The 132,063-nt window shown below is 52.2% G+C and overlaps 2 protein-coding genes across 3 annotated transcripts in view; one reads left to right on the top strand and one right to left on the bottom strand.

The window, feature by feature from the left end:
* Positions 1-36,673, bottom strand: part of LOC137302416 (TSC22 domain family protein 4-like) — a 61,803-nt gene extending 25,130 nt beyond the window's left edge. Inside the window, exons 1-3 of one of the 2 annotated variants that reach the window (XM_067972065.1) lie at positions 36,600-36,673; positions 33,919-35,501; positions 29,153-29,334 (exon numbers count right to left, since the gene is read on the bottom strand). In XM_067972065.1, the coding sequence (XP_067828166.1) occupies positions 29,153-29,334; positions 33,919-35,127 (1,391 nt within the window). In that variant the 5' untranslated portion in view covers positions 35,128-35,501; positions 36,600-36,673. Of the gene's footprint in view, positions 1-29,152; positions 29,335-33,918; positions 35,502-36,466; positions 36,571-36,599 lie in introns of those variants that run through there. The other variant, XM_067972064.1, reaches the window with a different exon arrangement.
* A 19,660-nt stretch (positions 36,674-56,333) lies between these two features.
* On the top strand, positions 56,334-127,721 carry LOC137302167 (phospholipid scramblase 2-like). The gene is made up of 8 exons (XM_067971832.1): positions 56,334-56,697; positions 74,072-74,151; positions 86,390-86,712; positions 90,720-90,762; positions 99,271-99,491; positions 104,578-104,739; positions 125,263-125,424; positions 127,479-127,721. Exons 2-8 carry the CDS (start codon positions 74,139-74,141, stop codon positions 127,536-127,538), a joined length of 984 nt encoding a protein of 327 aa, XP_067827933.1. The 5' UTR covers positions 56,334-56,697; positions 74,072-74,138; the 3' UTR covers positions 127,539-127,721.
* The last annotated feature ends 4,342 nt before the right edge of the window (positions 127,722-132,063 follow it).

Raw genomic sequence — 132,063 nt, 5'->3', positions numbered from 1 at the left:
TGGCGAGGGGGGAAGAGAGCGCGCGAAGAGAGGGCGAGGGGGAAGAGAGAGCGCGCGAAGAGAGGGGCGAGGGGGAAGAGAGCGCGCGAAGAGAGGGCGAGGGGGAAGAGAGCGCGCGAAGAGAGGGCGAGGGGGAAGAGAGCGCGCGAAGAGAGGGCGAGGGGGAAGAGAGCGCGCGAAGAGAGGGCGAGGGGGAAGAGAGCGCGCGAAGAGAGGGCGAGGGGGAAGAGAGCGCGCGAAGAGAGGGCGAGGGGGAAGAGAGCGCGCGAAGAGAGGGCGAGGGGGAAGAGAGCGCGCGAAGAGAGGGCGAGGGGGAAGAGAGCGCGCGAAGAGAGGGCGAGGGGGAAGAGAGCGCGCGAAGAGAGGGCGAGGGGGAAGAGAGCGCGCGAAGAGAGGGCGAGGGGGAAGAGAGCGCGCGAAGAGAGGGCGAGGGGGAAGAGAGCGCGCGAAGAGAGGGCGAGGGGGAAGAGAGCGCGCGAAGAGAGGGCGAGGGGGAAGAGAGCGCGCGAAGAGAGGGCGAGGGGGAAGAGAGCGCGCGAAGAGAGGGCGAGGGGGAAGAGAGCGCGCGAAGAGAGGGCGAGGGGGAAGAGAGCGCGCGAAGAGAGGGCGAGGGGGAAGAGAGCGCGCGAAGAGAGGGCGAGGGGGAAGAGAGCGCGCGAAGAGAGGGCGAGGGGGAAGAGAGCGCGCGAAGAGAGGGCGAGGGGGAAGAGAGCGCGCGAAGAGAGGGCGAGGGGGAAGAGAGCGCGCGAAGAGAGGGCGAGGGGGAAGAGAGCGCGCGAAGAGAGGGCGAGGGGGAAGAGAGCGCGCGAAGAGAGGGCGAGGGGGAAGAGAGCGCGCGAAGAGAGGGCGAGGGGGAAGAGAGCGCGCGAAGAGAGGGCGAGGGGGAAGAGAGCGCGCGAAGAGAGGGCGAGGGGGAAGAGAGCGCGCGAAGAGAGGGCGAGGGGGAAGAGAGCGCGCGAAGAGAGGGCGAGGGGGAAGAGAGCGCGCGAAGAGAGGGCGAGGGGGAAGAGAGCGCGCGAAGAGAGGGCGAGGGGGAAGAGAGCGCGCGAAGAGAGGGCGAGGGGGAAGAGAGCGCGCGAAGAGAGGGCGAGGGGGAAGAGAGCGCGCGAAGAGAGGGCGAGGGGGAAGAGAGCGCGCGAAGAGAGGGCGAGGGGGAAGAGAGCGCGCGAAGAGAGGGCGAGGGGGAAGAGAGCGCGCGAAGAGAGGGCGAGGGGGAAGAGAGCGCGCGAAGAGAGGGCGAGGGGGAAGAGAGCGCGCGAAGAGAGGGCGAGGGGGAAGAGAGCGCGCGAAGAGAGGGCGAGGGGGAAGAGAGCGCGCGAAGAGAGGGCGAGGGGGAAGAGAGCGCGCGAAGAGAGGGCGAGGGGGAAGAGAGCGCGCGAAGAGAGGGCGAGGGGGAAGAGAGCGCGCGAAGAGAGGGCGAGGGGGAAGAGAGCGCGCGAAGAGAGGGCGAGGGGGAAGAGAGCGCGCGAAGAGAGGGCGAGGGGGAAGAGAGCGCGCGAAGAGAGGGCGAGGGGGAAGAGAGCGCGCGAAGAGAGGGCGAGGGGGAAGAGAGCGCGCGAAGAGAGGGCGAGGGGGAAGAGAGCGCGCGAAGAGAGGGCGAGGGGGAAGAGAGCGCGCGAAGAGAGGGCGAGGGGGAAGAGAGCGCGCGAAGAGAGGGCGAGGGGGAAGAGAGCGCGCGAAGAGAGGGCGAGGGGGAAGAGAGCGCGCGAAGAGAGGGCGAGGGGGAAGAGAGCGCGCGAAGAGAGGGCGAGGGGGAAGAGAGCGCGCGAAGAGAGGGCGAGGGGGAAGAGAGCGCGCGAAGAGAGGGCGAGGGGGAAGAGAGCGCGCGAAGAGAGGGCGAGGGGGAAGAGAGCGCGCGAAGAGAGGGCGAGGGGGAAGAGAGCGCGCGAAGAGAGGGCGAGGGGGAAGAGAGCGCGCGAAGAGAGGGCGAGGGGGAAGAGAGCGCGCGAAGAGAGGGCGAGGGGGAAGAGAGCGCGCGAAGAGAGGGCGAGGGGGAAGAGAGCGCGCGAAGAGAGGGCGAGGGGGAAGAGAGCGCGAAGAGAGGGCGAGGGGAAGAGAGCGCGCGAAGAGAGGGCGAGGGGGAAGAGAGCGCGCGAAGAGAGGGCGAGGGGGAAGAGAGCGCGCGAAGAGAGGGCGAGGGGGAAGAGAGCGCGCGAAGAGAGGGCGAGGGGGAAGAGAGCGCGCGAAGAGAGGGCGAGGGGGAAGAGAGCGCGCGAAGAGAGGGCGAGGGGGAAGAGAGCGCGCGAAGAGAGGGCGAGGGGGAAGAGAGCGCGCGAAGAGAGGGCGAGGGGGAAGAGAGCGCGCGAAGAGAGGGCGAGGGGGAAGAGAGCGCGCGAAGAGAGGGCGAGGGGGAAGAGAGCGCGCGAAGAGAGGGCGAGGGGGAAGAGAGCGCGCGAAGAGAGGGCGAGGGGGAAGAGAGCGCGCGAAGAGAGGGCGAGGGGGAAGAGAGCGCGCGAAGAGAGGGCGAGGGGGAAGAGAGCGCGCGAAGAGAGGGCGAGGGGGAAGAGAGCGCGCGAAGAGAGGGCGAGGGGGAAGAGAGCGCGCGAAGAGAGGGCGAGGGGGAAGAGAGCGCGCGAAGAGAGGGCGAGGGGGAAGAGAGCGCGCGAAGAGAGGGCGAGGGGGAAGAGAGCGCGCGAAGAGAGGGCGAGGGGGAAGAGAGAGCGCGAAGAGAGGGAGAGGGGGAGAGAGAGCGAAGAGAGGGAGAGGGGGAAGAGAGAGCGAAGAGAGGGAGAGGGGGAAGAGAGCGCGAAGAGAGGGAGAGGGGGAAGAGAGCGCGAAGAGAGGGCGAGGGGGAAGAGAGAGCGCGAAGAGAGGGAGAGGGGGAAGAGAGAGCGAAGAGAGGGAGAGGGGGAAGAGAGAGCGAAGAGAGGGAGAGGGGGAAGAGAGAGCGAAGAGAGGGAGAGGGGGAAGAGAGAGCGAAGAGAGGGAGAGGGGGAAGAGAGGAGCGAAGAGAGGGAGAGGGGGAAGAGGAGAGCGAAGAGAGGGAGAGGGGGAAGAGAGAGCGAAGAGAGGGAGAGGGGGAAGAGAGAGCGAAGAGAGGGAGAGGGGGAAGAGAGAGCGAAGAGAGGGAGAGGGGGAAGAGAGAGCGAAGAGAGGGAGAGGGGGAAGAGAGAGCGAAGAGAGGGAGAGGGGGAAGAGAGAGCGAAGAGAGGGAGAGGGGGAAGAGAGAGCGAAGAGAGGGAGAGGGGGAAGAGAGAGCGAAGAGAGGGAGAGGGGGAAGAGAGAGCGAAGAGAGGGAGAGGGGGAAGAGAGAGCGAAGAGAGGGAGAGGGGGAAGAGAGAGCGAAGAGAGGGAGAGGGGGAAGAGAGAGCGAAGAGAGGGAGAGGGGGAAGAGAGAGCGAAGAGAGGGAGAGGGGGAAGAGAGAGCGAAGAGAGGGAGAGGGGGAAGAGAGAGCGAAGAGAGGGAGAGGGGGAAGAGAGAGCGAAGAGAGGGAGAGGGGGAAGAGAGAGCGAAGAGAGGGAGAGGGGGAAGAGAGAGCGAAGAGAGGGAGAGGGGGAAGAGAGAGCGAAGAGAGGGAGAGGGGGAAGAGAGAGCGAAGAGAGGGAGAGGGGGGAGAGAGAGCGAAGAGAGGGAGAGGGGGGAAGAGAGAGCGAAGAGAGGGAGAGGGGGGAAGAGAGAGCGAAGAGAGGGAGAGGGGGAAGAGAGAGCGAAGAGAGGGAGAGGGGGAAGAGAGAGCGAAGAGAGGGAGAGGGGGAAGAGAGAGCGAAGAGAGGGAGAGGGGGAAGAGAGAGCGAAGAGAGGGAGAGGGGGAAGAGAGAGCGAAGAGAGGGAGAGGGGGAAGAGAGAGCGAAGAGAGGGAGAGGGGGAAGAGAGAGCGAAGAGAGGGAGAGGGGGAAGAGAGAGCGAAGAGAGGGAGAGGGGGAAGAGAGAGCGAAGAGAGGGAGAGGGGGAAGAGAGAGCGAAGAGAGGGAGAGGGGGAAGAGAGAGCGAAGAGAGGGAGAGGGGGAAGAGAGAGCGAAGAGAGGGAGAGGGGGAAGAGAGAGCGAAGAGAGGGAGAGGGGGAAGAGAGAGCGAAGAGAGGGAGAGGGGGAAGAGAGAGCGAAGAGAGGGAGAGGGGGAAGAGAGAGCGAAGAGAGGGAGAGGGGGAAGAGAGAGCGAAGAGAGGGAGAGGGGGAAGAGAGAGCGAAGAGAGGGAGAGGGGGAAGAGAGAGCGAAGAGAGGGAGAGGGGGAAGAGAGAGCGAAGAGAGGGAGAGGGGGAAGAGAGAGCGAAGAGAGGGAGAGGGGGAAGAGAGAGCGAAGAGAGGGAGAGGGGGAAGAGAGAGCGAAGAGAGGGAGAGGGGGAAGAGAGAGCGAAGAGAGGGAGAGGGGGAAGAGAGAGCGAAGAGAGGGAGAGGGGGAAGAGAGAGCGAAGAGAGGGAGAGGGGGAAGAGAGAGCGAAGAGAGGGAGAGGGGGAAGAGAGAGCGAAGAGAGGGAGAGGGGGAAGAGAGAGCGAAGAGAGGGAGAGGGGGAAGAGAGAGCGAAGAGAGGGAGAGGGGGAAGAGAGAGCGAAGAGAGGGAGAGGGGGAAGAGAGAGCGAAGAGAGGGAGAGGGGGAAGAGAGAGCGAAGAGAGGGAGAGGGGGAAGAGAGAGCGAAGAGAGGGAGAGGGGGAAGAGAGAGCGAAGAGAGGGAGAGGGGGAAGAGAGAGCGAAGAGAGGGAGAGGGGGAAGAGAGAGCGAAGAGAGGGAGAGGGGGAAGAGAGAGCGAAGAGAGGGAGAGGGGGAAGAGAGAGCGAAGAGAGGGAGAGGGGGAAGAGAGAGCGAAGAGAGGGAGAGGGGGAAGAGAGAGCGAAGAGAGGGAGAGGGGGAAGAGAGAGCGAAGAGAGGGAGAGGGGGAAGAGAGAGCGAAGAGAGGGAGAGGGGGAAGAGAGAGCGAAGAGAGGGAGAGGGGGAAGAGAGAGCGAAGAGAGGGAGAGGGGGAAGAGAGAGCGAAGAGAGGGAGAGGGGGAAGAGAGAGCGAAGAGAGGGAGAGGGGGAAGAGAGAGCGAAGAGAGAGGAGAGGGGAAGAGAGAGCGAAGAGAGGGAGAGGGGGAAGAGAGAGCGAAGAGAGGGAGAGGGGGAAGAGAGAGCGAAGAGAGGGAGAGGGGGAAGAGAGAGCGAAGAGAGGGAGAGGGGGAAGAGAGAGCGAAGAGAGGGAGAGGGGGAAGAGAGAGCGAAGAGAGGGAGAGGGGGAAGAGAGAGCGAAGAGAGGGAGAGGGGGAAGAGAGAGCGAAGAGAGGGAGAGGGGGAAGAGAGAGCGAAGAGAGGGAGAGGGGGAAGAGAGAGCGAAGAGAGGGAGAGGGGGAAGAGAGAGCGAAGAGAGGGAGAGGGGGAAGAGAGAGCGAAGAGAGGGAGAGGGGGAAGAGAGAGCGAAGAGAGGGAGAGGGGGAAGAGAGAGCGAAGAGAGGGAGAGGGGGAAGAGAGAGCGAAGAGAGGGAGAGGGGGAAGAGAGAGCGAAGAGAGGGAGAGGGGGAAGAGAGAGCGAAGAGAGGGAGAGGGGGAAGAGAGAGCGAAGAGAGGGAGAGGGGGAAGAGAGAGCGAAGAGAGGGAGAGGGGGAAGAGAGAGCGAAGAGAGGGAGAGGGGGAAGAGAGAGCGAAGAGAGGGAGAGGGGGAAGAGAGAGCGAAGAGAGGGAGAGGGGGAAGAGAGAGCGAAGAGAGGGAGAGGGGGAAGAGAGAGCGAAGAGAGGGAGAGGGGGAAGAGAGAGCGAAGAGAGGGAGAGGGGGAAGAGAGAGCGAAGAGAGGGAGAGGGGGAAGAGAGAGCGAAGAGAGGGAGAGGGGGAAGAGAGAGCGAAGAGAGGGAGAGGGGGAAGAGAGAGCGAAGAGAGGGAGAGGGGGAAGAGAGAGCGAAGAGAGGGAGAGGGGGAAGAGAGAGCGAAGAGAGGGAGAGGGGGAAGAGAGAGCGAAGAGAGGGAGAGGGGGAAGAGAGAGCGAAGAGAGGGAGAGGGGGAAGAGAGAGCGAAGAGAGGGAGAGGGGGAAGAGAGAGCGAAGAGAGGGAGAGGGGGAAGAGAGAGCGAAGAGAGGGAGAGGGGGAAGAGAGAGCGAAGAGAGGGAGAGGGGGAAGAGAGAGCGAAGAGAGGGAGAGGGGGAAGAGAGAGCGAAGAGAGGGAGAGGGGGAAGAGAGAGCGAAGAGAGGGAGAGGGGGAAGAGAGAGCGAAGAGAGGGAGAGGGGGAAGAGAGAGCGAAGAGAGGGAGAGGGGGAAGAGAGAGCGAAGAGAGGGAGAGGGGGAAGAGAGAGCGAAGAGAGGGAGAGGGGGAAGAGAGAGCGAAGAGAGGGAGAGGGGGAAGAGAGAGCGAAGAGAGGGAGAGGGGGAAGAGAGAGCGAAGAGAGGGAGAGGGGGAAGAGAGAGCGAAGAGAGGGAGAGGGGGAAGAGAGAGCGAAGAGAGGGAGAGGGGGAAGAGAGAGCGAAGAGAGGGAGAGGGGGAAGAGAGAGCGAAGAGAGGGAGAGGGGGAAGAGAGAGCGAAGAGAGGGAGAGGGGGAAGAGAGAGCGAAGAGAGGGAGAGGGGGAAGAGAGAGCGAAGAGAGGGAGAGGGGGAAGAGAGAGCGAAGAGAGAGCGAAGAGAGGGAGAGGGGGAAGAGAGAGCGAAGAGAGGGAGAGGGGGAAGAGAGAGCGAAGAGAGGGAGAGGGGGAAGAGAGAGCGAAGAGAGGGAGAGGGGGAAGAGAGAGCGAAGAGAGGGAGAGGGGGAAGAGAAAGCGAAGAGAGGGAGAGGGGGAAGAGAGAGCGAAGAGAGGGAGAGGGGGAAGAGAAAGCGAAGAGAGGGAGAGACACACGGAAAGGCCAGGGATCAGTGGCTGTGGGACAACTCAGCTCCAAAGCAGCCCGTCTGGTATAACCGAGTACTTTCCATCCGGCACCCATTTCGGAAGCACGGGTACAGTGTCCACATGCTGTTGACTTGCGCAGCATTCACCCCTCGCAAAGTCACAGACCAGCCAAATGGACGGGCTATCAGAGTCCAAAAGCCATGCCTTCTACAGAGCAGGAAGGGGTAAACTCACGGTGTCCGACAGGTCAGGTCAGTCTGAAATTTGACTTTGTGCTCAGTAAGTTCCGTTTGGGGGACGAACGGCCTCTTTCTGCGCTGTAAATTCTATGTCATTCTATGTAAACGGGTTAACGATCGTGCTCCAATAGCTCACAAAGGCCACTCTACGCAAACATGCTAACCAGCGTGCTATCAGAGGGCGTTGGACCCCACCATGTTCCGCCCTACAACACGGTTTGGACCGCATTGTCTTTAGTGCGGATTTACCCTGCAAGGGGCCTTACCCTTACCCTCCACGCAGGAGTTAACCTAGCCTGCAATGAACGGCTTTCCTGTTTACGACCAGAGTGACATTTGAGTGCACAAAAGAGCCTTTTCCCAGTCCCTTTGAAATGGTAATTGGGCTCATTCGAAGCGGCTGTACTTGGGCACCAGTGGGACATGACGCAACCAACAAATAAGGGGGCCCTCCAGACAGTAGGTATGCTGACAAAGGGAGGGGGGGGCAGCATACAGAATCGTACCCGGGAGGGGCTGGCCAAAGTATGCACACGCTCTGCTGGCCTGATTCATTTTGTAGCAGGCCAACGAAGAGACTATTTTATCATTTTTAATCCAGAAGGACAAAAACCAAAACAAGGTTTACTCCGCAATTAGTCGCAGGAGCGCTGGTTGCAAGTTGCAGAAGCCTCATCTCCTCCCCAACCCATCCCCTCAAGATTGGTTAAAAGGTGCCTCTTTCCCCAGGATTGTCTACCTCTGGTGATGGCGAGGCAGATGGTGGAGAAAAGGGGGAGGGTCAGCGATGTCCTGTCCAGGATGGTTTGCTGGCTTGTGTTACGTCAGAGGTTAGACTGAAAGGCAGGCTCCAATTTTAGGTTCCCTATTCTTCAAAGAGGGCCACTCTCCACATATGAGTAGGCCCTTTGAATAAACGCCCAGAGTGTGAGGGGTGTCGAAAGGCACCCACACTACAAGCAGTCAGATGGGCCCTCTCCCTGACCCCCATCTTCATTTTGAGACGCGTACTTAAGTTCTTTGCCTGGAAGAATGTAAGGAGTCTTACAACACCAGGTTATAGTCCAATAGCTATAACCTGGCGTTGTAAGACTCCTTACATTTGTCTACCCCAGTCCATCACCGGCATCTCCACATCTTGCCTGGAAGAGGCAGCATTGGGGGGGGGAAACTTTGCATTTATATGGTGCCTTATTGCACTACTCAGGACTTTCCAAAGCATTTCAAGTCCAATGAGTTATTGCTTGAAGTGCAATTGCTGTTGTGTGGGTAAACACAGCAGCCAATTTGTACACAGCACGGCCCCACAAATCTCCACAATTTAAAGAATGACCAGTTCATCTGTTTTTTTGGTGGTGTTAAAGGGGGAGGAATGTTGGCCAAGACACCAGGAGGTCTCCCAGCTATTCTTCAAAGAGTGCCAAATGACTGTAAGCACCCAGCCCGAACCACTGGATCGGGCAGACAGGCACCGCCCGGGTTACCACCTCGTCTATAGGATGACACCGCTGACAATGCACTAGAACCATCATCATAGATTATGTGGTCAAGTGCGGCTTAAACCCACAACCTCATGACCCAGAGGAGAGAGTGCTACTGACTGAGCAAAGCTTGATGACATTTCCTTCCACTTAGGAACCAGACCGTTTCAACACTGTGACTTCCTCCGACAAGAACTCGGTCACAGGCTAGAAAAAAAAACCCCAATGCGATTTGAGAACGGACACACCCCCGCACCAAACAATAGAAAGTGACCTTTGCCACTAACACGTGTAGCTCACTAAACCCCCCCACGCTGAAACCAGGGCGAGCAAAGCAGATGCTTTGAGTGAAAAAAAACTTAAAAACGGCTGAACACCAACTCGCTGAGAATCAGATTCAATTGCCACGTAGGGATGATGAACAAATTGAGCAAGGTTGAATGAACGAGGAAGAAATGATCATACACGATTGGCCTCGCCCACGTTCAGACAGCGTTAGGGGTACTTTACAGGAGAAACGGAACTCGTTGGAGGCAGCTTTAGCAATGAGGTCAGAGGAGACTGAGGCCAAGAACATGGATAGAATAGAGAAAGACAAGCATTCATATAGCGCTTTACAGCCAATGAAGTACTTTTTGAAGTGTAGGCACTGTTGTAATGCAGGAAACGTGGCAGCCAATTTGCGCACAGCAAGATCCCACACGCAGCAATGTGACCATGACTAGATAATCTGTTTTTAAGTGATGTTTGTAAAGGGATAAATATTGGCCCAGGACCAATATTTATCCCTTTACAAACTCCCCTGCTCTTCTGAAATAGTGGCCATGGGATCTTTTACATCCACCTAAGAGCGCAGATGGGGGCCTCAGTTTAACGTCTCATCCGAAAGACGGCGCCTCAGACAGTGCAGCACTCCCCTCAGTACTGCAGTGAAGTGTTAGCCTAGATTTTGTACTCAAGTCTCTGGAGTGGGACTCGAACCCACGACCTTCTGACTCGGAGGCAAGAGAGCTGCCCAGTGAGCCACGGCTGACACTACGTTTGGAACCGTTAAAGGAAAAGGGTGGGAGGTGCTGGTTGGATGGGGAAGACGGGGAATAACAGGGTAAGGGTTACTCACCGTGTAACTGTACAGAGTCACTGTTTATTCAGCAGGGTGAGGATTACTCACGGTGTAACTGTACAGAGTCACTGTTCATTCAGCAGGGTAAGGATTACTCACTGTGTAACTGTACAGAGTCACTGTTCATTCAGCAGGGTGAGGATTACTCACGGTGTAACTGTACAGAGTCACTGTTCATTCAGCAGGGTGAGGATTACTCACCGTGTAACTGTACAGAGTCACTGTTTATTCAGCAGGGTGAGGATTACTCACGGTGTAACTGTACAGAGTCACTGTTCATTCAGCAGGGTAAGGATTACTCACTGTGTAACTGTACAGAGTCACTGTTTATTCAGCAGGGTAAGGATTACTCACTGTAACTGTACAGAGTCACTGTTTATTCAGCAGGGTGAGGATTACACACTGTGTAATTGTAGAGTCACTGTTTATTCAGCAGGGTAAGGGTTACTCACTGTGTAACTGTACAGAGTCACTGTTCATTCAGCAGGGTAAGGGTTACTCACCGTGTGACTGTACAGAGCTGCTGCTTGTACGAAATGTCAGGTTGAGTTTTGTGGAGGTCTGTCAGGAGGGGTTACAATTGATAAGATCCCCCACCCCGAAAATTGTTTTTGTTCTTACGAGAACAAGAATATAAATGTTACACCACTGCTGGAATAGAATGTTCCCAGAATGACCTAAATGTTGCAGACACTAACGCAATGTTCGTGAGGACATGGGCGTCTTTGTGTTTGAATTCCAGCCGGCTTATTCTGCCCACTTCCTTAATGTTACAGAACAAGGCGTAGGAGCATCACAAAGGTTTCATTTTCCAATGCATGACATATGCCGAATGCCAATCGAACCAGCAGTCACTTGACTGGTCTAATCACCGGGGTCCCGGACCTGAACAGACACCTGCATTTCGTCAAGGGGGCCAAATAGGCTGGAGGAAAAAGGGACCACAGTTGGACCTCCAGGTGATGTAGAGGGCAATCATCACAGAAGATCCAGTGTGCTATCGTAGTTCAGGACAAATACGTTTCGCTCTCAGTCAGTACAGTGACGTATTGTGGTGCTGTTCCTGCCCAACAACCACAGGGGACACGGCAATTCGACCTTGTGCCACTGCAGCTCCACATGCATCAGTGAACCCGTATCAGTGTCCTCCCATGACAATCAAGCAACGTGAGGCCCCATGTCCAGACACATAACATGCTCAATTAACTAACGGTGCCAGCTCCACTTAGTTCTGCAGCGGCAAAGGTTATTAGTTTGGAAACTGTGGGACTCTCCTCACCCCTTCATTCGCTCCCCGTGGCTGGGGGACTCTGCTCGCTCCCCGTGGCTGGGGGACTCTGCTCGCTCCCCGTGGCTGGGGGACTCTGCTCGCTCCCCGTGGCTGGGGGACTCTGCTCGCTCCCCGTGGCTGGGGGACTCTGCTCGCTCCCCGTGGCTGGGGGACTCTGCTCGCTCCCCGTGGCTGGGGGACTCTGCTCGCTCCCCGTGGCTGGGGGACTCTGCTCGCTCCCCGTGGCTGGGGGACTCTGCTCGCTCCCCGTGGCTGGGGGACTCTGCTCGCTCCCCGTGGCTGGGGGACTCTGCTCGCTCCCCGTGGCTGGGGGACTCTGCTCGCTCCCCGTGGCTGGGGGACTCTGCTCGCTCCCCGTGGCTGGGGGACTCTGCTCGCTCCCCGTGGCTGGGGGACTCTGCTCGCTCCCCGTGGCTGGGGGACTCTGCTCGCTCCCCGTGGCTGGGGGACTCTGCTCGCTCCCCGTGGCTGGGGGACTCTGCTCGCTCCCCGTGGCTGGGGGACTCTGCTCGCTCCCTTCACTCATTCCCTTGTGCCTGTGGAATTCTCGCCCTTTCACTCGTTCCCTTGTGACTGAAATTCTCTCCACCCCTTCACTCGTTCCCTTGTGACCGTGGAATTCCCCCCGTCCCCCACCTCAGCCGGAAGAAATGCTGTTTCACCTCCGCTGCTAAAGTTTTACTTGCTGCTCACCATGAATTAGCAACAATCATTCAGTCAATGGCATGGATGAACTGCACAGATTCAATGCAAGGCGCCATTATGCCGTGAACGAGGACTAATGTTAGCCAACAACGTCAAACATCTGAGAGGAGGCCTCGACTTAAAGACCTTGGTGAAATGATACCTCGGTGACCCACCTCACTGCTGATCATATAAAAGCTGATGGAGCTGAAGATTAAGTGATAGCTGCACTTTTACAATACGTTTATTGCCTTGTTTGCCTGGTACAAGGTATCACTGGACAACATCAACAGGGCAGGACAGTGTACTGCTCCTTTTAAAATGGGGGTTGAATAGGAAGAGGGAGTGGGGGAGAAAGAGAGTGTCGGAGTGGCTTTTCACCTGAGACCTGGGATTAAAGCCTCTGCTGGCTGCAAGGGTCCTCTGCAGAATAACTTTACCCCCTAGCTCAGTTGAGACAAGATTGAACCTGTTCCACAGTTCAAATCTGGCCCTAAAGCAACACTAATCTCAGAGAGGACACAAGATGGCGGGTGTGGAATATGAAAAAAGGAAAGAATCACACAAGTCCAGTAGGAGGCACTCTTGAGGTTGGCGTTGAGGGACATCGTTTTGCAGTCTAAAGGGAGCTTTACTCTGTATCTAACCCGTGCTGTACCTGCCCTGGGAGTGTTTGATGGGACAGTGTAGAGGAAACTTTACTCTGTATCTAACCCATGCTGTACCTGCCCTGGGAGTGTTTGATGGGGACAGTGTAGAGGGAGCTTTACTCTGTATCTAACCTGTGTTGTACCTGCCCTGGGAGTGTTTGATGGGGACAGTGTAGAGGGAGCTTTACTCTGTATCTAACCTGTGCTGTACCTGCCCTGGGAGTTTGATGGGACAGTGTAGAGGGAGCTTTACTCTGTATCTAACCCGTGCTGTACCTGCCCTGGGAGTGTTTGATGGGGACAGTGTAGAGGGAGCTTTACTCTGTATCTAACCCGTGCTGTACCTGCCCTGGGAATGTTTGATGGGGACAGTGTAGAGGGAGCTTTACTCTGTATCTAACCCGTGCTGTACCTGACTGGGAGTGTTTGATGTGGACACTGCACCTCAAATAGAAAGTGGTCTCTCTCCTGTCATTACATTCATCATCTTGAAGAGCACAAAATTCCTATGCTGTTTTGATGAACTAGACTCTAAGACAGGACTGATGGGATGGATGCATTCCAGTGTGCTCAATCTACATAGAAAGCCTTGCAAAGCATCTGAGCACCACCGAGTGGTCAAAGGCAGCCAACTCCCAGCGGTCCTGCACAATTCCCAAACCTGATTCCCCAGAGAATTACAGGCGTACACAAGCAACCAAACATGCTGCACGCCCACACTCCTCAGAAAAAAAAAACGCAAATCTGAAATAAAGCCAGAGTGCACCTGGAGTGAAAAATTACCTGTTCAGTTAGAAACCCTTTCGTCAGAACTGGTTGTAACAGAGTGGGTCTGCCTCGGCTCGGTTGGTAGCACCTTCCGCTCCGAGTCGGATGGTGGTGGGCTCAAGTCACAAGATCTAGGCTGACACTCCCAGCGCAGTAGTGAGGGAATGATCCACTGTCTGAGGTGCCGCATTTCAGATGAGACATTAAACCGAGAACCTCTGAGGTGGACGTAAAAGACCCCACGGCACTATTCGATGAACAGCAGGGACGCTCTCCCCAGTCAATATTTATCTCTCAACCAACATTGCTAAAAAAAAATCTGATCATTTATCTCCCTGCTGTCTGTGGGATCTTGCTGTGCGCAAATTGGCTGATGCGTTTCCCTGCATTACAGCGACTGCACTTCAAAAAGTACTTCATTGGCCGTAAAGCGCTTTGGGACACCATGAGGTCATGCAAGGCGCTATACAAATGCAAGTTCCTCCTTCTTTTCTTTCCGTTCCCTTCCTGCTTTCTCCTGGGAGAAGTGACCAAATTCTGACTTTGAAACGCAGTCAGCACACTGCAACAGCTTTAGCCATTTACTGGGTTTGGGAATCTTGGATGTTTTTTCTTTAACTTACAACAGCTTGCATTTATAAAAGCACCTTATAAAAACGTCCTAAGGAGTTTCACAGGAGCGTAAATCAGACAAAAACTGACCGAGCCACATAAGGAGGTATTAGGACTGGTGACCAAAAGCTTGGCCAAAGAGGTAGGTTTAAAAGGAACGCTTTCAAGGAGAGAGGGGCAGAGAGGCTTAAGGAGGAAATTCCAGAGCTTGGGGCTTAGGCAGATGAAGGCTCGGCCGCCAATGGCGGAGCGAAGAAAATCAAGGTGTTGCCGGACTGGGAGTCAATGTAGGTCAGCGGGCAGAGTTGAACGGGACTCGGCGCGAGTTAGGATATGGGGCAGCAGAGTTCTCGATGAGCTCAAGTTCACGGAGGGTGTTAAGCTTATGTTTGGCCAGCTATACTAGACATGGCCTTGAAAGTTAGTGAGTCGAGCAAGGGTGACTAGATCAGAACTGAGCAAACAGATCAATAAAATACAGTGACCGCACTTTATTCACGGATTCTCGAGTTGTTTGCACGGCGGGAAAGTGGATTCCGTGTGTTTACACGGCTAAATCTGGCTCTCTCCTCCTGAAGCCAGACTCCCAGACTGACGTTTTGGTGACTCTATAGTTTGGATAAGGGGACCGGTTTGTGGGGTGTGAACGAGGTGAGCTGGCCTGTGGACCCCACTTGCTGGCAGACCGCATGCCAATATAAAAATGCCTTCAGATCGGGGCGACTCAATGCTCAAATGAAGCCAGACAGTGAGCAACGATGGGATATTACATACATCTCAACGTTATGAGTATCACAAGGCAGCTGTAACACGGTGTGGACATTTAGCCTGCTGGCATGTCACATTCAAAGACACAATGGGCGTCAGCCAATATACTTCAATCCTGTGTGACATTTCTATTCCCATCCACCAGCGACGGAAGGGGACATTAGGACTGACCGAGTCATTCACGTCTGCTCCCCGCGGGGTGTGTGTGCGTGCACCTTGCCACCCAGTCACGGCAAGCTATTCAGCTATTCGACTGCCGGAGGGCTCACACTCACACCCAAGCCCAGTCCTGTTGCCGCCTGGTGGTGGTGGCTGCGTGCACACCTTTTGCCCAAGAGCCAGTCAGGACTGTGGACCCTAACCAATTTTCTTTTGCTTCTCCTCGTGAAAGAGGGGCACTGAGGCCAGCTTTGGTGTCCTTACTACCAGCCTAGCTGAGACAGCATAAACTGGCACAGACCAGGGTTCCAACGTGGGATGTGCCTGCTCTGTGTGGCTCAACGATGTACCTGGGAGTTCACTTCTGTTCTGAAGAGTTGCACACGAGCCATCTACCCATCCTACACAAGGGGGTCTCTGTTGGCAACAGGCAGCATCCACTTTGACTCAGTGCCAATCGGCAATGCCCAGCACCAGCTCACACAGTACATCTCCAACAATGTGCCCTATCGGTTTGAGCCCCTCATATGCTGCACAGGTGGCCCCTGGTCCTCCCCAAGGTACTGCAGGCTCGGATTGTTCTCTCAATACTACAACATCAACTTGCATTTACATAGTGCCTTTAATGTGGTAAAATGTCCCCGAGGCGCTTCACAGGAGCGTTAATCAGACAAAAATTGACACCGAGCCGCATAAGGAGATATTAGGACAGGTGACCAAAAGCTTGGTCAAAGAGGTAGGTTTTAAGGAGTGTCTTAAAGGAGGAGAGGCGGAGAGGAGGAGGGGTTAGGGAGGGAATTCCAGAGTTTAGGATCTAGACGGCTGAAGGTACAGCTGCCAATGGTGGGGCGAAGGAAATCAGGGATGCGCAAGAGGCCAAAATTGGAGGAGCGCAGAGACCTCGGAGGATTGTAGGACTGGAAGAGGTTAAAAAGATAGGGGAGGGGGCGAGGCTATGGAGGGGTTTGAAAATAAGGGTGAGAATTTTAAAATGGAGGCGCTGCTGGACCAGGAGCCAATAAAGGTTAACAAGCACGGGGTGGGTGGTTGGTGGTGATGGGTGAACAGGACTTGGTGCGAGTTAGGATACAGCAGTTTTGGATGAGCTCAAGTCTACGGAGGGTGGAAGGTGAGATGCCGGCCAGCAGAGCGTTGGAATACCACATTCAACAATTAGCAAAGAAAAAGAGCAAAAGGTCCAAATGATGGAGAGTGGAAAAGCGAACAATTCACCTCTCGCTGAACCTGCTTTGAAAGGCAATCTTTCTTGTCCACCCTCTCCTCCAAATATCACCCAAGACCCCACCCGAAATCCTCCATCTCAACTAGAACAAAGGGCAATAAAAGTCCTGCAAAACTAAACCAACACAAGCTCCCAGGACTTCAACATGCAGGAGGGAACAAGCTGCAACATGAGTCACTGTCACCTTGAACAGAGACACAGCCAGCCTCTTGTTAAATGTTTTGCTGACCATCTGACTGTTATTTATTGGATTTCATCGGACGAAACCAGCTTCTGGGAAAAACTCAACCCAGTTTTGATGAAAGGTCATCGACCGGAAACGTTAACTCTGTTGCTCTCCCCACAGATGCTGCCCGACCTGCTGTGTTTTCTAACATTTTCCGTTTTTCTTTCTGGGGGAAACTCACTCCCCGGCTGCTCTCACAATGCTCACCGCTGTATCCCAAAATTAGAACAACTTGCATTTATATAGTGCCTTTCACGTAGTAAAATGTCCCAAGGCGCTTCACAGGAGCGTTATCAGATAATAAAAGCCACATAAGGAGATATTAGGACAGGTGACCAAAAGCTTGGTCAAAGAGGCAAGTTTTAAAGAGCGTCTTAAAAGGAGAGCGGCAAATATGCGGAGGGGTTTAGGGAGGGAATTCCAGAGCTTAGGGCCTAGGCAGCTGAAGGCACGGCCGCCAATGGTGGGCCGAAGGAAATCGTACACGCGCCAGAACCAGATCGAAGGAACGCGGAGTTCCCGGAGGGTCGTAGGAAGTTAGAGATAGGAAGGGGCGAAGCCATGGAGGGATTCGAACACGAGGATGAGAACTTAAAAATTGAGGCGTCGCTCGACCGAAACCAAAGTCGGTCAGCGAGCACAGGGGCGGGGGACATGGTGCGAGTTAAGAGGCGGGCAGCACAGTTTTAATTAGGTTTCAGATTTTCCCACCACAAGGAGGTCATCTTAGTATTAAAGACAAACCTATAATCTTTGAGGTACAAGGCCCAGCCTGATAAGCAGCCGCAGCTTTCACGAGGAAATACAGTGGGCAGATTAGTCTCGCTCAATGCAGACTTCAGGAGATCAACATCAGCACACCAAGCCAATGAAAGGAAAGAACTTGAATTATACAGCGCCTTTCACAACCTCAGGACGTCCCAAAGTGCTTTACAGCTTTTGAAGCGTAGTCACTTTTGTAATGTAGGAAACGCGGCAGCCAATTTGTGCACAGCAAGCTCCCACAAACAGCAATGAGATAATGACCGGATAATCGGTTTTGGTGATGTTGATTGAAGGATAAATATTGGCCCAGGACGCCGGGGAGAACTCCCCTGCTCTTCTTCCAATGGTCATGGGATCTTTTACATCCACCTGTGAGGGCAGACAGGGCCTCGGTTTAACGTCTCATCCGAAAGACGGCACCTCCAACAGTGCTGCACTCTCTCAGAATTGGCATTGGAAGTGTCAGCCTGGATTGTGGGGCTCAAGTCTCTGGAGTGGGACTTGAACCCACGACCTTCTGACTCAGAGGCGAGAGAGCTACCCACTGAACCGCAACTGACACATTTGCTGATCTATACGAATATGCCATATAAATGTCCAGTCTATGCTGCATTAGTGGCTCTGAAATGGGATATTAGTTGGACTGCTACAATTGGCTTTAGGGCCACGGGGTTGGGTAGGGGTAGGGGGGAGAGGGGAGAAAAATTATCCAGGAATCCCCCTCCTGATCACTGTCCAGAAAGAATATGCACTTGGAGACTAAGGAATAACCGGCAGGCACTCACCATCTAGGCTCACCCATGAAGAATACCTACTTGGGAAACACACTGGAGGACCACTGGCTCCTGCGGAATGACACGTCAGCACCGGGTTGAGAAAACTGCGGGGAGGGTGAAGGGAGGGGCATCGCAGGGAACCAGAACGGCTAGAACAGGCCCCGATCTGACCTGCCGACCTCGGCCCCAACCAACAGCACGTTCTGGCAGCGGTGACCAGTAGCGAACCAGAGATTAGAAATTCGATCTTCGTGCTAGAGCAGGCCAGTCAACAATATCACACAGCCTGGGGTGGAAGTTACGTTGCAGCTGTACAGAGCTCTGATTAGACCCCCATCTGGAGCACTGGGTTCATTTCTGGGCACCGCACCTCAGGAAGGATATACTGGCCTTGGAGGGGGTGTAGCGCAGATTCACCAGAATGATATTGGGGCTAAAAGGGTTAAATTACGAGGTCAGGTTGTATGAGGACTAGGCTTGTAATCCTGCGAGTATAGGAGATTAAGGGGTGATCTGATTGAGGTGTTTAAGATGATTAAAGGGTTTTGATATGGTAGATAGAGAGAAACTATTTCCTCTGGTGGGGGGAGTCCAGAACAAGGGGGCATAATCTTAAAATTAGAGCCAGGCTGTTCAGAGGTGATGTCAGGAAGCACTTCTTCACACAAAGGGGAGTGGAAATCTGGAACTCTCTCCCCAAAAAAGCTTTTAAGGCTGGGGGTCAATTGAAAATTTTAAAACCGAGATGGATAGATTTTTGTTAGGCGAGGGGATTAAGGTTTATAGAACCAAGACAGGTAGGTGGAGCGAAGATACAGATTAGTCTTGATCTAAATGGATGGCGGAACAGGCTCGAGGGGCTGAATGGCCTCCTCCTGTTCCGATCTCAAAGTCCTTCCGCCATTACTAATTAACCGCAACACAATGGGAGCAGTGAAAGCCCTTTCAAGGAGACCGTGCTGAGACAAGCCTGAGCTGATACGTATCTTACCAGTCGCAAGCAATTGCTGACTCAGGACTCGGTGCACACTTAACTGGGAGAGGCATCATATTCAGTGTGGGGACACACTCAACAGTGGACGCCTAATAACCCAGCAACTCATTCGGAATATCTTCCAATTATGTAACTTCATCGCCCTTTATTAGCTCACTAAAAGCAACCAAAATAAGAACGAGATGGAGCGTTCAAAATTATGAGGGGTTTTGACGAGATAAATCGGGGGAAACTATTTCCACTGGTCAGTAACTAAGGGCCATCAATTTAAGGCCATCACTAAAAGAACGAAGGGAGAGTTTAGAAGGTTTTTTTTTTTAAAAACAGAGGGCTGGAATGTCCGACCAGAAGCAGAATCCACCGTAGCTTTTAAAGAGGAATAAATATTTGAAATAAGATTTTAGGGTGCGGGGAAAAGGGGCAGCGATTTGATAGCTCTTTCGAAGGGCCGCCACAGGAACAATGGGCCGATCGGCCTCCTTTCGTGCGAATAATTCGGGAGGAACTCGCGAGTGGAGTGAACCTACACGACGCAGTAGATCTGGGAACGCGGCTACACCAGGACAGATATTCTGAGTTCCAGGCTTCAGCCATGGCCCATTTCTACCGTTGCAATCACGAGGCTTATGTGACCATCGCTGCATCTGCTGTCCTGCTCGATCTGTACGTGCCGAGACCAGAGGAACAGCTCCAGACGATTGAGGTAAAAGTGCAAACCAAAAAAAGAGCCACACTTCCCTTTCACGATCTGGGCACTCTCACACGCATGTCACATAGGATGTACAGCACAGAAGCAGGCCATTCGGCCCAACTGGTCCATGCCGGCATTTATGCTCCACCCGAGCCTCCTCCCACCTTACTACATCTAACCCTATCGCCATATCATGTCATATTGCAACAGTCCCGATACACCGACCTCACGGAGTGATTGCACTTGCTCCCACTGTTATCCTGTACAAGCCAAGAGCCAGGTTCTTTTTTTTTAAAAACCACACAAGCGCAGCAAAGGCCACTCTCACCTGCATGACGTCTGCGGTTACAGTGGCAATCTTTGCACTTTCGAGAGGGGGACCGGTTTCTACAGAGGACACATCAGCTCAGGCCGACGACAGGAGAATGACATTACGTGCTAGGTTAAAAATTGACTATAAAGATCACAAGAGCAGGACAGAAATGTGGCACCCTGCCCGTTGAAAGGACATTCACTTACACGCCGAATAACTCGCTATCTGTCCATTTGAATGTGCACTCACTGCTGTCCTACTTGGCCGACACTCAAATGCACTTTAAGCCAATCGACCACCAACTACCACTGAGAGCCACGGAATTCTAACCCCATGGAGCCTGAACAACTCAGTCCCATTTGTATTTCTTACTTACTGGTTTGGGCTGTTAGAATTTTATTTACACATCACCTTTCCAGTCCTCCCAATGGCAAAGGACAAGAGGACCACGGGAATATCACCTCCAAGTCATGCACCACCAGCACTGAGGAACGGACTGCCTTTCAGACGAGACATTAAACCGAGGCCCCGTCTGCCCTCTCGGGTGGATGTAAAAGATCCTGCAGCCACTATTTCGAAGAAGAGCAGAGGGGAGTTCTCCCTGGTGGGCTGGCCAATATTTATCTCTCAACCAACAGCAATAAAGCACAAATGTTCTGGTCATTTATCTCATTGCTTTTTCTCGGCCCCCCTTTTATAAGAAGGGGGGGTTTTAGGGTGCGCTCATGTGCAGTAAACCAATAAACCAAAAATAAGTGTCAAATTATAATTTTATTATATCGGTCCAGGATGGACTCCGGTCCCTGCGGTGCCCACCGGTCGCGGAAAGCCTCGAGAGTACCGGCAGACACCGCGTGCTCCCTCTCCAGGGCCACCCGGGCGCGGACAATGCCGCGGAAGAGAGGCAGACCGTCGGAGCGACCGCCCCTGCGGGCCGCGTCTAACCTGGACCTGTGGAGAGCTACCTTGGACAGGCCCAGGAGGACGTCCACCGACCTGCCCGCCCCCTCGCCTCCCCCTCCTCACCGGGTGGCCAAAGATCAGGAGCGTGGGACTGAAGTGCAGCCAGAACTTGAGGAGCAGCCCCCTTAAATAGTGGAACGGGGGCTGCAGCCTCCCACGCCCTGTGAATAAATGAAACACGGACTCATCCAGGCCGCAAAAATTGCAGGCGGCCTGGGAGTCCGCGAAATGGCGTAAACGCCTGCTGGTCGCGACTGCTCCGTGCAACACTCTCCACCCCAGATCCCCAATGGCAATTTCTCTCATTTGCTGTTTGTGGGATCTTGCTGTGCGCAAATTTGCTGACGCGTTTCCCTACATTACGACAGTGACCACACTTCAAAAAGTACTTCATTGGCTGAAAAGCGCTTTTGGGATGTCCTGAGGTGGCAAAAGGTGCCGTACAAATGCAAATCGTTCTTTCACCCAGACTTGGGCATATAATCGACGTTCCTTCATCGTCGCTGGGTCAAGATCCTGGGATACCCCACCTAACGCCACCGTGGGAGCCCTATCACCATGAGGACTGCAGCGGGTCAAGGAGGCTTCACAGGGCAGCTGGGGGTGGGCGATACACCTGGCTTTGCCAGCGTCACCCACCTCCCGAGAAGAGAGGGGTTTGGAAGACACTATATAAATGCAAGTCTTTCTTTTCGTTTTCTTCTTTTGACTGATTGGCCATGAGCGACGGGTTTGTCTGGAAGCACTTGGGCTCCTTTTGGCATCTTGCTGTTAACGCTGAGAACTCGGTAATGGTGGGGGGAGTGGGGAGTGGGATTAACCCCGTGTTTTACCGCTCCAGGGCACCAATCCTTCCTGCACCCCCACCCCCCCCCACCAGCTGACCTACTATTTGAAGCCGGCTCCTCTTGCTCAAACTCACCTCACTTCCCCTTTTCTCAGCTTTCTCCATGAGCTGAGCTCAGTATGCAATCGCAGAGTGCAGGAAACGCACCGGCTGAACTCGGGGTAACCAGGGTAACCGAGCCTGCTGCAGTTCCTCAGTTAAGCTTCGCAATCCTGCACTGGGGCGATCGGTCCCTTTGTACAAGACAGCAAGGGCGGGCTTTTACTGCAACATGCTGGTCGTCTACCGTACGCCCCGCAGTGCGACTGGGAATGGCGCTGGGGTGGGTTTACTTTCCCCTGGTAACCAGGGGGCAGAAACCCCCCCAATTAAACACAGAACGCAAGTCCAAGTAATTCATAAAACAAACCGCAGACAGACCATGTCCCACAGGGGCCCCCCTACGCCCCTTTGACACGTCCCACAGGGGCCCCCCCTACGCCCCTTCGACACGTCCCACAGTGGCCCCCCTACACCCTCCAGACACATCTCCAGCAATGAGCTCTGCTGACAGACTGCTAACTCCACATGCACAAACCATTTCTCCTCAGTGCCCAGTGATTGTCACAGGTCACAGATATCATGTTTACATACAGCTAGGACAGCAATGTTTGCTTCTGGGAATTGGAGAGGGGATGAGAGCAGCTAAAAGGGTCCGTGTTTACAGTCAACCGTGCCCAGTAATCCCATGCTGTTTAATCATATGCTTAATTCCACCGATAGCGTTATCCAGTGAACCACATGGAGCAGGAAGGTGCCAGGTTTGATCAGAGATCTGTTCTGCCGTAGTTACTCACAGACAGGGCAGTGGTGGGCGTGCTATAATTTGGGGGGGGGGGGGGGGGGGGGGCAGGGGGGAAAAGAGAGGATAAAAATCGACCAAGGTTCCCACCTCTGATCACCATCCAGTGTCCCCTTGGTGGAAGTGGGCACAAATGTAGATGGTGGGGAGGGCAAAGGCTAAGACTCAGCTGTGATGCTGCATCCAGTCGAATAGCCCGCTGTCAGGGGTCACGTATTGATGGCCGCTGGCGCACACTTACTCTGGAACTGAACCCCCAAAAGGAAGAGACAGCTTCAGGAGAGAAAACGGCAAAAAAAAAATGAAATCAAAGGGCAGCCCACCTACCCATATAAACCCTCCCCACCCCCCAATCAAGGAGTTTGCGCCCCTGCGCAAACGTACCCTCCCCAAGCAAGGAGCCGCCTCTGTGCACTCCTTCCTCCCACCACCAAGGATATGCCCCCCCCCCTCTTTCGCAAAAGGACTCTGCTCCCTCGTCAAAAGCAGCTAAACCCACACATTAGACAGGGAATCAGGGACATACTCCAAACTACCTGCCACGCCTTTTGGAGGGGGAAAAGAGGAGCTCGCCGCTCGTGGGAAAGGCTCACAGCCCAGATCCCACTCTGTGAAAGGCTACTTTCTCTACCCTGCCGGCTAACCTCAGTACAAGGGCCCGAACGAAACACTCTCTCGCGACACTGCAGGGGAGAAGTGAACTTTCAATCATCACGTAATCCCCGACAGCAAGGTCATCGTGCCTGGGACTCGCTTTCTAATTTGGAACATTGTGACCTCACGATCACAAGACACGGAGAGTACACAGTCCTGGAAGCCTGGAGAATTAGTGCTCCCAGGTCCTGTAAACCCTCTTCACAGAATATCGCAAAGACACCAATTTTCACGGATATTTGCGGTGTTTATTTTTCCAGCGTTCTGTCGAGCACCGTTCCTTCTCACCACGGGGAAGTACACAGAATTTACAACACGCAAACAGGCCATTCGGCCCAACTGGTCTATGCTCCACGCGAGCCTCCTCCCAGCCTACTTCATCTCACCCTATCAGCATATCCTTCTGTTCCTTTCTGCCTCGTGTGTTTATCTAGCTTCCCCTTAAATGTATCTTTGCTATTAGCCTCAACTACTCCTCGTACCCTAAAATCGGGATGATGTGTTGGGATGAGACTTCACATGGCAGCGCAAAACTTTGTTCCCCCGAATCCTCGTCTCGTGTTTGTCTCCCTGTCCCGTCAGCCACTCGCTGGGCTTGCCTCTCCAACATCCTCGCCTCCTTTCAGTCCCCCCTTAAAACCCACCTCTTGGACCAAGCTTTTGGTCCCCCTCTTGATCTCTCTTTTAGCTCTGTCGGGTTCTGCCTCACACCTCTTTGAAGCAACATGGGATGTTTTTCTATGTTAAAAACGCTCTATAAAGGCAAGCTGTCTATGCTGCTGTTGGTTTGTGAGAGAATGGGAGAGCAGTCTCGAGTGACACAAGAGTGGGTAAGCACTAATGGGATCAAGTGAGTGCAACATTTCACAATTAGTGCACTATATAAAGTACAGCACCAGTGCAACCTGCAATCCCCAGTATACCCACCCGCAATACAGCACCAGTGCAACCTCCAATCCCCAGTATACCCACCCACAGTACAGCACCAGTGCAACCTCCAATCCCCAGTATACCCACCCACAGTACAGCACCAGTGCAACCTCCAATCCCCAGTATACCCACCCACAGTGCAACCTCCAATCCCCAGTATACCCACCCACAGTGCAACCTCCAATCCCCAGTATACCCACCCACAGTACAGCACCAGTGCAACCTCCAATCCCCAGTATACCCACCCACAGTACAGCACCAGTGCAACCTCCAATCCCCAGTATACCCACCCACAGTACAGCACCAGTGCAACCTCCAATCCCCAGTATACCCACCCACAGTACAGCACCAGTGCAACCTCCAATCCCCAGTATACCCACCCACAGTGCAACCTCCAATCCCCAGTATACCCACCCAGTGCAACCTCCAATCCCCAGTATACCCACCCACAGTACAGCACCAGTGCAACCTCCAATCCCCAGTACACCCACCCGCAGTACAGTTCCCGTGCAACCTCCAATCCCCAGTACACCCACCTGCAGTACAGCTCCAGTGCAACCTCCAATCCCCAGTACACCCACCCGCAGTACAGTTCCCGTGCAACCTCCAATCCCCAGTACACCCACCCGCAGTACAGCTCCAGTGCAACCTTCAAACCCCAGTACACTGACCCGCAGTACAGCACCAGTGCAACCTTCAAACCCCAGTACAGCACCAGTGCAACCTTCAAACCCCAGTACAGCACTAGTGCAACCTTCAAACCCCAATACACCCGCAGTACAGCACAAGGGAGGGAATTCCAGAGCTTAGGGCCTAGGGAGCTGAAGGCATGGCCGCTAACGGTGGAGCGATGAAAATCGGGGATGCGCAAGAGCCCAGAATTGGAGGAGGATGTGCATGGCTTGCACGCCAATCGCTGCAGTAGGAGTCCCTGGCAAATACAACCTTACCTGTGGCCTCCACATAACCTGACAACTGCGGAGATCCACTGCCTTGTGGGCTGCCCTACCCAGCACTAGGACCACAGCCTACCCCCCCCCCCCCCCCCGCCCCCCATTGGCTCGCTAAACGCTGTAATCCAATTCAGGGTGTGGGCACACCTGGCATGATGGAAAGCTGCATCGTGATCCACGCACTGGGCCAAAGCTCAGTGTCTACACCCAGAGGGACATATTTTCACAACATGAAAGGGTCTAGACACCGGACAACCCATCCCATTCTAGCGTTTGGTTTTATGGAGCCCATTCTCAGCCAAGGGCCTGACAATGCACCTTTTAATGGGAACCTGAGATTTTAATCTCAAGAGAGATTTAGAATCAATCAGGTTAATTGCTACAAGACATGCAGGGCTCAAACGTAGTCACAGCCTCACAAAAGCAACAGTGGAGGTATTTGCTAGGAGCAAAGAAATGCTATTTGTCGACCTGGAGGGTGGGGGGAGGGGGGAAAGGGGCGAGGTGTGTACACAGCAGATTAGCAATTAGTGTGATCCACATAGATTGCAGCCAGGTCTGTACTGTGCGACTCCAGCCAGCTGCAGAACAGACAAGCAACCAGGAGCTACCGATAGCCACGGCAGCCCTCTACGCACAGGGCGCTCTCCCTCATATCGCTCGGGTCTCTCTGGACCGTCGGCAGTTGTCCCCAAAAGCTCGGCGTGATGGGTCTGCGAGGGTGCCCTCGAGCAGAGAGCGCTCGCATCTATACAGCACCTTTCACGGCCTCAGGACGACCCAAAGTGCTTTACAGCCAATTAAGTACTTGAAGTGTAGTCACTGTTGTAAAGTAGTGAATTGCTCAGCGCTACATGGAGTGTACAGCACAGAAACAGGCCATTCGGCTCCAATGGTCTATCCCACTGTTTATGCTCCACACGAGCTACCTCCCACCCTACTTCATCTAGCCCCATCAGTATATCCTTCTATTCCGTTCTCCCTCATGTACTTATCTAGCTTCCCCTTAAATGCATCACCGTGCCACTAACAGCTAGTAACAATTCCTGCACAAACAGTCCCATTAAGTTATACTCTAACAGGTTAAATTTGGAGAATTGGGGTGGGGTGGGGCCCAGAGATGCAAAGCTTGCTGGTAAAAATTCTTATCTAAAATCCATACAATCTATCAACACAATCTGCTAACAAATGCCGACCGTACCAGAGTCCCGCGCCGAACCAGGAGCAAACTCCGCCTGCTGCTCACTGAGTCCCCGTGCATCGGGCATGACCGACAGCAGCAGCCACGCCCGCCCAGCGAGCGACCAGCGTCCAGAATCGGCCAGGGCCGGCCCAGCGAGACAACGCAGTCCAGCCGGCCTCGACTCTCCCATTGCAACCCGTTCGAATGAACCGGAAAAACCCGAGCCTCAGCAACAAGGCCACCCGAGACCCCGTAGCAATGGCGACGGCCAATTGGCCCGTCTGACCCCTCGTAAAACGACTCCGACATTTTTCCTTCCACAGCCTTATCCGGAAACTGATTCTCAGTCACAATCCTTCTGCGTGAAGATCTGGCTTTCATCACTCCTATATTTGCCTTTTGCGAGTCAGAACCTGTTCCCCTTTGTGTTACTGTCCGGTCATCAGATTTACATTTTCTGTTACAGCTGGGAACATAGGAATACAGGAACAGGAGTAGGCCATTCAGCCCCTCGTGTCTGCTCCGCCATTTGATAAGATCATGGCTGATCTGTGATCTAACTCCAGAAACCTGCCTTTGACCCATATCCCTTAATACCTTTGGTTGCCAAAAAGCTATCTATCTCAGATTTAAATTTAGCAATTGAGCTCGTATCAATTGCCGTTTGCGGAAGAGAGTTCCAAACTTCTACCACCCTTTGTGTGTAGAAATGTTTTCTAGTCTCACTCCTGAAAGGTCTGGCTCTAATTTTTAGACTGTGCCCCTATTCCTAGAATCCCCAACCAGCAGAAATAGTTTCTCTCTATCCACCCTATCTGTTCCCCTAAATATCTTATAAACTTCGATCAGATCACCCCTTAACCTTCGAAACTCTAGAGAATACAACCCCAATTTGTGTAATCTCTCCTCGTAACTTAACCCTTGAAGTCCGTGTTTTGTTTTCAAAACTTTATCTAGAATTGTGCTGGCCTGTTAAGTTGCTCTGAGTCATCATCTTCAGGGACCTCCTGGAAGGCCACACATGCTCCTGGGGAATCCCTCTCTAAGTATTCACACACTCCCAGGGATCCCATCTTAACTTTCAAAAGACAGCATCAGTTACCCAAAGGAAAAGCGTGCTCCTTTTGCAGAAAACCCACCCAGCCACACTTTGAATTATGCCGGGTTGTTAGGGCACATTTCTGCAGTTAAAATTTAAAATTCTCATCCTCGTGTTCAAATCCCTCCATGGCCTCACCCCCTCTCCCTATCTCTGTGACCTCCTCCAGCCCTACAACCCTCCGAGATCTCTGCGCTCCTCCCCCGATTTTAATCGCTCCCCCATTGGCGGCCGTGCCTTCAGCTGCCTCGGCCCTAAGCTTGGGAATTGCCTCCCTAAACCTCTCCGCCTCTCTCTCCTCCTTTAAGACGCTCCTTAAAACCTACCTCTTTGACCAAGCTTTTGGTCACCTGTCCTAATATCTCATGTGGCTCGGTATCAAATTTTTGTCTGATAATCGCTCCTGTGAAGTGCCTTGGGGACGTTTTACTATGTTAAAGGCGCGATATAAATGCAAATCGTTGTCGATTATCATCTCCAGTGATAGAAATGCAAACTATATAAATGCAAATCGTTGTTGATTATCATCTCCAGTGATACAATAATGCCACACATGATTTGATGCTGCGCAGGGCCATGACGCACGTGCAAAGCCAAAAATAAGTCAGGCCATTTAGTCACAGGCTAATCCACAATCTTGTATACACACTGATACATTGACCGATGAAGGAGAAAACGGAGCCTTGTCCTTGTGCAAAACCAGGAGCAGCAAGATGTCACTAGCTTGACTCGATCCCTCGCTGTGCCAAGCTTGGTCCCCACACCGAGTGCTGCATAGGAGGAGCCAGCCTTGCCTTAATGGGCAGCACTCGCACCTCTCGAGTCAGAAGGTCGTGAGTTCGAGTCCCACTCCAGAGACTCGAGCAACGTAATCCAAGCTGACACTCCCAGTGCCAGTACTGAGGGAGCGCTACACTGTCGAAGACGCCGGCTTTCGGAGGAGACGTTAAACCCCCAGACACTATTTCAAAGAACAGCAGGGACGTTCTCCCCGGCGTCCTGGCCAATATTTAAACCGTCAATCAACATCACTTAAAACAGTTTATCTGGTCATTTATCACATTGCTGTTGGTGGGATCTTGCGGTGCACAAACTGAACTTTACCCAAACTCCCAGCCTATGATCCTCAACATGCAGCACCCAGCAGCTTATTCACAGGGCATCTCCTGTAAACACGGACACCACCATTACAAATCAGCCTCCGATATTCATCAGCTAAATACGTCCCTCTGGAGACGGGTTTCTTTCGAATTGGAACAAAGAACTTTCCGCAAAAAAGATGCCCTTGCACTGGCTTTGAACACACCCCGAGGGCTTGAGGCACAAGGTCTGCCCGCAGCTATAACGGGTTCCAGAACAACACACACAAGTTCTCCACATATCAAGGGCACGCTATCAACAGCAAGGCATTCAGTAGCTAGCTAATCATGCTGCCTGCACAGGAAGATTCAAACATCTCCTGACCAGGACAGATGAAACCCCACCCCGGGGCCAACTTCCGCCTCTCCAGAAAGCGGTGACCCGTCCGAAAATGCCCCAGGCCCCATACGACGCACCACCGGCAGCAGGCCACGGCTCAACTTAAATGGGCAAAGGCGTGCCTCAGGGTAGCGACGCCTCAACTAAATCGAAAACGGGGAGTTCCCTGCGTGCAAAGATTTCCCCCCACAATGTCAGAGAAACTCCTTAACATAAATAGAACAAAGTCCTGAATAAGCTCGAGCACCTTCGGGCCGTCTGCCTGAACCACAATGGAGAGCTCGAAAGGAAAACAAAAAGGGCTGATTTGGGTGCTTTCAGCCTGACATCTCCCACTCCGGAGGCTGGAGCCCATAATCCAGGCCGACACTCCCAGTGCCAGTACTGAGGGAGCGCTGCACTGTCGGAGGCGCCGCCTTTCGGAAGAGACGTCAAACCGAGGCCCCCGTCTGCCTTTCTCAGGTGGACGTAAAAGATCCCAGGGCCACAACTGGAAGACGAGCGAGAGAGTTCTCCCCCCGGTGTCCTGGGCAAAGATTTATCAAGCTCGACACACCGTTTTTTTTTAAAAAGACTAACATGCACTTCCACAGCATTGCGGTTTCAATTGTTCGCATGACCTCCCGACCCGGGTACCATTTTGTCTCCGGTCAACCCCTCCCCAACCGCCATCCCCAGAAACGGAAGGCAGTACCTGTCATCGTCGCCATCCTGGTGCGTTCCAACCGACAGCATGGACTTGGCGAGGGTCTGCATGGGCGAGACGAAGCGAAGGGAGCTGGCAGCATTGGCTTCGGAGGCACGGGCCTTCCTGGAAGGGCTGCCGTCCTGGGCTAGGGGGGCCGGCGAGGCAGACGCGGATCGGGGCTCAGAGACCTGCGGGAGGGGGGGGGGGGGGGGAAAAAGAGAGAGGAAGATAGGAAGAGTTTAGCCAGGGTTACTTTACAAAAGCAGCAATAGCAAACAGGTCAAAACTTGAGTACAAAAGCAAGGAAGTTATGCTAAACTTTTATAAATCACCGGTCAGGCCCCAGCTGGAGTATTGTGTCCAATTCTGGGAACCGCATTTTAGGAAGGATGTCAAGGCTTTGGACAGGGTGCAGAGGAGATTTATTAGACTGGCATTAGACTTCAGTTAAGTGGAGAGACTGAAGAAGTTGGGATTCTCCTTACAGCAGAGAAAGTTAAGGGGAGATTTAACAGAGGTGTGCAAAATGATGAGGGGTTTTGATAGAGTAAATAAGGAGAAACTGTTTCCAGTGACAGGAGGGTCGACAACCAGAGGACACAGATTTAAGGTACTTGGCTAAAGAACCAGGGGGGAGATGAGGAGAAATGCCTGGACGGGCGGTGGAAGCAGATTCAATAGTAACTTTCAAAAGGGGAATTGGTTAAATACTTGAAAAGGAAAAATTTACAGGGCTATGGAGAAAGAGCAGGGGAGAGTGGGACTATTATTATGATGACAGAATTATGAGGGGCTAGATAGAGTGGATAGGGAGGACCTATTTCCCTTAGCAGAGGGGTCAGTGACCAGGGGGCATAGATTTAAAATAATTGGTAGAAGGATTAGAGGGGAGCTGAGGAAAAATGTTTTCACTCAGAGGGTGGTGGGGGTCTGGAACCCATTGCCTGAAAGAGCGGTAGTGGCAGAAACCCTCAATTCATTAAAAAAGTATCTGGATGTGCACCTGAAGTGCTGTGATCTACAGGGCTACGGACCAAGTGCTGGAAAGTGGGAGTAGGCCGGGTGGCTTATTTTCGGCCGATGGGCCGAACGGCCTCCTTCTGTGCCATAAGTTTGCTATGATTCTAATTGGGTAGCTCTTTCAATGAGCCGGCACAGGCACGACGGGCCAAATGGCCGCCTTCCGTTGCTGGACGATTCCATGATTCCAGAGGGAGCATGGTTACGGCAGCTTCCCATTCAACGGAAGAGATCGAGAAGTGAATGAGGGAGAAAGACTCTTAAATAAATCGAACTGCCCCTCGGTCTAGGCAATGCCATCTCGCTTGGGTTCTCTGACAACACAGTATGCTGCTTCTATCAACCATTCATGGCTCCCAACACCACCAACCCCCCCCTACCCCAAAAGGCACTAAGAGCTCATTCAGCTCGACTGCAGAGAAACATCTGGCAAGACACCAATGTCAATATTTTGAACATACACAAGCAGAGGCCTGAGTGTGTTTTAACACCCATGGGGTTCAGAAAACTTAAAAAAAAATGATAGGAGGGGCATTGGGTCATTTGAAACCCCTGCGTCTCGTCAGTCCATTGGAGCGAGCAGCCATTTGGTGGGGGAAGGCTGGGGTTGGGTAAAGGTCAGGGACCTTCAGCTCTGCTGCCCCGAATCCTAATTCGCACCCTCTCCCGTTCACCTGTCTCCCTCCCACCCCCCCCGACCACTGACCTACATTGGCTTCCGGTCTGGCAATGCCTCAAATTTAAAATTCCCATCCTCGTGTTCAAATCCCTCCATGGCCTCGCCCCCTCCCTACCTCTGTAACCTCCTCCAGCCCCGACAACCCTCCGAGATCTCTGCGCTCCTCCAATTCCGACCTCTTGCGCATCCACGAATTCCTCCACCCCTCTATTGGCGGCCGTGCCTTCAGCTGCCCGGGCCCTAAGCTCTGGAATTCCCTCCCTAAACCTCTCCACCTCTCTCGCCTCCTTTAAGGCGCTCCTTAAAACCTAACTTTTTGACCAAGCTTTTGGTCACCTGTCCTAATGTCTCCTGACGTGGCTCGGCAGCATATTTTGTCTGAATACACTCCAGTGCACGCTTTGGAATATTTTACTAGGCTAACAGTGTTATATAAACGCAAGTTTTTGTTGCTGGTAGAGAGCGGATTACCAATGATATCCCACCAATAGCGACAAATGGGAGCTGGTACCAGTAAGTGACCGGTCAGAAAGAGCCAGAGCGCGAAGGCTGTCCTGCTATCCCCCTATCCCCGCTCCTATTGGGACAACAAAGTTTACAGGTGCAGAAGGAGGCCATTGGGCCCATCACGCACGTGCTGACTCTTTGCTGGAGCAATCCCAAACTAATCCCACTGACCTGCTCTCTCCCGAAGGCCCGGCATCTTCCTCTGCTTCAAATAATTCTCTCGATTTCCGTTAAAGACTGCAACGGGCTCTGCCTCAATCACACCCTGCGGAAAAGCATCGGGGAGTCCTCCACCCAACGTCAACTCACGGACACCCTTTCAGATGGGGTGGTAATTCAGGTGCCCGCTGTCGCTCAGTGGGTAGCACTCTCGCCCGGAGTCGGGAGGTCGTGGGTTCAAGTCCCACTCGAGCACAAAATCCAGGCCGAGACTCCCAGCGCAGTACTGAGGGAGTGCTGCACTGTCAGAGGTTCCACCTTTTGGACGAGACGTTAAACCGAGGCCCCCTTTGCCCCTCTCAGGTGGACGTAAAAGGCACTGCTTCGAAGAGCAGAGGAATGCTCCCCAGTGCCCTGGCCAATATTTATCTCTCAACCAACACCACTAAAAAAAAAAGATTTGGAACAGGAGGCGGCCATTCAGTCCCTCGAGCTTGTTCCGCCATTCATTGAGATCATGGGTTGATCTGTATCTTAACTCCCATCCACGTGCCATGGTTCCGTAACCCTTAATACCCTTGCCTAACAAAAATCTATCAATCTCAGTTCAGAAATTTTCAATTGACCCCCGGCCTCAACAGCTTTTTGGGGGAAGAGAGTTCCAGATTTCCACTCCCCTTTGTGTGAAGAAGTGCTTCCTGATTTCCCTCGCTCTCCCCCACCAGAGGAAATAGGGATGGGCAATAAATGCTGGCCTCGCCAGCGACGCCCACATCCCGTGAACGAATAAAAAAAAAGTTTCTCTCTATCTTTGGGACGTCCCGAGGTCGTGAAAGGCGCTATAGAAATGCCAGTCTTTCTTTCAAGAAAATGTGGTATAATGCAGAGCAGCAAATCGCTGCCTCGCTAAATGCTTCAGCCGGCAAGGTCGGAAAGTCACCTTTGCCATCTTGTCTACCCAGACGGGCATAAGTCAATCAGCAATTACGGGCTGGCAGCAGTGAGGCCTCCGCCACGGGCCACGTTGCTGTACCTAGCACCTCGCACACACCCAAAGGGTAGGCCGAAACTCAGTGTGTTGAAGACTCGGGTTTCGTTTCTTTAATATATTAATTCTCGGGACGTGGGCGTCGCTGGCAAGGCCGGCGTTTATCGCCCGTCCGTAGTTGCCCTCGAGAAGGTGGCGGTTGGCTGCCATCTTGAACCACTGTAGTCCGTGTGGCGTTGGTGCTTCCACCAATGCTGTTTAGTTAACGCGGCGACAGGGGGCCGTGAAATCACCGTCCGGCGCTCAAAACGGGAAGGCGCGCAGGAGGGGACGGGAGTGGGTGGAGGCTTGCCCACTCAGGCTGCTGGTCGCACCAGCATAGGTTAAGTGAGTGGGTAAGAAGGTGGCAGATGGAATATAATGTGGGGAAATGTGAGGTTATTCACTTTGGTAGGAAAAATAGAAAAAAACAATATTTTTTAAATGGTGAAAAACTATTAAATGTTGGTGTTCAGAGAGATTTGGGTGTCCTGGTACACGAAACACAGAAAGTTAACATGCAGGTGCAGCAAGCATTTAGGAAGGCAAATGGTATGCTGGCCTTTATTGCAAGGGGGTTGGAGTACAAGAGTAAGGAAGTCTTGCTGCGATTGTACAGGGTTTTAGTGAGACCTCACCTGGAGCACTGTGCACAGTTTTGGTCTCCTTACCCAAGGAAAGATATAGAGGCGGTGCAACAAAGGTTCACTAGATTGATTCCTGGGATGAGAGGGTTGTCCTATGAGGAGAGATTGAATAGAATGGGCCTATACACAATGGAGATTAGAAGAATGAGAGGCGATCTCATTGAAACATATAAGATTCTAAGAGGGCTTGACAGGGTAGATGCTGAGAGGCTGTTTCCCCTGGTTGGAGAGTCTAGAACCTAGGGGACATAGTCTCAGGATAAGGGGTCGGGTATTTAAGACTGAGATGAGGAGGAATTTCTTCACTCAGGAGGGTCGTGAATCTTTGGAATTCTCCACCCCAGAGGGCTGTGGATACTGAGTTGTTGAGTATATTCGAGGCGGAGATCGATAGATTTTTGAACTCTAAGGGGATCAGGCTGGAAAGTGGAGTTGAGGTCGAACATCAGCCATGATCTTATTAAATGGCGGAGCAGGCTCGAGGGGCTGTACGGCCTATTCCTTGTTCTTATGTTCGGACGTGCGCCACGTCACGCCGATGGCCGTGTGCTGAGCCCCCAACCGCGTGCTCGAGTTGCGAATCTATAGATCGACTCTGCACTGCGACCACACTGCCAATGCGAGCGGCAGAGCTCTCAGCAACTACTGGGGTGTGCCTCACGAGACATGTCACCCCCCCCCCCCGGTTATCACTCTCTCCAGCTAAACACACACATACACACACAAAACTTGCCTTTCCTATTCCACCCTGTTCTCCCGAAGAGGGCTGGCTCACATTTGATGCTAGCTGGTTCGAGCCAGCCTGCTCCACCAGCGTGCCCTTGGCTCCGTGGGAAATCTGCGGCTGCACCAGGCTGGGCTTCAGTTGCTCCTTTGATGTCAGGGTGAGTAAACTGCTGTCGCTTTTGGAAACAATGGGCTCCTTGGGCAGGACAGTCACGCTGACACTGGGTGCGCTGGCAGCGGTCCCAACGCTGCTCCTGCCGGCCGGGTCAGAGGCCTGGCCTCGGCCGCCAGGGGCTGGGATGTGGACGGAGAGCCGCGGAGGGCTGGCGGGGGCCGGCCTGACGTGCTGGCCAAGGTGGCTCTGGGCGTCGGCCCCGATTAAGGCCGGCCCGGCCAAACTCAGAGTCTTGGCTGCCTGAATGAGCATGTTCAAGGTGCTGCTGGGGACCTCGGGACTGGCTTTCCCTCTCGCCGGCTCGCCTTGGCACGGTACGGGCGGCGACCCTTGGCTCTTGGGCACGTGCAGTTTGGGCCGGAGCTGGCTGACGGCCTTGTGGGTGAAGCTGCCGAGCTCCAGGTGAGAGTCCAGCGAGTTGACGTGACGAGCGCTGTCCAAAACTTTCAACAGGACGTGGCTGTCCAAGTCCTTGTCGTACAGGTCCATGCAGGTCCACCGGCCCCTGCGGTAGGGCTCGCCCAAGGCGTGGTCGAGCTTCACAACTCGGAAGCGGGAGCTGCACGAGCCTCCCAGGTGGTGCGAGCTACTTCCAGGCGAGAGGCAGGGGTTCTTCAGAGGTGACCCGGCTGCGAACTTGCTACCCAGCGGGGCGGTTTCTTTCGGCTGGCTGCTGGGAGCTAACCCGGCTGCGGCGGCCGCGCCCGCCTCCTTGGCGGCGCTGGGCTGCCCCGTCGAAGGCTCGGATCCGCGGGCCGCCGCCGCTCCCCCGCTGGCGGGGTTACTCGCTGCCCCCATCGCAGAGGACGGCGGAGTCTGGTCGACAGCCGGGCCGCCTCCGAAGCTGTCCTTGGCCGGCTCAGCGGTGACGGCTGCTGGGTGGTTTGTGCCAGATGGGTAACTTGGCCCCCCGTTAACCAGGGGGGCAAACGGACCGGGAGCTTCTGCCTCTCCGTTCAGCGCCTCCTTTAAGCCCTCGCCGCCGTCGTAATCCGAGGTGACGCTGGTAATCTGAAAACCGCTTTTCTTCTTGCTGATCATGTCTGCCGTGTCGCGGCCTCAGCTCGCTGCAAAAAAAAGTTAAAGGACAGCGCACTGGTGACCCCAATCCCGGCGATTCAGTTCCGCAGTTCCCACATCTCCGACCTTTTTAATTCGCGAAAGACTCTCCCGCTCCAAAACAAAACAGCCGCGGGAGGGAGAGCGCGCCTCGGTTATGAGGCGCCGGCCTCGATGTCCGCAAACATCCTTCCAACCTGAAGGAAAGGTTTCCCACAACTCTGGGAGAAGGCGCAACCGGAGCCCCGGCAAAGATCAGCCAACAGTCCTCCGGCTGGGATAAGATGCCATGGGACCGGCTTGCAAGCACCGGCTGAGGGCTAGAGCTTCCCGCGGGGGCCGAGAAGACATAAAACCTACAAGTTAAAGAGAGAGACGGATGAGATTCTGCATACATGCACGCACTCCAACACCCCCACCCCGCAAACAAAATTCAAATTAAATCAGAATAGCAGCATAGAAGGATGCCATTCGGCCCTTCGCACCTGTGCCGGCTCTTTGAAAGCCCCACAGGCTTTTACCCCCACCCTGCTAATTTTTTCCTTTGCAAGTATTTATCCAATTCCCCTTTTGAAAGTCACTGTTGAATCTTGCTTCCACCGCCCTTTTCAGGCGGCGCGTTCCAGATCACAACAACGCGCTGCGTTTTTTAAAAAAAAAAAGTCTCCTCGCCTCCCCCTCGGTTTCAATGGCCAATTCTCTTAAATCCGTGTCCTCTGGCTCCCGACTTTCCCGCTTCTACTTATTATCGGCATTACTAAGGCAGATTATCTGCTCGTTGCTGTCTGTGGGATCTTGCTGTGCGCAAATTGGCTGCCCCACCGTTCCCCTACGTTACAACAGTACGTCACTGGCTGCTTTGGGGCGTCCTGGGGTCGTGGAAGGCGCTATATAAATGCAAGTCGATGTTATTTACTCGATCAAACCCACCCCCCTCATAATTTTCGATCATCTCTATTAAATTGCCCCTTAACCTTCCGTGCTCCGAGGAGAACAATCCCAACTTCTCCGGTCTCTCCACATAAACCTCTCCTCCTTAAAAATGATGCTGATTTGAATCTGAATTATTAATAATTCCCCAAATTAAGTTCATTTTAACAAAGTTTCAGGGTCTGAATTAGTTCTGGGCCTCCACACTTTCGAATGGAAACTTTTTAAAAGCCTGTGGGGCTTCATTCTCGCCGCTACTTCCACACACACACACACACACACACCACACAAAAAAAAAGACAGGGCCTCAAGCCTCGGACTGTCCCACTTGCCCTCCGTCCACTCTCCCACCGTGTCAGGCCCCGGAATACAGGCGAGAGATGAGGCTCACCTGCAGGCCCCTAGTCCAGGGGCTTGCGTGGCTCACGCCGTGCCTCCTTCTGTTCCCCACCCCCGGCCCTGGCCCTGGCCCTCGCCCTCGCCCTTCCTCCTCCCCCCGGCTGACTCGGCCACACCGCTTCCACCTCCTCAGTTAAAGGTCTTCCTCCTCCCTCGCCGCTGTTGACAACTTTCCACCGCGGGCAATTCCCGCCTCCCCTGTCAAAGCCTAGTGGTTCACTCAACCCGCCGCCCCGCCTCCTCCTCCGCCCTTTTCGCTGTTCATTGGATGGCCGCGACGTCAATCGATCAGCTCCCGCCGCTTTATTGGTTGCGACCCCTGCCACTCAGGAGCGGCGTCGCTTTTCATTGGTTCAATCAGCTGCCGCCCTTCCTCCACGCCCTTTTCGCTGTTCATTGGATGGCCGCGACGTCAATCGATCACCTCCCGCCTCTTTATTGGTTCTAGTCCTTGCCACTCAGGCGTGGCTTCACTTTTCATTGGTTTACTAAACTGCCGCCCATCCACCCGCGCCCCACCTCACGTCCGTTTTGCTTTTCATTGGATGAAAGGAACGTCACTCATTTACGTTCTACTTTCTTACTGGTGCCTGCCCTTGGCACTCAGGAATGGCTTCGCTTTTCATTGGTTCGGCTCGCTGCCAATCAATAGCATGACGGCGCGTCCCGCACCACCGAGCCCGCCCACCGGCGCTGCCAATCATCGCCAGTGCCGCACCTGATTGGCTAAAACGCCCCCCATTTGATTGATGGTTCCGGCGGGCGGTCCCACCTCCCGTGCATTTCCCTCTGACAGCCAACCAGCCGCGAGCTTTCATTGTCCCGCCCACCCGGCGCCGCCACTCATAGAACGAAGGCTGTGATTGGCCACTTCTGCAGCACTCTCTGGGGGTCTGAACTGCGCATCAATAAACCCCCCCCGGAAAATCAATAAACCCCCCCCCCCGGGAAAATCAATAAACCCCCCCGGGAAATCAATAAACCCCCCCCCCGGGAAATCAATAAACCCCCCCCGGGAAATCAATAAACCCCCCCCGGGAAATCAATAAACCCCCCCCGGAAAATCAATAAACCCCCCCCCCGGGAAAATCAATAAACCCCCCCCCCGGAAAATCAATAAACCCCCCCCCCCCCGGGAAAATCAATAAACCCCCCCCCGGAAAATCAATAAACCCCCCCCCCGGGAAAATCAATAAACCCCCCCCCGGGAAAATCAATAAACCCCCCCCGGGAAATCAATAAACCCCCCCCCCCCGGGAAAATCAATAAACCCCCCCCCGGAAAATCAATAAACCCCCCCCCCCGGGAAAATCAATAAACCCCCCCCGGAAAATCAATAAACCCCCCCCCCGGGAAAATCAATAAACCCCCCCCCCGGAAAATCAATAAACCCCCCCCCCCCCGGGAAAATCAATAAACCCCCCCCGGAAAATCAATAAACCCCCCCCCCGGGAAAATCAATAAACCCCCCCCCGGAAAATCAATAAACCCCCCCCCCCCCGGGAAAATCAATAACCCCCCCCCCGGGAAAATCAATAAACCCCCCCCCCGGAAAACCAATAAACCCCCCCCCCCCCGGGAAAATCAATAAACCCCCCCCGGAAAATCAATAAACCCCCCCCCCGGGAAAATCAATAAACCCCCCCCCCCCGGGAAAATCAATAAACCCCCCCCCCTGGGAAAATCAATAAACCCCCCCCCCCTGGGAAAATCAATAAACCCCCCCCCTGGGAAAATCAATTAACCCCCCCCCGGAAAATCAATAAACCCCCCCCCCCGGGAAAATCAATAAACACCCCCCAGAAAATCAATAAACCCCCCCCCGGAAAATCAATAAACCCCCCCCCTGGAAAATCAATAAACACCCCCCAGAAAATCAATAAACCCCCCCCCTGGAAAATCAATAAACCCCCCCCGGAAAATCAATAAACCCCCCCCGGAAAATCAATAAACCCCCCCGGAAAATCAATAAACCCCCCCGGAAAATCAATAAACCCCCCACCCCCGGAAAATCAATAAACCCCCGCCCCGGAAAATCAATACACCCCCCCCGGAAAATCAATAAACCCCCCCGGGAAATCAAAAAACCCCCCCATTCAAAATCCTTATACCCCCCCGCCCCCTGCATTACCCCGTTGTGTTAAAGGAAGTAATGAAAGACTTGCATTTATATAGTGCCTTTCACAACGTCCCAAAACACTTCACAGCCAATGAAGGACTTTTTGAAGTGTAGTCACTGTTGTGATGTAGGAAACACAGCAGCCAATTTGCGCACAGCAAGATCCCACAAACAGCAAATGAGATGAATGACCAGATAATCTGTTTTTTAGCGATGTTGGTTGAGGGATAAATATTGGCCCCAGGACACCGGGGAGAACTCCCCCCCTGCTCTTCTTCCAATAGTGGCCGTGGGATCTTTTACGCCCTCCCGAGAGGGGCAGGCGGGGCCCTCGGTTTAACGTCTCATCCGAAAGACGGCACCTCCGACAGTGCAGCGCTCCCTCGGTACTGGCACTGGGAGTGTCTGCCCGGATTATGGGGCTCAAGTCTCCGGAGCGCGGACTCGAACCCACGACCTTCACGACTGAGAGGCGAGAGAGAGAGAGACCGACTGAGCCACGGCCGACACCGCGGCAGAAAAAAAATGGCCGCACGGATCTTAGTCGACCCGCTCTGAGGTAACGCCTCAGCCTGAAAGCCTCGGCCTCTGCTTCCTGCCGACGGGCTGCCCGCACCGCGCCACGCGGCGCCGGGCGCAACGGCCAGGGTCGTGCAAAAAAAAAAAAACGGCAACGGCGTAGCGCTGCGAGATGGAACCTTCTAGAAGGGGGCGAGGGTTCCGAACTTAGGTCTGAGCTGAGGCGGGGTGGGGGGGAGGGAGGGAGAGTGAAAAATACAAACGTGAAGCTGAGTCACGCTCGGGAAAAGTTGGCGCAGTGGCGAGATCGCGCCTCTAGGAGGTTGCTGGGACGCAACGTAAGTCCAACCTAAGTCACAGTTGGCAGTGCTAAGAGATGGTTGGTCTAATACGAATAGTGTCTTGAGATCTTTTACGTCCACCGGAGAAGAGGCCCTCATTTTAACGTCTAGTCGGAAAGATGGAGTTAGGAAGGACCATAGGAACAGGAGTAGGCCATTCAGCCCCTCGTGCCTGCTCCGCCATTTGATAAGATCATGGCTGATCTGTGATCTAACTCCATATACCTGCCTTTGGCCCATATCCCTTAATACCTTTGGTTGCCAAAAAGCTATCTATCTCAGATTTAAATTGAGCAATTGAGCTAGTATCAATTGCCGTTTGCAGAAGAGAGTTCCAAACTTCTACCACCCTTTGTGTGTAGAAATGTTTTCTAATCTCGCTCCTGAAAGGTCTGGCTCTAATTTTTAGACTGTGCCCCCTACTCCTAGAATCCCCAACCAGCGGAAATAGTTTCTCTTTATCCACCCTATCCGTTCCCCTTAATATCTTATAAACTTCGAGTTGAGTAGTTGAGGGGTTAAGAATGAGGGCACAAATGTAGGAGATCCAGAACTTCCAGGGTTAGTGGCAGAAACAATTTCAACGTTCAAGGTTAGATTGCACAGGAGGATAAATTGAAAGAAGTTGAGGGGGTCCGATAGGGGAGACGTAGAGAAGATGTTTCCACTTGTGGGGGAGACAAAATGAGGGGCCATAAATATAAGATGGTCACTAATAAATCCAGTAAGGAATTCGGGAGAAACTTCTTGACATAGGAACATAACAGGAGGAGGCCATTCAGCCCCTCGAGCCTGTTCCGCCATTCAATAAGATCATGGCTGATCTGTGATCTAACTCCATTTGGCCCATATCCCTTAATACCTTTGGTTGCCAAAAAGCTACCCATCTCAGATTTAAAATGATCCTAACTCTGTCCACCCGCCTTACCCAGAGAGCGGTGAGAATGTGGAACTCGCTCCCACAAGGAGTAGTTGAGGCGAGTAGCAGAGATACATTTAAAGGGGAAGCTGGATAAACACACGAGGGAGAAAGGAACAGAAGGATATGCTGATAGGGTGAGATGGAGTCGGGCGGGAGGCTCGGGTGGAGCACGAACCAGTTGGGCCGAATGGCCTGTTTCCGTGCTGTACGTTAAGCAAGACTGGATACTTGACCGTGCGGTTTGAAACAAGCACGGTCAAGTATCCAGTCTCGCTTAACGCCCTAGACATTTGGCGAGGGGGCGATGTTGAGGTTTTTGGGGGGGATTAAGTGGTTCAGCGTTCCTCTGGAGACAAGGACAGCTGGCCTGGCAGGGAGGGCAAAGGTCAACGCTCCGTCAGGCCTGATCAGATCGAACGGCTTCGTAAACAATACAAAATGGCAGAGCTGTGCGAGGCCGCGTGCGCGGGCCGACACCCAGAGAGGAACTGTCTGTTTACGCGGCAGAGATAAGGGACGAGGGAGCTACTCTAACACTGTGGGGCCCATCTCTAGTTGTTTCAGGCACAGTCAGCTTGGGGACGGGATGGTTTACAACCAGGAGATAAGAGCAGAGATGCTTACGTGCAGGACAAAGCAACCAAACAGTGTCGAGATAGGACATTGCTTCCCTCGCCAAGCTCCAGAGGGGACAGTCGAAAGTGCAGAGCCACAGGCAGCACATGGAGGTCAGATCTGATTATTCTTGAGTCCAGGAAACAGGCTGTATTGATTGCTTATCTTTTAATGCAATCTGAAGACAATTGTATTACCGTTGTGAGTTTACTGACCACTCGTGCCTGAATCACAGGGTTTGAAGGATTAACAACCCTTCTTGTTGCAACGGAAACAGAAAAATCCGCTAGCAATATGGGAGCAATGTGAACCTTGGCGTCCTATTTGACCCTGAGATGAGCTTCTGACCACATGCCCTCTCCATCACCGAGGCTGCCGACCTCCACCTCCGTAACCTCGCCCCGTCTCCGCCCCCTGCCTCAGCCCATCTGCTGCTCATCCCTGCACTTGTCACCTCCAGACTCGACTATTCCAACGCTCTCCCGGCCGGCCTCCCGTCTCCCACCCTCCGAAAACTTCAGCTCATCCAAAACTCTGCTGCCCCTCCCCCCCGCCCCCGCATCCTAACTCGCGCCGAGTCCCGTTCACCCATCACCCTCCCTGTGCTCGGCTGACCTACATCGGCTCCCGGTCCGGGAACGCCTCGATATTAAAATTCCCATCCTCGTGTTCGAGTCTCTCCACGGGCCTCGCCCCCTCTCCCTCTCCCTGCCTCTGGAACCTCCTCCAGCCCCTACGACCCTCCGAGATCTCTGCGCTCCTCCAATTCTGGCCTCTTGCGCATCCCCCGATTTTCATCGTTCCGCCATTGGCGGTGGAAGGGGCTGCGACCACTTAGAACCTTTGGGACAATGATCGCTAATTGGTGTGGGAAGGCTCAACCCAAGAAATTGGATGCCACCGTGGCTGTGACAATGCAAGTTCTGGGGCATCGGAGGGTGGCGATGAGAAGCCTCTCTTTCAGCAGGTCGGTCGATGATTAAGTACAAGACGCGCGTGAAACGCGACGAAGCAAAGCAGCAAGAAGCCTGCGGCCTACACGTCCACGCAAGCTCCTTATCCTGTTCCATCTTCTCCTTTGGGCTCCAGCTCTGTCTGGACCCTACGTCGCCGACTGAATGGACGAGCTCTGGTTTGCAGCCATCAGCTGAAGTCAAAAAGAAAAGGTTTTGGAGATATTGACATAAAATGGCTGACATTCATTGACGTAAAATGGCTGGTATTACATGCATTATGGGAAAAGGGAAGTTCCACTGAGTTAGAAACTCCGACAGGCCGCAGGTTGCCAAGGCAACAATAATGAGACATTTCTCTAGAGAAGAGAAGACCGAGGGGTGACCTGATCGAGGTCTTTTAAGATTATGAAGGGGGTTCGATAGGGTAGACGGAGAGAAGATGTTTCCACTTGTGGGGGAGACCAGAACTAGAGGCCATAAATATAAGATAGTCACTAATAAATCCAATAGGGAATTCAGGAGAAACTTCTTTACCCAGAGAGTGGTGAGAATGTGGAACTCGCTCCCACATGGAGCAGTTGAGGCGAATAGCAGAGATACATTTAAGAGGAAGTGAGATAAACACACGAGGGAGAAAGGAATAGAAGGATATGTTGATAGGGTTGGATGAAGTAGAGAGGGAGGAGGCTCGTGTGGAGCATAAACACCAGCACGGACCAGTTGGGCCGAATGGCCTGTTTCTGTGCTGTAAACTCGAAGTAACTCGATGTAATGAGATAAGGAGATTAGCTGGAGTGGCGATATTCTGACAGGGATGATCAGGCATAGATTGGAGAACGGAGAAGATGAGACACTTCTGATCCGCCAAGCTGCTGATTGATAAGTTGCGTTCCTCAGCCTCAGCCCCACAGCCCCAGCACCAATGGCCTAGACCGTGACGATCAACTCACAGGATCATGACCGCCCCCCACCCCGCTTCACCAGGGCGGCAATCGTCACCTCATCGAGGCAGCGACAACAGGCCGTGTTTCTAGCTCCGTGACCTCTGCCTCACCGGAGCTGCAGCCTTTACCTCACCGAGGCTGTAACTCCAACCAACTGGGGAAATGACTCCCACACACCCACATCTCCAGGCCTGGGATCTCCCCACATCTCCAGGCCTGGGACCTCCCCACACCTCCAGGCCTGGGACTCCCCCACACCTCCAGGCATGGGACTTCTCCACATCTCCAGGCCTGGGACCTCCCCACACCTCCAGGACTGGGGCCTGCCCACATCTCCAGGTCTGGGACCTCCCCACACCTCCAGGCCTGGGATCTCTCCACATCTCCAGGCCTGGGATCTCTCCACATCTCCAGGCCAGGGACCTCCCCATATCTCCAGGCCTGGGATCTCCCCACACCTCCAGGCCTGGGATCACTCCACACCTCCAGGCCTGGGATCTCTCCACACCTCCAGGCCTGGGATCTCCCCACACCTCCAGGCCTGGGACTCCCCCACACCTCCAGGCCTAGGACTTCTCCACATCTCCAGGCCAGGGACCTCCCCACATCTCCAGGCCTGGGATCTCCCCACACCTCCAGGCCTGGGATCTCTCCACAGCTCCAGGCCTGGGATCTCTCCACACCTCCAGGCCTGGAATCTCCCCACACCTCCAGGCCTGGGAACTCTCCACACCTCCAGGCCTGGGATCTCTCCACACCTCCAGGCCTGGGATCTCCCCACACCTCCAGGCCTGGGACTCCCCCACACCTCCAGGCCTGGGACCTCCCCACACCTCCAGGCCTGGGACTCCCCCACACCTCCAGGCCTAGGACTTCTCCACATCTCCAGGCCAGGGACCTCCCCACATCTCCAGGCCTGGGATCTCCCCACACCTCCAGGCCTGGGATCTCTCCACACCTCCAGGCCTGGGATCTCTCCACACCTCCAGGCCTGGGATCTCCCCACACCTCCAGGCCTGGGAACTCCCCATACCTCCAGGCCTGGGGCTTCTCCACACCTCCAGGCCTGGGATCTCCCCACACCTCCAGGCCTGGGATCTCCCCACATCTCCAGGCCTGGGGCTTCTCCACACCTCCAGGCCTGGGATCTCCCCACACCTCCAGGCCTGGGACCTCCCCACATCTCCAGGCCTGGGACCACCCCACATCTCCAGGCCTGGGATCTCCCCACATCTCCAAGCCTGGGACTCCCCCACACCTCCAGGCATGGGATCTCCCCACACCTCCAGGCCTGGGACCTCCCCACACCTCCAGGCCTGGGATCTCCCCACACCTCCAGGCCTGGGATCTCCCCACACCTCCAGGCCTGGGACCTCCCCACACCTCCAGGCCTGGGATCTCCCCACACCTCCAGGCCTGGGATCTCCCCACACCTCCAGGCCTGGGACCTCCCCACACCTCCAGGCATGGGATCTCCCCACACCTCCAGGCCTGGGATCTCCCCACACCTCCAGGCCTGGGATCTCCCCACACCTCCAGGCCTGGGACCTCCCCACATCTCCAGGCCTGGGATTTCTCCATGTCTTCAGGCCTGGGACCTCCCCACATCTCCAGGCCTGGGATTTCTCCAGGTCTTCAGGCCTGGGATCTCCCCACACCTCCAGGCCTGGGACCTCTCCACATCTCCAGGCCTGGGACCTCTCCACATCTCCAGGCCTGGGACCTCTCCAAATCTCCAGGCCTGGGACCTCTCCAAATCTCCAGGCCTGGGACCTCCCCACATCTCTAGGCCTGGGATCTCCCCACACCTCCAGGCCTGGGACCTCCCCACATCTCCAGGCCTGGGATCTCCCCACACCTCCAGGCCTGGGACTTCTCCACACCTCCAGGCCTGGGATCTCTCCACACCTCCAGGCCTGGAATCTCCCCACATCTCCAGGCCTGGGACCTCCCCACACCTCCAGGCCTGGGACCTCCCCACACCTCCAGGCCTGGAATCTCCCCACATCTCCAGGCCAGGGACCTCTCCACATCTCCAAGCCTGGGATCTCTCCACATCTCCAGGCCAGGGACCTCCCCACATCTCCAGGCCTGGGATCTCCCTACACCTCCAGGCCTGGGATCTCCCCACACCTCCAGGCCTGGGATCTCTCCACACCTCCAGGCCTGGGATCTCTCCACACCTCCAGGCCTGGGATCTCCCCACACCTCCAGGCCTGGGACTCCCCCACACCTCCAGGCCTGGGACCTCCCCACACCTCCAGGCCTGGGATCTCTCCACACCTCCAGGCCTGGGATCTCTCCACACCTCCAGGCCTGGAATCTCCCCACATCTCCAGGCCTGGGACCTCCCCACACCTCCAGGCCTGGGACCTCCACACACCCCCAGGCCTGGGATCTCCCCACACCTCCAGGCCTGGGAACTCCCCATACCTCCAGGCCTGGGATCTCCCCACACCTCCAGGCCTGGGACCTCCCCATACCTCCAGGCCTGGGATCTCCCCACATCTCCAGGCCAGGGACTTCTCCACACCTCCAGGCCTGGAATCTCCCCACACCTCCAGGCCTGGGACCTCCCCACATCTCCAGGCCTGGGACCACCCCACATCTCCAGGCCTGGGATCTCCCCACATCTCCAGGCCTGGGATCTCCCCACACCTCCAGGCCTGGGATCTCTCCACACCTCCAGGCCTGGGATCTCCCCACACCTCCAGGCCTGGGACCTCCCCACATCTCCAGGCCTGGGATTTCTCCATGTCTTCAGGCTTGGGACCTCCCCACACCTCCAGGCCTGGGATCTCCCCACACCTCCAGGCCTGGGACCTCCCCACATCTCCAGGCCTGGGATTTCTCCATGTCTTCAGGCCTGGGACCTCCCCACATCTCCAGGCCTGGGATTTCTCCATGTCTTCAGGTCTGGGATCTCCCCACACCTCCAGGCCTGGGATCTCCCCACTCCTCCAGGCCTGGGATTTCTCCATGTCTTCAGGTCTGGGACCTCCCCACACCTCCAGGCCTGGGATCTCCCCACTCCTCCAGGCCTGGGATTTCTCCATGTCTTCAGGTCTGGGATCTCCCCACACCTCCAGGCCTGGGACTTCTCCACACCTCCAGGCCTGGGATCTCCCCACACCTCCAGGCCTGGGACCTCCCCACACCTCCAGGCCTGGGACCACCCCACATCTCCAGGCCTGGGATCTCTCCACACCTCCAGGCCTGGGATCTCCCCACACCTCCAAGCCTGGGATCTCCCCACACCTCCAGGCCTGGGACCTCCCCACATCTCCAGGCCTGGGATTTCTCCATGTCTTCAGGCCTGGGACCTCCCCACATCTCCAGGCCTGGGATTTCTCCAGGTCTTCAGGCCTGGGATCTCCCCACACCTCCAGGCCTGGGACCTCTCCACATCTCCAGGCCTGGGACCTCTCCACATCTCCAGGCCTGGGACCTCTCCACATCTCCAGGCCTGGGACCTCTCCACATCTCCAGACCTGGGACCTCCCCACATCTCCAGGCCTGGGACCTCCCCACATCTCCAGGCCTGGGACCTCCCCACATCTCCAGGCCTGGGACCTCTCCACATCTCCAGGCCTGGGACCTCTCCACATCTCCAGACCTGGGACCTCTCCACATCTCCAGGCCTGGGACCTCTCCACATCTCCAGGCCTGGGACCTCTCCACATCTCCAGGCCTGGGACCTCTCCACATCTCCAGACCTGGGACCTCTCCAAATCTCCAGGCCTGGGACCTCCCCACATCTCCAGGCCTGGGACCTCCCCACACCTCCAGGCCTGGGACCTTCCCACATCTCCAGGCCTGGGACCTCTCCACATCTCCAGGCCTGGGACCTCTCCACATCTCCAGACCTGGGACCTCTCCAAATCTCCAGGCCTGGGACCTCCCCACATCTCCAGGCCTGGGACCTCCCCACACCTCCAGGCCTGGGACCTCCCCACATCTCCAGGCCTGGGACCTCTCCAAATCTCCAGGCCTGGGACCTTCCCACATCTCCAGGCCTGGGACCTCCTCACGTGTCCAGAGCTCGGACCTCCCTGACGTTGCAAGCTCCACGTCCACAGAGCTACCAACTCAGAATAATTTCAGAGTGACGGGGCTTACAGTTGGATAAAGATACTCTCAGAATTAATATGAAGTTACCTGGTGTCCCACTTTGTGCTGTCGTTCTACCTAGTTTGTCTCACTTGCTTCATGACATACAAGTGGGGCACAGATGATGCTTTATTCAGCACCAGGCCGACCAAAAGCAAGACTCCAAGGAGACAACCGTCTGAATATGTACCTATAGTTACACGAATCATCTCAGAAATAAAGGAAAATTATTTGTTCAATTCTGGCTCTTTACTCCAGGATTTCTTTCTCCCAGAATTATCTCTGTGAGCTGATTCTATTTGTCTTCATCACGCGTGTCTCTGCCCCCCACGGCGGATCAACTTGCACCAGAGTTGCAAACAAGTGAGCGTTCATATGTGTAAACAGAAACATGTGAGCGTTCATATGTGTAAACAGAAACATGTGAGCATTCATATGTGTAAACAGAAACATGTGAGCGTTCATATGTGTAAACAGAAACATGTGACCATTCATATGTGTAAACAGAAACATGTGAGCGTTCATATGTGTAAACAGAAACATGTGACCATTCATATGTGTAAACAGAAACATGTGACCATTCATATGTGTAAACAGAAACATGTGTGCATAAACATACAAAAACACACATGCATTCACAAAAACACACACGGGTTCACATGTGCCCACCAAAACACACATGCGTTAACATGTGCACACAGAAACACACATGCGTTAACATGTGCACACAGAAACACACATGCGTTAACATGTGCACACAGAAACACACATGAATTTACAAATACACACAGAAACACACATGCGTTAATATGTGCACACAGAAACACACATGCGTTAACATGTGCACACAGAAACACACATGCGTTAACATGTGCCCACAGAAACACACATGCGTTAACATGTGCACACAGAAACACACATGCATTTACAAATACACACAGAAACACACATGCGTTAATATGTGCACACAGAAACACACATGCGTTAAGTGGATAATCCATCTCAGCCTCCTCCCGATATCCCCACCATCACGGAAGCCAGTCTTCGGCCAATTCGATTCACTCCACGTGATATCAAGAAACGGCTGAGTGCACTGGATACAGCAAAGGCTATGGGTCCCGACAACATCCCAGCTGTAGTGCTGAAGACTTGTGCTCCAGAACTAGCTGCGCCTCTAGCCAAGCTGTTCCAGTACAGCTACAACACTGGCATCCACCCGACAATGTGGAAAATTGCCCAGGTATGTCCTGTCCACAAAAAGCAGGACAAATCCAATCCGGCCAATTACCGCCCCATCAGTCTACTCTCAATCATCAGCAAAGTGATGGAAGGTGTCGTCGACAGTGCTATCAAGCGGCACTTACTCACCAATAACCTGCTCACCGATGCTCAGTTTGGGTTCCGCCAGGACCACTCGGCTCCAGACCTCATTACAGCCTTGGTCCAAACATGGACAAAAGAGCTGAATTCCAGAGGTGAGGTGAGAGTGACTGCCCTTGACATCAAGGCAGCATTTGACCGAGTGTGGCACCAAGGAGCCCTAGTAAAATTGAAGTCAATGGGAATCAGGGGGAAAACTCTCCAGTGGCTGGAGTCATACCTGGCACAAAGGAAGATGGTAGTGGTTGTTGGAGGCCAGTCATCTCAGCCCCAGGGCATTGCTGCAGGAGTTCCTCAGGGCAGTGTCCTAGGCCCAACCATCTTCAGCTGCTTCATCAATGACCTTCCCTCCATCATAAGGTCAGAAATGGGGATGTTCGCTGATGACTGCACAGTGTTCAGTTCCATTCGCAACCCCTCAGATAATGAAGCAGTCCGAGCCTGCATGCAGCAAGACCTGGACAACATCCAGGCTTGGGCTCATAAGTGGCAAGTAACATTCGCGCCAGATAAGTGCCAGGGAATGACCATCTCCAACAAGAGAGAGTCTAACCACCTCCCCTTGACATTCAACGGCATTACCATCGCCGAATCCCCCACCATCAACATCCTGGGGGTCACCATTGACCAGAAACTTAACTGGACCAGCCATATAAATACTGTGGCTACGAGAGCAGGTCAGAGGCTGGGTATTCTGCGGCGAGTGACTCACCTCCTGACTCCCCAAAGCCTTTCCACTATCTACAAGGCACAAGTCAGGAGTGTGATGGAATACTCTCCACTTGCCTGGATGAGTGCAGCTCCAACAACACTCAAGAAGCTCGACACCATCCAAGATAAAGCAGCCCGCTTGATTGGCACCCCATCCACCACCCTAAACATTCACTCCCTTCACCACCGGCGCACTGTGGCTGCAGTGTGCACCATCCACAGGATGCACTGCAGCAACTCGCCAAGGCTTCTTCGACAGCACCTCCCAAACCCGCGACCTCTACCACCTAGAAGGACAAGGGCAGCAGGCACATGGGAACAACACCACCTGCCCGTTCCCCTCCAAGTCACACACCATCCCGACTTGGAAATATATCGGCCGTTCCTTCATCGATGCTGGGTCAAAATCCTGGAACTCCCTTCCTAACAGCACTGTGGGAGAACCGTCACCACACGGACTGCAGCGGTTCAAGAAGGCAGCTCACCACCATCTTCTCAAGGGCAATTAGGGATGGGCAATAAATGCCGGCCTTGCCAGCGACGCCCACATCCCGTGAACGAATAAAAAAAAAATAAAAAAATGTGCACACAGAAACACACATGCGTTAACATGTGCCCACAGAAACACACATGCGTTAACATGTGCACACAGAAACACACATGCATTTACAAATACACACAGAAACACACATGCGTTAACATGTGCACACAGAAACACACATGCGTTAACATGTGCCCACAGAAACACACATGTGTTAACATGTGCACACAGAAACACACATGCGTTAACATGTGCACACAGAAACACACATGCGTTAACATGTGCCCACAGAAACACACATGCGTTAACATGTGCCCACAGAAACACACATGCATTAACATGTGCCCACAGAAACACACATGCATTAACATGTGCACACAGAAACACACATGCGTTAACATGTGCCCACAGAAACACACATGCGTTAACATGTGCACACAGAAACACACATGCGTTAACATGTGCCCACAGAAACACACATGCATTAACATGTGCACACAGAAACACACATGCGTTAACATGTGCACACAGAAACACACATGCGTTAACATGTGCACACACTGAAATAGATTTGCATTTAAATAACACTTCTTCAGCCTGGATTATGTTCTCGAGTCTCTGGGGTGGGATTTGAACCCATGACCTTCTGACTCAGAAGCGAGAGTGTTACCCTCTGAGCCAAGCTGCACAGCGTCCAAAAGTTCGAGCCCCAGTACTGAGGGAGTGCCGCACTGTCAGATGTGGCGTCTTTTGGATGAGATGTTAAAACGAGGCCCTGCCTGCGTGTTCAGGTGGTGAAATCTCATGGAACGATTTGAAGAAGAGCACAGGAGTTTCTCCACGTGTCCAGGCCCATGTTATCCAGGACAAAGCAGCCCGCTTGATTGGCACCCCATCCACCACCCTAAACATTCACTCCCTTCAACACCGGCGCACAGTGGCTGCAGTGTGTACCATCCACAGGATGCACTGCAGCAACTCGCCAAGGCTTCTTCGACAGCACCTCCCAAACCCGCGACCTCTACCACCTAGAAGGACAAGAGCAGCAGGCACATGGGAACACCACCACCTGCACGTTCCCCTCCAAGTCACACACCATCCCGACTTGGAAATATATCGGCCGTTCCTTCATCGTCGCTGGGTCAAAATCCTGGAACTCCCTTCCTAACAGCACTGTGGGAGAACCGTCACCACACGGACTGCAGCGGTTCAAGAAGGCGGCTCACCACCACCTTCACCAACTAGAGATGGGCAATAAATGCCGGCCTTGCCAGTGAGGCCCGCATCCACCAATTTGCCAACCAAAGGTATTAAGGGATATGGGCCAAAGGCAGGTATATGGAGTTAGATCACAGATCAGCCATGATCTTATCAAATGGCGGAGCAGGCACGAGGGGCTGAATGGCCTACTCCTGTTCCTATGTTCCAATACCGCCGAAGATTAACTGGTCATTCATTGGAGGGGCTTTGCTGCGTGCAAACTGGCTATCGTGTTTACCCACAGTGACTGCCCGTCAAATAGTGACTCGTCGGGTGAAAGGCTTAAGTCCCAAAGCAAAGCCCCTACCTAATGGCGGGTATTTAATTCGAAATCACTGACGAGCCTGCCCTCGAGGGTGAGTCAGCCACGGGATGGTGACAGAGAGCAAAGTAACACGCTGCAATTCTGGGACTTACCACACGAGGGAGCCCGACAGCAAAGTGTATCTGGCCGCACTTGGAGACCGGAGATGAACTGCAGGAATCAATGGTTTGTGCGAGAAGCCGAATGGTTAAATTAGGGAAGAGAGATAATCGGACTGAATTACCGTCGTTTCCTGAATCAAACATGTTTAGAACACAACGACAAACAACAACCTGCATTTATATAGCGCCTTTAACGCAGTAAGATGTCCCCGAGGCCCTTCACGGGAGCGATTATCAGACAAAATTTGACACCGAGCCACATAGGGAGATATTAGGACAGGGCTCGGTCAAAGAGGCAGGTTTTAAGGAGCGTCTTAAAGGAGGAGAGTGAGAGGCGGAGAGGTTTAGGGAGGGAATTCCAGAGCTTAGAGGCAGCGGAAGGCACGGCCGCCAATGGTGGAGCGATGGAAATCGGGGGATGCGCAAGAGGCCAGAATTGGAGGAGCGCAGAGATCTCGGAGGGTTGTAGGAGCTGGAGGAGGTCACAGAGATAGGAGAGGGGGCGAGGCCCACGGAGGGATTTGAACACGAGGATGAGAATTTTAAAATCGAGGCGTTCCCGGACCGGGAGCCAATGGAGGTCAGCGAGCACAGGGGGGGTGATGGGTGAACGGGACTCGGTGCGAGTTAGGATACGGGGCAGCAGAGTTTTGGATGAGCTCATGTTTACGGAGGGTGGGAGATGGGAGGCCGGCCAGGAGAGCGTTGGAATAGTCGAGTCTGGAGGTAACACATGATGAATTCACCTTTAATAAACAATTAATAAACATTCACTCAGAGCAAAACTGGACAAAAAGCAGGTCTTTGGGTTCCCTACTTTGACCACAAATAGTAGGCCCGATCACATGTATGTGGATCCACAGGTAGGCCCGATCACATGTATGTGGATTCACAGGTAGGCCCTGCCACATGTATGTGGATCCACGGGTAGGCCCGATCACATGTATGTGGAACCACGGGTAGGCCTGATCACACGTATGTGGATCCACGGGTAGGCCCGGTCACACGGCGTGGAACCACGTGTAGGCCCGATCACACGTATGTGGAACCACGGGTAGGCCCGATCACACGTATGTGGAACTGAACTGTTCAACCCCAGAATCAGTCAAAGACCGTCAGGCACAAACCCACAGCAAGTAATGGGGGAGGGGGTGGAGTGGGGGAAATCTTTAATAATCTTGTAAATAACCGAGAAAATAAAGGAGGTTTTCAAGAGGGAGGAGGGAAGAACAAACCAATAATTAAAGCAAAAACTGCAAATCCACCCCGGGAGGTAGGGCAAGAAAATAAATATATAGTTTGAGGAGGCGGAACAATAAACGAACAAATAAATAAAGTGCTTGTATCACAAGCAAATACTGCAAATCCACCCTGGGAGGTAGGGCAAGAAAATAACTACAAATATAGTTACTTGCATCTTATCAACACAGTTTGCATTTGTGCGGGGCCGTTAAGCTATTAATTCGTCCCGAGGTAGTCCACAGAGGAAAGCTCGGGCTGAAAGGACGAGGAGAGGACAGGGAAATAAGGACAGAAGATGGCAGGAGCGCTCAGCGTCGGTGGAGAGGGAGGCGGAGGCACAATCTGGTTAAACTGGGGACTCACCCATAAACCTCTGCTGCCCTGCGTCGTAACTCACACCAAGTCCAGGGCTCGCCCGTCACCGGTAAGGGTACGGAGTTTGTAGAAGGGGAGCTGAATGAGGTGGGATCGTAGAGAATTTAGGGCCCAGAAGGGGGGCCGTTCGGCCCATCGTGTCCGGGCCGGCATCCAGCGAGGCGGTCGTAGAATCGAGGGGGTGCTCATCATCCTGCCCTGGTAGATTTTTTGTTCGGCGAGGGTAGTAACGGTCACGGATAAACAGATCAGATCAGATCAACCCGTGATCCATTTGAACGGCAGAACAGGCTGGAGGGGCAGAATGGCCTCAGTGATGTCACCGAACGCAGCCGGCGTTCCCCGTGGGATAATCCCACCTGGATCCGGAGAGATCCGGGCAGCGCTCCCGCCGCACAAGGAAACAATTTGCATTTATATAGCGCCTTTCACGAACTCACATCGTTCCAGCAGTTACAATATTTTAAGGATTCCCACCCCCACCCCCCCTCCGGAGCTCCCGCTCCCGGTCGCTCACCAGTGACCCCCTCCCCCTCCCCCCCACCCAGTGCGTGAAGGTGGGTGTCGGGCGAGGGCAGAGACGAACTCAGCTGTGATGCCTTCCCCAGTCGACTTTCCCAACAATAGCCATGTGCGGAGACCGGAGAATTGGGCGGAGGGCGGTTGTGGGGAGGGGGGCAACTGGAAGGGAAATGTCGGAGAGGACCCGGGTGGGGCGGAGGAAGGAGGAGGAAGACAAAGACCGTTACTGAACAGTAAATGGCGGCTGTTGTGGGTCAGTCAGGAGGGGACGTACCCCGCCCCCCCCCCATTCACAAAAAAGAACGGATTTGCATTTATATAGCGCCTTTCACGATCTCAGGACGTCCCAAAGGACTTCAGAGCCAATGAGGTGTTGCAATGTAAGAAATCTGGCAGCCAATTTGCGCACAGCAAGATCCCACAAACAGCAAATGATCAGATCACCTGTTTTTTTTTAGTGATATAAGAACAGAAAATGCCGGGAAACACTCAGCAGGTCGGGCAGCATCTGCGGAGAGAGAGAGACAGAGATAACGTTTCAGGTCGATGGCCTCTCGTCAGAACTGGGAGAAGTTAGAGGTTAAATTGTTTTGAAGCAGATACAGAGCCGGGGAAAGGGGTGGGCGGGGAGAGGAAGGGGAGGGGGAGAATAGAGCAAAAGGGTAGGTCTGTGATAGGGTAGAGGGCGAGTGATTAAATGATAAAAGGTGCAAGGCATGAGGGTGGGAATGGGACAAGTTAAGAAACAAAAGTAGGGTCTAGAGGAGCTTTAAATGGTCAGAAGAGTCTGGACAAGGGGAGAAAGCAGGGAGAGTGGCTAGCTGGATCCAGAATTAGCTCAGCGGCAGGAAGCAAAGGGGAATGGTCGACGGGTGTTTTTGTGACTGGAAGGCTGTTTCCAGTGGGGTTCCGCAGGGCTCTGTACTAGGTCTCTTGCTTTTTGTGGTATATATTAATGATTTGGACTTAAATGTAGGGGGCATGATTGAGAAGTTTGCAGATGACTCAAAAATTGGCCGTGTGGTTGATAGTGAGGAGGAAAGCTGTAGACTGCAGGAAGATGTCAATGGGCTGGTCAGGTGGGCAGAAAAGTGGCAAATGGAATTCAATCTGGAGAAGTGTGAGGTAATGCATTTAGGGAGGGCAAACAAGGCAAGGGGGTACACAATAAATGGGAGGATACTGAGAGGTGTAGAGGAACAAAGGGACCTTGGAGTGCATGTCCATAGATCCCTGAAGGTAGCAGGACAGGTAGATAAGGTGGTTAAGAAGGAATATGGTACACTTTCCTTTATTAGCCGAGGCATAGAATATAAGAGCAGGGATGTTATGTTGGAACTGTATAAAACATTGGTTAGGCCACAGCTTGAGTACTGTGTACAGTTCTGGTCACCACATTACAGGAAGGATGTGATTGCACTGGAGAGGGTATAAAGGAGATTTACGAGGATGTTGCCAGGACTGGAGAATTTTAGCTATGAGGAAAGATGGGATAGGCTGGGGTTGTTTTCCTTGGAACAGAGGAGGCTGAGGGGAGATTTAATTGAGGTATAAAATTATGAGGGGCCGAGATAGAGTGGATAGGGAGGACGTATTTCCCTTAGCGGAGGGGTCAATAACCAGGGGGCATAGATTTAAAGTAGTTGGTAGAAGGATTAGAGGGGAGCTGAGGAGAAATGTTTTCACCCAGAGGGCGGTGGGGGTCTGGAACTCACGGCCTGAGAGGGTGGTAGAGGCAGAAACCCTCAACTCATTTAAAAAGTACCTGGACGTGCACTTGAAGCGCTGTAACCTACAGAGCTGGAAAGTGGGATTAAACCGGATGGCTCTTTTTTCGGCCGGCACGGACACGATGGGCCGAATGGCCATAAATTTCAATGAACGGGCTGAAACGATGGGTCTCCCGGGGCAGTCCTGTTTGTAGATCTTGGGAAGGAGGTAGGAGTGGGCTGTGCGGGGCTGGGGGACCATGAGGGGAAGATCTCCAGAGGAGATGAGGTCAGTGACACGATGGCTTGTGTTTGGCAGTGGGGTCCTGGTCCAGGGGGAGGTGTCAGAGAGTCTTTTAGCGATGTTAGTCGAGGGAGGGCACCAGGGAGAACTCCCCTGCTCGTCTTCCAAGAGCAGCTGTGGGGGCTTCTATACTTGAGAGGACAGACTCAGTTTAACGTCTCACCTGAAAGGCGGCACCTCCGACAGTGCAGCACTCCCTCGCTGGGAGTGTCGGCCTGGATTACATGCTCAAGCCTCTGGAGTGGGACTTCGAACCCATAGACCTCCTGACCTCAGAGGTGTGAGTGCGACACACTGAGTCACTGAATCTATTATGGCCTCAGTAGAAACTGAATTCAGCAGGCTTCACCTGCCAGGGATTTAGGACAAAGTGCACAAACCAGTCTGTCAGCGGTACATCAACAACTTGCATTTATATAGTGCCATTAACGCACTTTAGGCCGTTAATCAGACAAAATTTGACACCAGGACAGGAGACATCAGGACAGGTGACCAAAAGCTTGGCCAAAGAGGTAGGTTTTAAGGAGCGTCTTAAAGGAGGAGGGAGAGAGAGGCGGAGAGGTTTAGGGCGGGAATTCCAGAGTCTATGGCCGAGCCGACGGAAGGCACGGCCGCCAATGGCGGGGCGAAGAAAGTGGGAGATGCGCAAGAATTGGAGGAGCGCAGAGATCTCGGAGGGTTTGTGGGACGGTTCCAGAGATCTACGCAGAAGAGACTTGGCAGAAAAGGGGTTAATAAAGAACAGAGCAGAGTGAGGACCGATTCCCTCTTGTCTGGTTTTGCCATGACCCCGGTAGTCGTCGGAGGCTCCCTCTTGACATGTTTTTGCATAGTTTGCACTCCTCCCTCTCTCTCTCTCTCTCTCTCTCTCTCTTCCAGCTGCTCTATTCAGTTCCTACGGCAACTTGGGCTAGACAATAACACCGGGAGAGGGAGAGAACTTGGTGAACTAGTCGAAGTCTCCTGGCGTGTAAGGTCCCCGCCTGCCTCAGCCCAGCGCACACGCCCAGAGAGCGAGGGCGGGGAGAGAGAGAGAGAGAGAGAGAGAGACAGACGCCCCGTGCGTTCCGCCCATAAGTCGGGAAACCCGAAGAGATCGGCCGTCAGTCCGGGGCCCCCCCCCCCAGAGCTAAGGAGGAAGTTCCCTAAGAACAAAAGAGCTACATCATATTTCAGCTGTTGGGAGGTCGTAACGAGGAGCTGCGGGTCGGAGCTGATCATTAACAGGTAAGGGCAGCGGGGAGAGGTCGGGGGGGTCGGCACGGGGCAAGGGGAGGGAGCGGGAAATCGGTGTTTTTGCTTAAACTTCCTTGTTTACTGCTGTGGAAGCGGAAAAAAAAAAAAATCGGAACCTTTCAAAGTATCCTGGGCCCCCTCGTTCAGTCCTTCCTACTCCACACAAACTACAGATGTCTGTCGTTACAGATCTAGGAACGAATGCTTCCTGCGACTGTCAGCTCTCGGGTTGTGGCTCAGCGGGTCGCGCAAACTCGCTCGTCTGAGTCAGAAGGTCGCGGGTTCAAACCCCACTTCAAGAGACTTAACCCCACAGTGCCAGTACTGAGGGAGCGCTACACTGTCAGAGGACTGAGGCCCTGTGCCCCCCCCCGCCACCCTCTCGGGTGGATCCCGCGGCCGCTATTTCGAAGAAGCGCAGGGGGAGTTCTACCCCCTGGGGCCAATGTTTATCCCTCAACCAACATCACTGAGAAAAAAAAACCAGATGATCTGATCATTTATCGCATCGCGGTTTGTGGGATCTTGCTGTGCGCAAATTGAGCCGCCATGTTTCCTACGTTACAACTACACTTCAAAAGTATTTAATTGGCTGTGAAGCACTTTGGGACGTCCTGCGGTCGTGAAAGGCGCTATATAAATGCAAGTTCTTTTCTTATCCTGTAGGGACGGCCGCCTGCGATCAGTGACGTGGCTCTCAGCCTTGTCCTGTTGATTAACCGATCCATCTGCGGTCGGTGTAGAGTTCCCTATTAGTTATACCCATGTACGTGGTGCTACCCTCCTGGTCACTTCTTGCCACATAGTGGATCCAGTCTATATATGTGTTGTATAGTCTGTGTCCCCGTGCCCCCAGCCCCGTACACCCACCTCACAAAACATGTCCCCAGAATGGACCTCTGTCAGTTGAGTCAGAATTTCCTAATGATTCCTGTGAAATTTCCTGCTGACTTGATAATCTGATGCTTCTTTTTGTTTAACATAATTGGCATTAGCACTCCACCTACTGTGGGTACCCAAGCTCTGGAGCATTGCCATCTTTGGTCCTGGTGTACCCAAGCTCTGGAGCATTGCCATCTTTGGTCCTGGCGTACCCAAGCTCTGGAGCATTGCCATCTTTGGTCCTGGCGTACCCAAGCTCTGGAGCATTGCCATCTTTGGTCCTGGTGTACCCAAGCTCTGGAGCATTGCCATCTTTGGTCCTGGTGTACCCAAGCTCTGGAGCATTGCCATCTTTGGTCCTGGTGTACCCAAGCTCTGGAGCATTGTCATCTTTGGTCCTGGCGTACCCAAGCTCTGGAGCATTGCCATCTTTGGTCCTGGCGTACCCAGGTGTACCAGGTGACCATTTTGTAATCAATTCTTTCAACCAATCAATAGAATAACTGCTTGGCCCTGAATGCACCAGGTACCACCTCTCACAGCTCTGTGTTGATGGAATCTAACCCTCCCAGGGAGAGCAGGGGCGCCATTTGTTGCAGGTCAGATACATGGCAACTAAATATCGCAAGGCCGAGGCCCAGGGACATTTGCCTCCCCTTCACTGGTGGCCCTCTTCGGTTCCGAGTGCCTCTGGGCCTCGAATCAGGGCCTACCCATCTGCAGGACATTGCTTGAACTGGGGTCTGGCACCAGAGGGCACGGGGCTGGTGAGCCTGCCTCCTTTTAGCCCCATACAACGAGTGAAGGACTCTATTTGAAGTAGAACAATTGGCCCTACAAGGTGGCCTGGTCTGCACTTGGCAAGACTGAAACCTGAAACCCTCAGGCCACGTGGAGAACCTGTCAGAGAATTACCAAGCCTAGGCCTCGGAAGGAACTGGCGGCCGTGCCTTCCGCCGCCAAGGCCCCAAGCTCTGGAATTCCCTCCTCCAGCCCCTACAACCCTCCGAGATCTCTGCGCTCCTCCAATTCTGGCCTCTTCCGCACCCCCCCCACCGATTTCCATCGCTCCCCCATTGGCCACTGCGCCTTCCACCGCCAAGGCCCCAAGCTCTGGAATTCCCTCCCTAAACCTCTCCGCCTCTCTCTCCTCCTTTAAGACGCTCCTTAAAAGCCTGCCTCTTTGACCGAGCTTTCGTTCAGCTGCCCTGATGTCTCCTCGTGTGGCTCGGTGTCAAATTTGGTCCGATTTAAGCATCTTGGGAAGTAAAGGCGCCCAATAAATGCAAGTTATGGTAGGCAACAGTGCCACAAGTGCAAACGTGTCTCATCGCTAAACTTAAATACACGGGGCTGTGGCTTTAACTGATGGCCAGCAGCTTTTGTTTTCCTTCGAAGGAAACAGATGTTTTCAATCAGCTGCCTTCAGAAGCCAAGGCTAACAGCGTCCCCCGGCCCCCACCCTCTCCCCTAATAATTCCGACTTTCTAAAAACGGCTGTGTGGTATTTTCTACACGTGAGACAAAGGCCGGGGATTTTTGCAGCAGAATCCCGGGGCTTGGGAGGCCGGGTTACGAGAGAGAGAGAGAGAGAGAGAGAGACGTTATCGACCGCGCTGGCGCCAACTCAGCTTTGAAGGGGACGGAGGGGGCTTTGAGAATGACCTTATTTCCTCGTTTTACAGTCTCGCTGTGGTCGCAGGTAACCTGAGGGAGACAGGCGTCTGGCGCGCCTCCCGTCCGCGCCATCGCGGCTGCGTCGAGCTTTGCCCGTGCCCTCGAATCCCGCCCGAAGCCTTGCCTGAAGGCCGGAGACGTGGGGTGGGGGCGGGGTCTGCGGTTCTACCCCTCGACCCCCCCCCCCCCGGGCACGGTGGGCTCCCGATTCGAACCGTGCCACCGTGGGGTGGGCGCCAAGCGGGAGCTAAGAATTTGCCCTCCGCCGCCCTTGCAGGACGAGAGAAACGGTCAGGTTTCCCCTCATCTTCCCCCCCACCTCCCAATCCTTCTTCCCCTCCCCCCCAACCCCACCCCCGCAACTCTCCGAGGGCTCCCGTTCCATGCCCACTGCCATCTGTTGCTAACTCTGAGCGAGAGCCTAGGCAGTGCCAGGCTAGTCAACCATGTGGGACCATCGCAAACGAGAAGCAGGAGCTCACTAGGTAACATGGAAAGAAAGAGAGAGAAAGAGAGAGAGAGAGAGAGAGAAAGAAAGAGAGAGAGAGAGGGAAAGAGAAAGAGAGAGAGAGAGAAAGAAAGAGAGCGAGAGAGAAAGAGAGAGAGAGAAAGAGAAAGAGAGAGAGAGAGGGAAATAGAGAGAGAAAGAGAGAAAAAGAGAGAGAGAAAGAGAGAGAGAGGGAAAGAGGGAGAAAGAGAGAGAGAGAAAGAAAGAGAAAGAGAGAGCGAGAGAGAGAGAAAGAAAGAGAGCGAGAGAGAAAGAGAAAGAGTGGGAGAGAGAGAGGGAAAGAGAGAGAGAGAGAAAGAGAGAGAGAAAGAGAGAGGGAAAGAGGGAGACAGAGAGAGAGAGAAAGAAAGAGAAAGAGAGAGAGAGAGAGAGAAAGAAAGACAAACTTGCATTTCTGTCGTGCCTTTCACGACCACAGGACATCCCAAAGCGATTTACAGCCAATTAAGTACTTTTTTGAAGTGTAGTCACTGTTGTGGTGTAGGAAATGTGGCGGCCAATTTGCGCACAGCAAGATCCCACAAACAGCGATGAGATAATGACCAGATAATCTGATTTTTAGTGATGTTGGTTGAGGGATAAATATTGGCCCCATTAAGTTGATTAAAGGGTTTGATAGAGTGGATATAGTTTCCATCGACCCGATCAAATCCTTTAATTATCTTAAACAACTCAATTAGATCAGCCTTTAATCTTCTATACTCGAGGGAATACAAGCCGAGTCTGTGCAGCCTGTCCTCATAATTTAACCCTTTTATCCCCGGTATCATTCTGCTGAATCTGCTCTGCACCCCCTCCGAGGCCAATATATCCTTCCTGAGGTGCGGTGCCCAGAACTGAACGCAGTGCTCCAGGTGGGGGTCCAACCAGAGCTTTAGATAAAGTGTAACGTAACATCCCTTTGTATTCCAGCCCTCTTGAGATAAAGACCAACATTCCATTCGCCTTTTAAATTACTTTTTGGACCTGTTCGCTAGCTTTTAGTGATTCCTGGGACACGGACCTCTCAATCTCTCTGCTCCTCCACAGTTCCGAGCTTCTCCCCATTTTGAAAACACTCTGATCTTTCTTAGGTTCAAAAGTGAGTGGCCTCACACATCCCCCATGGTGAACTCCGCAAGCCGCGGTTTTGCCCACTCACTTAATCTAACAATGTCCCTTTGAAACGTTCTGTTCCCATCCACACTGCTCATTGTGTCACCTCACTTAGTGTCGTCGGCACACTTGGACACATGGCTCCCTATCCTTTTGTCTCAGTCATTTATAAATAGAATGGAAAAGCTGAGGCCCTGGTACAGGTCCCTGTGGGACACCACAAGTCACAACCTGCCAATTTTAGTACATGCCCATTATCCCTACTCTGCCGTCGTACCACGATTATTCTCCCTGAGTATCTTCTGCTCACAGCAGTGCCCAGGAGATTAATCGTTAATCCCTGGAGACTCCAGGGGCAATTCCTGGAGAGTTGGCAACCCCGACCTTCCGTAGCTCCATCTCGCGCCTCCTGTTCTTCACCTCTTCCCACCCCCCCCCGGCCCAATTCCTGTGCTCCTCCTTCAGTGACGGGGCCTTAAACCGCCCAGGCCCAATTTTCTGGCTCTGCAACCTCAACCACCTCCCCCCGAGCCTCCTTTGCCCCCCTGGAAACCCATCCCAGACATCTTCCCACTTTACAATATATATCCAAGTTGCTGTGGTGTTAAAAAGAAAGATCGTGCATTTGTATAGCAACCTCGGGATGTTCAAAGGGCTTCACAGCCGATGAAGTACTTTTTTGAAGTGTGGCCACTTGTAACGTAGGCAAATGTGGCAGCTAATTTGTGCACAGCAAGATCCCACGAACAGCAGCTCATGACCCCATAATCTGTTTTCAGTGATGTTGGTTGAGGGATGATTATTGGCCCCAGGACACTGGGGAGAACTCCCCCCCTTGCTCTCCTTCTCAACAGCGGCCATGGGACTTTTACGTCCACCTGGGAGGTCCTCGGTTTGACGTCTCATCTGAAAGACGGCATCTCCGACAGTGCAGCGCTCCCTCGGTACTGGCACTGGGGAGTGTCGGCCTGGACTTTGTGCTCAAGTCTCTGGAGTGGGGGCTCGAACCCACGACCTTCTGACTCCGAGGCGCGAGGGCTACCCGTGGGGGAGCACTTGATTTCTTGCTTACCAGCAAGTGGCTGACGCCCACCTCAACTGTAACGCTGACCCTTAGAGTAAGAGATCCAGTTTGGGGTGGGGGGAGGAAGGGGGGCGACAGTTAGTTTGGGGAGTGGGGGGAGCAAAATCAGCCAGGTCTCCATCTCCTGGTGGCCGTACAGCCACCCCTGCTGGTAAGTGCGTGCGTGTACAGGTCAGCTGAGGACAGGGTGGGTCTGAGCTCCGCTCCCACCCACTGTCCAGGCCCGCCACCCCCCACCCCACAAAGAACAGCCACTGTAGCGAGGTACCGCAGGGCAGTGAGTGCCCAGGAGACAGAACCCCCAACCCGAGTTAGCGCCTTCAGGAGCGAAAGGGAGAAAATAATGAAGAGGATGGACACAAGAAACTGCTTCAAACCAGCTCGCAAAAACACCGAGCACAACAGAATCAGACTGAATGAAAGATGCTCTTTGTGTTTCATTTCCCCATCATTTCAATACTTGCTGTTCCTCATGAACTAAATTAAAAACAGACCCTCACCCCCCAAGGGAGCGTCTCCAAATTTCATGATCCCGGCTCTCAGGGAGCGTCTCCACGATTCAGCTCTGCACTGTGAGCATCTCAAGTGTTCAGACCTGCAGCATGTTCTGAGCGGGCGGGCTTCGTTGGGGTAATTGGATGTAGGTGTTCCCCAGGTTAGTTTGAGGGCGGGGGGGGGGGGGGGGAAGCAGCATTTTGTTGGTACAGTTTGATGGGGGTCATATGTTGGTACAGTTTGATGGGGGTCCTATGTTGGTACAGTTTGATGGGTGTCCGATGTTGGTACAGTTTGATGGGGGTCCTATGTTGGTATAGTTTGATGGGGGTCCCATGTTGTTACAGTTTGATGGGGGTCTTATGTTGGTACAGTTTGATGGGGGTCCTATGTTGGTATAGTTTGATGGGGGTCCTATGTTGGTACAGTTTGATGGGGGTCCTATGTTGGTACAGTTTGATGGGGGTCCTATGTTGGTATAGTTTGATGGGGGTCCCATGTTGGTACAGTTTGATGGGGGTCCTATGTTGGTACAGTTTGATGGGGGTCCTATGTTGGTACAGTTTGATGGGGGTCCTATGTTGGTACAGTTTGATGGGGGTCCTATGTTGGTATAGTTTGATGGGGGTCCCATGTTGGTACAGTTTGACGGGGGTCCTGTGTTGGTACAGTTTGATGGGGGTCATATGTTGGTATAGTTTGATGGGGGTCATGTGTTGGTACAGTTTGATGGGGGTCTTATGTTGGTACAGTTTGATGGGGGTCCGATGTTGGTACAGTTTGATGGGGGTCATATGTTGGTATAGTTTGATGGGGGTCATGTGTTGGTACAGTTTGATGGGGGTCCTATGTTGGTACAGTTTGATGGGAGTCCTGTGTTGGTACAGTTTGATGGGGGTCCTATGTTGGTACAGTTTGATGGGGGTCCTATGTTGGTACAGTTTGATGGAGGTCCTATGTTGGTACAGTTTGATGGGGGTCATATGTTGGTACAGTTTGATGGGGGTCCTATGTTGGTACAGTTTGATGGGGGTCCTATGTTGGTACAGTTTGATGGAGGTCCTATGTTGGTACAGTTTGATGGAGGTCCTATGTTGGTACAGTTTGATGGGGGTCCTATGTTGGTACAGTTTGATGGGGGTCATATGTTGGTATAGTTTGATGGGGGTCATGTGTTGGTACAGTTTGATGGGGGTCCTATGTTGGTACAGTTTGATGGGGGTCCTGTGTTGGTACAGTTTGATGGGGGTCCTATGTTGGTACAGTTTGATGGGGGTCCTATGTTGGTACAGTTTGTTGGGGGTCCTGTGTTGGTACAGTTTGATGGGGGTCCTATGTTGGTACAGTTTGATGGGGGTCCTGTGTTGGTACAGTTTGATGGGGGTCCTGTGTTGGTACAGTTTGATGGGGGTCCTGTGTTGGTACAGTTTGATGGGGGTCCTATGTTGGTACAGTTTGATGGGGGTCCTGTGTTGGTACAGTTTGATGGGGGTCCTGTGTTGGTACAGTTTGATGCGAGTCCTATGTTGGTACAGTTTGATGGGGGTCCTGTGTTGGTACAGTTTGATGGGGGTCCTGTGTTGGTACAGTTTGATGGGGGTCCTATGTTGGTACAGTTTGATGGGGGTCCTGTGTTGGTACAGTTTGATGGGGGTCCTGTGTTGGTACAGTTTGATGGGGGTCCTGTGTTGGTACAGTTTGTTGGGGGTCCTATGTTGATATAGTTTTTGGGAGGCCCTATGTTGGTACAGTTTGTTGGGGGTCCTATGTTGGTACAGTTTGTTGGGAGTCCTACGTTGGTACAGTTTGATGCGGGTCCTGTGTTGGTACAGTTTGATGGGGTTCCTATGTTGGTACAGTTTGTTGGAGGTCCTATGTTGGTACAGTTTGATGGGGGTCCCATGTTGGTACAGTTTGATGGGGGTCATATGTTGGTACAGTTTGATGGGGGTCATATGTTGGTACAGTTTGATGGGGGTCCTATGTTGGTACAGTTTGATGGGGGTCCTATGTTGGTACAGTTTGTTGGGGGTCCTATGTTGGTACAGTTTGTTGGGGGTCCTATGTTGGTACAGTTTGATGGGGGTCCCATGTTGGTACAGTTTGATGGGGGTCATATGTTGGTACAGTTTGATGGGGGTCCTATGTTGGTACAGTTTGTTGGGGGTCCTATGTTGGTACAGTTTGATGGGGGTCCTATGTTGGTACAGTTTGATGGGGGTCATATGTTGGTACAGTTTGATGGGGGTCCTGTGTTGGTACAGTTTGATGGGGGTCATATGTTGGTACAGTTTGATGGGGGTCCTATGTTGGTACAGTTTGATGGGGGTCCTATGTTGATACAGTTTGTTGGGGGTCCTATGTTGGTACAGTTTGTTGGGGGTCCTATGTTGGTATAGTTTTTGGGAGGCCCTATGTTGGTACAGTTTGTTGGGGGTCCTATGTTGGTACAGTTTGTTGGGGGTCCTATGTTGGTATAGTTTGATGGGGGTCCTATGTTGGTACAGTTTGTTGGGGGTCCTATATTGGTACAGTTTGTTGGGGGTCCTATGTTGGTACAGTTTGTTGGGGGTCCTATGTTGGTACAGTTTGATGGGGGTCCTATGTTGCTACAGTTTGATGGAGGTCCTATGTTGGTACAGTTTGTTGGGGGTCCTATGTTGGTACAGTTTGTTGGGGGTCCTATGTTGGTACAGTTTGTTGGGGGTCCTATGTTGGTACAGTTTGATGGGGGTCCCATGTTGGTACAGTTTGATGGAGGTCCCATGTTGGTACAGTTTGTTGGGGGTCCTATGTTGGTACAGTTTGATGGGGGTCCCATGTTGGTACAGTTTGATGGAGGTCCTATGTTGGTACAGTTTGATGGAGGTCCTATGTTGGTACAGTTTGTTGGGGGTCCTATGTTGGTACAGTTTGATGGAGGTCCTATGTTGGTACAGTTTGATGGAGGTCCTATGTTGGTACAGTTTGTTGGGGGTCCTATGTTGGTACAGTTTGATGGGGGTCCCATGTTGGTACAGTTTGATGGAGGTCCTATGTTGGTACAGTTTGATGGAGGTCCTATGTTGGTACAGTTTGTTGGGGGTCATATGTTGGTACAGTTTGATGGGGGTCCTATGTTGGTACAGTTTGATGGGGTTCCTATGTTGGTACAGTTTGTTGGGGGTCCCATGTTGGTACAGTTTGATGGGGGTCCCATGTTGGTACAGTTTGATGGAGGTCCTATGTTGGTACAGTTTGATGGGGGTCCCATTTTGGTACAGTTTGATGGGGGTCCCATGTTGGTACAGTTTGATGGAGGTCCTATGTTGGTACAGTTTGATGGGGGTCCCATGTTGGTACAGTTTGATGGGGGTCCCATGTTGGTATAGTTTGATGGGGGTCCTATGTTGGTACAGTTTGATGGAGGTCCTATGTTGGTACAGTTTGTTGGAGGTCCCATGTTGGTATAGTTTGATGGGGGTCCTATGTTGGTATAGTTTGATGGGGGTCCTATGTTGGTACAGTTTGTTGGGGGTCCTATGTTGGTACAGTTTGATGGAGGTCCTATGTTGGTATAGTTTGATGGGGGTCCTGTGTTGGTACAGTTTGTTGGGGGTCCTATGTTGGTACAGTTTGTTGGGGGTCCAATGTTGGTACAGTTTGATGGAGGTCCTATGTTGGTATAGTTTGATGGGGGTCCTGTGTTGGTACAGTTTGTTGGGGGTCCTATGTTGGTACAGTTTGATGGGGGTCCTGTGTTGGTACAGTTTGATGGGGGTCCTATGTTGGTATAGTTTGATGGGGGTCCTATGTTGGTACAGTTTGTTGGGGGTCCTATGTTGGTACAGTTTGATGGAGGTCCTATGTTGGTACAGTTTGATGGGGGTCCTATGTTGGTATAGTTTGATGGGGGTCCTATGTTGGTACAGTTTGTTGGGGGTCCTATGTTGGTACAGTTTGTTGGGGGTCCTATGTTGGTACAGTTTGATGGGGGTCCTATGTTGGTATAGTTTGATGGGGGTCCTATGTTGGTACAGTTTGATGGAGGTCCAATGTTGGTACAGTTTGATGGGGGTCATATGTTGGTACAGTTTGATGGAGGTCCTATGTTGGTACAGTTTGATGGCGGTCATATGTTGGTACAGTTTGTTGGGGGTCCTATGTTGGTACAGTTTGATGGAGGTCCTATGTTGGTACAGTTTGATGGAGGTCCTATGTTGGTACAGTTTGATGGGGGTCATATGTTGGTACAGTTTGATGGGGGCCCTATGTTGGTATAGTTTGATGGGGGTCCTATGTTGGTATAGTTTGATGGGGGTCCTATGTTGGTATAGTTTGATGGGGGTCCTATGTTGGTACAGTTTGATGGGGGTCCTATGTTGGTACAGTTTGATATGGGTCCTATGTTGGTACAGTTTGATGGGGGTCCTATGTTGGTATAGTTTGATGGGGGTCCTATGTTGGTACAGTTTGTTGGGGGTCCTATGTTGGTACAGTTTGATGGAGGTCCTATGTTGGTACAGTTTGATGGGGGTCCTATGTTGGTACAGTTTGATGGAGGTCCTATGTTGGTACAGTTTGTTGGGGGTCATATGTTGGTACAGTTTGATGGGGGTCCTATGTTGGTACAGTTTGATGGAGGTCCTATGTTGGTACAGTTTGATGGGGGTCCTATGTTGGTACAGTTTGATGGGGGTCCTATGTTGGTACAGTTTGATGGGGGTCCTATGTTGGTACAGTTTGATGGAGGTCCTATGTTGGTACAGTTTGATGGGGGTCCTATGTTGGTACAGTTTGATGGAGGTCCTATGTTGGTACAGTTTGTTGGAGGTCCTATGTTGGTACAGTTTGTTGGGGGTCCTATGTTGGTACAGTTTGATGGGGGTCCTATGTTGGTACGGTTTGTTGGGAGGCCCTATGTTGCTACAGTTTGTTGGGGGTCCTATGTTGGTACAGTTTGATGGGGGTCCTATGTTGGTACAGTTTGATGGAGGTCCTATGTTGGTACAGTTTGTTGGGGGTCCTATGTTGGTACAGTTTGTTGGGGGTCCTATGTTGGTACAGTTTGATGGGGGTCCTGTGTTGGTACAGTTTGATGGGGGTCCCATGTTGGTACAGTTTGATGGGGGTCCCATGTTGGTACAGTTTGATGGAGGTCCTATGTTGGTACAGTTTGATGGGGGTCCCATGTTGGTACAGTTTGATGGGGGTCCCATGTTGGTATAGTTTGATGGGGGTCCTATGTTGGTACAGTTTGATGGAGGTCCTATGTTGGTACAGTTTGATGGAGGTCCCATGTTGGTATAGTTTGATGGGGGTCCTATGTTGGTATAGTTTGATGGGGGTCCTATGTTGGTACAGTTTGTTGGGGGTCCTATGTTGGTACAGTTTGATGGAGGTCCTATGTTGGTATAGTTTGATGGGGGTCCTGTGTTGGTACAGTTTGTTGGGGGTCCTATGTTGGTACAGTTTGTTGGGGGTCCTATGTTGGTACAGTTTGATGGAGGTCCTATGTTGGTATAGTTTGATGGGGGTCCTGTGTTGGTACAGTTTGTTGGGGGTCCTATGTTGGTACAGTTTGATGGGGGTCCTGTGTTGGTACAGTTTGTTGGGGGTCCTATGTTGGTACAGTTTGTTGGGGGTCCTATGTTGGTACAGTTTGATGGAGGTCCTATGTTGGTATAGTTTGATGGGGGTCCTGTGTTGGTACAGTTTGATGGAGGTCCTATGTTGGTATAGTTTGATGGAGGTCCTATGTTGGTACAGTTTGTTGGGGGTCCTATGTTGGTATAGTTTGATGGGGGTCCTATGTTGGTATAGTTTGATGGGGGTCCTATGTTGGTACAGTTTGATGGGGGTCCTATGTTGGTACAGTTTGATATGGGTCCTATGTTGGTACAGTTTGATGGGGGTCCTATGTTGGTATAGTTTGATGGGGGTCCTATGTTGGTACAGTTTGTTGGGGGTCCTATGTTGGTACAGTTTGATGGAGGTCCTATGTTGGTACAGTTTGATGGGGGTCCTATGTTGGTACAGTTTGATGGAGGTCCTATGTTGGTACAGTTTGTTGGGGGTCATATGTTGGTACAGTTTGATGGGGGTCCTATGTTGGTACAGTTTGATGGAGGTCCTATGTTGGTACAGTTTGATGGGGGTCCTATGTTGGTACAGTTTGATGGGGGTCCTATATTGGTACAGTTTGATGGGGGTCCTATGTTGGTACAGTTTGATGGAGGTCCTATGTTGGTACAGTTTGATGGGGGTCCTATGTTGGTACAGTTTGATGGAGGTCCTATGTTGGTACAGTTTGTTGGAGGTCCTATGTTGGTACAGTTTGTTGGGGGTCCTATGTTGGTACAGTTTGATGGGGGTCCTATGTTGGTACAGTTTGTTGGGAGGCCCTATGTTGGTACAGTTTGTTGGGGGTCCTATGTTGGTACAGTTTGTTGGGGGTCCTATGTTGGTACAGTTTGATGGAGGTCCTATGTTGGTACAGTTTGTTGGGGGTCCTATGTTGGTACAGTTTGTTGGGGGTCCTATGTTGGTACAGTTTGATGGGGGTCCTGTGTTGGTACAGTTTGATGGGGGTCCCATGTTGGTACAGTTTGATGGGGGTCCTATGTTGGTACAGTTTGATGGGGGTCCTATGTTGGTACAGTTTGATGGAGGTCCTATGTTGGTACAGTTTGATGGGGGTCCTATGTTGGTACAGTTTGATGGGGGTCCTATGTTGGTACAGTTTGATGGGGGTCCTATGTTGGTACAGTTTGTTGGGGGTCCTATGTTGGTACAGTTTGTTGGGGGTCCTATGTTGGTACAGTTTGATGGAGGTCCTATGTTGGTACAGTTTGATGGGGGTCCTATGTTGGTACAGTTTGATGGAGGTCCTATGTTGGTACAGTTTGATGGGGGTCCTATGTTGGTACAGTTTGATGGAGGTCCTATGTTGGTATAGTTTGATGGGGGTCCTATGTTGGTACAGTTTGTTGGGGGTCCTATGTTGGTACAGTTTGATGGAGGTCCTATGTTGGTACAGTTTGATGGGGGTCCTATGTTGGTACAGTTTGATGGGGGTCCTATGTTGGTACAGTTTGATGGGAGTCCTGTGTTGGTACAGTTTGTTGGGGGTCCTATGTTGGTACAGTTTGTTGGGGGTCCTATGTTGGTACAGTTTGATGGAGGTCCTATGTTGGTACAGTTTGATGGAGGTCCTATGTTGGTACAGTTTGATGGGGGTCCTATGTTGGTACAGTTTGATGGGAGTCCTGTGTTGGTACAGTTTGATGGGGGTCCTATGTTGGTACAGTTTGTTGGGGGTCCTATGTTGGTACAGTTTGATGGAGGTCCTATGTTGGTACAGTTTGTTGGGGGTCCTATGTTGGTACAGTTTGATGGGAGTCCTATGTTGGTACAGTTTGTTGGGGGTCCTATGTTGGTACAGTTTGATGGAGGTCCTATGTTGGTACAGTTTGTTGGGGGTCCTATGTTGGTACAGTTTGTTGGGGGTCCTATGTTGGTACAGTTTGTTGGGGGTCCTATGTTGGTACAGTTTGATGGAGGTCCTATGTTGGTACAGTTTGACGGAGGTCCTATGTTGGTACAGTTTGTTGGGGGTCCTATGTTGGTACAGTTTGATGGGGGTCCTATGTTGGTACAGTTTGATGGAGGTCCTATGTTGGTACAGTTTGATGGAGGTCCTATGTTGGTACAGTTTGTTGGAGGTCCTATGTTGGTACAGTTTGATGGGGGTCCTATGTTGGTACAGTTTGATGGAGGTCCTATGTTGGTACAGTTTGTTGGAGGTCCTATGTTGGTACAGTTTGTTGGGGGTCCTATGTTGGTACAGTTTGATGGGGGTCCTATGTTGGTACAGTTTGATGGGGGTCCTATGTTGGTACAGTTTGATGGGGGTCCTATATTGGTACAGTTTGATGGGGGTCCTATGTTGGTACAGTTTGATGGAGGTCCTATGTTGGTACAGTTTGATGGGGGTCCTATGTTGGTACAGTTTGATGGAGGTCCTATGTTGGTACAGTTTGTTGGAGGTCCTATGTTGGTACAGTTTGTTGGGGGTCCTATGTTGGTACAGTTTGATGGGGGTCCTATGTTGGTACAGTTTGTTGGGAGGCCCTATGTTGGTACAGTTTGTTGGGGGTCCTATGTTGGTACAGTTTGTTGGGGGTCCTATGTTGGTACAGTTTGATGGAGGTCCTATGTTGGTACAGTTTGTTGGGGGTCCTATTTTGGTACAGTTTGTTGGGGGTCCTATGTTGGTACAGTTTGATGGGGGTCCTGTGTTGGTACAGTTTGATGGGGGTCCCATGTTGGTACAGTTTGATGGGGGTCCTATGTTGGTACAGTTTGATGGGGGTCCTATGTTGGTACAGTTTGATGGAGGTCCTATGTTGGTACAGTTTGATGGGGGTCCTATGTTGGTACAGTTTGATGGGGGTCCTATGTTGGTACAGTGTGATGGGGGTCCTATGTTGGTACAGTTTGTTGGGGGTCCTATGTTGGTACAGTTTGTTGGGGGTCCTATGTTGGTACAGTTTGATGGAGGTCCTATGTTGGTACAGTTTGATGGGGGTCCTATGTTGGTACAGTTTGATGGAGGTCCTATGTTGGTACAGTTTGATGGGGGTCCTATGTTGGTACAGTTTGATGGAGGTCCTATGTTGGTATAGTTTGATGGGGGTCCTATGTTGGTACAGTTTGTTGGGGGTCCTATGTTGGTACAGTTTGATGGAGGTCCTATGTTGGTACAGTTTGATGGGGGTCCTATGTTGGTACAGTTTGATGGGGGTCCTATGTTGGTACAGTTTGATGGGAGTCCTGTGTTGGTACAGTTTGTTGGGGGTCCTATGTTGGTACAGTTTGTTGGGGGTCCTATGTTGGTACAGTTTGATGGAGGTCCTATGTTGGTACAGTTTGATGGAGGTCCTATGTTGGTACAGTTTGATGGGGGTCCTATGTTGGTACAGTTTGATGGGAGTCCTGTGTTGGTACAGTTTGATGGGGGTCCTATGTTGGTACAGTTTGTTGGGGGTCCTATGTTGGTACAGTTTGATGGAGGTCCTATGTTGGTACAGTTTGTTGGGGGTCCTATGTTGGTACAGTTTGATGGGAGTCCTATGTTGGTACAGTATGTTGGGGGTCCTATGTTGGTACAGTTTGATGGAGGTCCTATGTTGGTACAGTTTGTTGGGGGTCCTATGTTGGTACAGTTTGTTGGGGGTCCTATGTTGGTACAGTTTGTTGCGGGTCCTATGTTGGTACAGTTTGATGGAGGTCCTATGTTGGTACAGTTTGATGGAGGTCCTATGTTGGTACAGTTTGTTGGGGGTCCTATGTTGGTACAGTTTGATGGGGGTCCTATGTTGGTACAGTTTGATGGAGGTCCTATGTTGGTACAGTTTGATGGAGGTCCTATGTTGGTACAGTTTGTTGGGGGTCCTATGTTGGTACAGTTTGATGGGGGTCCTATGTTGGTACAGTTTGTTGGAGGTCCTATGTTGGTACAGTTTGATGGGGGTCCTATGTTGGTACAGTTTGATGGAGGTCCTATGTTGGTACAGTTTGATGGAGGTCCTATGTTGGTACAGTTTGTTGGGGGTCCTATGTTGGTACAGTTTGATGGGGGTCCTATGTTGGTACAGTTTGATGGGGGTCCTATGTTGGTACAGTTTGATGGAGGTCCTATGTTGGTACAGTTTGATGGGGGTCCTATGTTGGTACAGTTTGATGGGGGTCCTATGTTGGTACAGTTTGATGGGGGTCCTATGTTGGTACAGTTTGATGGGGGTCCTATGTTGGTACAGTTTGATGGAGGTCCTATGTTGGTACAGTTTGATGGGGGTCCTATGTTGGTACAGTTTGATGGAGGTCCTATCTTGGTACAGTTTGATGGAGGTCCTATGTTGGTACAGTTTGATGGAGGTCCTATGTTGGTACAGTTTGATGGGGGTCCTATGTTGGTACAGTTTGATGGAGGTCCTATCTTGGTACAGTTTGATGGATGTCCTATGTTGGTACAGTTTGATGGAGGTCCTATCTTGGTACAGTTTGATGGAGGTCCTATGTTGGTACAGTTTGATGGGGGTCCTATGTTGGTACAGTTTGATGGAGGTCCTATGTTGGTACAGTTTGATGGGGGTCCTATGTTGGTACAGTTTGATGGAGGTCCTATGTTGGTACAGTTTGATGGGGGTCCTATGTTGGTACAGTTTGATGGACGTCCTATCTTGGTACAGTTTGATGGAGGTCCTATGTTGGTACAGTTTGTTGGGGGTCCTATGTTGGTACAGTTTGATGGGGGTCCTATGTTGGTACAGTTTGATGGGGGTCCTATGTTGGTACAGTTTGATGGGGGTCCTATGTTGGTACAGTTTGATGGGGGTCCCATGTTGGTACAGTTTGATGGGGGTCCTATGTTGGTACAGTTTGATGGGGGACCCATGTTGGTACAGTTTGATGGGGGTCCTATGTTGGTACAGTTTGATGGGGGTCCTATGTTGGTACAGTTTGTTGGGGGTCCTATGTTGGTACAGTTTGATGGGGGTCCTATGTTGGTACAGTTTGTTGGGGGTCCTATGTTGGTACAGTTTGTTGGGGGTCCTATGTTGGTATAGTTTTTGGGAGGTCCTATGTTGGTACAGTTTGATGGAGGTCCTATCTTGGTACAGTTTGATGGAGGTCCTATGTTGGTACAGTTTGATGGAGGTCCTATGTTGGTACAGTTTGATGGGGGTCCTATGTTGGTACAGTTTGATGGAGGTCCTATCTTGGTACAGTTTGATGGATGTCCTATGTTGGTACAGTTTGATGGAGGTCCTATCTTGGTACAGTTTGATGGAGGTCCTATGTTGGTACAGTTTGATGGGGGTCCTATGTTGGTACAGTTTGATGGAGGTCCTATGTTGGTACAGTTTGATGGGGGTCCTATGTTGGTACAGTTTGATGGAGGTCCTATGTTGGTACAGTTTGATGGGGGTCCTATGTTGGTACAGTTTGATGGAGGTCCTATCTTGGTACAGTTTGATGGAGGTCCTATGTTGGTACAGTTTGTTGGGGGTCCTATGTTGGTACAGTTTGATGGGGGTCCTATGTTGGTACAGTTTGATGGGGGTCCTATGTTGGTACAGTTTGATGGGGGTCCTATGTTGGTACAGTTTGATGGGGGTCCCATGTTGGTACAGTTTGATGGGGGTCCTATGTTGGTACAGTTTGATGGGGGTCCTATGTTGGTACAGTTTGTTGGGGGTCCTATGTTGGTACAGTTTGATGGGGGTCCTATGTTGGTACAGTTTGTTGGGGGTCCTATGTTGGTACAGTTTGTTGGGGGTCCTATGTTGGTATAGTTTTTGGGAGGTCCTATGTTGGTAGTTTGACGGGGTACAGGTTCCGATGCCACTACAATCTGAGCTGGGTAGTTAATTCACAGCCTGACATTTCAGCAAGTAAGGAAGATTTCCCTTCAAACTCACATTCCCAGATTATTTCTTTGTGTGAGGCCCTTTGGGGGGATTCAGTGCCATGGGTAAACATAAGGATTTTATTCTGTATGTCATGAATGGGAAAGCTTTCGAAGTGTGTTTGTTGTGGGTGTTGCAGACATGAATTAATCAACCACTCCTCTCTTACAGGGCCTGTCCAGCTCGCTCGACCCCTTTGCATGGTGTTTGTGACTGAAAGCAGACCAAACGGTTTTCAATGTCTGCCCCAGGTACACTGTTTGATGTTTGGAAAAGGTGGAAAGATTAGTTGCTTCAGGCAGGGTCTGTCCTCATGATCATCTCAATCGATCGCAGAGTGATCGACACTCTGCGCGAGCTGCACTATCGTGAGTGCAGCCACTTCTCGGTTGACGCAATTCCTGCGCTTGTCCAGGTGAGGGACCTTAGTGCTGACCAACGGAACACATCCCATTTCAGGCATCTAGTGTCACTCCCTCTACACCGTCCCATCAAACTCTCCCAGGGCAGGTACAGCACGGGTTAGATACAGAGTAAAGCTCCCTCTACACTGTCCCATCAAACACTCCCAGGGCAGGTACAGCACGGGTTAGATACAGAGTAAAGCTCCCTCTACACTGTCCCATCAAACACCCCCAGGGCAGGTACAGCAGGGGTTAGATACAGAGTAAAGCTCCCTCTACACTGTCCCATCAAACACTCCCAGGGCAGGTACAGCAGGGGTTAGATACAGAGTAAAGCTCCCTCTACACTGTCCCATCAAACACTCCCAGGGCAGGTACAGCAGGGGTTAGATACAGAGTAAAGCTCCCTCTACACTGTCCCATCAAACACTCCCAGGGCAGGTACAGCACGGGTTACATACAGAGTAAAGTTCCCTCTACACTGTCCCATCAAACACTCCCAGGGCAGGTACAGCAGGGGTTAGATACAGAGTAAAGCTCCCTCTACACTGTCCCATCAAACACTCCCAGGGCAGGTACAGCACGGGTTAGATACAGAGTAAAGCTCCCTCCACACTGTCCCATCAAACACTCCCAGGGCAGGTACAGCACGGGTTAGATACAGAGTAAAGCTCCCTCTACACTGTCCCATCAAACACTCCCAGGGCAGGTACAGCACGGGTTAGATACAGAGTAAAGCTCCCTCTACACTGTCCCATCAAACACTCCCAGGGCAGGTACAGCACGGGTTAGATACATAGAATCATAGAAGTTTACAACATGGAAACAGGCCCTTCGGCCCAACATGTCCATATCGCCCAGTTTATACCACTACGCTAGTCCCAGTTTCCTGCACTTGGCCCATATCCCTCTATACCCATCTTACCCATGTAACTGTCCAAATGCTTTTTAAAAGACAAAATTGTACCCGCCTCTACTACTGCCTCTGGCAGCTCGTTCCAGACACTCACCACCCTTTGAGTGAAAAAATTGCCCCTCGGACCCTATTGTATCTCTCCCCTCTCACCTTAAATCTATGCCCCCTCGTTATAGACTCCCCTACCTTTGGGAAAAGATTTTGACTATCTACCTTATCTATGCCCCTCATTATTTTATAGACTTCTATAAGATCACCCTTAAACCTCCTACTCTCCAGGGAAAAAAGTCTCAGTCTATCCAACCTCTCCCTGTAAGTCAAACCATCAAGTCCCGGTAGCATCCTAGTAAATCTTTTCTGCACTCTTTCTAGTTTAATAATATCCTTTCTATAATAGGGTGACCAGAACTGTACACAGTATTCCAAGTGTGGCCTTACTAATGTCTTGTCCAACTTCAACAAGACATCCCAACTCCTGTATTCAATGTTCTGACCAATGAAACCAAGCATGCTGAATGCCTTCTTCATCACCCTATCCACCTGTGACTCCACTTTCAAGGAGCTATGAACCTGTACTCCTAGATCTCTTTGTTCTATAACTCTCCCCAACGCCCTACCATTAATGGAGTAGGCCCTGGCCCGATTTTATCTACCACAGGTGGATAGGGTGGTGAAGAAGGCATTCGGCATGCTTGGTTTCATTGGTCAGAACATTGAATACAGGAGTTGGGATGTCTTGTTGAAGTTGGGCAAGACATTAGTAAGGCCACACTTGGAATACTGTGTACAGTTCTGGTCACCCTGTTATAGAAAGGATATTATTAAACTAGAAAGAGTGCAGAAAAGATTTACTAGGATGCTACCGGGACTTGATGGTTTGACTTATGGGGAGAGGTTGGATAGACTGAGACTTTTTTCCCTGGAGAGTAGGAGGTTTAGGGGTGATCTTATAGAAGTCTATAAAATAATGAGGGGCATAGATAAGGTAGATAGTCAAAATCTTTTCCCAAAGGTAGGGGAGTCTATAACGAGGGGGCATAGATTTAAGGTGAGAGGGGAGAGATACAAAAGGGTCCAGAGGGGCAATTTTTTCACTCAAAGGGTGGTGAGTGTCTGGAACGATCTGCCAGAGGCAGTAGTAGAGGCGGGTACAATTTTGTCTTTTAAAAAGCATTTGGACAGTTACATGGGTAAGATGGGTATAGAGGGATATGGGCCAAGTGCAGGCAATTGGGACTAGCTTAGTGGTATAAACTGGGCGACATGGACATGTTGGGCCGAAGGGCCTGTTTCCATGTTGTAACTTCTATGATTCTATGATTCTATGATTCTACACTGTCCCATCAAACACTCCCAGGACAGGTACAGGGTTAGATACAGAGTAAAGCTCCCTCTACACTGTCCCATCAAACACTCCCAGGGCAGGTACAGGGTTAGATACAGAGTAAAGCTCCCTCTACACTGTCCCATCAAACACTCCCAGGGCAGGTACAGCACGGGTTAGATACAGAGTAAAGCTCCCTCTACACTGTCCCATCAAACACTCCCAGGGCAGGTACAGCACAGGTTAGATACAGAGTAAAGCTCCCTCTACACTGTCCCATCAAACACTCCCAGGGCAGGTACAGCACGGGTTAGATACAGAGTAAAGCTCCCTCTACACTGTCCCATCAAACACTCCCAGGGCAGGTACAGCACGGGTTAGATACAGAGTAAAGCTCCCTCTACACTGCCCCATCAAACACTCCCAGGGCAGGTACAGCACGGGTTAGATACAGAATGTGTAGCTCATAGGCCATAGAGGTGAAAGGTCAGTGTTTGGCCCACAGGCTCCAGAGGTGAAAGGTCAGTGTCGAGCCCTCTGCGTTACCCAGCTGTTAGTGGATTTCTCCCGTTACTGTCGCAACTATGGGTTGTTAATCCATCAACAATAACTTCCGCTTGATTCCAGTCCGAGTGGTTTTTAAATAGCAAGTTTAATAGATTGACTTACAACAGAGTTGTACTGCAGCTGTCTTCAACATTACCCTCAACAGTTATTATCGTTTCTAATGCAACATTAATGATAAGAAATCAATACAGTCTGATCTGTCCGTGTATCCAGGGTGATCAGACCTGACCTTAGCGGACTGCCTGTGGCCATGGACTTCTGACTGTCCCCTCTTGAGAGCTCTAACTTTTGGGAGGGAGCACGCCCTATCTTTATACTATTCGGCTGCGTTGTTCTGTACCTAAGCTCCACTGGTCTTATCTCCTGGTCGTAAACCCATTCTACTGTGCTGACTCTCCAAATACCACCATGGATTGTTTAATGTCTCAGAGTTTACGTAGCCTTTTACTGTTATCAGGTTTGTACTAGCTTAGGACATCCTGTCTCGTGAATCTTACAGTTGTTCACTATTCCAGTGCCTCAACACTCTTTCAAGGACCTCTTTGGGTTTCTGTAAGTTATTTTGCTGAGAGATGAGGACTTTTTGCCCTCCTGTTTTCTCTACTTGTTTCAAATGACATTCTTACATTCCTTCCTCTTGAACCTCAGTGGAACCACTCTGGTTCCATTATAGCATCTAGAAACTGGCTGTCCCTTGACCTTTGGGTGTTTATCGTTCTGAAGCGTCAGTGTGCTCTCTCTCTGACGAACTGAAACACGACTTTGCCCCCACCTCCTATTAACACCGCCCTCTTGCTAAATGTTTGGGAGCTTTATGCGAGCAATGGGAGATGGGATATTGACCGTGCTTGGCTCCTAGTTCCACCCAGGCTCAACTTTGACTTTATCCCTCAACTATCTCTTTGGTCTTGCTTGAGATCATCTTGAGTTGACGTTGGGACACATAAACATTTACATATTGCTTCTTCGTTTCATTCGGTTAATACAGAAACCAACAGGGTATCATAACATCAAGAAATCATGGACCTAAAAGATTCTCCAACTCTCCTTTTATGAAGATCCATCTTGTGGACATCTTTGCTGTTATTTCTCCCTCGCTCAATTCCATTGTGGACTGAAAGAAACCTCACCCTGAATTTTAGAAATCCAACTTACTATGTCTCTCTTTAATTTCAATCCCTCTGATCATTGCCAGTGTTTCCTCGTTGTTTTGTGAAACATAGAAACATGGAAAATAGGAGCAGGAGCAGGCCATTCGGCCCTTCGATCCTGCTCCGCCATTCAATATGATCATGGCTGATCCTCTATCTCAATACCGTATTCCCGCTCTCTCCCCATACCCCTTGATGCCTTTTGTGTCTAGAAGTCTATCCAGCTCCTTCTTAAATATATTCAGTGAGTTGGACTCCACAGCCTTCTGTGGTAGAGAATTCCACAGGTTCACCACCCTCTGAGTGAAGAAATTTCTCCTCATCTCAGTCCTAAATGTCCTACCCCATATCCTGAGACTGTGACCCCTCGTTCTGGACCCCGCCCAGCCAAGGGAAACAGCCTCCCTGCATCCAGTCTGTCTAGCTCTGTCTGAATTTGATATGTTTCAATGAGATCCCCCTCTCTTTCTTCTAAACTCGAGTGAATACAGGCCGAGTCGACCCAATCTCTCCTCATATGTGAATTAGTCGGTATCTCCATGGAGCGTGTGTCAGTGCCTTGTTTAAAAGGTTTTCTCTTGAACCGCATTCACCATTTCATGTTGTGCTGTTGTCAAGTCACCGAGCAAGTCTGAGACCCGTTCTCCAGTGCATCGTCCTCAAGTATTTCCGCATACCGGTCACCTCACGCCCAATGTGTCACAGGATATTAACTTTCTGTTGGGCAGAGCCTCATGGGTATTGGCGAGTGTGTTTTCCATGGCCCATGTCATACGTCCAGTAAGATTCAATCCTGTAAGACCAACTGCTCTGTTTACAGAGTGGTTCCAATAGCTCACTAGGCCGTAGGCCTCTGTAATCCGCAACCCCTCAGATAATGAAGCAGTCCGTGCCCGCATGCAGCACGACCCGGACAACATCCAGGCTTGGGCTGATAGGTGGCAAGTAACATTCGCGCCAGACAAGTGCCAGGCAATGACCATCTCCAACAAGAGAGAGTCTAACCACCTCCCTTTGACATTCAACGGCATTACCATCGCCGAATCCCCCATCATCAACATCCTGGGGGTCACCATTGACCAGAAACTTAACTGGACCAGCCATATAAATACTGTGGCTACAACAGCAGGTCAGAGGCTGGGTATTCTGCGGTGAGTGACTCACCTCCTGACTCCCCAAAGCCTTTCCACCATCTACAAGGCACAAGTCAGGAGTGTGATGGAATACTCTCCACTTGCCTGGATGAGTGCAGCTCCAACAACACTCAAGAAGCTCGACACCATCCAGGACAAAGCAGCCCGCTTGATTGGCACCCCATCCACCACCCTAAACATTCACTCCCTTCACCACCGGCGCACAGTGGCTGCAGTGTGTACCATCCACAGGATGCACTGCAGCAACTCGCCAAGGCTTCTTCGACAGCACCTCCCAAACCCGCGACCTCTACCACCTAGAAGGACAAGAGCAGCAGGCACATGGGAACAACACCACCTGCACGTTCCCCTCCAAGTCACACAGCATCCCGACTTGGAAATATATCGGCCGTTCCTTCATCGTCGCTGGGTCAAAATCCTGGAACTCCCTTCCTAACAGCACTGTGGGAGAACCGTCACCACACGGACTGCAGCGGTTCAAGAAGGTGGCTCACCACCACCTTCTCAAGGGCGATTAGGGATGGGCAATAAATGCCGGCCTCGCCAGCGACGCCCACATCCCATGAACAAATATAAAAAAATCATGTTCTTCATCCTGGTCTCTGTTTCCAATTGATGGCAACATATATATGTTTGCCTCTTTCATGTCCACTGTAGCCATCGTTGGACTTTCAGGTTAACTTATCAAAAGATCGGGGGGTGTTTGGAGGTCTTTGCTTATCTTTTGCCTGGTCCCGATGTCTATCAAATGCAGTTTTCTCATTGTTCAGTATAGGCATGAACACAGATATATGTCCAAGAGAAAGCTATCAATTTATTATTCCCAACTCCACTTTCCTGACTTTCACCAGATTGTACATTTATACCAGATTGCCATCTTTTAGTAAATCAATGCCCAGGTGATTAATTTACCCATAATGTTGGTAACCCTGCATCATCAATACTCAGGCGGTCCTGAAAACTCATGGAGGGGGGGAGAAAATAAATTCGATAGGGCCTATTATTGGGCGCGGGTAGTGCCCAGTGGCCCCTGCGCAGGCTGGATGAGAACTTCGTCCGGCCCGAGGACTCACCATCAAGCTGCGTTGAAATCCAGGCCTTGCGCGTCAATTCAATACAATTCGCACTTTCCACCAGCAGGGGGAGCCCCAATCTCTTAAAGGGAGGATGTCTCTTCAAATCTCTTAAAGGTAGGCTGTTATTTGCTAAAAATAACAATCTGCTGTCTGAACAGAGATCAGACATCGCACACGTAAAACACAGATGCACGCTCAAGGTTTAAACTCTGAATTAAGGTTGAGCACTACTAAATCCCACATCCTCCAATCTGCAAGCCAGACCTCACCAATCTGCCGATCTGAGTTTGTACCAGGTCTTTGATGATGCACCAGAGGCCTTGGTGCAAGAGGTGGACAGAAGGAGGGACATCCTATATCCGCAGTGGGGGGGAGGGAGCAAGAGGCCCTCCAGACATATGCCCAAAAGGCAGTGGGAGGCAGTAGGGGATGAAGTCAATTCCAGGCGCACAGCATCATGAACATGGATACAGTACAGGAAGAAGTTCAATGCTTTGACATGAGTGGTCAAGGTGAGTGAGGTCAACTGTCAAGTGGCGTCTCCTACCAACTACACCACTAGCCCCATCCATTGCTCCACCCACCACACCCCCCATCACCCACATACCAACAAACTCTTTCCATCAGTACTCAATTCTTCCAATCAGATGCTTCCTCTCACCCTTACACATTACCACTGTTGTAATCCGCCCACCCACAACTCACAGGCCACACACACTGGCAGCTATTCAACCATGACAGGCACATCACCCAGACACACATCCCGCTTTCTTGCAGGAGAAGGTGGCGCATAACAGGAGGCAGCAAGTGGCAGTGGCATTTAGCCCCTCGAGCCTGTTCCGCCATTCAGTGAGATCATGGTGGACCTGTGACCTAACTCCATGTACCCGCCTTAGCCCCATATCCCTTAATACCCTTGGTTCACAGAAATCTATCAGTCTCAGATTTAGAATTACAGTTGAGCTAGCATCAACTGCCGTTTGCAGAAGAGCGTTCCAATCTTCCCCCACCCTTTGCGCGTAGAAGCATTTCCGAACTTCACTCCTGCACGTCCTGGCTCTAAATGTTAGGCTATGTCCCTGCGTCCTAGTATTCAAGTATAGGAGACCTCCAAAAACAGTTACAAATGTCTGGGCAGCCAGAAGCAATAATCCAGCCACTAACCTGTAAATCCTGCATGGTCCCTTTAAATAGCGCCGGTGGGGGGGTCCTCCAGGCACTCTAAGACACGTTCAGATGGTCGGGGGTTAAGACTGTGCGTTGAGTTGAGCGTTAAGTCCCAAAATGGTGCCTATCACTTTAAATCAGCGTTGTACACTGATTGAAGCCATTTTCTCCTCACTTTACATGCTTCTGGCGTTCGGTATTTGCCCCCGTGCTAACTCCTATACCAAGATGGCGCCCGGCGCACGTCACGCTGGAAACGTGCGTGCGCAGCCAAGCCGCCATCTTGGCACCTCGAGAGGCCGCGTAGCGCCGAAACGACGGGCGTTACGCGGCCCAATTTAGCGCCCCTGTTTAAAAAGAAAATCCATGATGCCTCATCTGGAGGGCCCAAGGGGTTAATTTGTCAATCCTTGGTTTCATTCTGTCACCATGGGGAAATATCCAATTCAATTATGCCAATTATTTTAAATCAAACGCAAAGGTCGTTGCTTGGTGAATTAAAAACGGATGTCAGTGACCTTGGAAGCAGAAACAAAACAAAATCATCAAACATACACAGTGTCCTCCGTGTGCCTCACTGTTGCTTTTACGTAATTTAAAAAAAAAACCTTTCTCGTGTCGGGGGCTAGCATTTCAGTCCGTCCATCTTAGTTTTTAGTTTTAGTCCAACATTTCCAGATTACATACGAATTAAGAGCCATTCGGCCCCTCGAGCCTGCTCTGCCATTTTGATAAGATCATGGCTGACCTGATTGTGACCTCAACCCTACTATGACCTTTGACTCCCTTGTTAATCAGGAATCCATCGAACTCAGCCTTAAAAATATTCAAGATGGTTGTCATGGAGACAGAAGATTAAGTTTAACTTCGCCCAAACGAACTTACTTTCGGCAAAACGTTTTCAAAGCCTTTTTATCTGGAAACGTTGCAGATCCAATTCTGATTGTCGTTAAAGCAGCTCCAACGTTTACTTAAGATAATACTTGTTCAAACAGTCGTCAGACTTTTCTGAGTTCTGTGCGGACAACCACTCGGCTCTGACAATTTATCTATCGAATGTGCCTTTACTTTTACAATAGCTACCAAATGGGTTCGATTTCGGGGGGGCGGGGGGGTAATGGCTTTCCATCCGCTGAGTGAACCCTTGAGTTAAATCTTTTAACGCACCCGACAGTAACAACTCGGAGTGGGTGTGGGCGGCCATATGTGCGCCTTTGTCTAATCCGGTGATATAGGTAAATTTGTTAGTGGCCCAGTAGATAGTTAAAAGGTGTTTCTCACAGGCAGTGCACTGATAGCGGGCGGGGGGGGGGATTGTGAAATCCCAGTTGCTCCCGAGTGTGAAAACAAATTAATACTGGCACTGACTGGTCAATCTGCGCTACTTGGTCTGTTCTACCACACTCATTCTGTGACTTCCATCTTCCTTGTATCTCCTCCTCCTCCTCCTCCAGATCCCCCTCGCCCTCTTTCATGGGGTGGCGCTGAGCTGTTTATGCCTCCACACTGTGGTGGGGGGTGGGGGGAGGGAAATGCTGGGGACGGGTGGAATCGGAGTGATTTAATCAATTCTTCCAGAATTCCATCTCCTGTCTCAGAGCGTCTATCTTGGAGATTTCAACCTTTCCTCCAGCTCCTGTATTTTCCTTCGACGCTGGGTTTGATCTCCCGCTCCTGTTACACTACGCTGGTCCTCCTGGTTTTTGACTTAAGATACCTCGTAGGACACTACTTAACTCATCTACCTTTTTTAAAAATCACGTTTTATCCTAACCTTCCTGTCGTTGTAGTTCGGCATTGCTTGCTACTAATTTCCTGGCTCTATTTTGTACCGTTGGTTTTCAGGTAGTCGACTGACGCAGCCTTGTAAGCAGCTGCCTGAGCTCATTGACTCTCCGGCTCTAATTTTTGTTCCCTCCACTTTTTGTTGAGGTCTCCCCCGGTTTCTAATTTAAATTTGATAATTTGTCGTCCTTGCCATAACGCAACTGCAGCTTTCCAATTTTCTACCTGCTTTTTATGGGTATGGCCCAACTCTCCGAGCTGCTCTAGGACTTCTGCCTTTTTCAATCAAGGAGATACGAGATATCCTTTATTTAATCTTTTCTGTCTTCAGGTGACTTTTTCTGATCGCAGCCAATCACAAGATAAAAGGGGGAGCTGTCAGTTTTGGCAATAGCGATCACAACTTGATTATCCCAAACTTAATTAAAATTGATTCCCTGTACTAGGTAACAACATTAACCCCTTACACATCAACTCACGCTCATCAATACTCAAAACAACTTCAAATACATTCATTTTCATTGTGATAATCTCAAGTCCGGAATTCGAGACTCAAACATTTTCATGAGAACCCAGAATTTTACTGTGGCCACAATAAAAGTCTGGTTTCCGCAATTTGATAGGTCAGTCAGCCTCAGTGACTCCAATTTTAATCAGCAATATCAAAATCAAACACAAGACAAAACTGATAAAATTATCAATATAGCACGTGCTTACTAAAAGCCAGTAAATTAAATAGAGCCGGAACTTGCAAGGCTGCCTGCACATCCTGCGGTGAGAGACAACTAAAATACTTAACTCGTCGTCCGCTTGCTCCATTTTGAATTTTTTCTCGGTTCAGTGCTGTGCAATCAACGCACCGTCCTTCCGTACCTGTGGGACGGAAGCCCCGCCCACAAGCAGGCAAGTAAAACTCGTTCATTTAAAGTGAACTTGCCTGCGTTATGTCTAAATTTAACACACCTTATTACAAAAAGCCAAGCAAATGATTTGATTTCATCAAACTTACAGAAAGCAAAAAATATTAATTTAATTTCTTTCTCAATGATCAAAAAATATTAAAATAAGAGTCTACATTTTAAAAATTTAAATCTTTTCTTGTTTCGCGGTCGTTTTTAAAAGTAGCTTTGGGCTGGTATTTTCCAGCATGCCTTTTTGGTGACGTAAGTATCTTCGTTCCAGCTGAACGGAAGGGCAAGCTTAGGAATGCTTCCTGATTTTATTGATTGTAACATGCGCGCACTCGCGAGCTTGCACGGTCGATTTGCCGGCAGTCGGAGAGGGCGCCGTTGTGGAGCGGGGTCCTCGGGTCTATCGTTTCTGGCCCACTGTCTTGCGTTTTAATCTTTCTTGAGGCAAAAAAACTGTGAAGAAATAACTGCTCCCGAACAATATCTTTACGCAAAAGAGGAAAACACACAACAACCATTAAAAAGGGGCTATAGCCCACAACAGCGAAAAGAAAGCAGAGGACGGGTTTTTTTAAAGAGACAGTCCACTGAAAACAAAAGGACACATTCTGTAGCTTGTGACCCTCGTCCGTTCTCCTGCTTGATCCCATCAAAGGTTCACTTAAACCAAATTGCAATTTCTGATCTTTGTGATTTAATGCCTCTCCGTATCGACTCAAAGAGGGTGATTTTAAACCCCAAGGACGGGTGGGTTGGGGACGGGTGGGAATTGAAAATAGTTGGTGTTTTGGGGTCGCGACTGCAAAATTTCCGGACTTTGCATTCCCGGTGGGAAGCCTGTACTTTTCTGCACTGACGTTACACCCGGAAATAAAGGGTCTCGACCCAAAAAACAACAGTTTTCAACTCCCGCCCGGCCCCAACCCACCCGTTTTTGGGGGTTAAAATCACCCCCAAAGTCTCAAGTTCACAGTTCGTGTCCTCACCCTAGTCCGGGTGTGGTGAAGCTCCCTCCATCTTTCCTTTTTGTTTCTCCTTTATACAATTTCCTTCTCCCTTACCAGTTTACACAAGTTCCTATTTTAACACCTCGTCCTCCTGCACAATTTCTGTCAAGGGCGTGTATGACCCCTAACCTTGACCTCTCCTGTCAGGCATAAACCACCCAGGGGCACTCGCCATGGTTTATTCTCCCGAGGTGTGGCTACCTCACTCGGTCAGAACCACATCCTCCCCGTCTTGTCGGAATACAGTCAATTCTCTTAACGCTGGCTCCCTCAAACCTTTAAAACTCGGGCCTACCCACAGGCCCTAGAGGTGAAAGGTCAGTGTTTGGCCCACAGGCCCCAGAGGTGAAAGGTCACTGTCTAGCCCTCTGAGCTATCCGGCTGTTAGCGGATTTCTCCCGTTGCAACTATGGGTTGTTAATCCATCAACAATAACTTCCGCTTTATTCTAGCCCGAGTGGTTATAAAATAGCAACAACAGAGTTGCACTACAGCTGTCTTCAACATTTCCCTCAACAGTTATAATACAACTGTCTACAGATTACATTAATGACAAGCAATCAATACAGCCTGATCTGTCCGCGAATCCAGGGTGATCAGACCTGACCTTAGCGGACAGCCTGTGGCCATGGACTTCTGACTGTCCCCCGACTTGAGAGCTCTAACTTTTGGGAGGGAGCATGACCTATCTTTATACTATTCGGCTGCGTTGTTCCGTACGTAAGCTCCACTGGTCTTATCTCCTGGTCGTAAACCCATTCTGCCGTGCTGACTCTCCAAATACTACCATGGATTGTTTGATATCTCAGTGTTTACATAGCCTTTTGCTGTTATCAGGTCTTAGTATGTTTGTACTGGCTTAGGACAACCTGTCTCGTGAATCTTACGGTATTTCACTATTTTAATGCCTCTTTCAAAGAGCTCTTGGGTTTCTTTAAGAGATGCCCTTCGATTTTCTATGCTTGTTATAAACCATATTTTTAAGCCAGCCTCCCAATGCCTCTCTTTGTTCTTTTTTTTGTTTCAGGCTATCCGACTGTGCCGCCAGCGTACCCCGTGACCCAACCAACTGGATACCCGGTGCCTCATTACGGCTATCCCCCTGACGCAGGTCACCCGCAACCCAGCTTCCCCGCCCACGATGCCAGCCAGTCCGCCCCGCCTCCCGGTTTCCTCCCTTACCCTCCGGCCCAGCCCGGCAGCCCTCCGGGAGTCCAGTACAGCGGCTCAGTAATGCCCGCCCCGCCATCAGCCGCCCATCCCGGGCACCACGAAGAGGACCCTGGCATCATGAATGCCCCTTTGATGGGAGTCACCAGCGTGACCCCTGGATTGGAATATCTGGCTCAGGTGAGGCTCGATGGGGACCGACACACAGCCAAGTGTGAAGAGGAAGAGGCCAATAGACTAAATGGGACCATTTTTGAAGGGGGCGCAGGAACAGAGAGACCTGGGGGTGTATGCACACTAATCTTTGAAGGTGGCAGGACAAGGAGATAAAGCTGTTAAAAATACAGGATGCTTGGGGCTTTGTAAACAGAGGCATCGATTACAAAAGCAAGGAAGCGATGGTTTATGAATCACTGGTTAGGCCTCAGCTGGAGGATTGTGTCCAATTCTGGGCACCGCACTTTAGGAAGGACGTCAAGGCCTTGGAGAGGGTGCGGAGGAGATTTACCAGAATGGTACCAGGGATGAGGGACTTCAGTTATGTGGAGAGACTGGAGAAGCTGGGCTAGGTCTAGATTTAAGGCTATGCCCCCTTGTTCTGGACTTCCCCCAACCTCCACCAGAGGGAATAGTCTCTCCGTATCCACCCTACTGAATCCTTTTAGTGTTTTAAACACCTCAATCAAATCACCCCACCTCCCCCCCCCCAATCTTCTAAATTTGAGGGAATGCAAGGATTTGTATCGGGCAGCGAACGGCTATGAGGGCTGGCTGCCCGGCTATCTGGAACGGACGGGACCGTTCCCATCCCACAGGTGTCGCGAGGCGGGTGTCACGAGGTGGGTGTCACGAGGTGGGTGTCACGAGGTGGGTGTCACGAGGTGGGTGTCACGCTGTCTCGGGCATCCCCGACCATGAGCTCAACTGTCACATAGTTACATCGAGTCTACAGCACAAAAAAACAGGCCATTCGGCCCAACAGGTCCATGCCAGTGTTTATGCTCCACTCGGGCCTCCTCCCACCCTGCTTCATCTCACCCTATCAGCATATCCTTCTATTCCTTTCTCCCTCATGTGTTTATCCAGCTTCTCCTTAAATGCATCTACGCTATTCACCTCAACTACTCCTTGTGGGAGCGAGTTCCACATTCTCACCACTCTCTGGGTAAAGAAGTTTCTCCTGAATTCCCTATTGGATTTATTAGTGACTAATTTATATTCATGACCTCCCCCACGAGTGGAAACATCTTCTCTACGTCTCCCCTATCGAACCCTTTCATTATCTTAAAGACCTCGATCAGGTCACCCCCTCAGCCTTCTCTTTTCTAGAGAAAAGAGGCCCAGCCTGTTCAGTCTTTCCTGATAAGTATATCCTCTTGGTTCTGGTATCTGAATATACTCAAGAGTAAGATCGATAGATTTTTGGTCACGGGATGTGGGGATAGGGCAGGAAAGTGGAGTTGAGGTCGAAGATCAGCCATGATCTCATTGAATGGTGGAGCAGGCTCGAGGGGCCGAATGGCCTACTCCTGCTCCTTTGTTCTTATGTTCTTATCATCCTTGTGAATCTTATTTGCATCTTCTCTAACACCTCTATATCCATTTTATAATACGGAGACCAGAACTGTGCACAGTGCTCCAAGTGTGGTCTATCCAAGGTTTGATACAAGTTTAACATAACCTCTCTGTTTTTCACTTCCATCTCTCTAGAAATGAACCCCAGTGCTTGGTTTACTTTTTTTATGGCCTTATTAACCTGCATCGTATACCCCTCGATCCCCTTGCCCCTCTACCCCATTTAGACTCTTATTATCCAAGGAGTTTGTGGCCTCCTTATTCTTCCTACCAAAATGTACCACCTCACACTTATCTATATTGAAATTCATTTGCCAATTACACGCCCATTCTGCACGTTTATTAATGTCCCCTTGCATTTTGACGCTGTCTTCCTTTGTATTAATTACATTATTAAGTGAGTGGGCGAGAAGGTGGCAAATGGAGTATAATGTGGGGAAATGTGAAATTATCCATTGTTGACCGGAAGTCACTGGTTAACGGTTTTGGCTTAGTACACAGAGGAAGAGTCAATTCTCTCTTAATTCTCAATTCGCTTTATTAACGTTATTAGATCATGTACATACCGCTTATACGTCTAGTTAGATATAGGCATGCAGTTTACAGCAGGTTATACAGTTTTATACTCAAACTAGGATTTAAACGCACACCCACTAGCTGACTAACACTCCCTGAGTATTAGGATTTAAACGCACACCCACTAGCTGACTAACACTCCCTGAGTATTAGGATTTAAAAGCACACCCACTAGGTTTTTCTGACAAACACCCCCCCAGAGTGGTCACAGAATAGAAAGGATATTATATTACCCGGAAAGGAGAGATACTGCTGGCCAGGCAATTCTCTCTCTCACTCCCGACGTCGTCTCCACGTCCCTGACGTAGTCTCCACGTCCCTGACGTAGGGTTCCCACTTCCACAATGGTTAGTCTCCGGAGTCTCCCTCAAAAACACACTGGGACCAAGCCAGCAATTCTTCAGTTTTATTCCCAAGTCCGTCTTTTCGAATGATGCTGTCTTCTCCGGTTGGCTCAAAGTTGCTGGAGTGATCGATGTCATCCCCTGATTGGCTCTGTTCCAAGGGCCTAGGTAGCATCACCTCAATACCCCTTTTCCAAATAAGGCCTGGTGTCTCATCAGAGTTCCTTTGTCCCTGTAAGAAGCGGAACGAATTCAAACCGGTTCCGGCCAGTTCAGACCAGTGACTGAACTCCAGGTCACCTCAGTTCAAAAGGTCAGTGTCTTTGTTAGCAATCCGAATTAACCTTTTCTGCAGCCTCTGGCCAACACCATTATGGTAGGAAGAATAGAAAAGCAGAACATTTTTTAAAAGGCGAGACACTAAGAAATGTTGGTGTTCAGAGGGATTTGGAATCACAGAGAGTTAACATGCAGGTACAACAAGCAATCAGGAAGGCAAATGGTATGTTGGCCTTTATTGTAAGGGGGTTGGAGAACAAGAGTAAGGAAGTCTTGCTGCAATTATATAGGGCTTTGGTGAGACCTCACCTGGAGTACTGTGTACAGTTTTGGTCTCCTTATCTAAGGAAGGATATACTCGCCTTAGAGGCGGTGCAACGAAGGTTCACTAGATTGATTCCTGGGATGAGAGGGTTGTCCTATGAGGAGCGATTGAGTAGAATGGGCCTATTTTCTCTGGAGTTTAGAAGAATGAGAGGTGATCTCATTGAAACATATAAGATTCTGAGGGGGCTTGACAGGGTAGACGCTGAGAGGCTGTTTCCCCTGGCTGGAGAGTCCAGAACCAGGGGTCATATGTGAAGGCCTCAGAGAGGGCGCAGAAAAGATTTACTGCAATGGTTCCAGGGATGAGGGACTTCAGTTGCGTGGAGAGACTGGAGAAGCTGGGGTTGTTCTCCTTAGAGCAGAGAAGGTTAAGAGGAAATTTAATAGAAGTGTTCAAGATCATGAAGGGTTTAGATAAAGTAAATAAGGAGAAACTGATCCCATTGGCGGAAGGGTCGAGAACCAGAGGACATAGATTTAAGGTGATTGGCAAAAGAACCAAAGGCGACATGAGGAAAAACTTTTTCAGCGAGTTGTTATGATCTGGAATGCGCTGCCTGAAAGGGCGGTGGAAGCAGATTCAATCATGGCTTTCAAAAAGGAATTGGATAAATATTTGAAGGGAAAAAACTTGCAGGGCTACGGGGAAAGAGCGGGGGAATGGGACTGGCTGGATTGGTCTTACAAGGAGCTGGCACGGGCTCAATGGGCCAAACGGCCTCCTTCTGTGCTGTAACCATTCTCGTCTCAGAATAAGGGGCTGGCCATTTAGGACGGAGATGAGGAAAAATTTCTTCACTCAGAGGGTTGTGAATCTTGGGAATTCTCCACCCCAGAGGGCTGTGGGTGCTCAGTCATTGAGTACATTCAAGGCTGAGATCGATAGATTTTTGGACTCTAAGGGATATGGGGGATCGGGCGGGAAAGTGGAGTTGAGGTAGAAGATCAGCCATGATCTTATTGAATGACGGAGCAGGCTCGAGGGGCCGCATGGCCTACTCCTGCTCCTATTCCTTACGTTCTCACCCCGCAACTTGGTGTCGCCCGCAAATTTTGAAACCGTATGTCCGTCTGTTTCTTCTGCAGATCGATCAAGTCCTCATCCATCAGAAGGTGGAACTGGCGGAAGGTAAGTTGACTGAGCCCAACGATTCAGGCCACTGGGTCCTCCCTCACCCCACTCCCACCCCTCCCTGGCCCTCCTGGTCCAACCTATTGACCTCCCCTCCCAGCCCTTGGTCAGTGTCCCTCTGAGCTCCCCACCCCTGCCCCCCCCTCCCCCGCCCCGGTTAGAGCTGTCTAACCACGCTGAGGTAGCGGAGTTGGAGGGGGGGGGGTGGGGGAAGAGAGAAGGGGGAGGAGTACAGAATCTCTGCCCGTCGCTCTGTCGTGTCACAGGTTGTCACGGCAACTTGTTCGGGCCACCCGCAAGTTCTCAAAAAAAATTCTTCGTCGATTTGGTTTGGAGTCTCTCCACCTTCCTCACCGGCTGCAGCTGCGGTGTCCACCAGAGAGACATCTGCTGAGGGCATGAGTGCTGTGCAGTGGGAGTTAGGATGGGCTTCCCTCCAAGGCCCCTTTAATGATGGAGTGAGACCTTAGGGAAGGGCCCCTTTAATGATGGAGTGAGACCCTGGGGACAGGCTCCTTTAATGATGGAGTGAGTCCCTGGGGTCAGGGCCCTTTAATGATGGAGTGTGTCCCCGGGGTCAGGGCTCCTTTAATGATGGAGTGAGTCCCTGGGGTCAGGGCTCCTTTAATGATGGAGTGAGTCCCTGGGGACAGGCTCCTTTAATGATGGAGTGAGTCCCTGGGGACAGGCTCCTTTAATGATGGAGTGTGTCCCCGGGGTCAGGGCTCCTTTAATGATGGAGTGAGTCCCTGGGGTCAGGGCTCCTTTAATGATGGAGTGAGTCCCTGGGGACAGACCCCTTTAATGATGGAGTGAGTCCCTGGGGACAGGCTCCTTTAATGATGGAGTGAGTCCCTGGGGACAGGGCTCCTTTAATGATGGAGTGAGACCCTGGGGACAGGCCCCTTTAATGATGGAGTGAGTCCCTGGGGTCAGGGCCCTATAATGATGGAGTGAGTCCCTGGGGACAGGCCCCTTTAATGATGGAGTGAGTCCCTGGGGACAGGCTCCTTTAATGATGGAGTGAGTCCCTGGGGACAGGCTCCTTTAATGATGGAGTGTGTCCCTGGGGTCAGGGCCCCTTTAATGATGGAGTGAGACCCTGGGGACAGGCCCCTTTAATGATGGAGTGAGACCCTGGGGTCAGGCCCCTTTAATGATGGAGTGAGACCCTGGGGACAGGGCTCCTTTAATGATGGAGTGAGTCCCTGGGGACAGGGCTCCTTTAATGATGGAGTGAGACCCTGGGGACAGGCTCCTTTAATGATGGAGTGAGACCCTGGGGACAGGGCTCCTTTAATGTTGGAGTGAGTCCCAGGGGACAGGGCTCCTTTAATGACGGAGTGTGTCCCCGGGGTCAGGGCCCCTTTAATGATGGAGTGAGACCCTGGGGACAGGCCCCTTTAATGATGGAGTGAGTCCCTGGGGACAGGCTCCTTTAATGATGGAGTGTGTCCCTGGGGTCAGGGCTCCTTTAATGATGGAGTGAGACCCTGGGGACAGGCCCCTTTAATGATGGAGTGAGTCCCTGGGGTCAGGGCCCTTTAATGATGGAGTGAGTCCCTGGGGACAGGCCCCTTTAATGATGGAGTGAGTCCCTGGGGACAGGCCCCTTTAATGATGGAGTGAGTCCCTGGGGACAGGCCCCTTTAATGATGGAGTGAGTCCCTGGGGACAGGCTCCTTTAATGATGGAGTGAGTCCCAGGGGACAGGGCTCCTTTAATGATGGAGTGAGACCCTGGGGACAGGGCTCCTTTAATGATGGAGTGAGACCCTGGGGACAGGGCTCCTTTAATGATGGAGTGAGTCCCAGGGGACAGGGCTCCTTTAATGATGGAGTGAGACCCTGGGGACAGGGCTCCTTTAATGATGGAGTGTGTCCCTGGGGACAGGCCCCTTTAATGATGGAGTGAGTCCCAGGGGACAGGGCTCCTTTAATGATGGAGTGTGTCCCCGGGGTCAGGGCCCCTTTAATGATGGAGTGTGTCCCTGGGGTCAGGGCCCCTTTAATGATGGAGTGAGACCCTGGGGACAGGCCCCTTTAATGAAGGAGTGAGTCCCTGGGGACAGGGCTCCTTTAATGATGGAGTGAGTCCCAGGGGACAGGACTCCTTTAATGATGGAGTGTGTCCCCGGGGTCAGGGCCCCTTTAATGATGGAGTGTGTCCCTGGGGTCAGGGCCCCTTTAATGATGGAGTGAGACCCTGGGGACAGGCCCCTTTAATGAAGGAGTGAGTCCCTGGGGACAGGCCCCTTTAATTATGGAGTGAGACCCTGGGGACAGGGCTCCTTTAATGATGGAGTGAGTCCCTGGGGACAGGGCTCCTTTAATGATGGAGTGAGACCCTGGGGACAGGGCTCCTTTAATGATGGAGTGAGTCCCAGGGGACAGGGCTCCTTTAATGATGGAGTGTGTCCCCGGGGTCAGGGCCCCTTTAATGATGGAGTGAGACCCTGGGGACAGGCCCCTTTAATGATGGAGTGAGTCCCTGGGGACAGGCTCCTTTAATGATGGAGTGTGTCCCCGGGGTCAGGGCTCCTTTAATGATGGAGTGAGACCCTGGGGACAGGCCCCTTTAATGATGGAGTGAGTCCCTGGGGACAGGCTCCTTTAATGATGGAGTGAGACCCTGGGGACAGGCTACTTTAATGATGGAGTGAGACCCTGGGGACAGGGCTCCTTTAATGATGGAGTGAGTCCCAGGGGACAGGGCTCCTTTAATGATGGAGTGAGACCCTGGGGACAGGCCCCTTTAATGATGGAGTGAGACCCTGGGGACAGGCTCCTTTAATGATGGAGTGTGTCCCCAGGGTCAGGGCCCCTTTAATGATGGAGTGAGTCCCTGGGGACAGGCCCCTTTAATGATGGAGTGAGTCCCTGGGGACAGGCCCCTTTAATGATGGAGTGAGACCCTGGGGACAGGGCTCCTTTAATGATGGAGTGAGACCCTGGGGACAGGGCTCCTTTAATGATGGAGTGAGTCCCTGGGGTCAGGGCCCTTTAATGACGATGTGAGACCCTGGGGGTCAGGGCCCTTTAATGGCGGAGATGAGACCCTGGGGGTCAGGGCCCTTTAATGGTGGAGATGAGACCCTGGGGGGTCAGGGCCCTTTAATGGCGGAGATGAGACCCCGGGGGTCAGGGCCCTTTAATGGCGGAGATGAGACCCCGGGGGTCAGGGCCCTTTAATGACGATGTGAGACCCTGGGGGTCAGGGCCCTTTAATGGCGGAGATGAGACCCTGGGGGTCAGGGCCCTTTAATGACGATGTGAGACCCTGGGGGTCAGGGCCCTTTAATGGCGGAGATGAGACCCTGGGGGTCAGGGCCCTTTAATGGCGGAGATGAGACCCTGGGGGTCAGGGCCCTTTAATGGCGGAGATGAGACCCCGGGGGTCAGGGCACTCTAATGATGATATGAGACCCCGGGGGTCAGGGCCCTCTAATGATGATATGAGACCCTGGGGTCAGGGCCCTTTAATGATGATATGAGACCCTGGGGTCAGGGCCCTTTAATGATGGAGTGAGTCCCTGGGGACAGGCTCCTTTAATGATGGAGTGTGTCCCTGGGGTCAGGGCCCCTTTAATGATGGAGTGAGACCCTGGGGACAGGCCCCTTTAATGATGGAGTGAGACCCTGGGGTCAGGCCCCTTTAATGATGGAGTGAGACCCTGGGGACAGGGCTCCTTTAATGATGGAGTGAGTCCCTGGGGACAGGGCTCCTTTAATGATGGAGTGAGACCCTGGGGACAGGCTCCTTTAATGATGGAGTGAGACCCTGGGGACAGGGCTCCTTTAATGATGGAGTGAGACCCTGGGGACAGGGCTCCTTTAATGATGGAGTGAGTCCCAGGGGACAGGGCTCCTTTAATGATGGAGTGAGACCCTGGGGACAGGGCTCCTTTAATGATGGAGTGTGTCCCTGGGGACAGGCCCCTTTAATGATGGAGTGAGTCCCAGGGGACAGGGCTCCTTTAATGATGGAGTGTGTCCCCGGGGTCAGGGCCCCTTTAATGATGGAGTGTGTCCCTGGGGTCAGGGCCCCTTTAATGATGGAGTGAGACCCTGGGGACAGGCCCCTTTAATGAAGGAGTGAGTCCCTGGGGACAGGGCTCCTTTAATGATGGAGTGAGTCCCAGGGGACAGGGCTCCTTTAATGATGGAGTGTGTCCCCGGGGTCAGGGCCCCTTTAATGATGGAGTGTGTCCCTGGGGTCAGGGCCCCTTTAATGATGGAGTGAGACCCTGGGGACAGGCCCCTTTAATGAAGGAGTGAGTCCCTGGGGACAGGCCCCTTTAATTATGGAGTGAGACCCTGGGGACAGGGCTCCTTTAATGATGGAGTGAGTCCCTGGGGACAGGGCTCCTTTAATGATGGAGTGAGTCCCAGGGGACAGGGCTCCTTTAATGATGGAGTGTGTCCCCGGGGTCAGGGCCCCTTTAATGATGGAGTGAGACCCTGGGGACAGGCCCCTTTAATGATGGAGTGAGTCCCTGGGGACAGGCTCCTTTAATGATGGAGTGTGTCCCCGGGGTCAGGGCTCCTTTAATGATGGAGTGAGACCCTGGGGACAGGCCCCTTTAATGATGGAGTGAGTCCCTGGGGACAGGCTCCTTTAATGATGGAGTGAGACCCTGGGGACAGGCTCCTTTAATGATGGAGTGAGACCCTGGGGACAGGGCTCCTTTAATGATGGAGTGAGTCCCAGGGGACAGGGCTCCTTTAATGATGGAGTGAGACCCTGGGGACAGGCCCCTTTAATGATGGAGTGAGACCCTGGGGACAGGCTCCTTTAATGATGGAGTGTGTCCCCAGGGTCAGGGCCCCTTTAATGATGGAGTGAGTCCCTGGGGACAGGCCCCTTTAATGATGGAGTGAGTCCCTGGGGACAGGCCCCTTTAATGATGGAGTGAGACCCTGGGGACAGGGCTCCTTTAATGATGGAGTGAGACCCTGGGGACAGGGCTCCTTTAATGATGGAGTGAGTCCCTGGGGTCAGGGCCCTTTAATGACGATGTGAGACCCTGGGGGTCAGGGCCCTTTAATGGCGGAGATGAGACCCTGGGGGTCAGGGCCCTTTAATGGTGGAGATGAGACCCTGGGGGGTCAGGGCCCTTTAATGGCGGAGATGAGACCCCGGGGGTCAGGGCCCTTTAATGGCGGAGATGAGACCCCGGGGGTCAGGGCCCTTTAATGACGATGTGAGACCCTGGGGGTCAGGGCCCTTTAATGGCGGAGATGAGACCCTGGGGGTCAGGGCCCTTTAATGACGATGTGAGACCCTGGGGGTCAGGGCCCTTCAATGGCGGAGATGAGACCCTGGGGGTCAGGGCCCTTTAATGGCGGAGATGAGACCCTGGGGGTCAGGGCCCTTTAATGGCGGAGATGAGACCCCGGGGGTCAGGGCCCTTTAATGGCAGAGATGAGACCCCGGGGGTCAGGGCCCTTTAATGACGATGTGAGACCCTGGGGTCAGGGCCCTCTAATGATGATATGAGACCCCGGGGTCAGGGCCCTCTAATGATGATATGAGACCCCGGGGGTCAGGGCCCTCTAATGATGATATGAGACCCTGGGGTCAGGGCCCTTTAATGATGATATGAGACCCTGGGGTCAGGGCCCTTTAATGATGGAGTGAGTCCCTGGGGACAGGCTCCTTTAATGATGGAGTGTGTCCCTGGGGTCAGGGCCCCTTTAATGATGGAGTGAGACCCTGGGGACAGGCCCCTTTAATGATGGAGTGAGACCCTGGGGTCAGGCCCCTTTAATGATGGAGTGAGACCCTGGGGACAGGGCTCCTTTAATGATGGAGTGAGTCCCTGGGGACAGGGCTCCTTTAATGATGGAGTGAGACCCTGGGGACAGGCTCCTTTAATGATGGAGTGAGACCCTGGGGACAGGGCTCCTTTAATGTTGGAGTGAGTCCCAGGGGACAGGGCTCCTTTAATGACGGAGTGTGTCCCCGGGGTCAGGGCCCCTTTAATGATGGAGTGAGACCCTGGGGACAGGCCCCTTTAATGATGGAGTGAGTCCCTGGGGACAGGCTCCTTTAATGATGGAGTGTGTCCCCGGGGTCAGGGCTCCTTTAATGATGGAGTGAGACCCTGGGGACAGGCCCCTTTAATGATGGAGTGAGTCCCTGGGGTCAGGGCCCTTTAATGATGGAGTGAGTCCCTGGGGACAGGCCCCTTTAATGATGGAGTGAGTCCCTGGGGACAGGCCCCTTTAATGATGGAGTGAGTCCCTGGGGACAGGCCCCTTTAATGATGGAGTGAGTCCCTGGGGACAGGCTCCTTTAATGATGGAGTGAGTCCCAGGGGACAGGGCTCCTTTAATGATGGAGTGAGACCCTGGGGACAGGGCTCCTTTAATGATGGAGTGAGACCCTGGGGACAGGGCTCCTTTAATGATGGAGTGAGTCCCAGGGGACAGGGCTCCTTTAATGATGGAGTGAGACCCTGGGGACAGGGCTCCTTTAATGATGGAGTGTGTCCCTGGGGACAGGCCCCTTTAATGATGGAGTGTGTCCCAGGGGACAGGGCTCCTTTAATGATGGAGTGTGTCCCCGGGGTCAGGGCCCCTTTAATGATGGAGTGTGTCCCTGGGGTCAGGGCCCCTTTAATGATGGAGTGAGACCCTGGGGACAGGCCCCTTTAATGAAGGAGTGAGTCCCTGGGGACAGGGCTCCTTTAATGATGGAGTGAGTCCCAGGGGACAGGGCTCCTTTAATGATGGAGTGTGTCCCCGGGGTCAGGGCCCCTTTAATGATGGAGTGTGTCCCTGGGGTCAGGGCCCCTTTAATGATGGAGTGAGACCCTGGGGACAGGCCCCTTTAATGAAGGAGTGAGTCCCTGGGGACAGGCCCCTTTAATTATGGAGTGAGACCCTGGGGACAGGGCTCCTTTAATGATGGAGTGAGTCCCTGGGGACAGGGCTCCTTTAATGATGGAGTGAGACCCTGGGGACAGGGCTCCTTTAATGATGGAGTGAGTCCCAGGGGACAGGGCTCCTTTAATGATGGAGTGTGTCCCCGGGGTCAGGGCCCCTTTAATGATGGAGTGAGACCCTGGGGACAGGCCCCTTTAATGATGGAGTGAGTCCCTGGGGACAGGCTCCTTTAATGATGGAGTGTGTCCCCGGGGTCAGGGCTCCTTTAATGATGGAGTGAGACCCTGGGGACAGGCCCCTTTAATGATGGAGTGAGTCCCTGGGGACAGGCTCCTTTAATGATGGAGTGAGACCCTGGGGACAGGCTCCTTTAATGATGGAGTGAGACCCTGGGGACAGGGCTCCTTTAATGATGGAGTGAGTCCCAGGGGACAGGGCTCCTTTAATGATGGAGTGAGACCCTGGGGACAGGCCCCTTTAATGATGGAGTGAGACCCTGGGGACAGGCTCCTTTAATGATGGAGTGTGTCCCCAGGGTCAGGGCCCCTTTAATGATGGAGTGAGTCCCTGGGGACAGGCCCCTTTAATGATGGAGTGAGTCCCTGGGGACAGGCCCCTTTAATGATGGAGTGAGACCCTGGGGACAGGGCTCCTTTAATGATGGAGTGAGACCCTGGGGACAGGGCTCCTTTAATGATGGAGTGAGTCCCTGGGGTCAGGGCCCTTTAATGACGATGTGAGACCCTGGGGGTCAGGGCCCTTTAATGGCGGAGAGACCCTGGGGGTCAGGGCCCTTTAATGGTGGAGATGAGACCCTGGGGGGTCAGGGCCCTTTAATGGCGGAGATGAGACCCCGGGGGTCAGGGCCCTTTAATGGCGGAGATGAGACCCCGGGGGTCAGGGCCCTTTAATGACGATGTGAGACCCTGGGGGTCAGGGCCCTTTAATGGCGGAGATGAGACCCTGGGGGTCAGGGCCCTTTAATGACGATGTGAGACCCTGGGGGTCAGGGCCCTTTAATGGCGGAGATGAGACCCTGGGGGTCAGGGCCCTTTAATGGCGGAGATGAGACCCTGGGGGTCAGGGCCCTTTAATGGCGGAGATGAGACCCCGGGGGTCAGGGCCCTTTAATGGCAGAGATGAGACCCCGGGGGTCAGGGCCCTTTAATGGCGGAGATGAGACCCTGGGGGTCAGGGCCCTTTAATGGCAGAGATGAGACCCCGGGGGTCAGGGCCCTTTAATGACGATGTGAGACCCTGGGGTCAGGGCCCTCTAATGATGATATGAGACCCCGGGGGTCAGGGCCCTCTAATGATGATATGAGACCCCGGGGGTCAGGGCCCTCTAATGATGATATGAGACCCCGGGGGTCAGGGCCCTCTAATGATGATATGAGACCCCGGGGGTCAGGGCCCTCTAATGATGATATGAGACCCCGGGGGTCAGGGCCCTCTAATGATGATATGAGACCCCGGGGGTCAGGGCCCTCTAATGATGATATGAGACCCCGGGGGTCAGGGCCCTTTAATGGCGGAGATGAGACAGCAGGGTGGGGGAGGAGGCGGGGGGGGGGCGGCGAGAGCCATTTTAACGCTGACGCGTGTCCGATTCCAGCTCTCTTCCGCTTCGAGACCAAAAACAAATACGTAATCAAGAACAGCATGGGCCAGAAGATCTACAGCGCCAAGGAAAAGAGCGACTGCTGCACTCGCAACTGCTGCGGCTCCCTCCGCTACTTCGACATGAAGCTGATGGACAACTCGGACAGGGAGGTCATCCACCTGGTGCGGCCCTTCAAGTGCGTCAGCTGCTGGTTTCCCTGCTGCCTCCAGGAGGTGGGTGCGACGCAAATGGGCCTAGGCCTCGAAGAGGCCCTCTGCGGTAGTAAACGGTCAACCCGTTGGCCTGAAATCACAAGCACTTGGGGGGGTGGGGGGTGGGGGGGGGGGCGGGCGGGAGGGGTAGTTTCTCTTTATTGCAGCGCCGCCACTGGCGGGAGGCTGCGATTACAGCGTGACATGTTTACATAGGCACTTACCAAGGAAACGGCCCCTCAGGTCCATCCAGCCCGTCCCACACAATTGTGGTACCTTGTGCGTCACAAAATATACACCCCCCCCCCCCCCCCCCCCCCCGCCCCCACCCTACCCGAATCTACGTGATTTCCTGGGAGAGACGAGAAACCAGATTACGAAACCCAAGCCAATTTGGGCGGGAAAAAATCTGGGAAATTCCTTTCTGACCCCCCGCCCCCCCCCCGAAGTGTTCGAAACCAGTCCACGAGATCCGAATGGCCCTGATAAATTCTACGCAGTTCCCATTGTAAATGGCCATTTCTAATGAAAATATATCAAGTAAGGATAGAATATAGGACTTTAAAATGGGGACTGATTTACGGCTGCACGTGCTGGTCCAATTACTCCCCTCCCCCCCCTGCCCTCTGACCCCATTTCACCTGATGACTACACTTGGGTCTTGACCCTGCCACCCCACGAGAGATTGACGAGTGATTTGCTAATTATGGGCGCGCACTTCCTTATTTGGGCGCCTCCATTCCGTCCTGCCTCCGGGTCGCGTCTCATCGAGTTACATTGAAACTACAGCACAGAAACAGGCCATTCGGCCCAACTGGTCTATCCCGGTGTTTTATGCTCCACACGAGCCTCCTCCCTCCCTACTTCATCTCACCCTATCAGCATATCCTTCTATTCCTTTCTCCCTCATGTGTTTATCGAGCTTCCTCTTAAATGTATCTACACTATTCGCCTCAACTACTCCTTGTGGGAGCGAGTTCCACATTCTCACCACTCTCTGGGTAAAGAAGTTTCTCCTGAATTCCCAATTTGGATTTATTAGCGACTATCTTATATTGAGGACCTCTAGTTTTGGACTCCCCCACAAGTGGAAACATCTTCTCTACATCTCCCCTATCGAACCCTTTCATAATCTTAAAGACCTCTATCAGGTCGCCCCTCTGCCTTCTCTTTTCTAGAGAAAAGAGCCCCAGCCTGTTCAGCCTTTCCTGATGAGGATATCCTCTCAGTTCTGGTATCATCCTTGAACAATCTCCAATGCCTCTATGTTCTTTCTATAATATGGGGACCAGAACTGTGCGCAATACTTCAAGTGCGGTCTAACTAAGGTTCTATACAAGTTCTCTCGGTAGTTTTCCCATTAGAATGCTACCTGTCACGGCGTCACGCCTGCAGTTGTGCACCCCTACCACTAGATGGAGCTCAGTCTGCTCTAAAAGCTGCGGCACTGTTGCACTCCGAGGGGAAACTCGCTCTATCCTGACTTTCTCTGAGCAATGCCATGGGAGATCGACCAGTAAACAATAAAGACGCCCTTAAGGTGTCAGCCTTGTCTTAGTTGGTAGCCCTCTTGCCTCTGAGTCAGAAGGTTGTAGGAGCAAGTCATTGTCCATCTGGGTGTATAAATACTCATAGTTATTCTCTGGTATTGCAAAAACAAGGCTCGAGTACAGAACAAGGGGGCATAACCTTAAAATTAGAGCTAGGCCGTTCAGGGGGTGATGTCAGGAAGCACTTCTTCACACAAAGGGGAGTGGAACTCTGGAACTCTCTCCCTCAAAAAGCTATCGAGGCTGGGGTCAATTGAAAATTTCAGAACTGAGATTGATCGATTTTTGTTGGGTGAGGGTATTAAGGGTTAGGGAACCACGGCGGGTAAATGGAGTTAAGATACAAATCAGCCCATGATCTAATTGAATGGCGGAACAGGCTCGAGGGGCTGAATGGCCTCCTCCTGTTCCTATGTCCCTATTCCTTGCTGAGAACATGCCTGGATTGGTTAGTGGTCCGCAGACCCGATGGATATCCTACTAGTAAGTATATAGACATATAACTAACTTGCACTTCCCGTCGATATTAATAAAGCCAACAAGTTGATTGATTGCTGGCGCCTGAACCTATATCATTTGGATTAATCTATTCGGTTGATCTAACAGGTGGCGGCCCGGTAACTGTAATAATTAAGTGCTGGACAGCGGTACTTTAAATACTGCTGGTTACCATTCGTGAACGTTGGAGCAGTTTGGGCTTTCTTGTTAAAGAATGCACTGACCTCCCCTTAACCCCACTTGTCCTCCTGGTACCTGAATAGACCTCAGACTGAAAGGGACTTTGGCTCACTGACAGGTACGGAGACATCGAGGCCTCAATGGCACACATGCGTTAACTTACCGGCCCACAGCCTTGCTCACCCTCCCCCATCTCCATTGACATCAGGGGTCGCCAACTCTGTTCGCACGCATTCCTGGAGGTTTCATCACATGACCTCCAACCGTCCCGCCGCCTCACCCTTCCGCCATTGGTCACCTGACATGTCCATCCTCGCGGAGCCCCGCCTTCCCACACCGGTTGGAGGGCGGACAGGCTCTACCCCAATTGGATAATTCTTGACTGTCAATCAAACAGCCTTTCCCCTCCCCCCCCCCTCCAAAAACCAAAAGTGTTTCAAAGAAAAAGAGAAAAAACACAATTTTTTACATAAAATTACATCGAATTTACAGCACAGAAACAGGCCATTCAGCCCAACTGGTCTATCCCGGTGTTTATGCTCCACACGAGCCTCCTCCCTCCCTACTTCATCTCACCCTATCAGCATATCCTTCTATTCCTTTCTCCCTCATGTGTTTATCCAGCTTCCCCTTAAATACATCTACACTATTCACCTCAACTACTCCTTGTGGGAGCAAGTTCCACATTCTCACCGCTCTGTGGGTAAAGAAATTTCTCCTGAATTCCCTATTGGATTTATTAGTGACTGTCTTATATTTATGACCCCGCATTTGGTCTCCACCGACAAGTTCTCTAGGTGGGTATAACCTCTCAGGAATTTTGTTTAATGCAGCTATGATTTTTTCTCCCGGGTATTTTGCTGGCAGCAGTATCCTGGCGATTAATCGTCAATTCCTGGAAGGTTTAGAAATAACCTTTTTGTTTTATTCGTTCATGGGATGTGGGCGTCGCTGGCGAGGCCGGCATCTATTGCCCATCCCTAATCGCCCTTGAGAAGGTGGTGGTGAGCCGCCGCCTTCTTGAACCGCTGCAGTCCGTGTGGTGAAGGTTCTCCCACAGTGCTGTTAGGAAGGGAGTTCCAGGATTTTGACCCAGCGTCGATGAAGGAACGGCCGATATATTTCCAAGTCGGGACGGTGTGCGACTTGGAGGGGAACGTGCAGGTGGTGTTCATTCCCATGCGCCTGCTGCTCTTGTCCTTCTAGGTGGTAGAGGTCGCGGGTTTGGGAGGTGCTGTCGAAGGAGCTGGGCTAAAAATGGTGACCAGATAACACTCACTGCAAATGGGCACAGGACGGTGCCGTCTCCAGGATCTGGGAACTGGTTCTAAACAGATTTCCCTTCACCTCCCCCACCAATTCCTTTCCTTCTCTACTTTCCAGCCACAGCCAAACCTGGTTGAAATTAATGCCAGACAACCCGCCATCTCATTCCTTCTGAGACGGCTGCGAGGTGGGGCGTCTGGGTGACTCAGCAGCAGCAGCAGCCTTGGAACTGGGTGTGGGGCTGAATCCAGGGCCTGGATTGTAGGCTGAGACATTTGAGTCACGCCTCAGCACCCCTGAGGGGTGTTAGTTTTAGTCAGAGGCGCACGGATCGGGAGCAGTGGACACATGTTTGCAGCTGCAGGGCCTTCGTGCGCTGTTCATTGTTTTTTAAACAAGAACGCTTCCCCTCTCAGAATCGGAGAGTCGTGGAAAGTTACAGCACAGAAGGAGGCCGTTCGGCCCATCGTGTCCGCCCCCCCGGTGCGCATCCATTTTCAAATGAGTTGAGGGTCTCTGCCTCTACCACCCTCTCAGGCAGCGAGTTCCAGACCCCCACCGCCCTCTGGGTGAAAAAAAATTTCTCCTCAGCTCCCCTCTAATCCTTCTACCAACTACTTTAAATCTATGCCCCCTGGTCACTGACCCCTCTGCTAAGGGAAATAGGTCCTTCCTGTCCACTCTATCTCGGCCCTTCATAATTTTATACACCTCAATTAAATCACCCCTCAGCCTCCTCTGTTCCAAAGAAAACAACCCCAGCCTTTCCAATCTTTCCTCATAGTTAAAATTCTCCAGTCCTGGCAACATCCTCGTAAATCTCCTCTGCACCCTCTCCAGTGCAGTCACATCCTCCCTGTAATGTGGTGACCAGAACTGTACGCAGTACTCAAGCTGTGGCCCAACCAATGTTTTATACAGTTCCGGCATAACCTCCCTGACTCTGAGGAGCCACTATCGACCGTCCAGTACCTTACTCAAGTAAATCAGGTTTGGTGGTGTTGGTTGAGGGATAAAGCAGATTCAACAGTAACTTTCAAAAGGGAATTCGATAAAAGACTTGAAAAGGGAAAAATTTGCAGGGCTGTGGGGAACGAGCGGGTCGGGGGGGGGAGGGAGCGCGACTAATTGGATAGCTCTTTCAAAGAGCCGGCCCAGGCACGATGGGCCGAGTGGCCTTTTCCCGCGGTTACACGATGCTCCGACTCTTCTTACAATGGTGACCGTGCGACCTTTTACGCCCGCCTGAGAGGGCAGACGGGGGCCCTCGGTTTAACGTTGAGCCCGTCCGCCTGTCCAGGTGGACGTTAAAAATCCCACGGCGCTGTTCGAGAAGAAGAGGGGCCAATTTTCGTTTGTGTGACCCTGGAGGGCGCCGGCGGGGCTATTCGACTACGGGGGGCATCGCAAACGACCTCGATTGCAGCGAACCCACCCCCCACCCCCCCCCCCCCCGGCCCTGCCCATTTCCCCTCCCCCGCCACCACCACCAACCCAGGGGGTCCCGAGGTCGATTGCACTGCCTGCGGGCCGGGCAGGGGGGGTTGGCTAAACCGAAGCCTTTCGGACACTGACGGTTCTCGGCACTGCGGTTGCCTCTTTCTCTCCCGCAGCTCGAGGTGCAGTCACCGCCCGGGACCACCATCGGCTACGTCAAGCAGACCTGGCACCCGTGCCTGCCCAAGTTCTCCGTCCAGAACGTGGAGAGGGAGACGGTCCTGAGGATCGTGGGGCCCTGCTTCGCCTGCACCTGCTGCGGGGACATCAACTTCGAGGTAACCCCGGAGCGTCGGGAGCGCTGGGAGGGCCGGGAGCGTCGGGGAGGGGGGACGCGGGGGCGGGCCGGGAGCTGAACCGTGCGCACAGCAAGATCCCACAAACAGCAACCTGATAAATGACCAGATCATCTCTTTTTGGTGTTGGTTGATTGATAAACATTGGCCCCAGGACACCGGAGAGAACTCCCCTCTGCTCTTTTTCCAATAGCGGCCCCTGGGATCTTTTACGTCCACCTGAGAGGGGCAGACGGGGCCCTCGGTTTAACGTCTCATCCAAAAAAAATCGGCACCTCCGACAGTGCAGCGCTCCCTCGGTGCCTGGATTTGGCCTCGTCTTCCCTCTCAGGCGGATGCATAGGATCCCATGGCCACAATTAAACACTCTCTTGTGCTCATTTCCTCCATATCGCACATGGAAGCTCAGTGAGCAATGGTGTCACTCTCGATGACCCTGTCCTGGCCCTCCGACCTTGCTCTGATCCCAGATGTCAAGAGCAGCACAGATTTTGGACGAGTCCGGACCAGGAGGGGTTTTCCTGTACTGATTCTCCTGCTCGAGCTGCAGGCGGTCACCCAATTCGGCCCCTCTGCTTCGCCTTCCCCAGCGTGAACACCTTCCAGGACATGTCCTCCAGAAACCGAGGCCCTCCTTACATTGGTAGTGGAGATTATCGGGCTGCTCCTCGAAATCTGCCTTCCGAGGCTCAATGAACACAGTTACAGTGAGGGGTGTGGGGTATATCAGAGTGTTACAGTGAGGGGTGTGGGGTATATCAGAGTGTTACAGTGAGGGGTGTGGGGTATATCAGAGTGTTACAGTGAGGGGTGTGGGGTATATCAGAGAGTGTTACAGTGAGGGGTGTGGGGTATATCAGAGAGTGTTACAGTGAGGGGTGTGGGGTATATCAGAGTGTTACAGTGAGGGGTGTGGGGTATATCAGAGTGTTACAGTGAGGGGTGTGGGGTATATCAGAGTGTTACAGTGAGGGGTGTGGGGTATATCAGAGAGAGTTACAGTGAGGGGTGTGGGGTATATCAGAGAGTGTTACAGTGAGGGGTGTGGGGTATATCAGAGAGAGTTACAGTGAGGGGTGTGGGGTATATCAGAGAGTGTTACAGTGAGGGGTGTGGGGTATATCAGAGTGTTACAGTGAGGGGTGTGGGGTATATCAGAGAGTGTTACAGTGAGGGGTGTGGGATATATCAGAGTGTTACAGTGAGGGGTGTGGGGTATATCAGAGAGTGTTACAGTGAGGGGTGTGGGGTATATCAGAGAGTGTTACAGTGAGGGGTGTGGGGTATATCAGAGAGTGTTACAGTGAGGGGTGTAGGGTATATCAGAGAGTGTTACAGTGAGGGGTGTGGGGTATATCAGAGTGTGTTACAGTGAGGGGTGTGGGGTATATCAGAGAGTGTTACAGTGAGGGGTGTGGGGTATATCAGAGAGTGTTACAGTGAGGGGTGTGGGGTATATCAGAGAGTGTTACAGTGAGGGGTGTGGGGTATATCAGAGTGTGTTACAGTGAGGGGTGTGGGGTATATCAGAGAGTGTTACAGTGAGGGGTGTGGGGTATATCAGAGAGTGTTACAGTGAGGGGTGTGGGGTATATCAGAGAGTGTTACAGTGAGGGGTGTGGGGTATATCAGAGAGTGTTACAGTGAGGGGTGTGGGGTATATCAGAGAGTGTTACAGTGAGGGGTGTGGGGTATATCAGAGTGTTACAGTGAGGGGCATGGGGTATATCAGAGAGTGTTACAGTGAGGGGTGTGGGGTATATCAGAGAGTGTTACAGTGAGGGGTGTGGGGTATATCAGAGAGTGTTACAGTGAGGGGTGTGGGGTATATCAGAGAGTGTTACAGTGAGGTGTGTGGGGTATATCAGAGAGTGTTACAGTGAGGGGTGTGGGGTATATCAGAGAGTGTTACAGTAAGGGGTGTGGGGTATATCAGAGAGTGTTACAGTGAGGGGTGTGGGGTATATCAGAGAGTGTTACAGTGAGGTGTGTGGGGTATATCAGAGAGTGTTACAGTGAGGGGTGTGGGGTATATCAGAGAGTGTTACAGTGAGGGGTGTGGGGTATATCAGAGAGTGTTACAGTAAGGGGTGTGGGGTATATCAGAGAGTGTTACAGTGAGGGGTGTGGGGTATATCAGAGAGTGTTACAGTAAGGGGTGTGGGGTATATCAGAGAGTGTTACAGTGAGGGGTGTGGGGTATATCAGGGAATGTTACAGTGAGGGGTGTGGGGTATATCAGAGTGTGTTACAGTGAGGGGTGTGGGGTCTATCAGAGAGTGTTACAGTGAGGGGTGTGGGGTATATCAGTGTGTTACAGTGAGGGGTGTGGGGTATATCAGAGAGTGTTACAGTGAGGGGTGTGGGGTATATCAGAGTGTGTTACATTGAGGGGTGTGGGGTCTATCAGGGAGTGTTACAGTGAGGGGTGTGGGGTATATCAGAGTGTTACAGTGAGGGGTATGGGGTATATCAGAGAGTGTTACAGTGAGGGGTGTGGGGTATATCAGAGATTGTTACAGTGAGGGGTGTGGGGTATATCAGAGAGTGTTACAGTGAGGGGTGTGGGGTATATCAGAGAGTGTTACAGTAAGGGGTGTGGGGTATATCAGAGAGTGTTACAGTAAGGGGTGTGGGGTATATCAGAGAGTGTTACAGTGAGGGGTGTGGGGTATATCAGAGAGTGTTACAGTGAGGTGTGTGGGGTATATCAGAGAGTGTTACAGTGAGGGGTGTGGGGTATATCAGAGAGTGTTACAGTGAGGGGTGTGGGGTATATCAGAGAGTGTTACAGTAAGGGGTGTGGGGTATATCAGAGAGTGTTACAGTGAGGGGTGTGGGGTATATCAGAGAGTGTTACAGTAAGGGGTGTGGGGTATATCAGAGAGTGTTACAGTGAGGGGTGTGGGGTATATCAGGGAATGTTACAGTGAGGGGTGTGGGGTATATCAGAGTGTGTTACAGTGAGGGGTGTGGGGTCTATCAGAGAGTGTTACAGTGAGGGGTGTGGGGTATATCAGTGTGTTACAGTGAGGGGTGTGGGGTATATCAGAGAGTGTTACAGTGAGGGGTGTGGGGTATATCAGAGTGTGTTACATTGAGGGGTGTGGGGTCTATCAGGGAGTGTTACAGTGAGGGGTGTGGGGTATATCAGAGTGTTACAGTGAGGGGTATGGGGTATATCAGAGAGTGTTACAGTGAGGGGTGTGGGGTATATCAGAGATTGTTACAGTGAGGGGTGTGGGGTATATCAGAGAGTGTTACAGTGAGGGGTGTGGGGTATATCAGAGTGTTACAGTGAGGGGTGTGGGGTATATCAGAGAGTGTTACAGTGAGGGGTGTGGGGTATATCAGAGTGTTACAATGAGGGGTGTGGGGTATATCAGAGAGTGTTACAGTGAGGGGTGTGGGGTATATCAGGGAGTAATACAGTGAGGGGTGTGGGGTATATCAGAGAGTGTTACAGTGAGGGGTGTGGGGTATATCAGAGTGTTACATTGAGGGGTGTGGGGTATATCAGACAGTGTTACAGTGAGGGGTGTGGGGTATATCAGAGAGTGTTACAGTGAGGGGTGTGGGGTATATCAGAGAGTGTTACAGTGAGGGGTGTGGGGTATATCAGAGTGTTACAGTGAGGGGTGTGGGGTATATCAGAGTGTTACAGTGAGGGGTGTGGGGTATATCAGAGAGTGTTACAGTGAGGGGTGTGGGGTACATCAGAGTGTTACATTGAGGGGTGTGGGGTATATCAGAGAGTGTTACAGTGAGGGGTGTGGGGTATATCAGAGAGTGTTACAGTGAGGGGTGTGGGGTATATCAGAGTGTGTTACAGTGAGGGGTGTGGGGTATATCAGAGAGTGTTACAGTGAGGGGTGTGGGGTATATCAGAGAGTGTTACAGTGAGGGGTGTGGGGTATATCAGAGTGTTACAATGAGGGGTGTGGGGTATATCAGAGTGTTACAGTGAGGGGTGTGGGGTATATCTGGGAGTGTTACAGTGAGGGGTGTGGGGTATATCAGAGTGTTACAGTGAGGGGTGTGGGGTATATCAGAGTGTTACAGTGAGGGGTGTGGGGTATATCTGGGAGTGTTACAGTGAGGGGTGTGGGGTATATCAGAGAGCGTTACAGTGAGGGGTGTGGGGTATATCAGAGAGTGTTACAGTGTGGGGTGTGGGGTATATCAGAGAGTGTTACAATGAGGGGTGTGGGGTATATCAGAGTGTTACAGTGAGGGGTGTGGGGTATATCAGAGAGTGTTACAGTGAGGGGTGTGGGGTATATCAGAGTGTTACAATGAGGGTTGTGGGGTATATCAGAGTGTTACAGTGAGGGGTGTGGGGTATATCAGAGTGTTACAATGAGGGGTGTGGGGTATATCAGAGTGTTACAGTGAGGGGTGTGGGGTATATCAGAGAGTGTTACAGTGAGGGGTGTGGGGTATATCAGAGTGTTACAATGAGGGGTGTGGGGTATATCAGAGAGTGTTACAGTGAGGGGTGTGGGGTATATCCGAGAGTGTTACAGTGAGGGGTGTGGGGTATATCAGAGTGTTACAGTGAGGGGTGTGGGGTATATCAGAGTGTTACAGTGAGGGGTGTGGTGTATATCAGAGAGTGTTACAGTGAGGGGTGTGGGGTATATTGGAGTGTTACAGTGAGGGGTGTGGGGTATATCAGAGAGTGTTACAGTGAGGGGTGTGGGGTATATCAGAGTGTTACAGTGAGGGGTGTGGGGTATATCAGAGTGTTACAGTGAGGGGTGTGGGGTATATCAGGGAATGTTACAGTGAGGGGTGTGGGGTATATCAGAGTGTGTTACAGTGAGGGGTGTGGGGTCTATCAGAGAGTGTTACAGTGAGGGGTGTGGGGTATATCAGTGTGTTACAGTGAGGGGTGTGGGGTCTATCAGAGAGTGTTACAGTGAGGGGTGTGGGGTATATCAGAGAGTGTTACATTGAGGGGTGTGGGGTCTATCAAGGAGTGTTACAGTGAGGGGTGTGGGGTATATCAGAGTGTGTTACATTGAGGGGTGTGGGGTCTATCAGGGAGTGTTACAGTGAGGGGTGTGGGGTATATCAGAGGGTGTTACAGTGAGGGGTGTGGGGTATATCAGAGTGTTACAGTGAGGGGTGTGGGGTATATCAGAGAGTGTTACAGTGAGGGGTGTGGGGTATATCAGAGTGTTACAGTGAGGGGTGTGGGGTATATCAGAGAGTGTTACAGTGAGGGGTGTGGGGTATATCAGAGTGTGTTACAGTGAGAGGTGTGGGGTATATCAGAGAGTGTTACAGTGAGGGGTGTGGGGTATATCAGAGAGTGTTACAGTGAGGGGTGTGGGGTATATCAGAGTGTGTTACAGTGAGGGGTGTGGGGTATATCAGAGAGTGTTACAGTGAGGGGTGTGGGGTATATCAGAGAGTGTTACAGTGAGGGGTGTGGGGTATATCAGAGTGTTACAATGAGGGGTGTGGGGTATATCAGAGTGTTACAGTGAGGGGTGTGGGGTATATCAGAGTGTTACAGTGAGGGGTGTGGGGTATATCTGGGAGTGTTACAGTGAGGGGTGTGGGGTATATCAGAGTGTTACAGTGAGGGGTGTGGGGTATATCAGAGTGTTACAGTGAGGGGTGTGGGGTATATCTGGGAGTGTTACAGTGAGGGGTGTGGGGTATATCAGAGAGCGTTACAGTGAGGGGTGTGGGGTATATCAGAGAGTGTTACAGTGTGGGGTGTGGGGTATATCAGAGAGTGTTACAATGAGGGGTGTGGGGTATATCAGAGTGTTACAGTGAGGGGTGTGGGGTATATCAGAGAGTGTTACAGTGAGGGGTGTGGGGTATATCAGAGTGTTACAATGAGGGTTGTGGGGTATATCAGAGTGTTACAGTGAGGGGTGTGGGGTATATCAGAGTGTTACAATGAGGGGTGTGGGGTATATCAGAGTGTTACAGTGAGGGGTGTGGGGTATATCAGAGAGTGTTACAGTGAGGGGTGTGGGGTATATCAGAGTGTTACAATGAGGGGTGTGGGGTATATCAGAGAGTGTTACAGTGAGGGGTGTGGGGTATATCCGAGAGTGTTACAGTGAGGGGTGTGGGGTATATCAGAGTGTTACAGTGAGGGGTGTGGGGTATATCAGAGTGTTACAGTGAGGGGTGTGGTGTATATCAGAGAGTGTTACAGTGAGGGGTGTGGGGTATATCAGAGTGTTACAGTGAGGGGTGTGGGGTATATCAGAGAGTGTTACAGTGAGGGGTGTGGGGTATATCAGAGTGTTACAGTGAGGGGTGTGGGGTATATCAGAGTGTTACAGTGAGGGGTGTGGGGTATATCAGAGGGTGTTACAGTGAGGGGTGTGGGGTATATCAGAGTGTTACAGTGAGGGGTGTGGGGTATATCAGAGAGTGTTACAGTGAGGGGTGTGGGGTATATCAGAGAGTGTTACAGTGAGGGGTGTGGGGTCTATCAGAGAGTGTTACAGTGAGGGGTGTGGGGTATATCAGTGTGTTACAGTGAGGGGTGTGGGGTATATCAGAGAGAGTTACAGTGAGGGGTGTGGGGTATATCAGAGAGTGTTACATTGAGGGGTGTGGGGTCTATCAGGGAGTGTTACAGTGAGGGGTGTGGGGTATATCAGAGTGTGTTACATTGAGGGGTGTGGGGTCTATCAGGGAGTGTTACAGTGAGGGGTGTGGGGTATATCAGAGTGTTACAGTGAGGGGTGTGGGGTATATCAGAGAGTGTTACAGTGAGGGGTGTGGGGTATATCAGAGTGTGTTACATTGAGGGGTGTGGGGTCTATCAGGGAGTGTTACAGTGAGGGGTGTGGGGTATATCAGAGTGTGTTACATTGAGGGGTGTGGGGTCTATCAGAGAGTGTTACAGTGAGGGGTGTGGGGTATATCAGAGAGTGTTACAGTGAGGGGTGTGGGGTATATCAGAGATTGTTACAGTGAGGGGTGTGGGGTATATCAGAGATTGTTACAGTGAGGGGTGTGGGGTATATCAGTGAATGTTACAGTGAGGGGTGTGGGGTATATCAGAGAGTGTTACAGTGAGGGGTGTGGGGTATATCAGAGTGTGTTACATTGAGGGGTGTGGGGTCTATCAGGGAGTGTTACAGTGAGGGGTGTGGGGTATATCAGAGTGTTACAGTGAGGGGTATGGGGTATATCAGAGAGTGTTACAGTGAGGGGTGTGGGGTATATCAGAGATTGTTACAGTGAGGGGTGTGGGGTATATCAGAGAGTGTTACAGTGAGGGGTGTGGGGTATATCAGAGAGTGTTACAGTAAGGGGTGTGGGGTATATCAGAGAGTGTTACAGTAAGGGGTGTGGGGTATATCAGAGAGTGTTACAGTGAGGGGTGTGGGGTATATCAGAGAGTGTTACAGTGAGGTGTGTGGGGTATATCAGAGAGTGTTACAGTGAGGGGTGTGGGGTATATCAGAGAGTGTTACAGTGAGGGGTGTGGGGTATATCAGAGAGTGTTACAGTAAGGGGTGTGGGGTATATCAGAGAGTGTTACAGTGAGGGGTGTGGGGTATATCAGAGAGTGTTACAGTAAGGGGTGTGGGGTATATCAGAGAGTGTTACAGTGAGGGGTGTGGGGTATATCAGGGAATGTTACAGTGAGGGGTGTGGGGTATATCAGAGTGTGTTACAGTGAGGGGTGTGGTGTCTATCAGAGAGTGTTACAGTGAGGGGTGTGGGGTATATCAGTGTGTTACAGTGAGGGGTGTGGGGTATATCAGAGAGTGTTACAGTGAGGGGTGTGGGGTATATCAGAGTGTGTTACATTGAGGGGTGTGGGGTCTATCAGGGAGTGTTACAGTGAGGGGTGTGGCGTATATCAGAGTGTTACAGTGAGGGGTATGGGGTATATCAGAGAGTGTTACAGTGAGGGGTGTGGGGTATATCAGAGATTGTTACAGTGAGGGGTGTGGGGTATATCAGAGAGTGTTACAGTGAGGGGTGTGGGGTATATCAGAGTGTTACAGTGAGGGGTGTGGGGTATATCAGAGAGTGTTACAGTGAGGGGTGTGGGGTATATCAGAGTGTTACAATGAGGGGTGTGGGGTATATCAGAGAGTGTTACAGTGAGGGGTGTGGGGTATATCAGGGAGTAATACAGTGAGGGGTGTGGGGTATATCAGAGAGTGTTACAGTGAGGGGTGTGAGGTATATCAGAGTGTTACATTGAGGGGTGTGGGGTATATCAGACAGTGTTACAGTGAGGGGTGTGGGGTATATCAGAGAGTGTTACAGTGAGGGGTGTGGGGTATATCAGAGAGTGTTACAGTGAGGGGTGTGGGGTATATCAGAGTGTTACAGTGAGGGGTGTGGGGTATATCAGAGTGTTACAGTGAGGGGTGTGGGGTATATCAGAGAGTGTTACAGTGAGGGGTGTGGGGTACATCAGAGTGTTACATTGAGGGGTGTGGGGTATATCAGAGAGTGTTACAGTGAGGGGTGTGGGGTATATCAGAGAGTGTTACAGTGAGGGGTGTGGGGTATATCAGAGTGTGTTACAGTGAGAGGTGTGGGGTATATCAGAGAGTGTTACAGTGAGGGGTGTGGGGTATATCAGAGTGTTACAGTGAGGGGTGTGGGGTATATCAGACAGTGTTACAGTGAGGGGTGTGGGGTATATCAGAGAGTGTTACAGTGAGGGGTGTGGGGTATATCAGAGAGTGTTACAGTGAGGGGTGCAGGGTATATCAGAGAGTGTTACAGTGAGGGGTGTGGGGTATATCAGAGAGTGTTACAGTGAGGGGTGTGGGGTATATCAGAGTGTGTTACAGTGAGGGGTGTGGGGTATATCAGAGAGTGTTACAGTGAGGGGTGTGGGGTATATCAGAGAGTGTTACAGTGAGGGGTGTGGGGTATATCAGAGTGTTACAATGAGGGGTGTGGGGTATATCAGAGTGTTACAGTGAGGGGTGTGGGGTATATCTGGGAGTGTTACAGTGAGGGGTGTGGGGTATATCAGAGTGTTACAGTGAGGGGTGTGGGGTATATCAGAGTGTTACAGTGAGGGGTGTGGGGTATATCTGGGAGTGTTACAGTGAGGGGTGTGGGGTATATCAGAGAGCGTTACAGTGAGGGGTGTGGGGTATATCAGAGAGTGTTACAGTGTGGGGTGTGGGGTATATCAGAGAGTGTTACAATGAGGGGTGTGGGGTATATCAGAGTGTTACAGTGAGGGGTGTGGGGTATATCAGAGAGTGTTACAGTGAGGGGTGTGGGGTATATCAGAGTGTTACAATGAGGGTTGTGGGGTATATCAGAGTGTTACAGTGAGGGGTGTGGGGTATATCAGAGTGTTACAATGAGGGGTGTGGGGTATATCAGAGTGTTACAGTGAGGGGTGTGGGGTATATCAGAGAGTGTTACAGTGAGGGGTGTGGGGTATATCAGAGTGTTACAATGAGGGGTGTGGGGTATATCAGAGAGTGTTACAGTGAGGGGTGTGGGGTATATCCGAGAGTGTTACAGTGAGGGGTGTGGTGTATATCAGAGTGTTACAGTGAGGGGTGTGGGGTATATCAGAGTGTTACAGTGAGGGGTGTGGTGTATATCAGAGAGTGTTACAGTGAGGGGTGTGGGGTATATTGGAGTGTTACAGTGAGGGGTGTGGGGTATATCAGAGAGTGTTACAGTGAGGGGTGTGGGGTATATCAGAGTGTTACAGTGAGGGGTGTGGAGTATATCAGAGTGTTACAGTGAGGGGTGTGGGGTATATCAGGGAATGTTACAGTGAGGGGTGTGGGGTATATCAGAGTGTGTTACAGTGAGGGGTGTGGGGTCTATCAGAGAGTGTTACAGTGAGGGGTGTGGGGTATATCAGTGTGTTACAGTGAGGGGTGTGGGGTCTATCAGAGAGTGTTACAGTGAGGGGTGTGGGGTATATCAGAGAGTGTTACATTGAGGGGTGTGGGGTCTATCAGGGAGTGTTACAGTGAGGGGTGTGGGGTATATCAGAGTGTGTTACATTGAGGGGTGTGGGGTCTATCAGGGAGTGTTACAGTGAGGGGTGTGGGGTATATCAGAGGGTGTTACAGTGAGGGGTGTGGGGTATATCAGAGTGTTACAGTGAGGGGTGTGGGGTATATCAGAGTGTGTTACAGTGAGGGGTGTGGGGTATATCAGAGTGTTACAGTGAGGGGTGTGGGGTATATCAGAGAGTGTTACAGTGAGGGGTGTGGGGTATATCAGAGTGTGTTACAGTGAGAGGTGTGGGGTATATCAGAGAGTGTTACAGTGAGGGGTGTGGGGTATATCAGAGAGTGTTACAGTGAGGGGTGTGGGGTATATCAGAGTGTGTTACAGTGAGGGGTGTGGGGTATATCAGAGAGTGTTACAGTGAGGGGTGTGGGGTATATCAGAGAGTGTTACAGTGAGGGGTGTGGGGTATATCAGAGTGTTACAATGAGGGGTGTGGGGTATATCAGAGTGTTACAGTGAGGGGTGTGGGGTATATCAGAGTGTTACAGTGAGGGGTGTGGGGTATATCTGGGAGTGTTACAGTGAGGGGTGTGGGGTATATCAGAGTGTTACAGTGAGGGGTGTGGGGTATATCAGAGTTTTACAGTGAGGGGTGTGGGGTATATCTGGGAGTGTTACAGTGAGGGGTGTGGGGTATATCAGAGAGCGTTACAGTGAGGGGTGTGGGGTATATCAGAGAGTGTTACAGTGTGGGGTGTGGGGTATATCAGAGAGTGTTACAATGAGGGGTGTGGGGTATATCAGAGTGTTACAGTGAGGGGTGTGGGGTATATCAGAGAGTGTTACAGTGAGGGGTGTGGGGTATATCAGAGTGTTACAATGAGGGTTGTGGGGTATATCAGAGTGTTACAGTGAGGGGTGTGGGGTATATCAGAGTGTTACAATGAGGGGTGTGGGGTATATCAGAGTGTTACAGTGAGGGGTGTGGGGTATATCAGAGAGTGTTACAGTGAGGGGTGTGGGGTATATCAGAGTGTTACAATGAGGGGTGTGGGGTATATCAGAGAGTGTTACAGTGAGGGGTGTGGGGTATATCCGAGAGTGTTACAGTGAGGGGTGTGGGGTATATCAGAGTGTTACAGTGAGGGGTGTGGGGTATATCAGAGTGTTACAGTGAGGGGTGTGGTGTATATCAGAGAGTGTTACAGTGAGGGGTGTGGGGTATATCAGAGTGTTACAGTGAGGGGTGTGGGGTATATCAGAGAGTGTTACAGTGAGGGGTGTGGGGTATATCAGAGTGTTACAGTGAGGGGTGTGGGGTATATCAGAGTGTTACAGTGAGGGGTGTGGGGTATATCAGAGGGTGTTACAGTGAGGGGTGTGGGGTATATCAGAGTGTTACAGTGAGGGGTGTGGGGTATATCAGAGAGTGTTACAGTGAGGGGTGTGGGGTATATCAGAGAGTGTTACAGTGAGGGGTGTGGGGTCTATCAGAGAGTGTTACAGTGAGGGGTGTGGGGTATATCAGTGTGTTACAGTGAGGGGTGTGGGGTCTATCAGAGAGTGTTACAGTGAGGGGTGTGGGGTATATCAGAGAGTGTTACATTGAGGGGTGTGGGGTCTATCAGGGAGTGTTACAGTGAGGGGTGTGGGGTATATCAGAGTGTGTTACATTGAGGGGTGTGGGGTCTATCAGGGAGTGTTACAGTGAGGGGTGTGGGGTATATCAGAGTGTTACAGTGAGGGGTGTGGGGTATATCAGAGAGTGTTACAGTGAGGGGTGTGGGGTATATCAGAGTGTGTTACATTGAGGGGTGTGGGGTCTATCAGGGAGTGTTACAGTGAGGGGTGTGGGGTATATCAGAGTGTGTTACATTGAGGGGTGTGGGGTCTATCAGAGAGTGTTACAGTGAGGGGTGTGGGGTATATCAGAGAGTGTTACAGTGAGGGGTGTGGGGTATATCAGAGATTGTTACAGTGAGGGGTGTGGGGTATATCAGAGATTGTTACAGTGAGGGGTGTGGGGTATATCAGTGAATGTTACAGTGAGGGGTGTGGGGTATATCAGAGAGTGTTACAGTGAGGGGTGTGGGGTATATCAGAGTGTTACAGTGAGGGGTGTGGGGTATATCAGAGAGTGTTACAGTGAGGGGTGTGGGGTATATCAGAGTGTTACAATGAGGGTTGTGGGGTATATCAGAGTGTTACAGTGAGGGGTGTGGGGTATATCAGAGTGTTACAATGAGGGGTGTGGGGTATATCAGAGTGTTACAGTGAGGGGTGTGGGGTATATCAGAGTGTTACAATGAGGGGTGTGGGGTATATCAGAGTGTTACAGTGAGGGGTGTGGGGTATATCAGAGTGTTACAGTGAGGGGTGTGGGGTATATCTGGGAGTGTTACAGTGAGGGGTGTGGGGTATATCAGAGTGTTACAGTGAGGGGTGTGGGGTATATCAGAGTGTTACAGTGAGGGGTGTGGGGTATATCTGGGAGTGTTACAGTGAGGGGTGTGGGGTATATCAGAGAGTGTTACAGTGAGGGGTGTGGGGTATATCGGAGAGTGTTACAGTGAGGGGTGTGGGGTATATCAGAGAGTGTTACAGTGTGGGGTGTGGGGTATATCAGAGAGTGTTACAATGAGGGGTGTGGGGTATATCAGAGTGTTACAGTGAGGGGTGTGGGGTATATCAGAGAGTGTTACAGTGAGGGGTGTGGGGTATATCAGAGTGTTACAATGAGGGTTGTGGGGTATATCAGAGTGTTACAGTGAGGGGTGTGGGGTATATCAGAGTGTTACAATGAGGGGTGTGGGGTATATCAGAGTGTTACAGTGAGGGGTGTGGGGTATATCAGAGAGTGTTACAGTGAGGGGTGTGGGGTATATCAGAGTGTTACAATGAGGGGTGTGGGGTATATCAGAGAGTGTTACAGTGAGGGGTGTGGGGTATATCCGAGAGTGTTATAGTGAGGGGTGTGGGGTATATCAGAGTGTTACAGTGAGGGGTGTGGGGTATATCAGAGTGTTACAGTGAGGGGTGTGGTGTATATCAGAGAGTGTTACAGTGAGGGGTGTGGGGTATATCAGAGTGTTACAGTGAGGGGTGTGGGGTATATCAGAGAGTGTTACAGTGAGGGGTGTGGGGTATATCAGAGTGTTACAGTGAGGGGTGTGGGGTATATCAGAGTGTTACAGTGAGGGGTGTGGGGTATATCAGAGGGTGTTACAGTGAGGGGTGTGGGGTATATCAGAGTGTTACAGTGAGGGGTGTGGGGTATATCAGAGAGTGTTACAGTGAGGGGTGTGGGGTATATCAGAGAGTGTTACAGTGAGGGGTGTGGGGTCTATCAGAGAGTGTTACAGTGAGGGGTGTGGGGTATATCAGTGTGTTACAGTGAGGGGTGTGGGGTCTATCAGAGAGTGTTACAGTGAGGGGTGTGGGGTATATCAGAGAGTGTTACATTGAGGGGTGTGGGGTCTATCAGGGAGTGTTACAGTGAGGGGTGTGGGGTATATCAGAGTGTGTTACATTGAGGGGTGTGGGGTCTATCAGGGAGTGTTACAGTGAGGGGTGTGGGGTATATCAGAGTGTTACAGTGAGGGGTGTGGGGTATATCAGAGAGTGTTACAGTGAGGGGTGTGGGGTATATCAGAGTGTGTTACATTGAGGGGTGTGGGGTCTATCAGGGAGTGTTACAGTGAGGGGTGTGGGGTATATCAGAGTGTGTTACATTGAGGGGTGTGGGGTCTATCAGAGAGTGTTACAGTGAGGGGTGTGGGGTATATCAGAGAGTGTTACAGTGAGGGGTGTGGGGTATATCAGAGATTGTTACAGTGAGGGGTGTGGGGTATATCAGAGATTGTTACAGTGAGGGGTGTGGGGTATATCAGTGAATGTTACAGTGAGGGGTGTGGGGTATATCAGAGAGTGTTACAGTGAGGGGTGTGGGGTATATCAGAGTGTTACAGTGAGGGGTGTGGGGTATATCAGAGAGTGTTACAGTGAGGGGTGTGGGGTATATCAGAGTGTTACAATGAGGGGTGTAGGGTATATCAGAGAGTGTTACAGTGAGGGGTGTGGGCTATATCAGGGAGTGTTACAGTGAGGGGTGTGGGGTATATCAGAGAGTGTTACAGTGAGGGGTGTGGGGTATATCAGAGTGTTACATTGAGGGGTGTGGGGTATATCAGACAGTGTTACAGTGAGGGGTGTGGGGTATATCAGAGAGTGTTACAGTGAGGGGTGTGGGGTATATCAGAGAGTGTTACAGTGAGGGGTGTGGGGTATATCAGAGTGTTACAGTGAGGGGTGTGGGGTATATCAGAGTGTTACAGTGAGGGGTGTGGGGTATATCAGAGGGTGTTACAGTGAGGGGTGTGGGGTATATCAGAGTGTTACATTGAGGGTTGTGGGGTATATCAGAGTGTTACAGTGAGGGGTGTGGGGTATATCAGAGTGTTACAGTGAGGGATGTGGGGTATATCAGAGTGTTACAGTGAGGGGTGTGGGGTATATCTGGGAGTGTTACAGTGAGGGGTGTGGGGTATATCAGAGAGCGTTACAGTGAGGGGTGTGGGGTATATCAGAGAGTGTTACAGTGTGGGGTGTGGGGTATATCAGAGAGTGTTACAATGAGGGGTGTGGGGTATATCAGAGAGTGTTACAGTGAGGGGTGTGGGGTATATCAGAATGTTACAATGAGGGGTGTGGGGTATATCAGAGTTTTACATTGAGGGGTGTGGGGTATATCAGAGAGTGTTACAGTGAGGGGTGTGGGGTATATCAGAGAGTGTTACAGTGAGGGGTGTGGGGTATATCAGAGTGTTACATTGAGGGGTGTGGGGTATATCAGAGAGTGTTACAGTGAGGTGTGTGGGGTATATCAGAGAGTGTTACAGTGAGGGGTGTGGGGTATATCAGAGAGTGTTACAGTGAGGGGTGTGGGGTATATCAGAGTGTTACAGTGAGGGGTGTGGGGTATATCAGAGTGTTACAGTGAGGGGTGTGGGGTATATCAGAGGGTGTTACAGTGAAGGGTGTGGGGTATATCAGAGTGTTACAGTGAGGGGTGTGGGGTATATCAGAGAGTGTTACAGTGAGGGGTGTGGGGTATATCAGAGTGTTACAGTGAGGGGTGTGGGGTATATCAGAGAGTGTTACAGTGAGGGGTGTGGGGTATATCAGAGTGTGTTACAGTGAGCGGTGTGGGGTATATCAGAGTGTGTTACAGTGAGGGGTGTGGGGTATATCAGAGAGTGTTACAGTGAGGGGTGTGGGGTATATCAGAGAGTGTTACAGTGAGGGGTGTGGGGTATATCAGAGTGTTGCAATGAGGGGTGTGGGGTATATCAGAGTGTTACAGTGAGGGGTGTGGGGTATATCAGAGTGTTACAGTGAGGGGTGTGGGGTATATCTGGGAGTGTTACAGTGAGGGGTGTGGGGTATATCAGAGTGTTAAAGTGAGGGTTTGGGGTATATCAGAGAGTTACAGTGAGGGGTGTGGGGTATATCAGAGAGTGTTACAATGAGGGGTGTGGGGTATATCAGAGAGTGTTACAGTGAGGGGTGTGGGGTATATCAGAGAGTGTTACAGTGAGGGGTGTGGGGTATATCAGAGTGTTACAATGAGGGGTGTGGGGTATATCAGAGTGTTACAGTGAGGGGTGTGGGGTATATCAGAGTGTTACAGTGAGGGGTGTGGGGTATATCTGGGAGTGTTACAGTGAGGGGTGTGGGGTATATCAGAGAGCGTTACAGTGAGGGGTGTGGGGTATATCAGAGAGTGTTACAGTGTGGGGTGTGGGGTATATCAGAGAGTGTTACAATGAGGGGTGTGGGGTATATCAGAGTGTTACAGTGAGGGGTGTGGGGTATATCAGAGAGTGTTACAGTGAGGGGTGTGGGGTATATCAGAGAGTGTTACAATGAGGGTTGTGGGGTATATCAGAGTGTTACAGTGAGGGGTGTGGGGTATATCAGAGTGTTACAATGAGGGGTGTGGGGTATATCAGAGTGTTACAGTGAGGGGTGTGGGGTATATCAGAGAGTGTTACAGTGAGGGGTGTGGGGTATATCAGAGTGTTGCAATGAGGGGTGTGGGGTATATCAGAGTGTTACAGTGAGGGGTGTGGGGTATATCAGAGAGTGTTACAGTGAGGGGTGTGGGGTATATCAGAGTGTTACAGTGAGGGGTGTGGGGTATATCAGAGTGTTACAGTGAGGGGTGTGGGGTATATCAGAGGGTGTTACAGTGAGGGGTGTGGGGTATATCAGAGTGTTACATTGAGGGTTGTGGGGTATATCAGAGTGTTACAATGAGGGGTGTGGGGTATATCAGAGTGTTACAGTGAGGGATGTGGGGTATATCAGAGTGTTACAGTGAGGGGTGTGGGGTATATCTGGGAGTGTTACAGTGAGGGGTGTGGGGTATATCAGAGAGCGTTACAGTGAGGGGTGTGGGGTATATCAGAGAGTGTTACAGTGTGGGGTGTGGGGTATATCAGAGAGTGTTACAATGAGGGGTGTGGGGTATATCAGAGTGTTACAGTGAGGGGTGTGGGGTATATCAGAGAGTGTTACAGTGAGGGGTGTGGGGTATATCAGAGTGTTACAATGAGGGGTGTGGGGTATATCAGAGTTTTACATTGAGGGGTGTGGGGTATATCAGAGAGTGTTACAGTGAGGGGTGTGGGGTATATCAGAGAGTGTTACAGTGAGGGGTGTGGGGTATATCAGAGTGTTACATTGAGGGGTGTGGGGTATATCAGAGAGTGTTACAGTGAGGTGTGTGGGGTATATCAGAGAGTGTTACAGTGAGGGGTGTGGGGTATATCAGAGAGTGTTACAGTGAGGGGTGTGGGGTATATCAGAGTGTTACAGTGAGGGGTGTGGGGTATATCAGAGTGTTACAGTGAGGGGTGTGGGGTATATCAGAGGGTGTTACAGTGAGGGGTGTGGGGTATATCAGAGTGTTACAGTGAGGGTTGTGGGGTATATCAGAGAGTGTTACAGTGAGGGGTGTGGGGTATATCAGAGTGTTACAGTGAGGGGTGTGGGGTATATCAGAGAGTGTTACAGTGAGGGGTGTGGGGTATATCAGAGTGTGTTACAGTGAGCGGTGTGGGGTATATCAGAGTGTGTTACAGTGAGGGGTGTGGGGTATATCAGAGAGTGTTACAGTGAGGGGTGTGGGGTATATCAGAGAGTGTTACAGTGAGGGGTGTGGGGTATATCAGAGTGTTACAATGAGGGGTGTGGGGTATATCAGAGTGTTACAGTGAGGGGTGTGGGGTATATCAGAGTGTTACAGTGAGGGGTGTGGGGTATATCTGGGAGTGTTACAGTGAGGGGTGTGGGGTATATCAGAGTGTTACATTGAGGGGTGTGGGGTATATCAGAGTGTTACAGTGAGGGGTGTGGGGTATATCAGAGAGTGTTACAGTGAGGGGTGTGGGGTATATCAGAGTGTTACATTGAGGGGTGTGGGGTATATCAGAGTGTTACAGTGAGGGGTGTGGGGTATATCAGAGGGTGTTACAGTGAGGGGTGTGGGGTATATCAGAGTGTTACAGTGAGGGGTGTGGGGTATATCAGAGAGTGTTACAGTGAGGGGTGTGGGGTATATCAGAGTGTTACATTGAGGGGTGTGGGGTATATCAGAGAGTGTTACAGTGAGGGGTGTGGGGTATATCAGAGAGTGTTACAGTGAGGGGTGTGGGGTATATCAGAGAGTGTTACAGTGGGGGGTGTGGGGTATATCAGAGAGTGTTACAGTGAGGGGTGTGGGGTATTTCAGAGAGTGTTACAGTGAGGGGTGTGGTGTATATCAGAGTGTTACAGTGAGGGGTGTGGGGTATATCAGAGTGTTACAGTGAGGGGTGTGGGGTATATCAGAGTGTTACAGTGAGGGGTGTGGGGTATATCAGAGAGTGTTACAGTGAGGGGTGTGGGGTATATCAGAGTGTTACAGTGAGGGGTGTGGGGTATATCAGAGTGTTACAGTGAGGGGTGTGGGGTATATCAGAGAGTGTTACAGTGAGGGGTGTGGGGTATATCAGAGTGTTACATTGAGGGGTGTGGGGTATATCAGAGAGTGTTACAGTGAGGGGTGTGGGGTATATCAGAGAGTGTTACAGTGAGGGGTGTGGGGTATATCAGAGTGTTACAGTGAGGGGTGTGGGGTATATCAGAGAGTGTTACAGTGAGGGGTGTGGGGTATATCAGAGTGTTACAGTGAGGGGTGTGGGGTATATCAGAGAGTGTTACAGTGAGGGGTGTGGGGTATATCAGAGTGTGTTACAGTGAGCGGTGTGGGGTATATCAGAGTGTGTTACAGTGAGGGGTGTGGGGTATATCAGAGAGTGTTACAGTGAGGGGTGTGGGGTATATCAGAGAGTGTTACAGTGAGGGGTGTGGGGTATATCAGAGTGTTACAATGAGGGGTGTGGGGTATATCAGAGTGTTACAGTGAGGGGTGTGGGGTATATCAGAGTGTTACAGTGAGGGGTGTGGGGTATATCTGGGAGTGTTACAGTGAGGGGTGTGGGGTATATCAGAGTGTTACATTGAGGGGTGTGGGGTATATCAGAGTGTTACAGTGAGGGGTGTGGGGTATATCAGAGAGTGTTACAGTGAGGGGTGTGGGGTATATCAGAGTGTTACATTGAGGGGTGTGGGGTATATCAGAGTGTTACAGTGAGGGGTGTGGGGTATATCAGAGGGTGTTACAGTGAGGGGTGTGGGGTATATCAGAGTGTTACAGTGAGGGGTGTGGGGTATATCAGAGAGTGTTACAGTGAGGGGTGTGGGGTATATCAGAGTGTTACATTGAGGGGTGTGGGGTATATCAGAGAGTGTTACAGTGAGTGGTGTGGGGTATATCAGAGAGTGTTACAGTGAGGGGTGTGGGGTATATCAGAGAGTGTTACAGTGGGGGGTGTGGGGTATATCAGAGAGTGTTACAGTGAGGGGTGTGGGGTATTTCAGAGAGTGTTACAGTGAGGGGTGTGGTGTATATCAGAGTGTTACAGTGAGGGGTGTGGGGTATATCAGAGTGTTACAGTGAGGGGTGTGGGGTATATCAGAGTGTTACAGTGAGGGGTGTGGGGTATATCAGAGAGTGTTACAGTGAGGGGTGTGGGGTATATCAGAGTGTTACAGTGAGGGGTGTGGGGTATATCAGAGTGTTACAGTGAGGGGTGTGGGGTATATCAGAGAGTGTTACAGTGAGGGGTGTGGGGTATATCAGAGTGTTACATTGAGGGGTGTGGGGTCTATCAGAGAGTGTTACAGTGAGGGGTGTGGGGTATATCAGAGAGTGTTACAGTGAGGGGTGTGGGGTATATCAGAGAGTGTTACAGTGGGGGGTGTGGGGTATATCAGAGAGTGTTACAGTGATGGGTGTGGGGTATATCAGAGAGTGTTACAGTGAGGGGTGTGGTGTATATCAGAGTGTTACAGTGAGGGGTGTGGGGTATATCAGAGTGTTACAGTGAGGGGTGTGGGGTATATCAGAGTGTTACAGTGAGGGGTGTGGGGTATATCAGAGAGTGTTACAGTGAGGGGTGTGGGGTATATCAGAGTGTTACAGTGAGGGGTGTGGGGTATATCAGAGTGTTACAGTGAGGGGTGTGGGGTATATCAGAGAGTGTTACAGTGAGGGGTGTGGGGTCTGTCAGAGAGTGTTACAGTGAGGGGTGTGGGGTATATCAGAGAGTGTTACAGTGAGGGGTGTGGGGTATATCAGAGAGTGTTACAGTGAGGGGTGTGGAGTATATCAGAGAGTGTTACAGTGAGGGGTGTGGGGTATATCAGAGAGTGTTACAGTGAGGGGTGTGGGGTATATCAGAGAGTGTTGCAGTGAGGGGTGTGGGGTATATCAGAGAGTGTTACAGTGAGTGGTGTGGGGTATATCAGAGAGTGTTACAGTGAGGGGTGTGGGGTATATCAGAGAGTGTTACAGTGAGGGGTGTGGGGTATATCAGAGAGTGTTACAGTGAGGGGTGTGGGGTATATCAGAGAGTGTTACAGTGAGGGGTGTGGGGTATATCAGAGAGTGTTACAGTGAGGGGTGTGGGGTATATCAGAGAGTGTTACAGTGAGGGGTGTGGGGTATATCAGAGAGTGTTGCAGTGAGGGGTGTGGGGTATTTCAGAGAGTGTTACAGTGAGGGGTGTGGGGTATATCAGAGTGTGTTACAGTGAGGGGTGTGGGGTATATCAGAGTGTTACAGTGAGGGGTGTGGGGTATATCAGAGAGTTTTGCAATGAGGGGTGTGGGGTATATCAGAGTGTTACAGTGAGGGGTGTGGGGTATATCAGAGAGTTTTGCAATGAGGGGTGTGGGGTATATCAGAGTGTTACAGTGAGGGGTGTGGGGTATATCAGAGTGTTACAGTGAGGGGTGTGGGGTATATCAGAGTGTTACAGTGAGGGGTGTGGGGTATATCAGAGTGTTACAGTGAGGGGTGTGGGGTATATCAGAGTGTTTTGCAATGAGGGATATCGATATATTGCAGAGCTCTGAGTAAGGGGCTTCTCGCCCGTTTTGTGGTTCCAGGTGAAGCCCGTGGATGAATCGCGGAGTATCGGTCGAATCAGTAAACATTGGAGTGGTCTTTTGAAGGAAGCTTTGACAGACGCTGATAATTTCGGAGTCCAGTTCCCGATGGACCTCGATGTGAAGATAAAGGCAGCCCTGCTGGGCGCCTGCTTCATGATTGTAAGTACCAAGCACGCTCGGCCAGCCCATGCCCACAGCGACAACGGCACATGCGCCCGCATGTACTGCACGGGTACACGCATGACCTGTACACTGTCTGTACCCGTCTGATATACAAGAAGTACCAGCTCTGCCATCCCTGGTACAGTGCCCACTCCAAGACACACACTGTCCTCTCTCACACTGGCACAGTGCCCACTCCAAGACACACACTGTCCTCTCTCACACTGGTACAGTGCCCACTCCAAGACACACACTGTCCTCTCTCACACTGGTACAGTGCCCACTCCAAAACACACACCGTCCCCTCTCACACTGGCACAGTGCCCACTCCAAGACACACACTGTCCTCTCTAACACTGGTACAGTGCCCACTCCAAAACACACACCGTCCCCTCTCACACTGGCACAGTGCCCACTCCAAGACACACACTGTCCTCTCTCACACTGGTACAGTGCCCACTCCAAGACACACACCAACCTAACACTGGTACAGTGCCCACTCCAAGACACACACTGTCCCCTCTCACACTGGTACAGTGCCCACTCCAAAACACACACCGTCCCCTCTCACACTGGTACAGTGCCCACTCCAAAACACACACCGTCCCCTCTAACACTGGTACAGTGCCCACTCCAAGACACTCACTGTCCCCTCTAACACTGGTACAGTGCCCACTCCAAAACACACACTGTCCTCTCTCACACTGGTACAGTGCCCACTCCAAAACACACACTGTCCTCTCTCACACTGGCACAGTGCCCACTCCAAAACACACACTGTCCTCTCTAACACTGGCACAGTGCCCACTCCAAAACACACACCGTCCCCTCTAACACTGGTACAGTGCCCACTCCAAGACACTCACTGTCCCCTCTAACACTGGCACAGTGCCCATTCCAAAACACACACCGTCCCCTCTAACACTGGTACAGTGCCCACTCCAAGACACTCACTGTCCCCTCTAACACTGGTACAGTGCCCACTCCAAGACACACACCATCCCCTCTAACACTGGTACAGTGCCCACTCCAAGACACTCACTGTCCCCTCTAACACTGGTACAGTGCCCACTCCAAGACACACACCAACCTCTCTAACACTGGTACAGTGCCCACTCCAAGACACACACCATCCCCTCTAACACTGGTACAGTGCCCACTCCAAGACACTCACTGTCCCCTCTAACACTGGTACAGTGCCCACTCCAAGACACACACTGTCCTCTCTCACACTGGTACAGTGCCCACTCCAAAACACACACCGTCCCCTCTAACACTGGTACAGTGCCCACTCCAAGACACACACCATCCCCTCTAACACTGGTACAGTGCCCACTCCAAGACACTCACTGTCCTCTCTCACACTGGTACAGTGCCCACTCCAAAACACACACTGTCCTCTCTCACACTGGTACAGTGCCCACTCCAAAACACTCACTGTCCTCTCTCACACTGGTACAGTGCCCACTCCAAAACACACACTGTCCTCTCTAACACTGGTACAGTGCCCACTCCAAAACACACACTGTCCTCTCTCACACTGGTACAGTGCCCACTCCAAAACACACACTGTCCTCTCTCACACTGGTACAGTGCCCACTCCAAAACACACACTGTCCTCTCTCACACTGGTACAGTGCCCACTCCAAAACACTCACTGTCCTCTCTCACACTGGTACAGTGCCCACTCCAAAACACACACTGTCCTCTCTCACACTGGTACAGTGCCCACTCCAAAACACACACTGTCCTCTCTAACACTGGCACAGTGCCCACTCCAAAACACACACTGTCCTCTCTAACACTGGCACAGTGCCCACTCCAGGACACGCACAGTCCCCTCTATCCCTGGCACAGTGCCCACTCCAAGGCACACAAAGACCCCTCCGTGGGGAAGAGGCTCGATGGGCCGAATGGCCTCCCCCCCCCCACCCCCACCCCGTGCCGTGAATCCCTGCCGTCCTACGGAGACCAGCGCCTCCAGGAATCAGCGGGCAAAAGGTGCCACGCGGGCTAACGTAATCACCTTTCACCCCCTCCTCCCCCCGCAGGACTTCATGTTCTTCGAACGAGGGAAGAGCAGCAAGCAGCGGGATGGAGTGTGGCAGTAGGTTGGCACTGCCAGCCGACGAGAGACGGGGGAGAACAGAATCCGGTGGCCTTCGAGAGGAGAGTCCGACGACCTCTTGCCGATGCCTGGGAGGCACCGAAAGGGAGCAAGTTACCGTTACGAACCAGTTTAGGCAAGATGGCGGATTTTCCAGCGCGGATTGAAGTCGTCGCCAATCACAGGGGGGGGGGGGCGGTGTTGGGGGAGGGGAGGGGGGAGGGGGAGGGTGAGGGGTGGGGGTGGGGTGAGGGGTGAGGGGTGGGGGTGTCGTTGGGTTGTCGCGAAAGGAGCTGTCTCGGGCCAGGAACGTCCAACGCACCAGCTGCCACCGCAAGTCCGTCTCGTTCTATAATAAGTCCAACAAAAAAAAATCCGTGCCAAGTCCCCGCCCGCCCTTTTCCCGAGGGCAGTGGCCTTTCCTTGCGGCGAGAGGCGGGCCCGGTCGGAGCCCGTCCCGAGGTCCTAGGACCCCTCCCGTCCAGTGGAAGCGGGGGACGGGGGTCAAAAATACGCCTCCCCGCAAACCCACCCGCGTCCTTCCCCCGCACGTCCCCACCTCCACTTAACGCGTCACCTCTTTCCATTAAGACTGAGGCTCCTTGGGGAAAACCTTCAGGATTCCGCCTCAGCTTTTCCCGCTCGGGATCGAGCTGGCAAAGTCCAGCCGCACAGCTTTGGGGAGCAGAACCAAAACCGGTAACGCCTTGATGGCCAATAAACCTGACGTCATCTCAATCTACGAGGGATAATTGCTCTATCACTGTACAGAGTTCCTGTTTATTTCAGCAGGGCAAGGATTACACACTGTGTAACTGTAGGGAGTTCCCAATTGTGGCGTCTCACCTTAGCCAAGTGATGGGACAACATGCTCACTGCAGGCTACCTCCAAGGTCAGTGAGAATATTGAGACGGTGGGAATAATTTGGAGGGAGGTGGAAAGGGGACGGGGTTAAAGGAGAGAGAAAAGGGGACCGGGGGGGGGGGGTGGGGGGAAGTGGAGAGAGTGTGTGGAAGGCGGGGAGAAAGCATAGGGAAGGGGGCAGAGAATGAGAAGAGGGGGAGAGAATCGGGGGGGGGGGGAACAGAGAAAGTGTGAGCGGGAGTGAGCAAGGGTGCACTTATACAGGGCCTTGGTGAGACCACACTTGGAGTATTGAGTACAGTTTTGGTCTCCTTACCTAAGAGAGGATGTCCTTGCCATGGAGGGAGTGCAGCGAAGGTTCACCAGACTGATTCCTGGGATGGCAGGACTGTCGTATGAGGAGAGATTGGGTCGACTCGGCCTGTATTCACTCGAGTTTAGAAGAATGAGAGGTGATCTCATTGAAACATATCAAATTCCGACATGGCGAGACAGACTGGATGCAGGGAGGATGTTTCCTCTGGCTGGGGGGTCCAGAACGAGGGGTCACAGTCTCAGGGTACGGGGTAGGACATTTAGGACTGAGATGAGGAGAAATTTCTTCACTCAGAGGGTGGTGAACCTGTGGAATTCTCTACCACAGAAGGCTGCGGAGGCCAAGTCACTGAATATATTTAAGAAGGAGCTGGATAGACTTCTAGATGCAAAAGGCATCAAGGGGTATGGGGAGAGAGCGGGAATACGGTATTGAGATAGAGGGTCAGTCATGATCATATTGAATGGCGGAGCAGGCTCGAAGGGCCGAATGGCCTACTCCTGCTCCTATCTTCTATGAAATGGTGGAGAACGGGAGTGAGCAAGAGGGGGAAAGAGATTTGAGAGGAAGGGAGAAGAGAGCGAGGGGAAGGGGAGACAATCGGGGGAATGGGGACAGGGGGAAGAGAGGGGATAGAAAATGAATCTGAAGACACTGGAACATCATTGGGTGACTCGTGTGTGGGCGATGACGGCTGTTGGTATTCCCCAACCAATCCCGTTGGATCTCTTGCCTGATTGTGTGGAAGGTTCTATCCCCTTACCCAATGCTGGCCCTAACTTGGCTCCCAATTGCCAGAGGCTGGACTCCCATTCCGATGTTTACCAATGCCATCACTGGGCTGGGTCTCCAGTGAGAGTGAGGCCTGCATCGAGAATTGGGTTCCATCAGACTTTTCGATGGGAGCTGCCATCTTGGATTCACGTGCGCCACCCTGCACGGCAGGCCAAATATTCTGGACACCCGAGACGTTCCTGCTGGCAATTGCTCCTTTAGCGGGGAAAAAAAAACACCTCGGGCTCTTCACCCTTGGGGTGCGGCCCGAAAGTGTACAGAAGACAACAAACAGTATTGAACATTACCTCAAGCTAAAGCAGGACGGTAGGACGTGGATCCAAACAAGCTTAGGGTTGACGTCGGGAAGTTGCTCGTCACCAGAGAGAGTGATCAGCAGGCGGAGCGGACTCCCAGGTAGGGGAGTGGAGTCAAAAGGCCTGGAATCTGTTGGATGAAGTGTCGTAGGCCTTTCTGGATGGACAAGCTAAGATGGGCCTTCCTGTTTCACATCTGTCTTGTTGCTTTGAGCTCACGGCGTCAATGGGTGGGAGAACGGCTGGGGCTGCCTGGAGAGGTGGGGGGAGGGGAGGGAAATTGTGGGCACATGTCTTGGGGACTGTGGGCCTCTTCCTAGAGAAGGGTTTGGAGAGAGTGGGGGCCCCGTCTCCTGATAAGAGGGAACTGTCGGCTCTTCCTTTGGGGAACGGAGGGGGGTGGGAGGGTGGAGAGCAGAGACTGAGGGCCCATCCCCGATTGGGGAGGGAAGTGGGGGGGGGGGTGGGTGGGTTCAGAGGTCAAAAACAACAGGCCCCCCACCCCCTCCCCTGCTGCTGGGAGGCAGGGGTAGGGACTATGGGCCTCTCTCTCCTCATCGGGGGGAAGAGATACCAAGAGCTCTCCCTAATGCTGGGGTATGTTGGGAGACGGGAGGCAGAGACTGCAGGGCCGCTCCACTGTTGGCGTTGGGGCGGGGGTGGGGGGTCAGGGGTCAAGGGTCAGAGACTTCCGATTGAAGCCGCTCCCCATGGGATTGGTGGATGGAGTCTCCCTGCAGCTCCGAGGAGATAAGGCAGCTTCTCGGATCATCGGAGATTCACAGCACGAGCAAGAAAGACGACCGGACCGTCGAGTTATTTTTCTTCGCCCCCCCGCCTGCCACGTGTCTGGGAGGCGGTGGGGGATCCGCGGCCTGCGAGCTTTCCGTTTTTTCTCGTTGTAACGCAGCCATTTTATTTTCGGGGTGGCTGAGATGTTTTTTTTTGTAAATGAATAAAGTCCAAGGACCCGAAATGTTTCCCCCTTGCCTCGGGCGTCACTAAGTAGCAGGCCTGGGGGGGAGGGGGAGGGGGGGGGGGGGGGCCAGCCGCCATCTTGGAATTGTTATGGCGCGGCTGCCCGTTCCGCAGGCGTAAAAGAGGGAGGGGCGGAGGGACGCGTAATGGGTCCAAGATGGCGGATCGCGAAGCTCGTCGCGTGCCGCCCGCCGTCTTGGTAGAGGCTCCGCCTCTCGGTCTCCGGGGCGTGAGTTTGAAACAGGCGGCCGGCCCTCTGCGTATGCAAACCTGGGCCTGGTCGACCGTTCTTAAAGGAACCCTGGAGGAGGTAAATTTGCTTCCCTCGTTGCGGAGTCAGGGCGAGCAGGAGCGCATCTTAAAATTGCCTGCCACCCCTCCCTCCCAGACTCCAGGCTCATCCTAAGGATCCTGCCCCCTCTCCCTCCCCCCTCCCCCCACCCCAGACCAGCGAGTCGCCTCTGGGCCAGAGTGCGGCCCCCTCAACTCGCCGGTAATAAGTCAATCGTTAGGTGCCAGCCACTCTCGCCACTAGGTCCTGGGATCGAGCCCCCACGCCAGAGACTTGAGCCCCATGATCTAGGCCGACACTCCCAGTGCAGCGCTGAAGGAGTGCTGCACTGTTGGAGGTGCCGTCTTTCGGATGAGAGGTTAATCCGAGGCCCTGTCTACCCCTCTCAGGTGGGCGTAAAAGATCCCCCGGCCACTATTTCTAAAGAAGAGCAGCAGGAGTTGTCCTGGGGCCAATATTTCTCCCTCAACCAACATCACTAAAAACCAGATGATCTGGTCATTATCACATTGCTGTTTGTGGGATCTTGCTGTGCGCAAATTGGCTGCTGGGTTTCCTACACTTCAATAAGTACTTGATTAGCTGTGAAGCACTTTGGGGCGTCCTGAGGTCGTGAAAGGCGCTATATAAATGCAAGTTCTTTCAGCGAAACGAGATTGGGAACCTCTGAATTAGATGTAATAACGGTGAACACCATCCAGAGTAGAGAGGAAACAGCTCGGGACTGCAGTGTCCCTCATAATAGACAGATGGTGGACTCCCAACACAGCCTAAGTGCAGGCTATAAAGGGATAGGGCAGTAGGCCCGAGAAGCCTGCTCCCTCCTTTGGGGGGGGGGGGCAGATTTCTTCCCTACGTCTGAAGGCGCTGTTTCCACGCGGCCCTTCGATAACTCGCCCAAGTGACCAGCGCCGAGCTCGCCGCAGTTCAGTGGGCGTCGACGGGTTATTCAACCTGGTTGGCCTTCACAGCCCATGATCTGATTGA

Source organism: Heptranchias perlo, chromosome 35 (assembly GCF_035084215.1).
Source record: "Heptranchias perlo isolate sHepPer1 chromosome 35, sHepPer1.hap1, whole genome shotgun sequence".
Taxonomy (NCBI): domain Eukaryota; kingdom Metazoa; phylum Chordata; class Chondrichthyes; order Hexanchiformes; family Hexanchidae; genus Heptranchias; species Heptranchias perlo.
Note: the sequence above shows the minus strand (reverse complement) of the source record. Positions and strands in the feature narration are given on the sequence as shown.

Excerpts from the sequence above, each read along its gene's own strand:
- LOC137302167 (XM_067971832.1), top strand. Across the intron at positions 104,740-125,262 it reads GCGGGGACATCAACTTCGAG|GTGAAGCCCGTGGATGAATC; the intron begins GTAACCCCGGAG and ends TTGTGGTTCCAG. Across the intron at positions 125,425-127,478 it reads TGGGCGCCTGCTTCATGATT|GACTTCATGTTCTTCGAACG; the intron begins GTAAGTACCAAG and ends CTCCCCCCGCAG.